We start from the raw sequence: 109,745 nt of genomic DNA on the forward strand, positions 1-109,745 counted from the left end.
AGCCCAGAGCCCGATGCGGGGCTCGAACTCACGAACCGTGAGATCGTGACCTGAGCCGAAGTCGGATGCTCAACCGACTGAGCCACCCAGGCGCCCCTGTCCTTGTATATATTTATCGCTGTCCTGCTTGCCTTCTTTTGAAATAATTTGTATCTTACATTAGTCCCTCTACTGATTTGAAAGTAACACAAAGTGTACTTGTTACTCTAGAAATTAGGATGTATATATATATATATATATATATATATATATATATATATCCTTACAAAACTGTAATGTTAATAAAGTTAGCCTCCACATTAGATCCCCCATTTCTCCATCTGAATTTATATGTAGTTGAACTCTATCCAGATCAGGAGGCCTTTAAGGCAAATTATTTCCCAGATTAAATAAAATCACCTCTAGTTTAACAATTTAAAAAGAAACGCAGCCCATATACATTAATATGGCCTCTTTTTTAAAGACAACCAGATCAGGGTTTTTTTTGTTTTTGTTTTTAAATGTTTGTTTATTTTGAGAGACACAGCATGAGCAGGGGAAGGGCAGACAGGGAGACACAGAATCTGAAGCAGGCTCAAGGCGCTGAGCTGTCAGCACAGAGCTTGATGCGGAGCTTGAATCCACAAACCATGAGATCATAACCTGAGCCAAAGTCGGTCGCTTAACTGACAGAACCACCCAGGTGCCCCTGGCCTCTCAATTTAAAAACAAATCAAAGGTGCCCCTGGGTGGCTCCATTGGTTAAGTGTCTCACTCTTGGTTTCGGCTCAGGTCATGATCTCGAGGTTTGTGAGTCAGTGCGTGGGTCCGCACTGACCGCATGGAGCCTGCTCGGGATTCTCTCTCTCCCTATCTCTCTGCCCCGCCCCCATGCATGCATGCCCTCTTTCTCTCTCTCAAAATAAATAAGCCTAGGGGTGCCTGGGTGGCTCAGTTAACTAGTTAAGCATCTGACTCTTGGTTTCGGCCTGGGTCACGATCTCATGATTCGTGGGTTTGAGCCCCGCGTCGGGCTCTGTGCTGATGACGCAGAGCCTGCTTTGGATTCTGTCTCCTCTCTCTGCCCCTCTGTGATATCTTATCTATGATAAATTGTAAGTGTTTCAGCACACATGCGTGTGGCAAACTTCACAGTTGACAAATCTGTCAAGGGTATATGGGGACTTGTTATATTGTCCTTGCAATTTTTCAGTAGGTTTGAAATTTGAAAATAGTTGGAAGAAATAATAAGCCCCTGCCGTCACAGAACTCACATCCCTGGTGGACAAGTAAATTACATGCTGTATATCACAGGGTGGTAAGTGATAGAAAAAGAAACCAGGAAAGGAGGGTAATGGTCAGATTAGGCATCACTGATGTGGCCAATATTGAGTGGTTTTGAACAATCGTGAGTCATGGATATGTCTGGAAACAAATTTTCCCAGGAAGAAGTTGTTTAAAGATGTTAAGTGGGAGCAGGAGCAGTGAGAGGGCCTCAGGGCCTGCGCAGAGCTGGCTGCAAGGGGAGTCATGAGAACAGTGGTGCCAGGCATGTCGTGGGCAGGGTGGGGGGCAACCACTGACGGGTTTCCTCTGCTGCATGCTGAGCAAGTGTCAAAGGGCACACTCCTGGCTGCTGTGTTGGGAACAGGTATCAGGAGGCAAGAGCAGAACCAGGCCAGTCAGGACGCAGTCCAGAACCGTCTTACTTAAAATCTTTAAAATAAATACATAGAATTGTCACAGAGACAGCGGGCCATCTCAGTATGAAATAGAATTCATAGAGATTTAAATTTGGGAGCCTAAAGCATGTAGATTAAAGGTAAGTATGCAAAACATAGTTCTTTGTATATTTAAATGCGCACAAATCCAGTCTCAAGGTCACTCGGTGAAAGTTTGGAGAGAAGTCCTGGAAGGATCCAGCTGAAGAGGGGGGAAGAGGTGCTCTGAAATACTACAAACACCCCATGGGTCCCCCATTCCCTGGGAAGGTCCCCCAGATTGGAATGAAACTGTCCAGCAAGTGTGCTCTTGAGAGCAGATGGGAGGACAGTTTCCCCCTGAGAATTATGTGAGGTGCAGCCCAGGGACTTGCTGACAGGCCTCTGAGCTCCCAAGCCACTTGACTTGTCGTCTGTGCCTGTCCACTCTGTGGGGACCAAGCAGGAGAATAACACGTGCTCCCACCCTAGTGTCTCGTTTTTTGCTCTTGTTCTCTGGCCAATATAGGTTTGAGGGCAGAACAATCAATTTTATAGAAGACTACTTCTGACCCTTAAAGGGGCTGTCAGTTCTATATTTTGGAGACTGTGAACTTTGAAGTTTAAGATAAAAATTTAAAAATGTCTCAGGGCAGCTGGCTCAGTCGGTTGAGCATGTGACTTCGGGTCAGGTCATGATCTTGCGGTCCATGGGGTTGAACCCTGTGTTGGGCTGTGCTGACAGTGCGGAGCCCGCTCGGGATTCTTTCTCCCTCTCTCTCTGCCCCTTCCCTGCTCATGTTTTCTCTCTCTCAAAATAGATAAATGAAAATTTCTTAGAAATGTTTTTTTAAATTTAAGTTTCATTGGCTTTAAAAAGCTGAGAGTTGTAAGGAGTCCATCAGGTCAAAGAACATTCATACTTCCGTGTTTCAGAGAACAGCGATGTCTACCACTTGCTGAGCATTTACAGGATGGTTCAGATCTACTGTCCAATACAGCCATCACGAGCCACTGTAGCTACTGAGTTACTTACCCATGGCTGGCAGCCTAAAACTTGCCAGAGAACTAAAGAACTAGAAATCATAAATGCATTTGGAAGCTATATGGCATTTATCATATTTAAGCTACCATAAGTGGGTTAATCTATTACGGCATTAAAATTTTAACCAACCAGGCAACAATATCAAAATGTAATTCTTTTTGTTTTTCAATAGAATTAATATTTGCCACATGGTCTTGCCTGAAGTTTTAAGTTAACTGTTCAGGGTTAACACGAAATGGATTTTTCTACTGAATTTGTAAAATATTTAGCTTTGTGGGGCACCTGGGTAGCTCATTTGGTTGTGTCAGGTCATGATCTCACGGTTTGTGGGTTCGAACCCCATGTTGGACTCTGTGCTGACAACTTGGAGCCTGCTTCAGATTCTGTGTCTCCCTCTCTCTGTTTCTCCCCAACTTGCTCGCTCGCTCTCAAAAATAAATATTGGGGCGCCTGGGTGGCGCAGTCGGTTAAGCGTCCGACTTCAGCCAGGTCACGATCTCGCGGTCCGTGAGTTCGAGCCCCGCGTCGGGCTCTGGGCTGATGGCTCAGAGCCTGGAGCCTGTTTCCGATTCTGTGTCTCCCTCTCTCTCTGCCCCTCCCCCGTTCATGCTCTGTCTCTCTCTGTCCCAAAAAAAATAAATAAACGTTGAAAAAAAAAATATATTAAAAAATACACATTTAACTTTAATAATTTTTCATCTTTTTCATTATTTATTATTACACAGCATTTGATAAGACAGTCATCTTAAGATACCAAATCTGAGAAATCTATGGCAAGAGTTTCAGAAAGTGCATTAAAGTACAATTTAATATTAATTTATACATATTCTATAACCCAAATCTATTTAACATGGACATTAGTCTATGAATTTTTTTCCCCCCTACAATATGGCCTGACTCTGTAGAACAGTGGCTTTCAACTGGGGGAAACTGTCCTCCAGGAGACACTGGCATCTGGTGTCATTGTGACTGTCACGGCCAGGGGTGTTAATAGCTTTTAGTGGGTAGAACCCAGGGATGCTGCTAACATCCTCTGACACACAGGATGAACCCTCACAGCGAAGAATTATCCAACCCAAATGTCAAGTGTCAAATATATCCTGTAGAGTACAGGATGTCTTAGAGTATAGGATGTCTGATCTGACCCAATTTCTCCTTTACAGAGAGCCTGTCCACTCCAATTCTACAAACTCTACTTCCAATGTGGGCCTTGAACTTATGACTCTGAGATCAAGAGTTGTATGCTTGACTAATTGCAGGGGTACCTGCAACCCTGTCCACTGTAATTCTGAAAGCACACTTTAAAAAAAAATTGTATTAATATAATTTGTCAAATTGGCTTACATACAGCACCCAATGCTCATCCCAACAAGTGCCCTCCTCACTGCCCATCACCCATTCACAACCTCCACCCCCTGCATCCACCCTTAGTTTGTTCTCTGTATTTAAGAGTCTCTTGTGGTTTGCCCCTTCCCTTCCCCCATGGTCTTCTGTTAAGTTTCTCAAGTTCTACGTATGAGTGAAAACATTTATCTGTCCTTCTCTGACTTATTTCACTCAGCATAATACCTTCCAGTTCCATCCATGTTGCTGCAAATGGCAGGATTTCATCTGAAAGCATCGTTGTAACCAATATCATTACCAAAAGCAATGTTCAACTTTAAGTATCAAAATACTTTCAGAATGATTAATCCCTAAAATCAACTTGGAGTGACAAAAATCAGGACATACACCATTTTATTTCCCTTGAACCTGCTCTACTAGTTAAATCTGCTCACACAGAATGTTAACTTGGACTGTTTTGAAGTAGCTAAGCAGAGTTCCCACTGTACATTTTTCCAGACTGTGGTAAAAATTTAATGATTTATAATGCATTTGGCAAAGAGCAAAGTGCTCTCAAGTGTGCTGACAATGTTTATCACAACATAGGAAAACTGAAGAGCTTCATTTATTTGTTCGAGTATGTTAGCACTGTGATTAGACAAGTTAATTTGCCCTTTTTTTACGATAGCCTCTCATAAATGTCTTTTACAAATAGCAATGCACACATATGGGGGATGTAATATAAAATCAAAAAGTTGATTGTATTTTTCCACACAAATACCGATTGTAAAGTATCAGTGTTCCAAGTGAGAGTTCTTACAGGGAACCAAATTTTAAAAAATCATGTTAAGTTTACAAAGTAGAGAAATTTTTCAGTATTTTACTAACCCTTCATCTCCACCTGAAATTCACATTCGGTGTATTTTGTCATGGTCAACAAACTGACTCAAATGATTTAAGTTATCCCACCACTTAAAGAGGAAAGCCTCCGCAATAATTTGAAACCATGGAGTTATCTTAATTTCACCACTGGCTGCTTTTTTCAGAAGTTCTTTTACCTCTTCCTTTGTCACATAACAATAGCTCTTAACCTCATTGGGATCTGGATTCAAAGTTACATTCTTCTTCACAAACAAAATGTAATCGATTTCATGTTCCCCCCAAATATCATCTGATTGAGCCTTGTACTGAATTCGTGTTAGATAATTAATTTCTTCTGGAGGAACCTAGGATGAAAATAAAATAACAGTTAATTTTATTGAAATAATTATATTTAAAAAAAAGCACAGTCACTCAAACCAGATGTGTGACATTCTCCTTCACACCTTAATAATACTTCTTGGGGAAAAAAGTACCATTTTAACTGGATGACATATACTTTATTTACTCAGGTCTTATTTAAAGGTGACAATTCCAGGAAAGAAAAAGATGATTTCAATTTACAGAATCAGATTTGTAGCTCATATTCCTATTTCCATAAGAAACCAATCATCTTTGAACTCATCCGTTATAAAAGTAGCCAACTTTATTTTTTTTAACTTTATTTATTCTGAAAGAAGACAGTGCATGCAGGTGGGGGAGGAGCAGAGAGAGAATCCCAAGCAGGCTTTGAGCTGTCAGCGTGGAACCCGATTCAGGACTCAAACTGACCAACTGCAAGATCATGTACTGAGACCAAATCAAGAGCCAGATACTTAACCCACTGAGCCACCCAGGTGACTCCATTAATAAACTTTACATACTGGTTAACAGATGAATCTACTTCAGTAGAGCTAAATTCTGACAAGGAATATGAGGAAATCAAAATTTCAATAATTTGTAATGAAGGTGCTTTCTAGGGCCAGTAACTCACAAGTTCACAAAACAGAGAACTACCTTAAATTTAAAACTTTATTGGGGCGCCTGGGTGGCGCAGTCGGTTGAGCGTCCGACTTCAGCCAGGTCACGATCTCGCGGTCCGCGAGTTCGAGCCCCGCGTCGGGCTCTGGGCTGATGGCTCAGAGCCTGGAGCCTGTTTCTGATTCTGTGTCTCCCTCTCTCTCTGCCCCTCCCCCGTTCATGCTCTGTCTCTCTCTGTCCCAAAAATAAATAAACGTTGGAAAAAAAAAAAAAAATTAAAAAAAAAAAAACTTTATTAAAAATGTTTTAACGTATTTCAATTTTCTAAACAAGATTTCAGCTTGTATGGTAGTGCAGTAAAACTGGTTACCTCTTCCGTGGGGATCCCTAATTCGGCCTTTAAACGCCTCTGTGCTGCTCTCCTTACTCCAATTGCATCATTTTCTTCGAGCTCTCCTGGATTACTTAATGGATGACTACAACAAGTATTGGTAAAACAACCTGGAACATATTAACATAGATGTAGGTTAACTTTCTTCCAAGTAAATCTAAAAGATCAAGAAAATTTATAAGAGTTTAAAAACAACAGAAAATCAAGTGGCTGAGATTTTCTAAATAAGTTATCATGAGCTATCAGCAATCATTTTGTGAAACATAGACATGTTTAGGTAAGTTCTTTATTAATGTCTTCTTAACCAGAAAGGTCAAAGTGTATAAATACAAACTTAAAATACATATAATAAAAATATATACTAAGGGGTGCCTGGGTCGCTCAGTTAAGCATCCAACTCTTGATTTCAGCTCAGGTCATGACCTGACCATTTGTGAGATGGAGTCCACGCTGACAGCTTGGAGCCCGCTTGGGATTCTCTCTCTCCATCTCTCTCTGCCCCTCCCCCACATGCACATTGTCTCAAACTTTAAAAAATATATATTAAAAGATGTATATGAATATACATACATATATATAACAATTTTTATCTTTATTTGTATTAGGTTGCAGTCAATACATAAACTTCTTTTATGCAAAATATTAAGTCTTTCACAGGGTTTCCCTTTGACCCAGGTTCCCGAAAATTCTGAGTGACAGAGTCAAGTGACAGTTCCCAAGAAAATACTGTACTTTATTAAAAGCACAGGTACCTGGAAAGGTGATTTTAGCATCGGATCTTTGTTGTACCAGAAGCTTATTTTCAGTGTTGAACAAGAAGACACTAAAACCTCGATGCATTAATCCTGAAAGCCAAAGAGAAGCAATTAATTTAGTTTGAAAATACCAGTCATTCGCCCCATTCTCAGCTTGGGATCCGGAATACTAGTAACTTGCTCCACTTTTGCTTTTTTCCATAGTCTCCTGCTATTTAGTGAGTTCGCATGACTATGACATCCCAGCCACCACGGGAAGGAGAAGGTGAGCAGGTGGCCAGATCAGGCCACGCTCCTGGTCGGGAAAACTGAGCTGCTCCTGGTCGGGAAAACTGAGCTCGGGGGCCCGGAGCTGTGTGACAGCGGGGGGGGGGGGGGGAAGACAGGTGCTCCCCTGCGGCCAGACCACAGGTGGCGCGTGACAGGGTTAGAAACCACACGTCCGGACCCGGAGAGCCGCCTGGGCCAGCCTGACCGAGGGGAGGGCGCTGGGACACAGCACCTTTCTCTATGTTCTCATTCAGGTGACAGTTCTTCTTGGTGTCGGCCCCAATCTTATTGTCATTCTCATCGATGAGGATGCACATCTCCGACAGCAGCTGCACCTGCTGCTTGTCCAGGCCGTCGGTGTCTATCTCGGACATGGTGGCGGTCCGTCGGACCTGGCCCGCGACCCTGGCGCAAACACAAGTCACCGACCCCTGCCGTCAGTCCACGTCCCCGGAGCGGCTCGTGGCCCCGCCGACGGCGCGCGGCGGGCCTTCCCCCTCCAAGGGGGCTCGCGGTCGTCCTCCCCTCCGCACTCCCGGGGCTCCCCTCCCCTCCGCCCGGGGGCTCCCGGCCCTCCTCCCCGTCTCGGGGCCCCAAGGTCAGCCTTCCGCAGCCCCTGCTGGACCGGCGGCTCCCGGGCCTTCCCTCAACTTTTACTCGCCACGGAAAGTCCCCAGAGAGAGCGGGAGCGGCTTCGCGCGGAGAACGTAGCGCGACGGGGCGGCGCGGTCCCCCTCGGTCCCCGGACCCCACAAGACCTCCGTCCGCCTACCTCCGACACCGACTGCCGGGGAAAGGTCGCTCTGCCAGGCTCCACTCCCGCAGGCTCCGCCCCCAGACCTGGGACCCGCCCCTCGGCGCCGGGCGCCCAACCATCAGCGCTCGCGCCAGAGCACGCCACATGCTCGCGCCAATCGCGCGCCGGCTGCGCCAGACGTCAGGGTCGCGCGATGGCGCGTGCAGGGCCTCTGGCCGGGTGACCTGGTTCCAATGCTGCCGGCGCTCTCCGACGGCCGCTGTGAGGAGCCCGCTGTGCTGCGGGGCAGTTTTAACGGCGGTGCCCCGAGATGGACGGCTGGGCGAGTGGCCCCGACCGCATCAGCCAGTCGGCGCGCCCCGGGCGCTGCGTCAGGGGCCCCTAGAGGTCAGAGGTCCCCGCACGTTCGCCCTCTGAGACGTCGTGACGTCTGTGCGCCTACTTCTGCGCAGTCACCTGACCTCCGGGGCCGAGACTTCGGACGGCCTCGCCTCCGCGGGTGAGGCGTCCTGCTTGCCGAGACCGGCCAGAGCAAGGGTGGAAGGATTCCGCGGGAATGGGGACCGACGCGACGTCCCTGTGGGTGTTTTCGTCCGGCAGGCTGCGCGGCACACCCACCCCCGACGTCCCCACACCCCCGAAATCGCACCCAGACACCCCCCCCATGTCACACACCACACCCCCAACATCAGCCGAATCACACCCACACCCCACGTGTCCTCATCCCCACACATTCCCCCCCATATCTCACCGCACAGCCCCCGCATGTCACACGCCCATCAAGCCCCCAAATCATGCCCACACCCCTGTGCCCTCATTCCCACACAGTCCCCCCAGTCACACCCCCAACAGCCCCCAAATCACACCCAGCCTGCACGCACACCCCACGTGCCCTCGTCCCCATGCATCCCCCCACATCACACCCCATTGCTCCCCTGTCCCAACCCACACCCCCAACACCCCCTCAGATCACACCCAGCCTACGCCCACACCCCCCCTGCCCTCCCCCCCACATCACACCCCACAGACCCCCCCCCCCCCCCACACACACACCGGCCATACACCTCCCCACACCCAACACCCCACCCCACCACTCACACCACACCCCCTCCACATCCCCCCACGCACATCACACCCACCCCACACACGCCACGCTATACACACCCCCACCTACACACATACCTGATTGCTGTCTTCGAAGGGTTTGTCTCCAATGAGGAATTTCTATACATTCTCAAGTGGTTATTTCCCCAAGAAAGGTCATTTAGCAAAGTTGATGAGGTCAAGGCAGGTCAAGGGACATTCTGCACTTGGATAGGGTTAATTTGCCATTCGATGGTAAGATCTGTGGATTTGTTCACTGTTAACATTTTTAAATTATTAAAATGACCAAATTTGCCATCAGGTGACAATCATTCACTTACTCAAATAAACTGAATAAAGCATGGTTATATATTAGGAGTATTAAAAAACTATTCGAGTGCACAAGGGAGAGGGGCAGTGGCAAGCGAAACTATGAAGCAGGCTCCATGCTCAGTGCAGAGCACGAGGCGCGGCTCCATTCCACGACCCTGGGTTCATGACCTGAGCCAAAATCAAGAATCAGAGACTCAACAGGCTGAGCCACCCAGGCACCCCAGGAGTATCAAAATTCAGATTACATGTGAAATTATTTTCCACTTTAAAATAATTATAAAATGTCTACGTAGCTGAAGTTCCTTCCTCTCTGCCTGTGAAATTTAAAATAATTTTTATTGAAATACGGAAAGATTTTTAAGGAAATAATTACTGCTAAGCAAATTGCAGTGCAGGAGTCCTTAAACTTTTTGGTCTCAGGACCTTTTATAGTCTTAAATTTTACTGAGAAACTTAAAGAGCTTTTCCTTACTGTTTGTATCTATCCGTATTTACTCTAGTAGAAATAGGAAAACATATATTGAAATATTTAATTCATTTAAATATTTGTTAATTCACTTAATGACAAATATAACACATACAGACAAATAACATTTTAATAAAAAATAATTATGTTTTCCAAACAAAAATGTCAGAAGAGGTTTGTGGGAGAGTTTGTTTACATTTTTGCAAATCTCTTTGATGTCTGACAATAGGAGACAGCTGTTACATATTGCATTGGCTGAAGTATAGAAAGAAAATCTTGCCTCACACAGATAATGCTGGAAAATTGGGAAGTATTTTATTAACCTTTTCAGATGATCATGGTTGTTCTTTTTTGATAATACACCAAAACACCACAAGTAGTGGTTTTTTAAAAGGATATTTGTCCTTTGGAATCTGAAACCACATTAGTGAACATTTTATATTCTGCTACGTTAACATTGTTGCTTTTGACTGAAACTTGAATGTATATTTTCCCATGCATAATTTCGTAATATCGGGCCACTTGGAAAATGTTGCTTCACTGACTTAAGCAGATCTTACAAATGTTGACACATTTCATTATTCCATACCAATCACCTTTGTTAATATCATCACCAATTTCATCAGAAAAGTCTTTAAGCATTGGGAAGCTGTCAAGCCCTTGGTGGCAGATACATGTTTTTTTTTTTTTTTAAGTTGAATTTTAGCATGATTATTCAAATCTGTTTTTGGCAAAAAAAAAAAAAAAATTATCAGTTATTTTCTTTGTAGTGACAAGTTCACTTAGTTTAGTTTTGTTTTGTTGTTTTTTTTTTTTTTTAGAAGATGTCTGCAGAGGGGGCACCCGGGGGGCTCAGTTGGTTAAGCGTCTGACTGCAGCTCAGGTCATGAGCTCGCAGTTCCTGAGTTCAAACCCCGCATTGGACTCTGTGCTGACAACTCAGGGCCTGGAACCTGCTTTGGATTCTGTGTCTCCCTCTCTCTCTGTTCCTCCCCTACTTGTGCTCTCTCTCTCTCTCTCTCTCTCTCTCTCTCTCTCTCTCTCTCAAAAATAAATAAAGAGTAAAAAAATTAAAAAAAAAAAAAAAAAGGAAACAAAATGTCTGCCAAATACCCTGGCTTTAGTAACCTTAATGTTACTCATTCTTCCCGGTAAAAATAGGGTTCTATGAAAAAAGTTCAGCCTGCAACCCATTCTCAGAGGAGCTTTTCCTCAAGACAACTATTGTAATTCAGGATGTAGCAAAAGTGCTTTATGTGTGCTCCCTGTTTTGTTACGTAGAGTATTAGATAAATACTGAAGAGTTCGGATTATTAAAATTAATATTGTTTACTGCTTCATCAAGGACATTGGTAAGTGCAATTGTTTTTTTACTGCGTGTGCATGGTGATGAAGAATACAGGGACTACTAGTACTGTTTGGTGGCATGGTCTTGGTAAGTGACAAGGTACTAGTTTTATCTCCCATCCTTCCCCCAAAGCTTGCTTTTGCGCCATCAGTGTAAATATCAACACAGTGAAAATGGCAAATAACTTTTAGTGTTATTATGAAAATAATAAGAAGAAGTCTGTGACTGGTAAATGGTAAGTAACTTTTAGTATTATTATGAAAATAAGGAAGAAGTCTGTGACTTCTTAAAAGTCTTGGAAACCCCCGGGGATCCGTGAGCCACAGTTTGAGAACCATAGCCCTACGTCTACTGCCTTAGAAAGTCCTAGCAGACATCATAATGCACAAGCACACATTCCATTACCCTTAGAGAATGATGTCACCACGCATCATATAGTCTCTAGGAAAAGTCTGCTGTGTGCCCAGGAGAGCATGAGGGTGAAAAAGGCAATTCACATCCTAGTACGAGGCAGAAATTCATTGTGCCCTAATGGAGCCTGGAAGGATTTGGGGAGCCACAGGAGTCCATGGCCCACTGAATGACAACTGCAGGTGCATTGGGAGCCCCCTGATCTTGGACGACCTCAGTCCCTACCTGGGCTTCGCTGCTTGCTGCTGAGTAACGCTGTACTAGAACCTCTGGCCTTCTCACCTTTACCTGTGATTGAAGGTTAGATGGTCTTTATGTTCCCTTCTAGTGGAGATTTGCATTAGACAGCCTGCTGTGTGCTTTTTATGTCTATTACTTCACTTTATCCTTAAGAAAGTCTACAGGATGTTATCCTTACTTGTATGAAGAAACTGAAGTTCAGAGATGATGTACTTTTTTTTTTTTTTTTTTTTGGCTCCCTTTTCTAACGCGATGAATGATGTGACCAAACACTCCAGACTTACTAACATACCGCAGTATTTGCATTCCATCACTTTAACTTTGAAGATGTCAAGGTATGCAAAGTAATGACATCATACTGGGGGCAATCATGTCCCTATCAGGAAATCTTTATATATAAGCTTGATAGACACGAAGAGATGCAGAATTCAAACCACACAACAAAGGGAGCCCATGTTACATTGGAAATGTTTAGGCCTATCTATTCAGATCATATAGTTGTTTGGTTTTAAGTTCTGCTTTTTAGTGAAGTTCACTGTAGAGCTGTTTGAGTATTGGGTTTCTTGCATAGTTAATATTAACAAAAAGAGAGCTCAGCGTCTTGCTCTATTACCTTTGGCTGCTTTGCTAAATATATTGGAGTTCCTCTTCCCATCAATGACAACGCCTCAGTCAATGGCTGGGCACTGCTATTTTTAATGATGTGAATGCTCTTGGGTTACAAATTACGTGGTATTGATAAAGAAAAAAAGGACATCAGCTATGTGACTTGGAGACTGGTACAGAGCCAACACGATATTTGTTCAATTATATGTACTTTTGATCAACAGAGTTTTTTAACCTCATTTGGAGAAGGTTTATAGTACATGTTCGGTTGTTCATTAGGTAGAGTTTCCTAACATTTTTTACCCGAAATAATTCCCTCACTTTGTAAGAATCTGGGTTTCATGATGAGAACAATGCCGATTTGTTTTATTCAAACCCATGAGAACTGTGGTGCCTGGCTGGCTCAGTCGGTGGATGGACCGTGTAACTCTTGATCTTGGGGTGCTAAGTTCAAGCCCCACATCGGGTGTAGAGATTACTTACAAATTAAAAAACAAAAAACCCATGAAAACCTTTCTTGACTTGAACCAAACATATTCCTAAAAACAGCGGGAAGACCAAAAATACACTCACTGTGAGATTAGAACAACCGTTCCTTTTCATTTAGCACATGGACAGCACACAAGGTAACAAGCTCTATTCAGGTAGAGAAAATATGGCAAGTATGTACTGGGTGAGACCTGATCTAGAGACTAAGGTTTTGAAGTGAGAAACAGGTCAGTACCTGTTTACGGTGTCATGGATGAGGGACAGGTGACTTGGGTCAGGAAAACAGTACTGGTGAAGTTCCATGGTGTGGACTGGACCATTTGGTCCACGAACTGTGAATTAACTTTCCTCCTATCCTAGTGAGGGCAGGTATGAGTAGGAGAAAGGGACTGAGTAGTTGTTCAGGTGATTATATGCCAGCTGATCATGGTTTTCTCCTTTTTCTTGGACAGAACTGCATGCATCTGATAGATAAAAGGAATTGGAAAACTTGACCTCTGCCGTTGAGGAGTCTATATATTTAGGAGAATACCCTTTAGCAAACTTCGTGTGTGTGTGTGTGTGTGTGTGCATGCGCGTGCATACTATGTCCCAAGCGCTTTTCCAAGGCATGGGACTGTAACAGTGAACAAGATAGAAAAAAATGACTGCTTTTAGGATTTACATTCGAGTAGGGGAAACAGTAAACAAACACACAAATAATGTCAAGAGGTGATAAGTACCATAAAGAAAAATAAAGTACGGTTAAGGGATGGACAATAACTATCTAAAAATAAATAAGGAAAACATCCCCAAGGTGGTGATGTTTGAGCAGAAGTCTGAATGAAGTGTTAAATATGGTGTTCCTCAAGAAAAAAATATTATATATATCACATGTAACACACATATAGGAAACAATTTGGTAATGATTATGAAGTAACATTACTCAACTAGCTCATACAGTATAACATAAACCCCTAGGTGTTTGAGGCACAAATAAAATAATCGAGGATTAAACACATGGTCTAATACCCAACAAATCTTATCAACCTTATCAGACCATGCTTATATTGAATTTTATTAAATTCAGCTTTTTTTTTTTTTTTTTAAGTAGGCTTCACACTCAGCACAGAGCCTAACACGGGGCTTGGACTCATGACCCTGAGATCAAGACCTGAGCTGAGATCAAGAATCTGATGCTTAACTGAGCCACCCAGGTGAGCCCTTTTCAGCTCTCTCCTGACGGGGGTAAGTCATGTGCATCTTGCATGGGTGGGCTGCTGAGAAGGCAGAAACTTGGTTTATGGGAAGGGTACTTTCTACAGCTTCTGCTGTAATTGGACTGTTGGATACCAGGATTGCAGTCACAACCTTCTACAATTTAGACTAGCTTTGTGTGTGTTTGTTTTTAATTACATGGAGAATTTGTTTCAGGAGGCAGTGTGCTATGGGCCGAATTGTAGCCCAAATCCCCAAAAGCATTATGTCGAAGTTCTAACTCCCAGAACCTAAGAATGTCATCATATTTGGAAAAAGGGTTGTTAAAAATATAATTCATTAAGGTGAAGTCATGGTGGCGGCAGAGGGACCCCTTAATCTGACTGTAGAGAAAGAACGCCCATTGGGGAGACAGAGCCTCACACAGGGAGAACGCCAGGTGAGGACTGCAGGTACGGCTGCCACAAGCCAAGGGACGCCAGATCGCTGGCGAACCACCAGAAGCTAGGAGAGAGGCATAGATTCTCTCACGGCTCTCAGAAGGAAACGACCCTGACAGCACCTTTATCTTGGACTTTGAGCCTCCAGACCTGAGACAGTAAATTTCTATTGTTTAAGCCACCTAGTTTGCGGTATTTTGTTCTAGTAGCCTCATCAGAGGAATGTATGGTAGAAATGTGAGCTCTGACGTGGGCCTGGATTTTAACCTAATCTTTGTTGCACTGAATACTAGCCTTTTGACCTGTGACAAGTAATTTTAACATTTTCATGCTGACTTAGAATTCAAGTTAGGTTAATTTTTATTTTACTGTTTTGAGGATTAAATAAATAATCAAACACGCGAAGTCCGCCGACCTCCGACCCCGGCTGCCGGGGAAAGGTGGCTCTGCCAGGCTCCCCTCCCGCAGGCTCCGCCCCCAGACCTGGGACCCGCCCCTCGGCGCCGGGCGCCCAACCATCAGCGCTCGCGCCAGAGCACGCCACATGCTCGCGCCAATCGCGCGCCGGCTGCGCCAGACGTCAGGGTCGCACATGTCACACACCACAGCCCCAACATCAGCCGAATCACAGCCACACCCCACGTGTCCTCATCCCCACACATTCCCCCCCATATCTCACCGCACAGCCCCCGCATGTCACACGCCCATCAAGCCCCCAAATCATGCCCACACCCCTGTGCCCTCATTCCCACACAGTCCCCCCAGTCACACCCCCAACAGCCCCCAAATCACACCCAGCCTGCACGCACACCCCACGTGCCCTCGTCCCCATGCATCCCCCCACATCACACCCCATTGCTCCCCTGTCCCAACCCACACCCCCAACACCCCCTCAGATCACACCCAGCCTACGCCCACACCCCCCCTGCCCTCCCCCCCACATCACACCCCACAGACCCCCCCCCCCCCACACACACACCGGCCATACACCTCCCCACACCCAACACCCCACCCCACCACTCACACCACACCCCCTCCACATCCCCCCACGCACATCACACCCACCCCACACCCGCCACGCTATATACACCCCCACCTACACACATACCTGATTGCTGTCTTCGAAGGGTTTGTCTCCAATGAGGAATTTCTATACATTCTCAAGTGGTTATTTCCCCAAGAAAGGTCATTTAGCAAAGTTGATGAGGTCAAGGCAGGTCAAGGGACATTCTGCACTTGGATAGGGTTAATTTGCCATTCGATGGTAAGATCTGTGGATTTGTTCACTGTTAACATTTTTAAATTATTAAAATGACCAAATTTGCCATCAGGTGACAATCATTCACTTAAATAAACTGAATAAAGCATGGTTATATATTAGGAGTATTAAAAAACTATTCGAGTGCACAAGGGAGAGGGGCAGTGGCAAGCGAAACTATGAAGCAGGCTCCATGCTCAGTGCAGAGCACGAGGCGCGGCTCCATTCCACGACCCTGGGTTCATGACCTGAGCCAAAATCAAGAATCAGAGACTCAACAGGCTGAGCCACCCAGGCACCCCAGGAGTATCAAAGTTCAGATTACATGTGAAATTATTTTCCACTTTAAAATAATTATAAAATGTCTACGTAGCTGAAGTTCCTTCCTCTCTGCCTGTGAAATTTAAAATAATTTTTATTGAAATACGGAAAGATTTTTAAGGAAATAATTACTGCTAAGCAAATTGCAGTGCAGGAGTCCTTAAACTTTTTGGTCTCAGGACCTTTTATAGTCTTAAATTTTACTGAGAAACTTAAAGAGCTTTTCCTTACTGTTTGTATCTATCCGTATTTACTCTAGTAGAAATAGGAAAACATATATTGAAATATTTAATTCATTTAAATATTTGTTAATTCACTTAATGACAAATATAACACATACAGACAAATAACATTTTAATAAAAAATAATTATGTTTTCCAAACAAAAATGTCAGAAGAGGTTTGTGGGAGAGTTTGTTTACATTTTTGCAAATCTCTTTGATGTCTGACAATAGGAGACAGCTGTTACATATTGCATTGGCTGAAGTATAGAAAGAAAATCTTGCCTCACACAGATAATGCTGGAAAATTGGGAAGTATTTTATTAACCTTTTCAGATGATCATGGTTGTTCTTTTTTGATAATACACCAAAACACCACAAGTAGTGGTTTTTTAAAAGGATATTTGTCCTTTGGAATCTGAAACCACATTAGTGAACATTTTATATTCTGCTACGTTAACATTGTTGCTTTTGACTGAAACTTGAATGTATATTTTCCCATGCATAATTTCGTAATATCGGGCCACTTGGAAAATGTTGCTTCACTGACTTAAGCAGATCTTACAAATGTTGACACATTTCATTATTCCATACCAATCACCTTTGTTAATATCATCACCAATTTCATCAGAAAAGTCTTTAAGCATTGGGAAGCTGTCAAGCCCTTGGTGGCAGATACATGTTTTTTTTTTTAAGTTGAATTTTAGCATGATTATTCAAATCTGTTTTTGGCAAAAAAAAAAAAAAAAAAATTATCAGTTATTTTCTTTGTAGTGACAAGTTCACTTAGTTTAGTTTAGTTTTGTTGTTGTTTTTTTTTTAGAAGATGTCTGCAGAGGGGGCACCCGGGTGGCTCAGTTGGTTAAGCGTCTGACTGCAGCTCAGGTCATGAGCTCGCAGTTCCTGAGTTCAAACCCCGCATTGGGCTCTGTGCTGACAACTCAGGGCCTGGAGCCTGCTTTGGATTCTGTGTCTCCCTCTCTCTCTGTTCCTCCCCTACTTGTGCTCGCTCGCTCTCTCTCTCTCTCTCTCAAAAATAAATAAAGAGTAAAAAAATTAAAAAAAAAAAAAAAAAAAAAAGGAAACAAAATGTCTGCCAAATACCCTGGCTTTAGTAACCTTAATGTTACTCATTCTTCCCGGTAAAAATAGGGTTCTATGAAAAAAGTTCAGCCTGCAACCCATTCTCAGAGGAGCTTTTCCTCAAGACAACTATTGTAATTCAGGATGTAGCAAAAGTGCTTTATGTGTGCTCCCTGTTTTGTTACGTAGAGTATTAGATAAATACTGAAGAGTTCGGATTATTAAAATTAATATTGTTTACTGCTTCCTCAAGGACATTGGTAAGTGCAATTGTTTTTTTACTGCGTGTGCATGGTGATGAAGAATACAGGGACTACTAGTACTGTTTGGTGGCATGGTCTTGGTAAGTGACAAGGTACTAGTTTTATCTCCCGTCCTTCCCCCAAAGCTTGCTTTTGCGCCATCAGTGTAAATATCAACACAGTGAAAATGGCAAATAACTTTTAGTGTTATTATGAAAATAATAAGAAGAAGTCTGTGACTGGTAAGTGGTAAGTAACTTTTAGTATTATTATGAAAATAAGAAGTCTGTGACTTCTTAAAAGTCTTGGAAACCCCCGGGGCTCCGTGAGCCACACTTTGAGAACCATAGCCCTACGTCTACTGCCTTAGAAAGTCCTAGCAGACATCATAATGCACAAGCACACATTCCATCAGCCTTAGAGAATGATGTCACCACGCATCATATAGTCTCTAGGAAAAGTCTGCTGTGTGCCCAGGAGAGCATGAGGGTGAAAAAGGCAATTCACATCCTAGTACGAGGCAGAAATTCATTGTGCCCTAATGGAGCCTGGAAGGATTTGGGGAGCCACAGGAGTCCATGGCCCACTGAATGACAACTGCAGGTGCATTGGGAGCCCCCTGATCTTGGATGACCTCAGTCCCTACCTGGGCTTCGCTGCTTGCTGCTGAGTAACGCTGTACTAGAACCTCTGGCCTTCTCACCTTTACCTGTGATTGAAGGTTAGATGGTCTTTATGTTCCCTTCTAGTGGAGATTTGCATTAGACAGCCTGCTGTGTGCTTTTTATGTCTATTACTTCACTTTATCCTTAAGAAAGTCTACAGGATGTTATCCTTACTTGTATGAAGAAACTGAAGTTCAGAGATGATGTACTTTTTTTTTTTTTTGGCTCCCTTTTCTAACGCGATGAATGATGTGACCAAACACTCCAGACTTACTAACATACCACAGTATTTGCATTCCATCACTTTAACTTTGAATATGTCAAGGTATGCAAAGTAATGACATCATACTGGGGGCAATCATGTCCCTATCAGGAAATCTTTATATATAAGCTTGATAGACACGAAGAGATGCAGAATTCAAACCACACAACAAAGGGAGCCCATGTTACATTGGAAATGTTTAGGCCTATCTATTCAGATCATATAGTTGTTTGGTTTTAAGTTCTGCTTTTTAGTGAAGTTCACTGTAGAGCTGTTTGAGTATTGGGTTTCTTGCATAGTTAATATTAACAAAAAGAGAGCTCAGCGTCTTGCTCTATTACCTTTGGCTGCTTTGCTAAATATATTGGAGTTCCTCTTCCCATCAATGACAACGCCTCAGTCAATGGCTGGGCACTGCTATTTTTAATGATGTGAATGCTCTTGGGTTACAAATTACGTGGTATTGATAAAGAAAAAAAGGACATCAGCTATGTGACTTGGAGACTGGTACAGAGCCAACACGATATTTGTTCAATTATATGTACTTTTGATCAACAGAGTTTTTTAACCTCATTTGGAGAAGGTTTATAGTACATGTTCGGTTGTTCATTAGGTAGAGTTTCCTAACATTTTTTACCCGAAATAATTCCCTCACTTTGTAAGAATCTGGGTTTCATGATGAGAACAATGCCGATTTGTTTTATTCAAACCCATGAGAACTGTGGTGCCTGGCTGGCTCAGTCGGTGGATGGACCGTGTAACTCTTGATCTTGGGGTGCTAAGTTCAAGCCCCACATCGGGTGTAGAGATTACTTACAAATTAAAAAACAAAAAACCCATGAAAACCTTTCTTGACTTGAACCAAACATATTCCTAAAAACAGCGGGAAGACCAAAAATACACTCACTGTGAGATTAGAACAACCGTTCCTTTTCATTTAGCACATGGACAGCACACAAGGTAACAAGCTCTATTCAGGTAGAGAAAATATGGCAAGTATGTACTGGGTGAGACCTGATCTAGAGACTAAGGTTTTGAAGTGAGAAACAGGTCAGTACCTGTTTACGGTGTCATGGATGAGGGACAGGTGACTTGGGTCAGGAAAACAGTACTGGTGAAGTTCCATGGTGTGGACTGGACCATTTGGTCCACGAACTGTGAATTAACTTTCCTCCTATCCTAGTGAGGGCAGGTATGAGTAGGAGAAAGGGACTGAGTAGTTGTTCAGGTGATTATATGCCAGCTGATCATGGTTTTCTCCTTTTTCTTGGACAGAACTGCATGCATCTGATAGATAAAAGGAATTGGAAAACTTGACCTCTGCCGTTGAGGAGTCTATATATTTAGGAGAATACCCTTTAGCAAACTTCATGTGTGTGTGTGTGTGTGCATGCGCGCGCATACTATGTCCCAAGCGCTTTTCCAAGTCATGGGACTGTAACAGTGAACAAGATAGAAAAAAATGACTGCTTTTAGGATTTACATTCGAGTAGGGGAAACAGTAAACAAACACACAAATAATGTCAAGAGGTGATAAGCACCATAAAGAAAAATAAAGTACGGTTAAGGGATGGACAATAACTATCTAAAAATAAATAAGGAAAACATCCCCAAGGTGGTGATGTTTGAGCAGAAGTCTGAATGAAGTGTTAAATATGGTGTTCCTCAAGAAAAAAATATTATATATATCACATGTAACACACATATAGGAAACAATTTGGTAATGATTATGAAGTAACATTACTCAACTAGCTCATACAGTATAACATAAACCCCTAGGTGTTTGAGGCACAAATAAAATAATCGAGGATTAAACACATGGTCTAATACCCAACAAATCTTATCAACCTTATCAGACCATGCTTATATTGAATTTTATTAAATTCAGCTTTTTTTTTTTTTTTTTTTTTTTTTAAGTAGGCTTCACACTCAGCACAGAGCCTAACACGGGGCTTGGACTCATGACCCTGAGATCAAGACCTGAGCTGAGATCAAGAATCTGATGCTTAACTGAGCCACCCAGGTGAACCCTTTTCAGCTCTCTCCTGACGGGGGTAAGTCATGTGCATCTTGCATGGGTGGGCTGCTGAGAAGGCAGAAACTTGGTTTATGGGAAGGGTACTTCCTACAGCTTCTGCTGTAATTGGACTGTTGGATACCAGGATTGCAGTCACAACCTTCTACAATTTAGACTAGCTTTGTGTGTGTTTGTTTTTAATTACATGGAGAATTTGTTTCAGGAGGCAGTGTGCTATGGGCCGAATTGTAGCCCAAATCCCCAAAAGCATTATGTCGAAGTTCTAACTCCCAGAACCTAAGAATGTCATCATATTTGGAAAAAGGGTTGTTAAAAATATAATTCGTTAAGGTGAAGTCATGGTGGCGGCAGAGGGACCCCTTAATCTGACTGTAGAGAAAGAACGCCCATTGAGGAGACAGAGCCTCACACAGGGAGAACGCCAGGTGAGGACTGCAGGTACGGCTGCCACAAGCCAAGGGACGCCAGATCGCTGGCGAACCACCAGAAGCTAGGAGAGAGGCATAGATTCTCTCACGGCTCTCAGAAGGAAACGACCCTGACAGCACCTTTATCTTGGACTTTGAGCCTCCAGACCTGAGACAGTAAATTTCTATTGTTTAAGCCACCTAGTTTGCGGTATTTTGTTCTAGTAGCCTCATCAGAGGAATGTATGGTAGAAATGTGAGCTCTGACGTGGGCCTGGATTTTAACCTAATCTTTGTTCCACTGAATACTAGCCTTTTGACCTGTGACAAGTAATTTTAACATTTTCATGCTGACTTAGAATTCAAGTTAGGTTAATTTTTATTTTACTGTTTTGAGGATTAAATAAATAATCAAACATGCGAAGTCCGCCGACCTCCCACACCGGCTGCCGGGGAAAGGTGGCTCTGCCAGGCTCCCCTCCCGCAGGCTCCGCCCCCAGACCTGGGACCCGCCCCTCGGCGCCGGGCGCCCAACCATCAGCGCTCGCGCCAGAGCACGCCACATGCTCGCGCCAATCGCGCGCCGGCTGCGCCAGACGTCAGGGTCGCACATGTCACACACCACAGCCCCAACATCAGCCGAATCACAGCCACACCCCACGTGTCCTCATCCCCACACATTCCCCCCCATATCTCACCGCACAGCCCCCGCATGTCACACGCCCATCAAGCCCCCAAATCATGCCCACACCCCTGTGCCCTCATTCCCACACAGTCCCCCCAGTCACACCCCCAACAGCCCCCAAATCACACCCAGCCTGCACGCACACCCCACGTGCCCTCGTCCCCATGCATCCCCCCACATCACACCCCATTGCTCCCCTGTCCCAACCCACACCCCCAACACCCCCTCAGATCACACCCAGCCTACGCCCACACCCCCCCTGCCCTCCCCCCCACATCACACCCCACAGACCCCCCCCCCCCCACACACACCGGCCATACACCTCCCCACACCCAACACCCCACCCCACCACTCACACCACACCCCCTCCACATCCCCCCACGCACATCACACCCACCCCACACATGCCACGCTATACACACCCCCACCTACACACATACCTGATTGCTGTCTTCGAAGGGTTTGTCTCCAATGAGGAATTTCTATACATTCTCAAGTGGTTATTTCCCCAAGAAAGGTCATTTAGCAAAGTTGATGAGGTCAAGGCAGGTCAAGGGACATTCTGCACTTGGATAGGGTTAATTTGCCATTCGATGGTAAGATCTGTGGATTTGTTCACTGTTAACATTTTTAAATTATTAAAATGACCAAATTTGCCATCAGGTGACAATCATTCACTTAAATAAACTGAATAAAGCATGGTTATATATTAGGAGTATTAAAAAACTATTCGAGTGCACAAGGGAGAGGGGCAGTGGCAAGCGAAACTATGAAGCAGGCTCCATGCTCAGTGCAGAGCACGAGGCGCGGCTCCATTCCACGACCCTGGGTTCATGACCTGAGCCAAAATCAAGAATCAGAGACTCAACAGGCTGAGCCACCCAGGCACCCCAGGAGTATCAAAGTTCAGATTACATGTGAAATTATTTTCCATTTTAAAATAATTATAAAATGTCTACGTAGCTGAAGTTCCTTCCTCTCTGCCTGTGAAATTTAAAATAATTTTTATTGAAATACGGAAAGATTTTTAAGGAAATAATTACTGCTAAGCAAATTGCAGTGCAGGAGTCCTTAAACTTTTTGGTCTCAGGACCTTTTATAGTCTTAAATTTTACTGAGAAACTTAAAGAGCTTTTCCTTACTGTTTGTATCTATCCGTATTTACTCTAGTAGAAATAGGAAAACATATATTGAAATATTTAATTCATTTAAATATTTGTTAATTCACTTAATGACAAATATAACACATACAGACAAATAACATTTTAATAAAAAATAATTATGTTTTCCAAACAAAAATGTCAGAAGAGGTTTGTGGGAGAGTTTGTTTACATTTTTGCAAATCTCTTTGATGTCTGACAATAGGAGACAGCTGTTACATATTGCATTGGCTGAAGTATAGAAAGAAAATCTTGCCTCACACAGATAATGCTGGAAAATTGGGAAGTATTTTATTAACCTTTTCAGATGATCATGGTTGTTCTTTTTTGATAATACACCAAAACACCACAAGTAGTGGTTTTTTAAAAGGATATTTGTCCTTTGGAATCTGAAACCACATTAGTGAACATTTTATATTCTGCTACGTTAACATTGTTGCTTTTGACTGAAACTTGAATGTATATTTTCCCATGCATAATTTCGTAATATCGGGCCACTTGGAAAATGTTGCTTCACTGACTTAAGCAGATCTTACAAATGTTGACACATTTCATTATTCCATACCAATCACCTTTGTTAATATCATCACCAATTTCATCAGAAAAGTCTTTAAGCATTGGGAAGCTGTCAAGCCCTTGGTGGCAGATACATGTTTTTTTTTTTAAGTTGAATTTTAGCATGATTATTCAAATCTGTTTTTGGCAAAAAAAAAAAAAAAAAAATTATCAGTTATTTTCTTTGTAGTGACAAGTTCACTTAGTTTAGTTTTGTTTTGTTGTTTTTTTTTTTTTTTAGAAGATGTCTGCAGAGGGGGCACCCGGGTGGCTCAGTTGGTTAAGCGTCTGACTGCAGCTCAGGTCATGAGCTCGCAGTTCCTGAGTTCAAACCCCGCATTGGGCTCTGTGCTGACAACTCAGGGCCTGGAACCTGCTTTGGATTCTGTGTCTCCCTCTCTCTCTGTTCCTCCCCTACTTGTGCTCGCTCTCTCTCTCTCTCTCAAAAATAAATAAAGAGTAAAAAAATTTAAAAAAAAAAAAAAAAGGAAACAAAATGTCTGCCAAATACCCTGGCTTTAGTAACCTTAATGTTACTCATTCTTCCCGGTAAAAATAGGGTTCTATGAAAAAAGTTCAGCCTGCAACCCATTCTCAGAGGAGCTTTTCCTCAAGACAACTATTGTAATTCAGGATGTAGCAAAAGTGCTTTATGTGTGCTCCCTGTTTTGTTACGTAGAGTATTAGATAAATACTGAAGAGTTCGGATTATTAAAATTAATATTGTTTACTGCTTCCTCAAGGACATTGGTAAGTGCAATTGTTTTTTTACTGCGTGTGCATGGTGATGAAGAATACAGGGACTACTAGTACTGTTTGGTGGCATGGTCTTGGTAAGTGACAAGGTACTAGTTTTATCTCCCATCCTTCCCCCAAAGCTTGCTTTTGCGCCATCAGTGTAAATATCAACACAGTGAAAATGGCAAATAACTTTTAGTGTTATTATGAAAATAATAAGAAGAAGTCTGTGACTGGTAAGTGGTAAGTAACTTTTAGTATTATTATGAAAATAAGAAGAAGTCTGTGACTTCTTAAAAGTCTTGGAAATCCCCGGGGCTCCGTGAGCCACAGTTTGAGAACCATAGCCCTACGTCTACTACCTCAGAAAGTCCTAGCAGACATCATAATGCACAAGCACACATTCCATCAGCCTTAGAGAATGATGTCACCACGCATCATATAGTCTCTAGGAAAAGTCTGCTGTGTGCCCAGGAGAGCATGAGGGTGAAAAAGGCAATTCACATCCTAGTACGAGGCAGAAATTCATTGTGCCCTAATGGAGCCTGGAAGGATTTGGGGAGCCACAGGAGTCCATGGCCCACTGAATGACAACTGCAGGTGCATTGGAAGCCCCCTGATCTTGGACGACCTCCTTCTCCTTGGTTTCAGGATGACAGAGGAATCTCATTTTCCCTGTCTTTAGAAGCTCTCATGTTTACGTGAATTCATCGTGAATTAATAAATCATTACTAATTAAATTTTATATTTTCCTAATCTGTCTCATGTCAGTTGAATTCTTTGACCAGCCAGAAGAACCCTGCAGAGTAGAGTAAAATCTCTCTTCCCTGTTAAATGTTTGCCACAACCTCCAAAAGTTTGAAACACTTAGTTTCTTACAGAATTCTTTCTTAGGGCTAAGCTTCTGCTACACTTAATGCATAAATAACTTCAGGATTTATTCTACATAATTTGTGGTTACTTGGATCTCCAAATACGTTAAATTTGTTTCTGGTGCAACATTCTCATCAGGGCTTCTTGAATTTGAATGGTGAGCTTTTGTGTTTAAAGGAAAGAGCAAGAATGTTGACCCACATATATGGAAAACGTTTCCACACTTTTGATTTAATCCAGGTAAGCTTTCAACGCCTAGGCAGAGCTGTCTGTAGAGCAGAGGATGGTCACCCGCCTAAGGACTCCAGTCTTCTGTCCCTTTTCCAGCCTAGACCAGAGACGACAAAGTCCCACCTTTTGCAGTGAGCAGCTGATTTTGTTTTTTCTTTTTAGCCAATGGCGAACAAATATTTCAGAAAGGAAAGCGGATGAGTCATCCTCTGCAGATGAGCTGCAATATTAATAGTTCTACCTCCACCGGGCGCCCGCGCGGACCAGCAGCCTCCTGCGTCTCGGCTGCGCGGGGAAGAGCCGCGCGAGGAACCGTGGGGCCGCGGGGAGCACGCGGGGCTGGACGTCCGCCAGCACCCCCCACGGCCCGAGCCGATGGATGCGAACCTGTGGGGGCCCGGGACCCCCACGGGAGCCCGCCGCCGTGAGTACCGTGGGCCGCGCCGGTGTGCGCCCTGCCGGCGCCTCCCCGGCCGCGGCTAGGACCCTCGGGCCGCGCCTCCAGGCGAGCACCGGCCTCGCGGGGCCCGGGCACGCAGTCCCGGGGGCCGAGCCGCGCCCCCGCTGACCCGGGGTCCCCACGCGCCTCGGCCCCGGCAGCGCGGGCGGACTCGGGACTTCCGGCCCGAGCAGAGGGAGGGGAGGGACTTCCGGCGGCCCGGGCCGAGGCGACGGCCGCGGACGGGACTTCCGGCGCGGGGCGGAGGCCGTGTTGGGACTTCCGGCGGCCTGGGCGCGAGGCGAGGCCGGAGCTTCCGGCGGTGCCGGAAGTGCGGGGCGTCAGGGTGCCGGGTCGCGGGGCCGCGTCAGGGCGGAGACTTGGTGTCCAGGGTCTCCCAGTGTGTGTCGAGTGCCGCGAGGTTGAGAACGGACGGGCGGTAACACACGGCCCGGTTGTCATTGGGGGTCGGCGGGCTCGGCGGCGGCAGGACAGGTGAGTTCCGGAGGTCATCTTCCTCTCGGGACTATGGCCCCGGTGCAGGCGGGCCGCGGTCTCCGAGCGGGGTTGGGGGCGTGCGGGTGGGGCCTGTCCGCCCCGCGCCCCCGTCGACTCCTCCCGAGCCCGCGCGCCCTGTTGCGGGGCGAGGGCTGGGGTCGGTCCGTTCCAGGGACCCCGGGCGTCCCCCTCGGTCTCCCCTCGGCTCCGCCGTCGGCAGGAGCTGAGAGGCCGGAGGTCCGGCCTCGTCCTAGGAGAGAGGCTTGTTGGGAAGTTTCCTTTATTCCGGTTCCAGCGGCCTCTAGGTTGTGACCTTTGGAGTATCCCAGGAATAAGGCGGCGTGGAGGGGGGTCCCCTTCCTCCGCACACCCCTCTCGCTGGCATGGGTTCCTTGCGAGCGAGTGCTGGTGTCCGGATTCCTAGTGCAGCTCGAATGCGGTGCCTAGACGGGGTCCGGCCGAGGGGGTGTAGTGCCCAAGGACACGGGGAGTAGCGGACCCCGGCCACATTAAACACCCGCTGTGCGACATTTCCTAGCTTCGGTTTGTTATTGAGAAGGTCATGCTGTGTGTACGTGTGCCACGCGTTCTCGCGGAGCCCCCGCACTACGCTTCTTCCTCTCCTCTCAGTCTCTTCTGGCACTTTGTTTCGGGGTAGCTCTGTTAGCCCGTTCATTTGTTTTGCACTTGCTCTTGAAAAACCTTGGCGGTTATTTTCCGGTCAGTGATGTCCCCCAGTTGTGTGTCTTTCACAGAAGTGAAAGCATGTATTCCGAGCCTTCATCTAGATCAATGGCAAAACAGTTTAGGCATGTTGAGGACGATGACCGGTTTTTGGGGTTTCCCCTCTGCGTAGATACTGCTCAGCAGCTGGGTTTGGTGTTTCGTCCCGCGAGGAATGCAGGTCACAGGGCTTGAACCATAAAATGTCAGGAACTTTATTGAGCTTCCTGGGGAAATTCAGTCACATTTTACACTTTCACTTTCTTGTTTTTATTTTTTCTAAAAGACATGCCTATTTTATTTTTTTCGGAGAGAGAACGCACACAAGCAGGGGAGGGGGCAAAGGGGGGGCGGGAAGAGAGAAAAGGAAGGAAGGAAGAAAAGAAAGAAAATCTTTAGCAGGGAAAGAGAGAGAGAGAGAAAGAAAGAAAGAGAGAGAAAGAAAAAAAGGAAAGAAAAAATCTTTAGCAGGTTCCACACCCAGCGTGAAGCCCATTGCAGGGCTGGATCCCACGACCCCGGGATCAGAACCTGAGATGAAATCAAGAGTCGGACACTTTAACTGACTGAGCCACCCAGGCGCCCCTCGCGTTTTATACTTTTAAGTGCCACATAGAGATTACATTTTTTGACCATTCTTTTGCATATGATTAGGATTCATGAAATTAACTACTCAAGTGTTCTTTTCTTGCTAAAAGAAAATGTTTAAAAGTCCCACTGGATATGTATACAGTTGTGAGTAATGTTTTGTAAATGGGGTAATACGCATGTGACAGCATGTGACAAGGGCAGGAGAGTTTATATTAAATATGTGTATTTGGATGGTGGGACAGGGAGGTTGGAGTTTTGGAGGGAACTATTCATACTTCCTTGAAAAAAATGTTTCAAAAACTAGGAGGATTAGGGCACCTGGCTGGTTCAGTTAGTTGGTAGAGAGGGCGACTCTTAATCTCTGGGTGGTGAGTTCATGCCCCAGGCTTGAAGAAGTAGGATTTTTTTTTTTTGTAAGCCTTGTTAATGTGGTCTGCCCTTTAATAATGGTTAATGTGAATATTTTGAAGAAAAGTAATTATCTTTTGGAATTTCAGCTTTTGTTTTTGTTTGTATTTAGGTAAAACGACATTACTTTTAACGTTGATTATAACATAATTTTTAGAGTAAAGAAATTTTTTTCTCATTTACAGTTTTTTTTTTTTTTTTTTTTTTTTTTTTTCCTTTCTCTGCCCCTCCCAGAGTTCTATGACTACTTCAGTAAAGTGTTTGGCCTATTAAATAGTTGGGAACCGTACCTCAGGGATGTTGGACATTAGTGGCTGTTTTTACCGATCCATGTGAGCCTCACACCAAACCTTTGTGGTAGTTTTCCATCTGTTACCAGGGTCTCTCCAGTACTTTCCATCTGCACTTCCTTCCTTGTCTAGCTTGCCTTGTCTAGCTTGGATTCCATGCTATATCACTTCAATATTCCTTTTTCAAACACCTGTAGCTTCCTTGCCTCTCTCTCCATGATCTCAGCCTGAAAAATCCTTAAACTTTTCAAGCATTTCTATAAAGTTGATACTAATACTGACTTATGCTGAGGTGAAGACAATACATACTTTGGTCCCTGAGCCAGACTGGGCCGTGTTCTCCTCCAGGAGGGTCTGGTGTGGAAGGAAGGGGTGTTGGCACCAGCGAAGACTGCTGGAGGAGGTGGAGGATGTGAATGAAGAGGACGAGAGCAGATTTTAGAGAAGGTTCAGGGAGAAAATTGTGATGGGAAGATTATCAATGGGAAAAGAGAAGAGACTTAAAAGAAGCTAGAAGGACCGGAGGAACCTACCGGTGCAGTTCTGGGAGCCTGGTGGCTGTGGCTGTGGAAGTGAGCGGAAGAGGCCGAATCTGAATCAGCCGGGTAGTCTGGGTGCTGATAACATTGTGACTAGCACTACCCTTCGAGATGGCTTCTCACAAAGCTTTGAAAGTTACTAAGGGATAAACATTGCTCAGGGTGAGAAATCTCCATTCGATGCCAGGTTTTGGAGAGCCAAAGCCTAATCCGCATTTGTGATTTATAATTGAAGTGTATATAGTTGGTTGGAAATTGATATGTGTGAAAAGACTACCAGGATATGGACTATTTGGTGAAGTGACAGAAGCAAGCAGAGCCCAGAACACCACCACGTGGGGAGGAGGGAGGTTAAAGCTCCAGTGAAAGGCAGAGGGTGAAGATTTTTAAGTTAGTTGAATAGAAGACTGCTTATTTCCTGCTGAGAGTACAGAGTTGGAAAGCCAGTGGTATGACACTTGAGAGAGAAAATCATTGATTCAGAACCTACGACTTTGAGGGGTGCCCATCCAGCTCAGTCTGTAGGGCATGTGACTTCTGATCTCAGGGTCATGAGTTCAGGCCTCACATTTGGTGTAGATATGATTAAAAAAAACAAAAAAACAAGAAAAAACCCAAAAACCAGAACACCTACAACTTTGAGGTGAAAGGAAGGTTGATCTTGCAGTTTTTGCATGTCTGTAACCAACTTGTAGAATCTTTGAAATGCATTAACTTTCCAGCATGTACTTATCAGAATGATTTCACTGATTCAGGTTTTCAGAGAGGAAAGAAAAACCCTTTACTGTTTTATTTACTTGATTGAAATGTGTAAAGATAAAATCTTATTTCTCTGAGGCTCTCTCAGGACCGATTTCACAGGGGTTTGATATTTTTCTTCCTTTACAAAATGTGACTTACAAAATACCAGGTGAGATGCTTAATGAGGTTATTAATTTAATGTGTAATCACTGAAAAACAATTCTGTCTCCCTATATTTCTATGAAGAATATAATTTCTGAGTAAGATTCCATTAAATCAGTTGGATTTCTTGGCCAATTTTTTTTTTTTTTTTTTTTGTAGATGGTACAGTTAACTAATTCCTAGATGTTTCCATTAAGAAAAATTACTGAGAGGTGCCTGGCTGGCTCAGTCGGAAGGGCTTGTGAGTCTTGATCTTGGGGTCCTGAGTTCAAGCTCAACGTGGGGTGTAGAGATTACTTAAATAAAACTTAAAAAAAATGATAAATTACTGAAATACTCTTAAGTGGGATCATGTGACTTGTTTAACAGTTTAATTTTGTTATATTCAAATTTGTGAAATTTATCATCAGTGTACTCTTTGTGTATATAAAAATCTGCCTATACAGGTTCTGCTGTTATTTTTCTTTATGTCTTTATTTCAACTATCTCTAATTTCTCAAATTTTCAAACCTAAATTTCATTAAAAATTTTATTCTTTCAGGTACCTGGATGGTTCATTTGGTTAAGCATCCAACTTTGGCTCAGGTCATGATCTCACGGTTCGCAGGTTCAAGCCCTGTGTTGGGCTCGGTGCTGACAGCTCAGAGCCTGGAGCCTGCTTCGGGTTTTGTGTCTTCCTCTCTTTCTGCCCTTCCCCCGCTCATTCTCATTCTCTCTCCCTCCCTCCCTCCCTCCATCTGTCTTTCTTAAAAATAAACATTTGAAAAATTTGTTTAAAAAAATTTTTTTTTTTTTTTTTTTTTTTTACACTATTCACTTTTGAGAGACAGAGAAAGACAGCACAAGCAGGGGAGGGGTGGTAGAGAGAGAGGGAGACACAGAATGCGAAGCAGGCTCCAGGCTCCAAGCTATTAGCAGAGAGCCCGACGTGGGGCTCAAACTCACAAACCGAGAGATCGTGACCTGAGCCGAAGTCGGATGTACAACCAACTGAGCCACCCAGGCGCCCCTGAAAAATTTTTTTTTTTTTAATTTTTTTTTTTTTTCAACGTTTATTTATTTTTGGGACAGAGAGAGACAGAGCATGAAGGGGGGAGGGGCAGAGTGAGAGGGAGACACAGAATCGGAAACAGGTTCCAGGCTCCGAGCCATCAGCCCAGAGCCTGACGCGGGGCTCGAACTCACGGACCGCGAGATCGTGACCTGGCTGAAGTCGGACGCTCAACCGACTGCGCCACCCAGGCGCCCCGAAAAGTTTGTTTTTAATTTTTCAGTCAGAAATAATTTTTCTGTATGGCATTTAAGGGAGTGCCAGTTCTATTATGTGTTGTTTATCTCTCTCAGTAGTGTTCATTGTAAACTCTTTTTTTTCCTTCTTGTTAAAAAAGTGATGTTTGGTAAGGCGTTGGGTCTGGAGGCCTGATGGGGTCCAAATGCCCATTTTTACTTTCAGTGTAGACCTCTCCCAGATTTATAAATGCAGGCCAGTTCTCATCTCCAGACTTAAGTACCTCCTTCCTCCTTTGTGTTCTAAATATTTCAAAGGCAATTTTTGCAAACATAAAATGTTCCATAGTTAGGTCTTGATTTCTTCTCCTGGTCTGCTTCCTCATCTCAATAATCTGATACTTGTTTCACCTACTTCTTACCTCAGAAATAAAGGCTCTTCTTGACCCCTCTCTACGCACCCACCCTCCACACCCCAGTCCATTCATGTACCCTCTAATTTTAAGGATCATAATTGCCTGGACTATTTTATTAACTTCCTAACTGACTTCTCCATTCTTAGTCATCTGATTTTTCTACATGTTTTCCACACACCAGCAAGAGTGATTTTTAATGCAAATCTAGTGTCTCTTATTTAACACTTTGAAGTGGCTTCATTTTTGTTTTAGGATAAAATGTAAACATGAACAGAATCTAAGCCTCCCTCTCCCACTTACCTTGTACCATTCTCTCCATTGTTTGCAATGTTTTAGCCACGTTATCTTTTTTTTTTTTTAGTGTCTCTGATAAACTAATCTTATTCCCAGCTCTGGGCATTTGCACATGCTGTTCCTGTTCCCGGAATACCCACTCCTCTGTTTTCCACATGGTTAACACTAATTCTTCAGTCTCAATTTAAATGTCAGTTTCTCAGAAAAGTCTTCCTAACTCTTCAGCCGGTACCTTTTTTTTCCCCTCATAATATTTGTGTGTGTCTTTCACACAAATATAAACGCTCATCCCAGTTTATGATTTCTGTAACAGATTATGAGATTTTATTTAAGGTCTGTCTTAGAACTCTAAGTAACCTGAAAGTACAGACCAAGTCTGTTTAGTTTACTGCCATATTCCCAGTACCTAGTATATTTATGAACTTGAAGATTATTTGATGAATGACTTAATGAAATAAATGCTGTTGCTATCCCTGCTTTACAGGTGGTGGAATGAAGCTTTAGGAAGGTGGTTAAGTAAGTTGATAGAGATTACACAGCTTAGTGGCGGATGTAGTGCTCTTTCATTCACTTACACATTCATCAAATCTTTGGGGATGTACTTACGGCAGGCAATGTGGTGGGACCCACAGGCAGTAGCGAGCCAAAATAATGTTCCAGTCCTCCTGGTGTTGATGGTGCCGTGGGGGAAACACTCATTAAGTGAGTAAACCACAAAGGTGGTGAGGGTCATGCGGTGCTGCGACTGGCAGTGGTCGGAGGAAGCTGTTTTGACAAGGTGACATTTGAGCTGCGGCTTCATGACAAAAAAGCCAGTGCTTTGAAGAGTTGGGGGGAGGGGTTTGCGTGGCTATAAAACTCACATTCTTCACTGTGGTGCTCTTCGCTGGATTTAATTCTGAGTAGGTGTTTAACTCAGCGGTTCATTTATATCCATTTTATTTCACTAAGTGTGTGAAGTGGCAAAATCAGTTCCATTCACTGACATTTTTTTTTAGGGAAGCAGAATGGTATTCATTGTATAGCCAGAATTGGTAAATGGAGTGAGGTGTGATGGATGAAAGATGGCTACAAACTCTTTCTCATTCTTTTTGTTTCAGGAAGTTAAGTCTGTTTGTCTTCCACTTGAGTCTGGGTTGGCCTTGTGACTTGCTTTAACACATAGAATATCCAAAAAAGTGAGGGAAGTAGAAGATTAAAAAGAAAACCAAATGAAAATTTTGGAGACAAAAAATACAGTAATCTTATTTCTTTTATTTATTTATTTATTTATTTATTTATTTATTTTTTTCAACGTTTATTTATTTTTGGGACAGAGAGAGACAGAGCATGAACAGGGGAGGGGCAGAGAGAGAGGGAGACACAGAATCGGAAACAGGCTCCAGGCTCTGAGCCATCAGCCCAGAGCCTGACGCGGGGCTCGAACTCACGGTCCGCGAAATCGTGACCTGGCTGAAGTCGGACGCTTAACCGACTGCGCCACCCAGGCGCCCCAGTAATCTTATTTCTAAGTGTCCTTTTTAATATTACTTTATTTTTATTTTAACATTTACTTACTTTGGAGAGATAGTGCGAGTGAGGGAGGGTCAGAGAAACAGGGAGACAGGATCCAAAGTGGGCTCTGTATTGACAGCAGAGAGCTTGGTGTGGGGCTTGAACTCATGAACTGTGAGATCATGACCTGAGCTGAAGTTAGACGCTTAACCGACCAAGCCACCCAAACACCCCTTATTTATTTCTATTTTTTTTATTTATTTTTGAGACAGAGACAGAGCATGAGCAGGGGAGGGGCAGAGAGAGAGGGAGACACAGAATCCGAAGCAGGCTCCAGGCTCTGAGCTGTCAGCACAGAGCCTGATGCGGGGCTCAAACTCACAGACAGATCATGACCTTAGTTGAAGTGGGACGCTTAATCGACTGAGCCACCCAGGTGCCCCTATTTCTGTTTTAAGAGAGCATGAGCTGGGGAGAGGCAGGTGGGGAGAGAGAAAGAATATCTTAATAAGCAGGCTCCATGCTCAGTGCCACGCTTGATGCGGGGCTTGATCCCATGACCCTGGATCATGACCTGAGGCTGAAATTAAGTTGGAGTCAGACGCGCTACCGTTGCGCAACGAGGTCCTTGAGCTGAAGTCAAGTTGGGGCACTCAACTGACTGAGCTCCCCCAGGTGCCCCTCTGTGTCCTTAGTTTTGTTTTATTTTATTTTATTTTATTTTATTATTAAAAAAATGTTTTTGTAACATTTATTATTGAGAGACAGGGACAGAACATGAGCGTGCGGGGGGGCAGAGAGAGGAGGAGACACAGAATCCGAAGCAGGCTCCAGGCTCTGAGCTGTCAGCACAGAGCCCGACATGGGGCTCGAATCCACGAACTGCAAGATTATGACCTGAGCCAAAGTTGGACGCTTAACCAGTTGAGCCATCCAGGTGCCCCGGTGTGTCCTTTTTTTCAGATTTGACAGTTGAATTTTGTTTACGTAATGCTATAGAAAATATATGGTAATTTTAATAAATTAACAGATTTCAGAATTTAAACCTAAAAACACAATTAGTTGACCAATTTGAAAGTTTTTAGTGTGTTGTAAAGCAAGACTTACTTTCTTGTCATTTTATTTTATCTTTATTTATTTTTTATTTTTTAGGGAGAGAGAACGAGAGAGCATGCATGCGAGCAAAGGAGAAGGGCAGAGAGAGAGAGAGAGAGAGAGAGAGAGAGAATCTTAAGCAGGCTCCACATTTGGCGCAGAGCCTGATATGGGGCTCCATCCCATTACCCTGGGATCATGACCTGAGCCTAAGTCAAGAGGTGGACTCGACGGACTGAGCCACCCAGGCACCCCTCTTGTTGCCACTTTTAATGTATATATATGGTATATATATCTAATTTTTAAAAAAAGTTTGTTTTGAGAGAGAGCGCAAGTGGGGAAAGGATAGACAGAAGGAGGGAGGGAGAGAGAGAGACTCTACCACGATGTGGGGCTCGAACTCATGAACCACAAGATCATGACCTGAGCTGAAGTCAGACGCTTAGCTGACTGAGCCATCCAGATGCCCCTATATATGTTTTTAATGTTTATTTTTGAGAGAGAGAGTGAGAGCATGAGCACACGTGGGGGAGGAGCATGGAGAGGGGGACAGAGGATTCAAAGCGGGCTCCGTGCTGACAGCAGAGAGCCCGATGTGGGGCTCAAACTCACAAACTGCAAGACCTGAGCCAGTCAGATGCTTAACCAGCTGAGCCCCCCGGGGCGCCCCTCTTGTTGCCATTTTATTTTTTTTTTTTATTTTTTTTTTATTTTTATTTTTTTTTTTAACGTTTATTTATTTTTGAGACAGAGAGAGACAGAGCATGAACGGGGGAGGGGCAGAGAGAGAGGGAGACACAGAATCGGAAACAGTCTCCAGGCTCCGAGCCATCAGCCCAGAGCCCGACGCGGGGCTCGAACTCACGGACGGCGAGATCGTGACCTGGCTGAAGTCGGACGCTTAACCGACTGCGCCACCCAGGCGCCCCTCTTGTTGCCATTTTAAAACAAGGTCTGTATATGCGTAATTTGAGCCACAAAAGATCTTTGGTTTTGTGATTGAGGAAAGATGGAGTGGATGTCCTTCCCTGTTCGCTAAGTATAGCTAAAAACCCTGGACGTTAGAAAACATACAAGACTGAAAGGTGGAGAGAAGAAAGTGTGGTGACTTGGTGTATCGGGACCTGAGAAATGACACAGAGCTGAGTGCCCTGGGTTTCTTTTTGCCACATATATCCCAGACTTGGGCCTGGAGAAGTAGCAACCTGGCGACATCAAAGGGCTCAGATCAGAAACCTCAAGAAAAGCCTGCTCTCTCTAGTAAGAAGACCAGGAAAAGGACAGCCTTGGAGACAGGATGCTCTTAGAAAACACTGCAGCCCCCACCCTCACTCTTCTCAGAGCCTGGATGGGGAATCTGGACTTTCACTTTGGACAAGCTGTGTTGAGGTGACACTCTCTGCCGGGTAATACCAGGGAAGCCTGGGTGAGGTGGGATTTTCATCTCTTTTGCGCGATAAGGGTGTGCCTTTCCTGCTGGAGTGGCGTCAGAGGAAGCCCAGTAGAGATTCAGGAGTTTCACCACCACCTGTGGTAAGGAGGACATGCCGGGTGTAGTAAAAGGGACCTCTGGTTTAGTTAGGGTGGTATGAGTAGAAGCCAAGGGAAAGGTTGAACTTAGAGCCCAGCCGGCAGCACTGAGGAGTACCTCCACCCAAGGTCAGTGGAGGCTGAACGGAGAATGCTGACTTCCGTCTCCATTTTTCAGTCCACCTGGCAGAAACAAGTTGCTGGGGCATCATCATTGGAGGCCTGCTGTAATAGAAGACTTAAATCAGATTCCAAGTCTGATAACATCAAATCCAAAATGTTGAGGCTTCACTAGAAAATTACATGTCATATGAAGAACTGGGAAAATCTCAACTTGAATAAGAAAAGACCACGGACAGCAACACAGGTATTGCAGATGATTTGACAGGGATTTTAAAGTAGCCATCATGAAAATGTTTCAGTGAGCAATTAGTGATGCTCGATATAAATGGAGAACAAAAACACTAAAATCTCAGGAAGGAAACACAGGAAGAAACAAATGGAAATTTAGAGCTGAAAAGTGTTAACTGAAACAAAAAACCCAGTGGATGACAACAGCAGAATGAAAAGAACATAGGAAAAACTGAAGAAATAGAAATTGCCCAATTTGAACAACTCAGAGAAAATAGACTGGAAAAAAGTGAACAAAACCTCAGGGACTGGTGGGACTGTGACAGAAGACCCACTGTTCTTGTCATCATCCCAGAAAGAGGAGAGAGCCAGTGGGGCTGAAACATACTGAAGAAATACTGGCTGAATATTTCCTAAATTTGGTAAGCCATAAACATATAGAATCAAGAAGCTTACTGAAACCCAGACAGGATAAAACTCAAATCCATGCTGATGCTAAGACAACATGATAGTCAAACTTCTGAGAACTAATGACAAAACAGTGAGAAAGAAATGTCACTTTACCAGTAGTGGAAAAACAATTTGATGGTGGATTTGTCAGCAACCATAGAGGCCATAAGGAAGTGGCTTACTTTTCAAGTGCTGAAGGAAATGAACTAATTTCTCTATCAAGGGAAAACATCTTCCACGTGATCTGTCACCAGCAGACCTACCTCTCTAGAATAGGTAGAGGAAGTTCTGTAAACAGAATGGAAACGATATAAAGCAATGTGGGAACACCAGGAAGGAAGAACGAACAATGGGAAGAACAAACTTTGGTAAATTCTATAGACGCTCCTCTTCTGTTTGGAGGTTGAAGTGTAGCTCTTTGATGTTCTCTGTGTATGTAGAGGGAGTATTTCACTTGACTGTTACAAATGGGGAAGTGTGAAGAGACAGGAAGGTGAGGTTTCTGTACATGACCACGAACTGGTAGAATGTTGAGAATCAGTAGACTGTGATAGTTGTGAAAATAAACTACCTAGGGGTGCCTGGGTGGCTCAGTTGGTTAAACATCCAACTCCTGATTTTGTTTCAGGTCATGATCTCATGATTTGTGAGTTTGAGCCCCACGTTGGGCTCTGCACTGATGGCATGGGGCCTGCTTGCGATTCTCCCCCTCTCTCTGCTCCTCCCCTGATCGTACCGTTTCTCCGAAAATAAAGAAACAAACAAAATACCTAGAGCAGTCACTAAAGAAAGTTATACGTAAGTAGGGCTTATTCCACACATGTAAATTTGGATTAGTATTTGAAAATCATCAGTATAATTCATCTGTTAACAGGCTAAAGAAAATCCACACCGTTAAGTGCTGCAGAAAACACAGATGACAAAATTCAACACTCATTCATGACACTCCCAGGAGGGCAGCCTTCTCATTTTGGTAGACAAAATCTACAGTCAACCTACAGCTATCATCATACTTAATGGCCATAAACAGAGTGTTTTTACTTTGAGGTCAAAACAAAACAGGATGTTTGTTGTCACTGTTTACAACATAATACTGGAATTCCTAGCCAGATCAATAAGAAAAAGAAATAACGGTCTGTGGATCAGAAAGGAAGGAATAAAACTGTCTTTTTTTTTTCTTCAGATGATATAGTAGTCTACGTAGAAAATGCCAAAGAATCTACAAAAACTCTCCTGAAATTAATGAGTTCAACAATAGTGTAGGATACCAGCAATTAACACAAAATGGAAATAAAAATACAATGTTATTTAAAATTACTCAGAAAATAAAAACACAAACTTCAGTGTAAATTTGAAAAGACATATGTAGGACTTTTATGTGGAAGTCTACAAAACTGAGGGAAGAAAAGATCTAAATAAACTGAGACATATACTGTATTCACAGATTGGAAGGCTCAACATGATAAAGATGCCACTTCTCTCCAAATTGATGAGCAGATTAAACAGAATTCCTATTAAAATTCCATGAAGATTTTTGTAGATATGGGAAGGATTATTCCAAATTTATATGGTAAGGGCAAAAGAACTAGAATAGCTAAGACAGTTTTGAAAAAAAATGATAGTAATCACTAAATGATTTCAAGACAGCATGGTAGTCACGACTGTGTTGTCAGCAGGGGAGCCTGCCTGGCCCAGGCAATGGAGCATCTGAATCTTGATCTCACGGTTGTGGTTTGAGCCCCATGTTAGGTGTAGAGATAAATAAATAAAACTTAAACAACAACAACAACAACTTACTGGCAGAGAGAGAGGTCTATAGATCAGATGAACAGAATAGAGAACCAAGAAATAATCCCACCTGTGTATAGCCGATCGATTTTTGAGCAAGATGTCAAACTTTCTCAATTCAGTGTAAGATGGACAGTCTTCAACATGTGCTCAAATAATTGGATACCAGCAAAAACAAGAAAATCCAAAACAAAAATAGCCCTGGATCTAAACTTTGCACCTTAAAAATATCAACCCAGAGTAGCCTGTAAATTTAAACTATACAACTATAATTTTAAGAAGAAAACAAAATTTTTAGGAGGTAGGATTGATAAAAAGTATTTAGACATGATTCTAAATGTATGATCTATAGGAGAAAGGTAATTGACCAATGGGATTTCTTCAGAATTTAAAGGTTTTGCTTTGTGAAAAACCCTGTGGGGATAAAAAACAAATTACAAAAAAAGAAAAGTTACAGATTGGGAGAAACTATTGGCAACACACATACCTGAGGCATAACTCATGAAGAATATTTGAAGAACTCTCAAATCTCAGCAGTAAAATCCCAAAGTCCTATTAAATGGGCAAAAGATGCGAGGAGACATTTTACTGAGAAAGATGTTTAGATTGCACACAAGCACAGGAAAAGATGTGCAGTATCACCAGCCACTGGGGAAGTGTGAATGAAGACCGTAACAAGATAGTACACGCCTACCAGAGCCGCTAAAATTAAACACAGTGACCATACTAAATGAGGATGCAGAGAATAGAATGTCCTGTATTGCTGATGGGAATATAAGAGATTATAACTGCTTTGGAGAATGGTTTGGTGGTTTCTTAAAAATACTAAGCATGGTTAAACATCGAGTTACTGCAGTTCCATTCCTATGGGTGTACACAGAGAAATGAAAACACAAATGCACACAAAACCTACACGTTATCATTTATAGCGGCATTATTCATAATAACCCGCAAATGGAAACAACCAAATGTCCGTCAACTGTTAATAAGATGTGGTGTGTCTGTACAGTGGAATATTTGGCAATAAAAAGGAATAAATTACCAACACATGCTATAACATGGGTGGACCTTGGCTAAGTGAAAAAAGCTAATCATGATAGATTAGGCTGCATATTGTAGGAACCCATTTATATGAAATGGACAGAACAGACCAATTTATGTACAGAGTAGATTAGTGGTTGCCCAGGGCTGAATGTGGGGAATGAATTATATGATGTGTGAGTTAATATCTCAAAATTTTTTAAAAAACTAAACATACATTGATCATATGTCCCAGAAATCTCACTCGTGGACATTTATCCAGAAGAAATGGAAACTTACATTCACACAAAAACCTGTATGTTATTGTTCATAGTAGCTTTATTTATAATAGTAAGAAACTGGAAAGAACTAAATTTTTTTTGAAACAGATGAATGGTTACATTATAGTACCTCTGTGCTGTGGAATACTACCCAGCAATCAGAAGGAAGTAACAGTTGGTACAGGTAACAACTTGCATGGATCTCCAGAGCATGAAGCTCAAAACTTGAAGAGGCACATACTCTGCTTGTGTTCCTAGGACATTCTCAAATGACAGAGGAGATGGATGGCTGTGCGGGAGAGCTTGAGAAAAAAGTGGACACTTGGAACCTTTCTTACAAAGTGAGGCAGAGCTGGAGAGGGTCAAAGACGTTGTCAGTAAAGAAGGGAGGTCCATGAATATCTTAAAATTACATAAACTAATAGATATACTGGGAGAAGGAGGGATCTGTAAGAACACAAAATGAGCAGGTCATGTTCTAAACACAAGTTACAGTTGAAGAAAGAAACGTGTGAATAAATATATTACTTAAAATTAAGTAACAGGGTTGTGATATTGGGAGGGGGAATCAGTAGCAGGAAACAAGTAGATAATGCCCAAAGTGGGAAAGTGAAAATGTTTATATTATGTAGAAATTTGAATGATGTCCAGATTTGTGCTGTCTTATGGCAGCCCCGAGCAGGTGAGCATGTGAGGTGTGGCTGATTCCCTTTGAGATTGCACCCGGGGGTGCCTGGGCAGCTCCGCCGGTTAAGCATCTCCAACTTCGGCTCAGGTTATGATCTCATGGTTCGTGAGTTTGAGCCCCGAGTTGGGCTCTGTGCTGATAGCTCAGAGCCTAGAGCCTACTTCAGATTTTGTGTGTCCCTCCCTCTCTGTCCCTCCCCCTGCTTACACTCTGTCCCTGTGTCTCAAAAATAAATAAATGTTGAAAAAAAATTTTTTTTGAAGATGCAGCACCCAAATGGAAATACCTGTTAGTGTTTTTTTACGTTGCCTAAAGTGATAGTGTTCTATTTATTTTTGTAATTAAAATTTTTTATTTTAGAGGGAGAGTGAGCACTAGCAGGGGAGAGGGACGTGTGGCGGTGGGGAGAGAGAGAGAGAGAGAGAGAGAGACCCACCGAACCAAGCAGGCTCCATGCTCAGTGCAGAGCCTGATGAGGGGCTCAATCCCACAACCCTGGGATCATGATCTGAGCCTAAACCAAGGGTGGGACGCTTAACCAACTACGCCGCCCAGGCGCTCCTCAAAGGATAGTATTTTAAACATAGTTGGCTAAATAAATCATCAAAAATGATTTCACCTGTGTTTACTTTTTCTTAATGTGGCTACTAGAAAATTTACAGTTAAGGCATGTGGCCTGTGTTGTATTTCTCTTGGACAGATTGCTCTAAAATGTGTAGTCTAGAACATGTGATTAGAATTGGTTCTCTCTGGGGAGTAGGCAGAGGCTGGGGAAAGTTGGTTAAGGGAGAATTGTTTAAGCCTGTCTTTGCTATTTGATTTTTTTTAAAACTTAATGAAACTTGATAAAAAATTACCTCATTAACAAAGGCTGTGGCCTCTGTCTTAAAACACGTTACTTTGTCACATTGTAAATTACATGGTAAATATTACCATAGTAGAGAGATTTGGAATTGAAAGTAACAATGGTCTATTTTCCTTCATTCCAGTTTGTCATATCAGAAATAAAGTCCTTGCTTTTCCTGCTCTTGTTCAGCTTATTGCAGGAGCGACTGGGACATCACCTTCTAGAAGTAATGCCCACAGAAAGCGGGAGTTGCTCCACTGCTCGCCAAGCAAAACAGAAACGCAAATCTCATAGCCTTTCTATACGAAGAACGAACAGCTCGGAGCAGGAGAGGACGGGTCTGCCAAGAGAAATGTTAGAAGGACAAGTGAGTTGGTTGCTGATCGTGTTTTCAATGTTCCAGAAATAGTCAAATACATACAGGTCTCCAGAGTAGAGAAAAAGAGTGTGTTACCAAAACAAAACAGAACCAGCTCCCCTTCCCTCAATAACTGGGAAAAACAGCGGTGATACATAACAGCCTGCACAGAGACACGGGTGGCTAGTGTGACTGAGGCATTTTTAAAATTTTCCTTGATTTACGTCTAAATTTAAATAACCACACTTGGCTGCTGGCTACCGTATTGGACAGTGCAGGTAAACAGTCTAGGATATGTTTTTTAATTTGATTTACTTATATCTCTAGTGGTGAAAATCCTGCAGTCGCCTTTGTTAGTGTCTTCTGGAGTTCACTCGTCGGGGGTAAATATGTTCTTTGCTCGGCCTTCTGAGTGCCCATCCTCCATTGTGATGTAGATCAAGCAGGTAACTTCATCTCAGGGTGACCCTTTGTGGGGCTGTTCAGAGTCCGCAAGCTGACCGGTCCGGCTGCCGCACCGTGGGGCCCTCGCCTCGGTGGCTTCAGCAGTCCCCGGACGGCACCTGCCTGTTGGCGCGGCTTCCCCGCCGGCCGGTGTGAGGTGCGCGGGCTGGTGCCGCGGCAGGGTTGCCAGCAGCTGGCATGGTAGGTGTGGGTGGAGGGATCTGCGAACCGTGGGCCAGTTACCCGTGGATTCTATTGGGACGGTGGCCCTGCACTTTGTGGACGAGGTTACGCCTATTTGGGAGCAGTACCAGACGGCGCAAAGGTAGCGTGAACGTGCTGCGGCGGTACTTATACCTTCTCAGAGCTGTGAACGTGGGGCGTGTAGGAGTGCGGTGCTCGGCCCAGGCCCGCGGGGCGTGTAGGAGTGCGGCAGGCCCGCGGGGCCCCGGTTGTGGAGTGTGGCTGAGTCTGCATGTGCCCGGGAGCGAGGCCTCCCGCACCCGTGATTGTGCTGATGTGATGGAGTGACGCGCACTTGAGAGCCTTGCTCAGTCACAGTAGCTTTTCTGTCCTCACGTTTCTGAAATGGTCCCCGCAGTTCAGCACCTCTCCGTCGGGGTCCGTGAAGACGAATGACGCCAGTAGGCCGTCGGGGGCACTCCCGTGGCTCCGCCTGCCTGGTGGGAACGTTCTCGTTTCACTGCCCGTTTCGCTTCCTGATTGTAGGGTGAGGCTGTCGCTGCCATCCCAGTTTTGTGTCCAGTGGCAATGACATTCGACGTTAAGATGCGTTTACTACTCAAGTAAATGTGATGTTTCGGTTGTTGAACGGTAAAGATCTTAAGGGACTGTGGGTATAGGTGAGCAGGACTCGATGCACGTACATGTGGCCTTGGTGTGGGACTCAGAATGGCTTCTCACCAAGTGCCCGTGCGAAGGGGACCGGCCGCACGAGGGTGCGGGAAGAGCGTGGCACGGAGATGGAAGAGCGGATGCGAAGGCCACGAGGCAAGGTGGACGGCATGGCAAATGCTGTGCTACTGTCGTGGTTTATTTGACTTTCACTGTTATTTCAAAATCTTATTTTTATTTTTCATATTTTTCATTGGCATTTTAGAAGGGTGTTGAGGGAGGCCATAGTACCCATTCTGCCAAATTTCAGTTTTTAAACATGGCTTTGTATATAGTTTTTATTGGCTTGTCAAATTTACTAGAACATTATGTGATTTCAAAACATATTGCTGAAATTTTTATGTCATTAGAGATCATTTTGCTTAGAATTTCTGTCTTCCTGAGAACTTAATCTGAGAAGTTTAATTTAATAAACATCGTATGTCCTTTTTTTATTTGCAACTGACTAAACATCAGAAAGTTTGTGCTGCACGGAAACTTGAAAAGTCACTTACATTGGTGGCAATTAAGTACTGCAACATCTTAGAACCATTACGAGTTCCGTTCTGGAAATACTCTGAGTGTGGGGTGGCACGAACTAGCACGTCGGGCCGTGCTCTCTGGAGAGGAGAGTAGTGTAGACTGTGCGGGCTCCCCACGACCAGCAGCGTCCAGAAAGTGCGTGTGTGTGAGCATGGGTGGGGCCGGGGGCGCTGCCCAGTCACTTGTACCTCAGACTTCTGCGTTGCTTCTGCTCACGGACTTCCCATGAGGCGTAGAGGAGACTCCAGCTATGCAGAACACGGGGGCAGGCGTGCAGGCACGCGTGGCGTGGTGCTCCTGACACTTAGCACATGGATGTTCTCCTTTAACAGACACCGTTTGCTCCTACCGGTCAGATTTCTCATATTTCTATCCTCACAGTCTTGTAGGTGTTAGGAGATGTCCAGGATTTTGTCTGAAGCACTGTGGATGGGAGAGCTCTCTAAAAGCTCTTCTGTTAGTAGGTGGCTTATTAAGATTAATTTATAATGTCACACGGTAGAACTTTAAAGACTGTGCATGATGAAACGGCGTTTATGGGAACTGTCTTCCTTCTCTACAAATGTGGAGGTTTTTGAATAAGGTAGGTTTGTTTCCTCCCTTGTAAAAGGGAAAATTATGTTATTTTGAGGAAGCGCTTGTTCTTGAATCCTGTATCATGCTGGATAGCCATTTATATCATTTCATCATAGTTTCATACGTAGAAATGTGGAACTGTGAGTTCTGTAAGCATTTTACGTATAAGAAATAATGTATAAAATAAGAATTTAAGAGAAATGAGAATTCGCTTTGGAAAAGAATTTCTTATTCATTCATTTTAAACAGAATCTTCCTTTTTTTTCTTCAGGATTCTAAGCTGCCTTCCTCGGTTCGCAGTACACTTTTGGAGCTGTTTGGTCAAATAGAGAGAGAGTTTGAAAACCTTTACATTGAGAACTTAGAATGTGAGTATCTTCTGTCCTAATAAGCTTTTGTAAAATTTTGGGTAGACGGTCACTACTGTATCCATTTTGTGTTCTGTAACACACATAGTGGCTTCGAGTGACCCAGATTGATTACAAGTCACCGGTGGGAACTATGGGGGGCCCCTCCCAGCAGACTCAGGTCAAGGCCTTGGCAGGGCTGTGCTTCTGGAGGTGAGGGGGAGGGTCTGTCTTTTGCTTGTTTGAACTGTGGCAGATTTTCAGTTCTGTGCATCGTGAGGACAGAGTCCCGGTGTCTAGAGCCCGCCTCACCCCTTGCCTCAAAGCCCTTCCACCGTCCGTCTTCGAAGCCTTCGGTGGTGAGCATCTCTGAGCCATTCCTAAGGACGTGAGGGAAGGCTGGGTCATCGGGCCAGGCAGGGTGACCTCCCCGTCAGAGGTCCCTCGCTGTAGTCACACCTGCAGGGCCCCTTAGCCGTGGGGCTCACGTGCTCACAGGTTACCTTTGGGGTGGGTAGCATTCTGCTGGCCACACTAGCTCATTCAGATGGCGGTTTTATGAAAAACAAATGCTTCTTATAACTATCCCTATACAAAGTATACTGTAAATCGAGAAATTATTGATTCATGTTTACCTTTAAAATATACTGTATTTTGAGAATTTCTTAGTATTATCTGTTCGACTTATTTTAAAGGTCAATCAGAAGTATCTATTTATCTATTATTTGTTTATTTTATGGAGAGAGAGAGCGTGTGCACACGAGCTGGGGAGGGGCAGAGGGAATATCCCAAGCAGGCTCTGCACTGTGGACACATGGCCTGACATGGGGCTCCAACTCATGAACCGGAAGATCGTGATCTGAGTCGAAACCAACAGGAGTTGGACGTTTAACCTACTGACCACCCAGACGCCCCAAATCAAAATAGTTTTTAAATTAGCTTGGCTTTAGTTTTTATTCTTAGATTTTTTTTTATAGAAGCAGTGCCTTCATTTGCTTAAAGAATCAAGCAGTATAGGGGCTTCTGGCTGGCTTCATTGGTTGAGCGTCTGATTTCGACTCAGGTCATGATCTCCCGGTTCTTGGGTTTGAGCCATGTTTTGGGCTCGGTGCTGACAGTGCGGAGCCTGCTTGGGATTCTCCCTCTCTTTATGCTCCTACCCCACTTGAGCTCTCTCTTTCTCTTTCAAAAATAAACTTAACAAAAAGATTCTGTGTCTCGCTCACTCTCTTGCTCTGCCCCTCTCCTCTACTTATTCTCTCTTCTCTGTCTCTTAAATAAAAAAGTATCAGTTGTAACGATCAAAGCATTATTGAGCTTCTGTTGTGATGTAAGGCCTTATTAACATTTTATGAACTCATGTAGTTTGTTCAAGAAAAACTGTAGGATTACAAATGACTACTGCTGGATGTACTTTGAGTTGACACAGTCTCGTGCTGCCTGGCTTTGGTGGCGCCCTGCCTCTGTAAGGTCTGCTCAGAGCCTTTGCCCTTACCCTCTCTGTCACCTGACCCGGCCCCTTCGTCTCACCATAGCCTGAGTAGAGGGTACATTGTCCTGGCAGGTGCACAGCCTGGCTTGGGGGGGATGTGTGGCCAGGTCATGGTCCTGCTGCCTCGCTGTAGTGGCTTGTGCCCTCGGCTGAATCCTGTTCCTTGGCCACGTGTCATTCCTCAACATTGTGGCTGGAAGACAGTCCTGGCCCCGCAGACCTGTTCTGGAGGAGAGCATAGGCACAGGTGTCTGCTGATCGCCTTCTTGACGACCGATGACCTTCCTCTTCATTCTTTCCCTGTGGTTCTGAGACTTTTGTGACTCTCCTTCAATTTTTTTCAAACTAATTCTTTTTTTTTTAATTCTTTTTTTAATGTCTATTTATTTTGAGAGAGAGAGAACGAACGTGAGCAGGGGAGGGGCACAGAGAGAAGGAGACAATTCTTCAGCGGGCTCCAGGCTCTGAGCTGCCAGCACAGAGCCTGACGCAGGGCTCAAACCCACGAACTGCGACATCATGACCCGAGCCAAAGTTGGACGCTTAACCAGCTGACCCACCCAAGCGCCCCAGATTTTTAATCTTTGTTACATATAATCCTTACTTGGCGCTCTGTGGTCCCACGCAGCCATAGTTAGGTTTTGTTGTATGCTTTTCCTCCCAATTTCAGTGTTCTCGGCTAGACTGTAAACATTTCACTGAATTTTGGATAGTATCAGGAAAATGTTTTTAAGTGTATAGAATAAAGGACAAAGGAGATGTCCTACCTTGAGGTCCAGGAGCCCTGCCCGCGAGCCCTGGGGGCGCAGTCTTCCCAGTGTAGGGAGAGCAGTGGTTCTCAGTGTGTGAGAGGTGTCGCAAGTATTTTGAGAAGTCTGCGAACCTAATGTTAGGGTATTATTCATGTCGGTGTTTAGATAATACTTACACATAATATTTTTACACCCTCAAGTTTTGGAAGCGGTGAATATGTTTCAACATAAAAGTTCACGTCTTACCTTTTTGAAAAAACCTTTTTATTCCCAGTGCGTAGGGAGATTGAGACTCTTAATGAACGTTTAGCTGCCGAAGGACAAGCGATCGATGGGGCGGAACTGAGTAAGGGCCAGCTCAAAACAAAAGGTAAGGGTGAGCGCTCCCGACAGGACCGCCGACACGTGACATGTGGGGGAGATTTGGGATTTCATGAAGGACGTGGGTTTGTTTGCTTGCTGCGGTCAGCAGTGCTTGGGGCCCGTAGTCAGGTGTGGGTGGGGGCGGGTGAGGCGGAGAGGGGTGCCAGGAAGCTTGGCGTCTTGTTCCAGCTGTGCTGTCACCTCCATGCCAGCGTGGACAGATGGACCCTCGGGTTTCACTGTCTTCCTGTTGGCAGTGAGAGGTGGGGTTTGCTGTCCAGTCTGTCCCAGCTCTGACATTCTGCGGCCCTGACTGTCGATTCTCTGTCTCTGCAGCCAGCCACAGCACCAGCCAGCTTTCTCAGAAGCTGAAGACCACTTACAAGGCCTCCACCAGCAAGGTACGCAAGGCGCTGGCTCTCGGGCCACTCATGTGGTATTTGAGGTGTGCGGACGTGTACCTGAAGTTGCATATTTTCCAATTATAAACATGTAACAGAGAAAGAGGAACTTCTGCTGTTTAGAAAACTTTGATTTTTAAAGGGAATATCCTAGATCTGTGAGATGGCCACAGCATATGGACACCTAGACACTCCCTTGCCCTGGTTCCCGTGAGAGTAAAAGATACGCGTTAGTAGCTACGGTGTCTTTTTGGAGGGAAAATACATTTTGTATTGTTATTTGGCTTGATACAGAGGCTCTGAATTTGGAGAAAGGTAATGGAGTAATGCAGTGCACCACAGGCACGTTTTCCGCCACCCACTGTTTTTCTCTCATTTTCTGAGCATTATCCAGATGTGAAGGTCTTGTCTCCAGGGCAAATAGGGACGTATGTGGTATTTTACTTCTTTAAAAATAATCTTGTTCTGACCTTCTTAAAGTGGCAAGGATTTAATTATTTGGGAGTAAGTGTGTCTGTGAGGGAGTACTGCCGTGAAGTAATATTTTGAAGTAATTCTGTGTGCGTTTTTACTTTGAAGCATTTTGAATATACAGAAGATAAATTAGTTACCCAGCCTTAATGAATATACATTCCTTTTGCTAAACCTGAGGGAAAAGTTGAAATTTGTGGTGAGTCTGCTGTGATGGCGTAGTTACCGTCAACTCTGTTTTTCCAGTTCGTCCCTTTGAGCTTCAAGTTACGTAGCATGACATCCCCAGCGAGATTAACTACAAGTAATAAAGCAGATCCAGGCTTGCTGCTGTTTCTGCTTATTGGAAAACTTTGTTATTCAAAAAATACAAACATTGATTACATTTTCTTGTGTTTCCTTTGATAACTCCAGAGTATAAGTGCTTAGTTAAAAAAATTTTGTTGTTATGTATTATCTAGCTTATTAGTTTCTAAGTTTTTAATAAATTAACATCAGAGTTTTCTTCGAAATGTATTGTGAGACTATGTTCTTGCTCGTCCTAACTTCTTGTTATATTATCTTAAATTATATTGTTTATTCTTGTGGACACAGCCTGTGTGTACAATGTATATGGTCTTAGAATTCAGAAACTTTGTGACCATTTCTGAAGTAGAAGATGAACAGATTGTATAAAGTTGTCCCTTACTAGGAATAGTAAAATACAAGATTTGGACAAAGGGAAGGTTATATACAATAATACTCTGCTTTAAAAAAAAAATGTATTAGATATAAAGTGCCCTTTGTTTTAGATACTAGAAACTTATCTCAGTGTATAAGAAACATATTCATGATCTTTATTGTGCACATTGAAGAATAATAACGTAAGATGTTACCTGAAGGTTGAAGAATGAATCTGATCCCAGAATACATTCTGATCCGTGCCGTAGTGTGTATTCTTGGCAGTAACACTGAGTGTGTGTGCAGCAAGGAGGCCTCGTTACTTGCCTCCTGACTCAGCCCTGAAAGGCAAGTAGTGTGTACGTGGTGGGATGGTGGGAAACGCACGCGCGTTCAGCAACCAAGAGGTCTTCCCTTCCTGGGTGGCTGAGGACAGGTCGCTGGTGTCTGTCGGGAGGGATGCCTGACCGTCTAACGTTAGAGAAACTTGTGAAAATGTTCACACGTGTTTTTACAAAGATAAATAGCTTGCATTGTGAAAAAAGCCCTTTCTGGTCTTGTTGGGGTAGTTTAGATTGTATGTTAATGAGAACGATAATTAGGGTGAGAGGTGTAAGCATCACTTTGTCATTTTGTTGTGCTTCTCTGTCATGAACACTGAGTAATTCAGTCTTTTGTGGGGCCTCTTCGCAGTAGTGAAGGGGTCAGCATTTTTAAAAACAAAGAGTTAATAGGTATTCAGAGTGTAGTGGGCATTTGGAAGCAACACGTGACGTGATTTGTTACGGTGTTGATGAGCTGCATGTGCTCTGCTTCCAGAATTCTGCCAGAAATGCGGTTGCCATGAGTATTGAGCGGTGACCTTGTGTGGTTCCTGTCCGAGCGGGGTGGGTGAGGGAGGAGTGTGGTTCCACTAGTTCATTTCTCCTCACAGTGACGTCTGTGTCACACACAGCAGGAGGCTTGGAAACTGAACCGTACTGCCACTTCCTGTGGGGCAAGCTGTGCACGTTCCTAACCGCTGCGTTCTTGAACATCCGAATGGCACCTTGCGCCAGCAGAAGCCCTTTTCTGTGTTGGGAGGGACGGTTCTGCTAGTGTGGGTGGGGGAGGGGCTTTCAGAAGGAAAAAGAAGACGAGGAGTTTGCGTTTGTGCAAGTCCTTTGGTAAAATGCAGACCGAGTCAGATGGAGCCTGTCGGTATCACTGCCGGAAGAGTCCGCCTTCATACACATTTCTAGTCGCTCTCTGCAGCGGAGGATGGTTTGAACGTTCATACCCGAATTGATGGAACAGTGGACTGTGTTGTAATGTGTTTATACTAAATAAGAATGAACTTTGACTCATTTTCAGGGCTTCGCCGAATCCGTGTTCCAAACAGCTGTTTAACACCACTGATTTTTCTTTCTCGTTTGATTTTACAGTGTCATTATTCTGATGAATCTCCATTATTCTGATTTGCTTAAAAGCTGAAAAGCCATTCCTTTTCTCTGAGAACAGTTTAAAAAGCAAACTCTGAAGAGTTGTTTGTGTTTAATTAGTTTCTTGCTCACGCACTTTCTATTTTTCCTTGTAAGAGAAAGTGAGACTTGTTTGCCGTGTGTATCGTACGAGACGATGCCTCACCTTGTGTGCACCTTTGTGGTTCTCCTGTCTGTTCCCGTCAGACTGTGAGCTGCCCGAGGCCAGGGCCTGCTGTCGCTCTGTGTGTGTCTCCTGGCGCAGCGCCGGCACCGAGCACGCGCGCAATAAACACTGTTGGACAAACCTCATCTGTTAGAAGTGTCGTCTTTGGATTCCTCCCCACCTTGGGCTCTTTTCCTCCTGATAATACGTGGTTGGTGTAAATTACCAAAAATGGGAAAAAATGAAAGTTCCCCAGTAATAAAAGGTAGTGTTAAGGGTGTGGGTTTACCTTCCTGACTTCTTCATGTCCTGGTAGCTTTTTTTTTTTTTTAAAGAATTTGGAAATTTTGTCGGCTGGTTTGGATTTGTGGAAGACACTCGCAGTGTGTAAATAGGCCCCTCTTCTTCGTCACGGGAGGACACACGTGGTTTGCGGGGGGTCGGGGGTCTTCTGAGAGGCCTTAGGACGGCCTTCGTTGTTGCTTTGTGACACCCAGCTGGAGGGATGCTGCTGTTTGCGCTTTTGTTGTGTGCCCTTAATGCTTTAAATATCCTGTTCAGGGGTGTATGACGTTCAACACATCTTTTTCCGTTTTACCTTTTTTAACTTAAAAACATTCGGTTAGTAAATCGTCTACAATGCTCCTTCCCGTCACGGTTTTAGATCGTCTCCAGCTTCAAGACCACCACGTCGAGGGCCGTGTGCCAGCTCGTGAAGGAGTACATTGGCCACAGGGATGGCATCTGGGACGTCAGCGTGGCGAGGACACAGCCCGTGGTGCTGGGCACCGCGTCTGCCGGTAAGTCCACAGCCAGTCGCTCTGCTTGTCGGGCGTGACAGCTGGTGCAGATGACTCCCTGCAGGGTGGGTGGCAGAGTTGGCGCTGGAAGCCGGCGGGAGGCCGAACAGTCCTTGAAACCAAAGCACTTGGCCTTGTTGTGCTCCGTCAGGCCTTGCTACTGTCAGCAGGTGTGACGTCAGGTGTCCGGGTGAGCAGGTGCTGGCTCCATGATTGGGCCACCTGTGTTTACGGCAGCATAAGGTAGAATGTCTTTTGAACAGGCGAGGTACTTTCTCGTTACAGTCGAGCGTGTGTCTGCTTGAGTTGTGAGGTACGGCCCAGGGAAGGGCTGTGCGGTCTCTGAAGGGGGCTAGCTGTTCTAGGATTTAGGTGGAGGCAGGGGTGCTGGCAGCCCTTTCAGCCTGTGGGACTCCCGGGGCAGGTGTTAGAGACCCTTTTCTCTCATTAAAGAAAAGATAGGTTTTGAAAGCTATCCAAGGTGCATAACCTAATAATACCCTTTCCGACCAAAATTACTGAAGTTAAAAATGGTGCTCACTTATTGAAAATGATTTTTCCAGGTACTTAGTAGATTGTGCTTTTTTTTTTTTTCTTCTTTAAGTTAGTTTTGAGAGAGAGAGAGAGTGGGGGGAGGGACAACCACAGAGAGGGAGAAAGGATCTGAAGCAGGCTGTGTGCTGATAGCAGAGAGCCTGATGCCGGCCTTGAAATCATGAACCTCAGATCATGACCTGAGCCGAAGTCGGACACTCAACTGACTGAGCCACCCAGGTGCCCCACTAGATTCTGCTTTGTTTTGTTTTTGAAAAAGTTTATTTATTTATTTAGAGAGAGTGAGTGAGAGGCAGAGAGAGAAGGAGAGAGAATCCCAAGCAGGCTCCATGCTGTCAACACAGAGCCTGATATGGGGCTTGATCCCACAAACTGTGAGATCATGACCTGAGCCGAGATCAAGAATCAGAAGATTAATTGACTGAGCCACCCGGGTGCCCCTGATCTGCTTTTTAATCGAAGTAGAAAATTTTACAGCAGATAGAACCATGAATGAAGAGAGTTGACTTGTTTAAAATTATGTTCACTTGTGAGCACTCCCCAGTGTTTTAGAAATTCCCTTGCAGTTAAAAAGAAAGAATGAAAGGGTCTGTTTCTGCTATCTCTGAGATCTCGTTTGGATAATTGACATTTATTTTTCAGATTTTCTATTCTGTAAGAGGAAAGGCCCAAACGCATACATATGATCTCAAATAATTTGTAACTGGAGTTTTGCATTTATTTACTGTGTGATGATCTGGAAAGTGTTAATTCAACAAAACAGTGAAGCTGTGATGGGTTAGAAGGACCCTGGTGAGGTGCAGTCAGTGTGACCATGTGCCATGAGTCCCAAGTCCCTGGGTATCTGTTTGCCACCCCCTTGACCCGGGACAGGTCACCCACTTCTCCTGTCTTGGAAACGTGGTTTCTGATCTACAGTCGGAAGAGATACTAGTGGTAATGTAACTTCTCACTTTCATTTGAAGACTGTAGAGTTGGTGGTGGGTCAGTCACTCCTGTTCTTTGGATCTTGCAGATCACACGGCCCTGCTGTGGAGCATAGAGACAGGGCGGTGCCTCGTCAAGTACTCAGGCCACGTGGGGTCAGGTGAGTGCTCCGGGGCGGGCTGTGCCTTGTGCTGGGAGGGCACTGACCTGGCTGCCCGCCGGGCGGGCCCTCGCGCCGGGCGGACGGGGGCGCTGCCTCTGGCAGGGAGCCTCAGGAAGGGACTGCTCCGCTGCCCTGCACGCAGAGCAGGACCTGTCTGCACTTCGTTTACGGGCGCCTAGAAAGCCACCCGTCGACAGCTTTGGAACTGAAGTGTGGACATCGTCTGCGATCGTGTACTTGTTTTAGAGGTTCTCTTGGCGTGTGCTCTGCGCGTGTCAGGGCCCAGGGAGGGATGCCGTGTATCCCGGGCTTCCTGCCGCACCTCCTGTTGTCGCCGGTATGGCCGCTCGTCCCCTCCTGTGAGCCGCCCCTGCACGCTCCCTTGTGTCCTACCGCGTCTCTCTCACTTCCCTCAGGGCGCCCGCTGTGCTTCCCTCCTCCTGGCACGCCCTCCACTCCGGTGCCTGTCGGCTGCTTCCTCATTCACTCTCCCCTGCCCAGCCACCGCCGCACCCCTGCCCTTCATAGACAGCCCGGGTGTGCCTGCCCTCCGCTTCTTGGGCTTGGGTGCCAGCCCTTCCCTGGGTGGGGGACGCATCTTGTCCTGTCTGGGCTGTGACCCACGCTTTCCCCTTTTTTCGGGTCTCGTTCCCACGGGGTCCCTCAGCACGTGAGTGTCTTCAGTCCGCTGCGGGATGGTGCCCAGGCGGGGGAGGCAGTGCTCACGGCGCAGGGAGGCCCTGTGGCTTGTTTCCTCCGCATGTTTATTCCTTGAAAGCGTTTGTAAAACGAAACACGTGCACATCATCGGAAAATTCAGGGGGTATTAGCCAGCCCGTGTAGACAGTTACAGCACTTTGCTCCCTGCCCTCTTTACTCCATTTCACTTCCCTGAAGGGAACCACTGTCGACAGCGAATACGTAAGTATTCTGCTCTTTTCTTTCGTTTTTCAAGTAGTCTCTACCCCGTTGTGGGGCTCAAACTCACGACCCTGAGATCAGGAGTCACACGTTCCTCCAGCAGAGCCAGCCGGGCACGCCCTTATTCTGTTTTTCGAAGTAGCCTATTGTATTATTTCTGAGTGTTGGAGTTTTAGACAAGTGCTTCCTCCTGCTGGAAGGAGGGCCGTCTCCCTCGCCTCGGATGAGATCCTCCTCCACTCTTGTCCTCACCAAGTGGTGACAGCACAGTTCTCGTTACTCATGGCGACGTGCGTATTGTTCACAGCTGCTTGTAACGTGCCTTGTTTTTTCTTCCTCCTCGTTTCTGCGTCCATCCCTGACTCGTCCCTGTGCTCCTGTGTGACGTGCCTTTCTGGTGGCCATACTCGGTGCGGCATCTCTGTTCCTTTGTTGTCCCTTCCCTGGAGCTTCCCCTCTCGCTGGACGGCCTGGACGCCCAGCTCTTCACCGGCCACCCTGCGCGCCTCTCTCCCGTGTCCTCTTGCCGCAGCACGTGGGGTGCACACCGCCCTGGGCGTCAGGAGGCTGGGTGACGGGAGGTGGAGCGCTGATGTCTGGCCTTCCCTTCTGGGGTGCTGTCCTCACAGACACCGTGTCTGCATTCTCGTGTCCTGGCTTTGGTCTTTCCGCTAGGTGGTGTTGCAGTGACGTGGCCAAGGTCCCGTTAGCCTGAAGGGAGTGGTTCTCCCCGCCTGGGATTTCTATGAGCATAGCTCACTGCAGGTGGTTTGCCGTGTCTGTCCTGCCTCGTTGCGGCATCACCTGCACAGAGGACCCTCCTGCGTCTTGTCCCCTCTGCCTCAAGAGTCACGTGCTGGGCTTTGTGGCTGCCCCTGCCCGACCCCCAAGTAGAGCCCTCTTGTGCGGGGGATGGTGCTTCTTCCTGTTTGTTGTTCTTTTATGTTTGTGGTAAAGTTAGGCACACAAACCATTTAAAGATCGGGTGCCTCTGAAGCTTGCTGTGGAGAACATTGGTCTCTGGTGGCCTCTCCCTTTCTGCTCCCGGTGTGGCCTCTGGGAATTGAGTTAGCCGCGTGTTGGGGGTGCTGCGCATCTTTGGAGAAGGTGCTGGCGGGGCTCACCTTCCTATTCTGCCTCAGCCACGGTCAGCAGACCCTCTGCCGGGGGACGGGGCGCAGTTTGGCTGCAGCCCGCCCCCTGCCGGGCGGCACCTGTGCGCACGTGCAGGCCCGTCCCCATTCAGTGGCGCCGTCCCTTTGGTGAGCTGGCGCACGGTGTGCGTGTTGCAGCTGTGACAGTCGTGAAGCGCCCGCTGTGTGCCGGGTTCCCGGCCGAGTGCTCCGCACGTGCTCTTTCACGAAGCATGTGTCACGGCTGTGAGGGCCACCTGTGGCACTGGTGGCGTGTTCAGGTTTGCACGGACGTCGAGGTGAGAGGTGGCCACGGAGCTTGCCACTTGCTCCTGGCCCTAGGGGCATCCTGCCGTGTGTGTGTGTGTGTGTGTGTGTGTGTGTGTGTGTGCGTGCGTGCGCACAGGGTCATGACAGCTTGCTGCCGGTCCTGAGGAGGCTGTGGTGTCCACCTGCTCCTCCCACACTTACCCGCAGTCTACACTCGCTGGACTTTGCATTTCCTCAGGAAAAGAGAATTCCCAGTGGTGTAGCTGGCGGAATCTTTCTGAAAGAACTTGCTTCATTTTCTGGAACTTTCTGTGCACTCTGTCCTGTCGTGTGTTCGCTGTGTGGGTGTGAGTGCTGGCTCCCTCGCAGGGTGGTCCCAGCAGCCAGGCTCCGGCCTCTGCACACTCTGGCTCCTTCTTCTGTGCACCCCAATCCTGCTCCTTCTTCCTGCGAAGCACCTCGGTCCTCCCCCAGCTGGAGGAGGGGACCGTCCGTGTGGATCCTGACTCTCTCTGAGCTGGCGAGGCCTGCCGCCTCTGCTCCCGGGGTCTCCTGGAACAGGACGGGAGGGAGGGTGGGCAGTAAACAGTGTCCCTGGTGTGGTCTGTCCCCATCTGTTGTCACAAGTGTGGTTTCTCTTTCATCCTGATTCATTTTTCACTCGAGAGGACTTCCTTGTCTACAGAAAGAAGTAGATCATTGGTGTTGTTTTCCTGTATGTCTTATGTGTCAGTCATTTGATCATTCATGTTCAGTGAGTTTTTCACGCATCTCTGCATTTATCCTTAGGTTGATTGGGTGGGAGGATCTAATATTGAACATTAAGTTTGTTTAATTCTTAAAGTTACCTTGTAATGCACGTTGTTATGAGAAATGCTGATGATATGTCACTATTTTATACCTGTTTTGTAATGTTTTTGTTTTGCAGTAAATTCTATCAAGTTTCATCCATCAGAGCAGTTGGCTCTTACTGGTATGTTGATCTTTTTCTTCTTTATTGAAGAAAGTTATAGATAATTTAAAAATAGCCCTAGTCGTTCCTTTCTCGTTGGTCCCTTCCGTAAAAGTCAGATCATCATCTTATGAAATACTTGAGGGTTGGAGGAAGGAGGACACATCAGGTGGCACTTGTTTCACCTGTGGTGTATTGTCAGGTGAGCTTGGCTCTCCTGGGAGACTGCATGTGACCCACCCTGAGCTGGTTTTTGCGAAGCCCTTGGTGGTTGCCCACTTTCTGCTCGCGCCACAGAGGGAACTTGGTTTTCTGAACACCTGTCATTACTGCGAGTTCCTAATCCTGCGTGCATCTGAAACAGAGGAGGGCAGAAACAGTAGCCCAGGTCACGGCAGTCTGCGGGGCCAACGTTTTTCCTCCTTTCTGGGCGCTCCTCAGTGGTGGCCGCGTGGTTTTGCCGTGATTTTATATAGTAGTTTGTACAACAGCTTCATTGTTGAACTGAGGAGTCTTCCAGTAAAATTGCCTGACTGTAGACTCCTGTGACTTTGGGGGACACTGACAGTAATCTCGAGGGGTAAATGTTTAGAGAGAGTGGAGGTCAGCACGCTTTTTTTGTAAATTATCGTAACTAAACGTTCTCATCTTTGACAGCCACATGGTCCATGTCACAACCACTCAGCTGTGTTAGTGTGAAAGCAGGAGAGGTAGTGCATGGGTGAGTGGCTGTGGCCCGTGGGCCAGATTCTGCTGACCCTGGGGTAGAGGGTGAGAGTGGGGCCAATCAGGTGCTTTTCCATGTGAGCAGAATATGGTGGGTCTGAACAGGCCTTGACCACAGCTAGTTGATGCCCAAGTAAACACGTGGGGAATAAAGTAGGTGAGAATTTTCCACTTCATGAAATCGGTGAGTGATTGTGAGGAGGGAGGGTGGAGGGGAACAGTGATGGCCAGAGTTGGGGCGAGGAGGGAGGGTGGGGGAGACCGGTGATGGCCAGAGTTGGGGTGAGGAGGCAGGGGAGAGGCATGCTCGATGGAGGTTTGCACGTGGGGCAGGAGAGCTAGCAGGGCAGGCAGTGAGCTCGTCTGACAACTTGAGAAATGTGTCACTGTCCACACGTGGCCGCTTTGGGGAACCTCTTAGCCACAGAGGGAAGCGAGGTTCAGACGGTACCTTGTGAGGGTAGCTGGAGATGCCCGCCCTGCACGTCTGTGTGCCCTTCCCCGGCCCTTCTCCCTGTCCCATGTGCACAGCACCTGGCACACCTGGCCGGTGGCAGCAAGGTCCCAGACCCGCGGGGCCCAGCAGGCTGTGAGCCCACTGATGTTGGGCGCAGGGGAGGACGTATTTGTGTGGGGCTCACTTTTCTCAAGTACTGTTCGGTTTATTTAGCTTCGATAGATGGACAGGATAACCTGTACTTGTAAGTGTTGCCTGAACCTTCACAGCTTTTCACCGTAAAATGAAAGGAGGGGGTATTTTTAACCACCATCTTAATTGTGTGCACTTAGCCTGTTGTCAGCAGCATCATGCAGTCTCAGAAGCAGCTCTCGATCATTGAGTTACAGAAGTCTGATGACGCTTGGCCAGAACCTAGCAGAAAGCTTCTTATACCTGATGTGCACTGTGGGTAATTGTGCCCTGATTTCTGTCCTCAGCTTCTGGAGATCAGACCGCCCACATTTGGAGATACGCCGTCCAGCTGCCAACGCCCCAGCCTGTTGCTGACACCACTGTAAGCAGCACCTTTACTTACCATGAAAGCGCCACTTGGGGTATGTTGTAGGGTTCTGGACACTTGCAAAGTTTAGGACAAATTTGTATGGTCTCTTAAAAAAAATTTTTTTTTTTTAAATGTTTATTTATTTTTGATAGAGGGAGAGTGCGAGGTGGGGAGGGCAGAGAGAGAGGGAGACACAGAATCTGAAGCAGGCTCCAGGCTCTGAGCTGTCAGCACAGAGCCTGATGTGGGGCTGGAACCCATAAACTGCGAAATCGTGACCTGAGCCGAAGTTAGATGCTCAACCGACTGAGCTACCCAGGCGCCCCCAAATTTATATGGTCTTACAGACTTTAGAGTTTAGAGTTTGAAGCCCTAACTGCCCCCCCAGTGTGGCTGTATTTGGAAGTGCGGTACTGACGCTGGGGTCCTGTTGGCATAGCATTAGTGTCCTTCCTCAGACACCAGTGAGCTTGCATGTGTTTCCCTTCCCTGCTGTACCTGGGAGCTGCCATGTGAGGATGTAATGACAAGCTGGGAAGGCTTGCACCAGAAACCGAATAGGCCGCACCTTGATCCCGGCTGTCCGGTCTTGGTGTTTTGTTCTGGAAGCCTGAACAGAGGACAGTGTCGAAAGTGAAGTTCCTTGTTCTCGCCCCCCTTTCCACAGCTAGTAAACGTTGGCCGTTAATATTTAAAAACTATACAATTAGGTCACGTTTCTTAATGTTTTATGTGTTTTAGACCACGAGTCTGTCTTTCACGTAAGGTGAACTGGGGGCGCCTTGGTGGCTCAGTCGGTTGAGTGTCAGGGTCTTGGTTTCGGCTCAGGTCATGATCTCACAGGTGGTGAATTGAAGCCCCATGTCAGGCTCTGTGCTGGCAGTGCGGAGCCTGCTTGGGAGTCTCCCTCTTCCCCTCCCTCTCTGCCCCTCCCCTGCTCTGTCTCTCTCTCTCAAAACTAAATGAATTAAATAAACAAACGTAAAGTAAACTGTGTAAGTCAGTGTGACATCATCTTCAAGGAGGTAAAGGCAGGTGGTTGACAACGGGTTGCATCTTAAGAAGAAGGATGGGTGGATTTAGACCATAAAGCCTTCAGTTAGCTTTTTTCCGCTCGGATGTAGTTGTTCCCTTCAGCCCAACACCGTTTCTGGTCACACAGAGGCCTCGGGTAGCCTTCTCCTTGCTTCTGTCGCAGGAGAGCCGAGGGGTCACTCAGCCTGGCCCTGTGCTCTCCCGTGGGCGGACACGGCACCGGGCAGCGCGGAGCTGGGGATGCACTGTGGCCGGAGTTGCCAGGAGGACGGCACTCGCCCTCTGGCCGTGCTGTTTCCGTCTTGGAGTGTTGTGTTACTTGTTTCTTTCTTTGAAACGTTGTAAACATTGTTCTCTTTGGAGATGGATTAAGTAATTACAGTGATGAGTAGGAATTGTCTTCAGTGGGGAGATCTAAACAGTTCGTTTTTATTTTTATTTTTTATTTATTTTTTGAATGATTATTTTTATTTTTTAATATTAAATTTATTGTCAAATTGGTTTCCATACGACACTCAGTGCTCATCCCAACAGGTGTCCTCATCAGTGCCCATCACCCACTTTCCCCTCTCTCTCACCCCCCCCCCCGTCAACCCTCAGTTTATTCTCAGATGTTTTTAAGAGTCTCTTACGGTTTGCCTCCTTCCCTCTCTGTAACTTTTTTCCCCCTCCCCCTCCCCCTCCCCCATGGTCTTCTATTAAGTTTCTCAGGATCCACGTAAGAGTGAAAACATATGGTGTCTGTCTTTCTCTGTATGACTTATTTCACTTAGCATCACACTCTCCAGTTCCATCCACGTTGCTACAAAGGGCCATATTTCATTCTTTCTCATTGCCCTGTAGTACTCCATTGTGTATATAAACCACATCTTCTTTATCCATTCATCAGTTGATGGACATTTAGGCTCTTTCCATAATTTGGCTATTGTTGAAAGTGCTGCTGTAAACATTGGGGTGCAAGTGCCCCTGTGCATCAGCACTCCTGTATCCCTTGGGTAAATTCCTAGCACATTTTTATATTTATCTATCTATCTATCTATCTATCTATCTATTTATTATTTAAAACAGTTGACAATTTTATTTTCACATCTCACAATACAAATGAAAATTGCTTTTTTTTTTTTTTGTCCCGCTACTCCCTTGGAAAAACTATTCACTGTTTGATAGGAAGGGGGAGCAAGTCTTCCTTGTCATGCTGTTAGAAAACACCCAGAGTCACAGCACCATGATCTCCTGGTGAAGTAGAACAAGTAATACAAAATGGATATAAGGAGGTTTCTGTCTCTCCTTACCTGTCTGGTCAGGTCATTCCTGGCTAAGTGGGCACCATCGTGGGACGGGCGGGGGAGGTCTCATCATTGGGGGCCCCAGGCGTCATTGGCATGTAGCCTCCCATAGGCGGCCTCATTCCAGGAGAGGGTCCCTCTGGCATCATCCCAGGAGGAGGAGGGCCCCCCGTATGGGGTGCTGGCGTCATACCAGGGCAAAGAGGACCTGGGAGACAAGGGGGAGGTGGGATCATTGCTCCTGCAGACGGAGGACAGAGAGTGGAGCAGGAGGAACCTTTCCTTGCTGAAGTGCAGCAGTTGCTCTGTCCATCAGGCTCTGGGCTCGCTCCTGCATCCATTTCTGATAGTGGATCTTTCACATTCTCTTTGTGTTTCCTACTACCGCAGTGTGTCTTTCTCGCAGACGGAGAGTCATGGGTGAGGTATGTGTCGCAGGAGTCACAATAAAACTTAGGCATGTTGCTCTGCAGACCATTGGCCACTCTGTCGTACGTTTTTATTTTTAATTAAAATTTTTGTTTTAAATTTTAGAGAGTGCGAGTGCAAGCAGGGTAGGGGCAGACAGAGGGAGAGAAATCTCAGGCAGGCTGCACGCTCAGTGAGGAACTCGACATGGGGCTCAATTCCACAACCCTGGGATCACGACCTGAGCTGACATCAGTTAGGCGTTTAACCACCTGAGCCACCCAGGCGCCCCCTGAACAGTTCATTTTTAGTGGAGTGTTTTGTCTTTTATTTTAACATGTTTTTTTCCCTCGTGGAATAACCAGACTGTTATTTAACGTGGCCATTGGCTCAAGAAATAGTGCTGACAGATGATGAGGCAGAGGGGCCAGGGAGAGGGTTCAGCAAATGTGTTAACGTTGTATGGATTTGTTTTCAAAGGAAATAAGAAAAATTCTAGTTTTGGCAGACGGAAAAAATCACATATAGTACTTACATTATAAAAACGTAATATATTATTTACGACGTTAAATTGACCCTGTTTTCTTCTTTGTGATTTTGCTTGTGTTGGGTGCAGGGACTGTCTGTGATTGATAGTTGCCACCTCAGGCTTTTGGGGTGACTTGGGGCAGCCTGTGTCAGTCAGTGACGGAGCCTCGGAGGGTCCCGCGCAGCCTGTCCTGGAGATGGCACTTGTCATAAGCTCTCGCCGCCTGGGCTTGCCTCGGGTTGACTTAGCGGCTCGCCTGCATTTTAGAAGAAACTCTAGTCTGTTAAGATCCTTGTTCATTTTTGGGGCGCCCGGGTGGCTCAGTCAGTTGAGCGTCCGACTTGGGCTCAGGTTATGATCTTGCGGTTTGTGAGTACAAGCCCCGCATCGGGCTCTGTGCTGACAGCTCGGAGCGTGGAGCCTGCTTCGGATTCTGTGTCTCCCTTTCCATCTGCACCTCTCCCTTTTATGTTCTGTCTCTCTGTCTCTCTAAAATAATTAAAACATTAAAAAAAAAAAAGATGGTGGGGCGCCTGTGTGGCTCAGTTGGTTGAGCGTCCGACTTCGGCTCAGGTCATGATCTTGCGGTTTGTGAGTACAAGCCCCGCGTTGGGCTCTGTGCTGACAGCTCAGAGCCTGGAGCCTGCTTCGGATTCTGTGTCTTCCCCTCTCTCTGTGACTCCCCTGCTCACGCTTTGTCTCTGTCTCTCAATAATAAACATTTATTTATTTTTTTTTTTTTTCAACGTTTATTTATTTTTGGGACAGAGAGAGACAGAGCATGAACGGGGGAGGGGCAGAGAGAGAGGGAGACACAGAATCGGAAACAGGCTCCAGGCTCTGAGCCATCAGCCCAGAGCCTGACGCGGGGCTCGAACTCACGGACCGCGAGATCGTGACCTGGCTGAAGTCGGACGCTTAACCGACTGCGCCACCCAGGCGCCCCAATAATAAACATTTAAAAAAAAATTAAAAAAAAAGATCTTGTTCGTTTTCACCAGTACAGCTTTTTAAAATTTAGCTTGGACCAGAGAGTTTTAGTTAGCATCTACGAAGAAATATTTGATAAAGAAGTGTTTGGGTGGTGAGTGGAGACACTTTCAGATGGCCTGTCCAGTCACTGTGGGACCCCAGCTGTGTGATGTCGAGCAACTGCTTTAATTCACTGGGTGGCTTCACTTTCCCTGTTGAAACAGGAAGATCGAATCAGGTTACCCATGTGGCTTCCAGGGACCCTTCCTTCACGAGAACCGTGATTCAGTGGCTCCTTGGTCCTGTGGCTGCTCATGTTCGGGAGATCCACTTAGCATTAAGTCAGCAACGTTGGACATTCTCCTCCGCTGTTGCTGGCGGTCAGAATGGTTCAACTGAAATGGATTATCCCCAAGATGTGGGCAAAAAGCACACAGACCATTCTTACTCTCCTTCCCCTGCTCTTCACGTCAAGTGTTAAAAGAGCTTATAGGGGTGCCTGGGTGGTCAGTCGGTTGAGTGTCTGACTTAGGCTCGGGTCATGATTTTGCAGTCTGTAGGTTCGAGTCCTGCATTGGGCTCTGTGCTGACAGTTCGGAGCCTGGAACCTGCTTTAGATTCTGTGTCTCCTTCTCTCTCTGCCCTTCCCCCGCTCATGCTCTGTCTCTCTCTGTCAAAAATAAAAATAAACATGAAAAATTTAAAAACTTATAATTATTCGTGGATGCGACTTACTATCTTTGCATTTTAAAATACTTTCAATTCTTGTCTAGTTTGGACAAATGATTTCTGTGAAGGTTCCTATTGACCTTTCCATCGTGCGTCCCGAGAGCTAGAGCTCTCTGAAATGGGGGTCCCCTGGACCCGCTCTGAGGAAATCCCTGCATTCATGCTTACTTGTCACTTTCTCCTTCACAGTTCGCAGGGAAAGGCACAGCAGGTGCACCAGTTCTGTGTGCCAGCAGTGAGCAAAACTCTCCGGAATTTTGGGATTATCTTTGACGCATCTCTTCTTCCTCACCTGTTTTCCATCTTCCATTTCCATCTGTCTGTGACATCTCACTGCTTCTGGTTCTTCTGTAATTCTGGATGCACTCCTCTGTCCTGTCTCCCCGGCTACCCTTTATGTAACACTTACCCAGAGATCTCTGCTGAGCCGCGGCTCCACCCGGCACCCCTCTTCTGTGCCTGCCTGAGGCACTGTGCAGGCCGGCCCTGCCCGTCAGGGCCAGAGAGGGCCCGGGGGCTCCTCACGAGTGGCTGTGGGAGCTGAGGAACCTCGTGGCCAAGGGGCCATTGTTGGCTGGGGGAGAGCCCCGAATCACAGCATCCCCATGCGGCATCTCCAGGGACCACGTTGCTCTTCCTGTTGGGGTGCGGTTACCGGTCAGGGTCCTTTCTCCTGGAGCAGGTTACGCTCTTGGGGTCTGTCCTCATGCTGTTAGCCCGCAGGGGCCGTCACCTCTAGTCCCTGCCGAGGCTCCCCATTCCGGCCTGGCCACTCATGTTGTATCCTCTCTGCATGCACGAGGTCAGGAGTGGTCTTTCTGGACTTGTACTTGCCACCTTGCCAAGCCCTTTGCCAGTCTGTGGCGCCAGCCCAGACCGGACGCATTCGGTGTACCTCCCTCCCTGCCGGCCCGCTTGGCCCTCTTCCTGGGTGTTCTCCCCTCATCCCTCTTATGCTCTCCACCCTGCAGACCTCCCTGACTTTGCTTTGTAGTCTTTAGTGTGCTTTGAGATCGGTAACTCTGCATAACATGTGTGTTTAACTTTCCTGCTGGATGGAGAGTCCCTGTGCTCCCTGCATTTGACCTGGGAGTGCCCTGAGCGTGCACTCCTTGGCATGCTGCCTCCGGTGGCCGCTGCCCCCCTCCGTGACTTTCCACGGTCCTTACCCCCTCGGGTTTCCTACGCAGACCTCAGACCCTCACGCCGTCCGCACCCTCCTCTGCTTCTCTGTGTGTTCCTCCTGCTGTGGGGCCTCGCTCATTGGCATCCCTTCCATGCGGCCCGGCTCCCGGCTGTCAGTCCTTGGGCAGCTCCGTATGGAATGTGATCTGTGTCTCTCCCGCCGCCTCCTCTGAATCCACCTTTCCCACCTCCACGCCCGCGACTTTGCTGTTTGTGTAGCTTCTTGGGGCTTTGGCACCTGCTCTTCGGTTGGGAATGCTGTTCCCCTAAGTGTTTGTGCCTGGATCCCTTGTTTTCTTCATGCTCCAACTCAAATGTCACTTTAGCAGAGGGTCTTTCCCTGATAATTCTGTATAAAATAGCCCTCGCGACTGCCCATCCCCCCATCTGCTCCGTTTCTTAGTGCTTATTGCTGCCTGAATCTGTGTGTGTGTGTGTGTGTGTGATACATCCTTACGCTTTGTGCATGTGCCTGTGATCCGTATCCCTACACTGTGTGTACGTGTGACCCATATCTTTATACTGTGTGTGTACGTGTGACGTGTATCCTTACACCGTGTGTATGTGTGACCTATATCTCTATACCGTGTGTACGTGTGACACATATCTCTACACTGTGTACATGTGATCTATATTTCTGTACCATGTGCGTGTACATGTGACACATTTCCCTGTACTATCTGTGACATTACCACTCTAGCATGTGTGTTTACATGGCACGTATTTCCATACTAGCATGTGTATATGTATGCCATACATTGCCATACGAGTATGGATGTGTGTGTATGTGTGTGCACGCGCGCATACATATGCCCCTGTGTGTGGTCTGTCTTCCTCGCTAGCATGTAAACTCCGTGAAATGAGGACGTTTCCAGTCTCTGTGGCTCTAGTTCCATTGTTCCGCATGTCCATGTGAGACAGAGGTCATCTTTCTCTGCTGTGGGACTGGCGTGTGGTCTGGCGGTGTGTCAGCACCTGATATTTGTTGAATGAAAGATCGATATGTTTTCTTAAAGAGCTGAAGCCTTTTGTGTTTTCATTTTAGTTTTTGACAAAAGACCTTACAGGAAAATAAAATGAACTCATATCTGTTTCTATAGCAATAGAATTCTAAGTAGCCTTCTGAGAATTGGAGTGTTTCTTTTTTTATTGTGATAAATTACTGACTTTCAAATGTATTTTATATTTTAGTACATTGCTCCTAATATGTGGTAAAAATTTAAAATAAAATCATTTTATTTGCCATTTTATTGCTGACTGGAAATGGAATGTGGCTTATTGATGTCATAGTGGCCTTAATTTTGTTCTCTTCTTATATGTGGTCGTGGGTTTTAACCAAGTAGATAATCATGGAGTTGATAAACAGTCATCAAGCTGCAGATACTTGCCAGATACCGTGCTGTTGTTGGTCATAACGATGATCAAGTCCTAGAAAGACAAATGACAACAGTCTGATTGTGTAGCTGTGTCAGAAAAGACTCAAGATTCCCAGGGAATTTCTTCTCTGCTCTCACCATCAGCAGCAGATATGTGGCGAAGATGAAGTGGAGTGCTCCGATAAAGACGAGCCTGATGTTGACGCGGATGTGTCCAGTGACTGTCCTACCATCCGGGTGCCGCTGACATCTCTTAAGAGCCACCAGGGAGTGGTCATAGCCGCTGACTGGCTGGTTGGGGGGAAGCAGGCAGTGACGGCCTCCTGGGACAGAACGGCGAATCTGTTTGACGTGGAGACGGCGGAACTCGTTCACTCTCTGACAGGTACTTCAAGTGTTTGTGATTTCCAGTTGGCGTGCTTTTGATTTATGTGCATGTGTTTATATCTTACCTCGCAAATTACTTCTTGTCCAGGATTATTTTTAGTTCTTGTGGTACCCAGATGGTGATTTTTCAGGGACCCTTTCTAAATTACAGAACTGTTTGTTAGCTAAACCTATTTTATCTTTAAGGGATTTAACTGTAGCATGTAATACCTAGATATGTGAAAAATGGTTGTTCTGTCAGCTTCCTATTGCTTTGTAGCAAATTTCCAGAAACTTAGTGTCTTAAAATAACATGGATTTATAAGCTCATGGTTTCCCTGGGTCTGGAGTTCTGGGCACATGCTTGCTGGTCCTGTGCTCAGGGTCTTATGGGTGAAACGCAGGTGTGGTCTGAGGCTGTGATCTCATCTGAGGGTTAGGTTCTGTCCTCTTACTTACCGCTGGTGGAAGGATTCGTTTTGTTGTGGCGTATGGCTGAGGTCCCCATATGACTGAGGTCCTTGTTTTCTGGCGACCTGTCAGCTGGGGACCCACCACTCTCAGCATCCAGAGCGTGCCCTCATATCCCTCGTGGCCCCTTCAGAGATGTTTCCCCACACAGCTGTTTGCTGTGTTTTCCGCTTCCAGGAGAACATCTCTTTTCAAGGGCCTGCCTGATTAGGGCACGCCCACCTAGGACAGAGTTTCTTCTGGTTAACTTGAAGGCACTGATTTGGAGGTCTTAGTTACATCTGCAAAATCTGTTTTCCCTTTTAATGTACCGAGCTTACCAGAGTGATATCTCGTCGCATTTACAGGTTCTGCCCCAACTCAAGGGAAGGTATCCTCCAGGGTGTGTATGCCAGGGAAGGGGGTCACCGGGACATCTTAGCGTTATGCCCACTACAGACGTTTTTGCAAATTTGTCAGTAAGTGAATTTCCTCATTGAGTGTGTTAAAGATTATGTTTTACTAAGGGTTCCACATATTCTAGTGTTAGAAGTTACTCTGGAATTAAAGATTAAGAATTCGTTTGTTCACATATTTAGCCTGTTAGAGAGATTTGGCAGACCTTCTGACCATCAGCATCAGGAGGTGGGTCACGCTCGCACTCGTTTTGCTGATCCCCCTAAATGTGTGGATGAAAGGACTCCAGTTCCCGAGGGAAAACCAGTTCCACTGCGACCCCACCTGCTAGTTTTAAGTGACTTCTTATCTTTCCCTACTTGCATTCCCTTGTACAGTGACCATGAGCAGTAGAGACCATAAAGAGGTTTTGATTCTCGTGTTCTTAAGAAAGCATCGCTGTAACTGTGCCTACAGGTGGATGATCTTGCCTTTTTGTCATCTTTGGTTGTAGGGCATGACCAGGAGCTCACGCACTGTTGCACACACCCCACCCAGCGGCTTGTGGTGACCTCCTCCCGGGACACGACTTTCCGTCTTTGGGATTTCAGGGACCCTTCCATCCACTCCGTGAATGTCTTCCAGGGCCATACGGAGTGAGTCACAGTCATTTAGAGATCTCTCCTTAACTGTTCGCGAAACAAGTGTTGCAGGTGGATATTGAAACTTAATCCGTGTCTTCATCTCCAGTATTAACTTCCAGCTCCACGTCTTCCAAACTGGCTGCTCTTTCCCTAAACGTTTAGCTCCATTTGGGTATTTGTAAGACTTTAAAAGATTCAGTCACTGAAGTTCTCACAGGGAATTGGATGGTGGTAGGATGGGGCAGTGGGGAAGTCGGGAAACACTAGAGTTGGTGGCCCGCACAGCCTCTGCTGAGCGCCTGGCCAGAGCTGGGGAGGACACCCCCCCCCCCCCAACACCCCTGCCTGGCCATCTATTGGGCAGCTCAGGCATAGCTGTGCCTTAACAGAACTCTTACTTCTTTTTTTTTTTTTTTAACGTCTATTTATTTTTGAGACAGAGACACAACATGAATGGGGGAGGGTCAGAGAGAGAGAGGGAGATAAAGAATCTGAAACAGGCTCCAGGCTCTGAGCTGTCAGCACAGAGCCCGACACGGGCTTGAACTCACGAGCCGTAAGATCATGACCTGAGCCGAAGTCGGACGCTTAACCGACCGAGCCACCAGGCGCCCCCAGAACTCTTACTTCTTTCCAAAAACTTTTCTCCAGTCAGACCGTTCCCGATAAATCACATGACCATCTTTCCAGAGACATCCCCGCTCCCCTGCCGTGCCCCATCCCCTCCGTGAGCAGGACGCCCTTCCTGTCACACCTCCTGACTGTATCCTGTCACCTGCTCCCCATGCCACCGCTGCCCCTGCACGTGCCTCTCTGGACCGGACCGTCCCTGTGTCTGTCTCTCTGGCAGCGTGTGTCCTGAGCTTCTGCGTGTCCAGAAAGGTCCTGCGTGCTCACTAAACACTTGTTAATGAACGCATGCTTGCTCATTTGGTTGCTTGAAAATAACGGATTTTCTTCATTCCTTCTTTGGACGCACTCCCTAAACAGGCCTGTTTTATGTGTCTAACGTCAGATACGAAATTAGAGATTCGGTGTTGAGAATTTGTGCCGTGTTCACACGGAAACCGGACAGACAGAGGTCTTCAAGAAGCTTGGGGCCAGAAGGGAGGTGGTGTGCTCTGGGACAGGGGTGCGAGCGTGGCCCGTGTGTCCTGGGAGACTGTGACAGACTTCCTGCTGGCAGCTGGAGGGGCTGCGGCACCGGGACCGAAGGTCTCCGTTTGCAGTGGCTTATCTGGCGGCGCTGGTGCCTGCGTGCAGGGCACCTCTCGCCGCATCCCTGCTTTCACAGGTCTCGGTCCCATCCAGGGGACGGCTTCCGGTCAGGCCAGCCTGGACCATGCAGGGGGGCGGCTGTCCTCCGTGTGCTCTGAGGGCGGGCTTGCTCTGGGCCCCGAGGACGGGGGAGCCGTGTGCGGTCATGGGCGCTTGGGGCGAGCCGGGGCCCCGTGCGCACAGCCCTGCCCAGAGCCTGCTCGTCTCTTCTTCCGGGTGCTTTATGTTGAGGAGGCTCAGGCACACGTGAATTTGGAGGGAATCGTGTAGCGGCACCCCACGTACTCTGCTCCTGGCCTCACCGGTGGTGGTGTTTTCACCACATCGGTCGTGTTTCTGTGTGCGCACGCGGACATGTGCAGCGTCTGGACAAACGGCGCCCATGAGTGCTGTCTGCCGGGGCCCTGTGCCAGGAGCCGCCCTTGGCCTGCCGCTTCTCCCCTGCACTCCGAGCGCGTCTTTGGAGAGTTGTTGGGCGTTCCCCTGGAGAGGGTGGAAACAGTTCTGGGATGGCATCTGATACCCGGCCCACGTTCAGCTCTATCCCTGTTGTCGCTAAAATGTCTCTGATACATTGTTTTAGAATTCAGTCAGGCTTCATTCATTACATGCACTCATTTTGTTCTGTGGTCCTTTAGTCTAGGTTAGTCTTCTGACCATTTGTTGTTATTGTTTTTATTTTAAGTTTATGTATTTAGAGAGAGGGAGAGGGCGAGGGCAAGAGTGGGGTTGGTGCAGAGAGGTAGACTCCTAGGCCGGCTTCGTGCTGTCAGCACAGAGCCTGACTCGGGGCTCGAGCCCACGATCCTGGGATTCTGAGCCAAAGTTGAGAGTTAGATGCTCAAACAACTGAGCCCCCCAGGCGCCCCTGCTGTTATTTTTATGGCGTGGATTGTTTTTGTGAAGAATCTAAGCCATTCTCTGCTAGAATGTCCCACACTCTGCTTCTCTCCTGGTTGCCTTTTTGCCAGAAGTCTTCATAGCCACCATTGTGTGCTTTGTGTCCCCAGCAGAGCGTCCTGCTATCGGGGATGTGGGCCTGGAGCGCGGGGGCGTCTCCAGGTGTCCCTACCGCAAGATGTGTTTTCCACGTTGAAATGTGTGAAGTGGCGGGGAGACGTGAGCAGTCTTCTTCCCTGGTGACCTTTCATCCACTGGGTCTGACGTCCTCAGTGATCCTCTCCTGGGTCTCTTATCACCTCGAGTGTGTAGAAGTGGTGACCTTGCTGATTTTGGCCTTCTTTCCACACTCATCAGTTGGCGCTTTGTTCGTTAGTGTAGTTGAGGCTGCTGTAGGCTCAAGGATTATTCCACTTTGACGGTTGTAGGTCTTTGTTTTTGTAATTATTGTTGTTTCAGTTGTTCCAGACTCGGCTGCTGGGGCTTCTTAGACGTGCCCCTTCTGTCCTGAGCACTCATGACGTCTGGCGCAGGAGTCTGTCCCGGACTCGCTGCCACTTTCCCCATCCCACACTGGATGAGTGGCATCTGGGCCGAGCCTTGGGGGCTGGGCTGAGAAGGGCAGTGTGAACTTTATGTGAACAGCCCTCTGTGGCACCGATGGGAGCCTCCCTCCTGTGACACGGGAGGCCTTGCACACTGGGCACAGCACACATGCGGTCCTTACAGGGGGTCCGGAGCTCTCCTCCAGATGTGTAGAGGCCAACCAAGGCACAGGGAGCTTGGTGGGGGGGTTCTTGTGGGGCCCGACTCTAAGTGTGATTCCAGAGTCATTTTTCTGGGTGTTATTTAAAGTATCTTGTCACGTTCTGTTTTCACTTGCTTTTTTTTTTTTTTTTTTTTTTTTTTTTTTTAAAAATTTTTTTAACGTTTTATTTATTTTTGAGACAGGGAGAGACAGAGCATGAACGGGGGAGGGTCAGAGAGAGAGGGAGACACAGAATCCGAAACAGGCTCCAGGCTCTGAGCTGTCAGCACAGAGCCCGACGTGGGGCTCAAACTCACGGACAGTGAGATCGTGACCTAAGCCGAAGTCGGACGCTTAACCGACTGAGCCACCCAGGCGCCTAAGCTGAAGTCGGACGCTTAACCGACTGAGCCACCCAGGCGCCCCTTCAATTGCTTTTTTTGATTGAAAGTTTTTATTTTTATTTTCTGCAAAAAGAGCCAAGAATTTATTTGCGTTATTGGGTGTTGTTGGAAGTGTGTGTTTAGCGTTAAGACTATTTGTTTTTATTTTTTTATTTTTTTTTTAACGTTTTTTATTTTTGAGACAGGGAGAGACAGAGCATGAACGGGGGAGGGTCAGAGAGAGAGGGAGACACAGAATCCGAAACAGGCTCCAGGCTCTGAGCTGTCAGCACAGAGCCCGACGTGGGGCTCAAACTCACGGACAGTGAGATCGTGACCTAAGCCGAAGTCGGACGCTTAACCGACTGAGCCACCCAGGCGCCTAAGCTGAAGTCGGACGCTTAACCGACTGAGCCACCCAGGCGCCCCTTCAATTGCTTTTTTTGATTGAAAGTTTTTATTTTTATTTTCTGCAAAAAGAGCCAAGAATTTATTTGCGTTATTGGGTGTTGTTGGAAGTGTGTGTTTAGCGTTAAGACTATTTGTTTTTATTTTTTTATTTTTTTTTTTAACGTTTTTTATTTTTGAGACAGGGAGAGACAGAGCATGAGCGGGGGAGGGGCAGAGAGAGAGGGAGACACAGAATCGGAAGCAGGCTCCAGGCTCTGAGCCATCAGCCCAAAGCTCGACGTGGGGCTCGAACCCACGGACTGCGAGATCGTGACCTGAGCTGAAGTCGGACGCTTAACCGATTGAGCCACCCCGGCGCCCCGCGTTAAGACTTTTTGAATAGTAGGTCTGTCTTGTCTGCCACCCTCTGACTGTGCAGCGTAGGAAATGCTGGGGTCATGGTTCACATGTCTCTATGATTTGGGGTATATTTTTGTACCTGGTGGATGTGTGAAATAATGGTCGTTTCTGGAGAGATACACTGTGAGGAACATGATTGGTTACGAAGGGGTTCTTACTGTTTTTTTTTTAATGTTTATTTTTGAGATAGACACAGAGTGCGAGTGGGAGAGGGGCAAAGAGAGGGAGGCACAGAATCCAAAGCAGGCTCCAGGCTCTGTGCTGTCAGCCCAGAGCCCCATGCAGGGCTTGAACCACAAACTGTGAGATCATGGCCTGAGCCGAAGTTGGATGCTTAACCGATTGAGCCACCCACCCGGGTGCCCCTTTTATTGCCCTAAATGTTGGCTTTCTTTCTTTTCTTTTTTTAATGTTTTTATTTATGTTTGAGAGAGAGACAGAGCATGAGTGGGGGAGGGACAGAGGGAGAGGGAGATGCAGAATCCGAAGCAGGCTCCAGGCTCTGAGCTGTCAGCACAGAGCCCGACGCGGGGCTCGAACCCACGAACCGCGAGATCCTGACCTGAGCCGAAGTCGGACGCCCAATCGACTGAGCTACCCAGGTGTCCCAGGGATTCTTATTTCTAGCGTGGACCTGTGACAAGGTTTCTTTGGCTTGTTTTTCTCACGGGATCAGTAGTGGCGTAGAGCAGGCATGGAGCCGTGTCTGTCCCTGAGGCCTCTTGCATCTGGGTGCCCCAAGGCAGACGTTGGTGCTTTCGTTTTCTGTATGTGGTGAGGACACATGGACCTGTGAGTGAAAATGGAATAAGCGGACAAGCACTGCCCTTAGACCATGTGCATTTTCTCTTAACCAAGTTAGGGTGAACTAGCGTGTTTGTTGATGCGCAAGGTACGAAAGTAAGACTGTTCTCCCTTTGGCACTGATTTCCAGTGGTGTCAGAGAAGGGCACGTTTTACCTCCTCAGAGGCCTTGGGGCACTGGCACGGGCTGGCCGGGGGCTTGTGCGCTGTGCCCGCGGGCCGAGGCCCTCCTCTGCTCCTTCGGCCATGCCGTGGCCGGCGGCGGCAGGCGGGGGCCTCTGTTCCTGCAGGGTGGAGAGGCCGCTGCCTGGGGAGAGCCCGCACGGCGTGGCCAGCAGGTGGGGCTGCAGCCTTGCCTGATCCGTTAGCAGTGAGCCTCTGGGAGTTGCGGCCGCTCGGAAAAACAGGAGGTGGGATATTTTACAGGGGTTTTAGATGAAGACTCTGTTTAGTCGGTAGCTCTTGTTGTTTTGTTTTGTGCGTTTTTTTGTTATTTTGCCTCCGGCACGGGTTCCCTAGGTTTGAGCCCACGGGGACAAGGAAATCCGACAGAATACGGTACCTGTGCCAGTAACTACGTGTGCACCTACGGAGGGCGTGCTTTTATCAAACCAAACGCACAGCCTCGTTCCCGACCGAGAGCGGAGAACTGGCTGCTTTCGGACCGTGTTCGGTTTCCTCACTCACCTGCGACGGTCTGAGTGTGGCTTCTCAAACACGCTCGGGTCTCCTGCCTCCCCCAAGCCTTGGGTCTGTCTGACGGCCGCCGCCGCTGCACCGTCCGTTGCCACCCCAACCACGGCTGCTGTCACGGGCCCAAGGCCACATTTCCGACATCCAGCAGTGACTGCCCCTGTAGGAAATAAGTCATTTCGGTGCCTGCAGTGCTGTCTCCTAGACTGGGAGCTAACTCTTGGTTTTCCAGGGTGATTTTCTTGAGTCCTTTTAACCTTTCTTTTTCTTTCTTTCTTTCTTTTCTTTTCTTTTCTTTTCTTTTTTGTATTTTACTTTTTTAACGTTTATTTTGAGAGAGAGAAAGAACATGAGTGGGGGAAGGGCAGGGGAGAGACGGACAGAATCCCATGCAGGCTCCATGCTGAGGTGGGGTTCCATCTCACGACCCTGAGATCATGACCTGAGCCATGACCAAGAGTCGGATGCTTGACCAGCTGAGCCACCCAAGTGCCCCTAACCCATTTCTTTTCTGAACGTTAAAAGCACAACTCAGACATGCTGTTCCTTACTTGTTGGTATCATCTGAAGAGTTGTAGGTGGGACACACTCTCCAGAACATAGTCTCTTAGGGCATATTTTCATTTACAAGAAACTCAACACACATTCTCCAGTAAAGTATGTTGGAATCTAATATCTTATATAATGTGAGTAATTCACTTAGCTTTTCAGTGATTTTGAATTTCTGTATGTTGGGTTTTCTTAAGGCAAGATGTAGCTGTATAGGTTTTAAGATTATTTGTGTAGTTTTATAATTTATTTTAAGTTTATTTTGAGAGAGAAAGCATGAGCTGGGAGGGGCAGAGAGAGACAGAAGGAGAAAGAGAGAGAGAGAGAGATTGAATCCTAAGCAGGTTCATGCTGTCAGCATAGAACCCGACAAGGGGGCCTGAACCCACGAACCGTGAGATCGTGGCCTGAGTCCCAGTTGGACACTTAACCGACTGAGCCACCCAGGTGTCCCATCCTAGTTTGATAATTTGATTTCTCTGGGATCTGGGAGAGAGGTGACTGTTCTCCTCATGCTTCTGTGTGGATTCTGTGCCTTTTTGTGAAAAGAGAGTTTGAGGTGTAGTGCTTCACTGCAAGGGTACAAATCTATAGCCACACGGTTTCTCTGGAAATCTATGCTGCTGTTATTACTTCTTCACGTAAGCTCTGCCTAAGGTTCTTGTACACTTTTAGAAAGGACAAATAATGTTCTTTTCTTCTTTGTTGTGTTCCATGTGTATTTTTACTTTGTACTGCGAAAGCTGTTCATTATAATAGGAATTTTAGCATAATAGGATTTACTTAGTATAAATGTGTGTCTGTTACTATTTGACTATCTGCTGTAGTAGCAAGGGGTACCGATTTATATGAAGGTAAATATTAGATATTTTATGTAACAGATTGTTCTCCTAATAGTCAGGGATGAGGAATTGTAGTGTGTACTGTTCTCGGAAATAATAGAAATGGGTAACTGAAATATTTTGGAACGTCACAGGAATTTCAAACGCTGGCAGTTTGTTTTCATAGATTTTTGTCTTCATTGTCAGGAGGTGGAGCTGAAATCCAGTGCTTTTCATCTGAAATAAGCTAAATCCTTGTGTGTTGACGAGTTTCTCCCCTGACGGGATGATTGAGTAGGTGAGCTGTTTCAGGCAGTGTCGTTGTAGGACGCCCTGCCCTCCCTCCTGGGATGCAGTGGCACTCTCCCGCCGGCCTAGACGCGGGCACACCGGTCATCCCAGCTGGACTCTTACCACGTGGGCTGTGTGTACAGAGGTGCGTCTGCAGGAAGCTTTTGTGGTACCCAAATTTACCTTCAGGTGAGATCCACGAAGTGTCCCTTGAAGGCGGCACGAGAGCTGCCCACGAGGATTGCACTGCCCAGTACAACTGCTTCTCTGGGGGGCCTGGTGGACCACCCCCACCCCCACCCCCGCCTCACGTTTTTCTTATGTTTTGTTTTGTTTTGCTTTGTTTTGCTTTGTTTTGTTTTGTTTTGTTTTGTTTCAGTTGCTATAAAAAGGGACTGACAGTTGAGGCAGTCACTGGTCATTAAGCTTTCCCTGTGGGTGGCCAATGACTCTAGTCTGTACCCAGCTGACAGTGTTCATAAGTGTGAATAAACTCTGGCATTGAAGAAACTCGAATTAGCTCACCGTGGATAAAATCTCTGAGAGTGCAAAGTTTTTTCTTTCTGTTTTGCTTTAATTCTCTCTATATAATAACTTTATCATCCAAATGTGAACTTTGGTGCTTTCTTCTAAAGAAAACAAAACACTACATCTAACAAAACAAAATAAAAAAAAATCAGATTAAAAATTATGATTGCTTTTTTATTGGTAACAACACTTATTTATTTTTATTTTTTGTATTTGGTTTTAGTTGGAGATACGATAATGTTCATAGTTTTTTTTTCACAATGATTGCTTTAAAGTTAAGACATGATCATATGCTTTCATTCCCAAATTCCCAGGGAAGATATATCATAGCAAATACCAAATTCTAGGTCATTTATGTATGAAGGTGAAAGTGGCTTTGAATTTTGTGTCAGGTTATTAACAATTTTCTTTATACTTTTAAAGAGAAAAAGCATCGGGGTGCCTGCGTGTCTCAGTTGGTTACGTGTCCATATCTTGATTTCAGCTCAGGTCATGATCTCACAGTTCGTGAGATCGAGCCCAGCGATGAGTTCTGTGCTGATGGTGTGGAGCCTGCTTGGGATTCATTCGTTCATATTCTCTCTCTCTCTCTCTCTCTCTCTCTCTCTCTCTCTCCCTCTCCCTCTCTCCCTCTCTCTCCCTCCCTCCCTCCCCCTCTCTCCACCCTTCCCCCTCCCTCTCCACCCTTCCCCCTCCCTCTCCCCCCTTTCTTCCTCTTTCCTCCTCTCTCCCCCTCTCTCCCCCTCTCTCCCCCTCTCTCTCCCTCTTCCCCTCTCCCTTTGTCCCTCTCCCTCCCCCCCCCCCCACTTGGGCATGCGCGCATTTTCTCTCTCTCTCTCTCTCTCTCTCTACATATGCTTAAAAAAAAAAAAAGAAAAGAGAAAGCCTTTCGACATCATGACCCCTTCAATTGGACAGTGGTTGATTTAAGTCTTGAATTCTGTGCTTGGTCAGTGACTCAGCTTGTATGCAGGCCCGTGGTAGGGGTGGGGTGGATGCGTGGCAGTCTGGTGACAGACCACCTTGGAGGCTGAGATTTTGGTAGACTGCTTTTGGTTTGTAAGTCTGTTACTCTTGGTGGCCGCTTGTAAGCCCTTGTCCGGGAGGAGGAGAAGGAGGACGTGGGGAGCGTGTTGTGCTGCACGGTTTCTTTTCAGTACTGGGGGATGGCTCCAGAAGGGCCCGTAGCATCATGCTGGCCTCAAACGCCTTTGAGCCTAAGCCTCTTGCAGCTCTGCACTCCCTGCCCAAGTGCCTGAGAGTCTGGTTCAGTCGTCGTCTTTTTATTATGATCATTTTTATTAGTTTTTAGATGTTTGTTTTTGAGAGAGCATGTGCATGCAGGCAGGGGAGGGGGCAGAGAGGGGGACAGAGAATCTGAAGCAAGCTTCTCATGGACAGCACGTGCCCCATGTGGGGCTTGAACTCATGAACTGTGAGATCACGAGCCGAGCTGAAGTTGGATACTCAGCCGACTGAGCCACCCAGGCGCCCCTTATTATTATTTTTATCTCGAGAGAGAGAGTGCGTGCTCGCATGTGTGTGCGCGTGGGGGAGGGGCAGAGAGGGGAGGAGAGAGAATCCCTTAACATCGCCAGCGCGGAGCCTGATGCAGGGTTTGACCCCATGAACCATAAGATCATGACCTGAGCTGAAATCAAGAGTTGGATACTCAGCCGACTGAGCCACCCAGGCGCCCCTGTCTTCTCTTTGATTAGACGGTTTGAAAATGATTTTGTTTTGAGAAGGTTTAGAGAGTTCTGTAACTACTGGCAGTAGTTGGTTGAGAGACAGAAAGGACTCCTGGACTGTGTCAACTTCTGGTATTCTGCCCCAGTGGTCGTGTTAAGGTGTGTTTTTGCAAGTGTCATTTGTATTCGCACACGTTTTGTCATGGTGTCCTGGAAACGAGCAGGGGATGTTAGCGAATACTGTGTGCGTCTCGAGCTGCTGGGCCGGGTCCCCTGCACCTCGTGCACGCAGGCGAGGCTGGTTTTCCTGTGAACGGGGCCGTTCTGCGGGTGCCGCCGCTTTGCTCCGGGAGACCTCGGGGGTGTCCGTGTGGCCCCTGCAACTCCCTGCACCTCCGGCTTTGGGCCCGCGGTTTCCCTAACAGTCCCCTGCTGATGCATTTGAAAGTTGTCTCCAATTTGGAATATAGTTTTTAAAAGTAAGAGGAGATGTAGTATTTATTTACGCTTTCAAAATTCCCCATTTAAGTAGAGCTGATAGGGAACTCATAAAAATAAGGACTTCAGGGAAATTCGTGCATTTAACTCAGTGTACTTGACAGCTTGGTCGTGAGCTGTCAGGTCGCTTCACTTCGCACCCAGATGACCCAAGAGAAGATCGTCAGGTTGTGACCACAGACTAAGCACCTCCTGACTCTGCACCGTCACAGACTCGTTCACAGCTGAGTTGTGTCTGGACCAACCTGCACGTGTCAGCAGAAGCCACGGCGCGAGGCGTGCGGCGAGCAGAGTGGGGACAGAGCAGCCGCCCGATGGCAGAGCTGGCGTGGTGCGTGTGCCTGGCCCCTGCCCACGCCAGGCTCCGTGGGCTGGGATCACCTGCCCGGCGTCCGCACTTGCTTGCACTCGGCCGTGGCGTTGGACCCGCAGGGTGCGGGTGCTGCCGACGGAGCAGAGTCACGCTCCATTTTCTTTCTGTTCTCAGAGTGAGATGCTCCACTTAGTGTTTTCTCCAAAGTCCCTCAAGGACCAGGACTTTTTAAAAAAGACTGTCTTTTTTTTTTTTTTTTTTTTTTTTAATTTTTATTTATTTTTTAGAGACAAAGTGTGAGCAGGGGAGGGGCAGAGAGCAAGAGACATAGAATCTGAGGCAGGTTCCAGGCTCTGAGCTGTCAGCATGGAGCCCCACGCGGGACTCAAAACTCTTGAACTGTGAGATCATGAGCTGAGCTAAAGTCAGAGGCTTAACCGACTGAGCCACCCAGGCGCCCCCTAAAAAAGACTGTCTTTTTTTTTTCTTAAATGTTATTATTATTTTTAAAATTTACATCCAAATTAGCATACAGTGCAACAATGATTTCAGGAGTAGATTCCTTAGGGCCCCTCCCCCATTTAGCCCATCCCCCCTCCCACAACCCCTCCAGTAACCGTCAGTTTGTTCTCCATATTTAAAAGTTTCTTGTGTTCTCTCCCCCTCCCTGTCTTTATATTATTTTTGTTTCCCTTCCCTTATGTTCGTCTGTTCTGTCTCTTAAAGTCCTCATGAGTGAAGTCATATGATTTTTGTCTTTCTCTGACTAATTTCACTTAGCATAATACCTTCCAGTTTCATCCACGTAGTTGCAAATGGCAAGATTTCATTCTTTTTGATTGCGGAGTAATACTCCATTGTATATATATACCACGTCTTTATCCATTCATCCATTGATGGACATTTGGGCTCCTTCCATCCTTTGGCTATTGTCGATAGTGCTGCTATAAACATGGGGGTGCATGTGCCCCTTCGAAACAGCACACCTGTATCCCGTGGATAAATGCCTAGTAGTGCAATTGCTGGGTTGTAGGGTAGTTCTATTTTTAGTTTTTTGAGGAACCTCCATACTGTTTCCAGAGTGGCTGCACCAGCTTGCATTCCCAAAAAAAGACTGTCTTAAGTGGGTGCTCTGAGAGGGACTTTGGGTGCATGCAGCGACCTCCTACGTGCTGTTTCTGCTCTGAGTGTTTAGGTTGGCTCCCTGGAAGTGCTTTTCTGTGTTGGCATCTCCTGTGGACTGAGTGCTGTGTCCCCCCTTACCCGTCTGGTGAAGCGTCCCTGCAGGGAGGGCCGGGAACGGCATGTGCAAAGTCAGCTTCTCGGACCAGTGGGTGTGCCTGAGGACAGCCCCGTATGAGGAGTGGGTTGCCGTCAGTGTGCTGTGGCGGGCTGTCCAAGGGCCAGTGTGGGGTGCACGGACTTGGAGGTGATTGGATACTGTCAAGGGTGTCACCGTGACAATGGTCCCTGGAATCCTAGGAGTGCAGGCAGGCTTGCTGTGAGACTCGGCACTGGGGAGCCCTGCACCCCCTCCCTCGCTGGGCTCCTTGCCTGATGCGTGGACGGGGCTCCAAGACTTGCAGTCCTGGAGAGTCACCAGCTTTAGAGTTGGAACCTTTGCTTAAGGGAGTATAGTTTGGCGGAAGCTTAGTGAACTTGACAGATGAAAGTGCTTTCCTGTTGTGTGCGTGGCATTCCCCCACCCATGTTACCGTGACTGCTGACGCCCGTGACATGTCTGGTGAAGAGCAGTGCCCTGTGCCGAGGCGGCACCTGTCCTGGGGGAGGGGCTGTGAACACCGGGCCCCCTGGGAAGGTAAGTGTGAATTCCACATGTGTTAAAAAACCGGGGGCCCATCGCTTGGGTTGCTCCTCTGGATGAGTAAGGAAATGTGAGGTGTTGGAAGGCTGTGCTGGCAGCTAATCCTGACCTTTCAGAGTGAGGGGGTGCTTGAGTGTGGGGCCCACGGGCGCCTCCTGGTGCCAAGGGTGTCTCGCCCCTCAGGCTCCTTCCGTGAGTAAATCATATGCTGGCGTAAAGGACACTTGCTCCTCAGAGAGTTGAAGGAGCGTCACTTCTGTGTCAGAGCTCAGTTCTGGCTCATTTCATGCACACACACATGCACACACGTCATGTTCCGTGTAGCAGTGTCACGTCTGGTGGGCATGCCAGCACATGCGTGTGCGTGTGTCCACATGTCACACGTGTATCATCTTCCGTGTGTCCTGTGCCACTTCTGGTGGACGCGCTCACACTCCCAGTTCTGAAACGTGTTTGCACACGGTCCCCGGGCCACAAGGGCCCTCAGGCGCCCACAGCCCGGGTTTACGTGGAGTCACCCCCACTGTGGTGTGAGGGACGTCCAGGTGAAGAAGAGGGGTCTTCCCAGGCCTGTGACAGCTCACCTCAGATCCAGGACGGACCTGTGCCCTCTGGGGCTTCTTCAGGAAAGCGCGCTCTCTCTTCAACTTGGCAGTTTCTGGAGAGTAAAAATCTTACGGTTCCTAATACCTTCCTAACTTCAATTTTCCTGGTTATTCTGATGAACAGGGCTTTTCTGTATCAGATTATTTCAAGGCTGATGTAGAAACAGTTTTCCTTTTGGAAGATTTAAAAAAGAAGGGAAGCCTTTTAAATTGTTCACATCCTAGTTTTTATGCCCAGAGTCACGTGATGCTGACATTGGGACATTGGCTGTGAGCGCATCAGCACGTAACTAGCAAAGTCTTGAATTCAGAAACTAAGGGAATGGACAGTTAGGTTATTAAAACCTGAGGGAGATCACTCTTCACCTAACTTATTTGTATTTTAATGTTTGTTTATGTTGAGAGAGAGAGAGAGAGGGAGAGAGAGAATCCCAAGCAGGCCCCCTGCTGACCGCGCAGAGCCAAAATCTCATGAACCCAGATCACGACCTGAGCCGAAAGCAAGAGTCAGACGCTTAACCGACCAAGTCCCCCAGGTGCCCCGTGTCACAGTTGTTGATGTAATTACAAATGTTCAAAACTTATTTGTGCTTGGCTGTTACATTGTTTGATCAGAATGAAATAGTGACCAGGCTTCACAGAAAGGAAATCCGAGCCTTGGCCCTTGATACTACAAGCATGAGGTTACCCTGTGAATCCTCCTAAGTTTAACTTCTCTGTAAACCCCTTGTTTAAAAATCTCCGTAACCCTTTTAAATCAAGTTGTGTAGAATGATCATCTTTGAATAATCTGTGGAAAAGTTACTGATTCAGTTAATAAAATGCGCTGGAGGAGAACTTGGTTAACGAAAGGCACCGTTCTGATGCACCTGTGATGCCGCTCGCAGCCATCGCTGCGGCGTGATGACCCTGGTGATCGCGAAGCTTCTCTGAAGTATTGTCACAAGTCCCAGCAGCGGCACGTTTCAGTGTCACAGTTACACTGTTGCCCGAAAACTGCCCCTGTCCCGTCGCCGCCCCGCTGGGGTGTCCTCACTCCACCTTGTTCGCTGTGGCATGTTCCCTGAGGCCAGCGGGACCTGCTCCGTCGAGTCCTGTCGGTGACGACGTCTTGGTTTGCCGAAGACAGGCTCAGGGAGGAGGCGGACCGGGTTGGATACTGAGCTGGCGCTGCTTTAACTTCTTTCTTCCGGGAGCATTTGAATTCCAGATCCTGAAAGCGAACCAGATGTGACACAAGTGTGACTTTTCCTTTAAGTGTTTATCTTAGGGCCTGCTGTTTTGAGAGTTCGCCGTCAAGGAGTATTCAGAAATGTATCATTTGGGAAAGGGTTGTTTTCCATTTAGTTGTCTCAGATCTTAAGACGCAGGCCCATGTGCGTCGTGTGCGCACCGAGGAGTACACGGGGTGGGCCGGGCACAGCGCGTGTGCTCTCCAGGACCCTCCATGTTAGGGCTGGCTGCAGAGGACTCGCTTCGTCTGGGACGCGGGAGGCGGTAGCCAGGGAGGACGTGGTCAGGACAGGTCTTCCGTTGTGTGCAGGCGTGAGGGCAGGTGTGGTCCGACCTGCCGGCCTGTGCTGGGCCGCAGGGATGTCACGAACACTGCCCCGTCCTTGGTAGGGCCATGGGCCACACTGATTTCCTCCTGGATGCGCTCTTCAAAGGCGGACTCCCATCCAGAGGACGCCCCTGCCCTTGCCTGAGTGCTTGCTCCTCTGCTCTGTCCTTCTGACGCAAACGGATCTCTTGGTTTTGTGGGGAGCTCCATCTGAAGGGTGAGAAGCGGGGGCTCTGCGCTGTTTCTGATGTGGGGCCAGGAGAGCGCACTGCCTGGCGTTTCCGGGCCAGCATTTTCCACACATCGTGTGTTTTTTTTTTTTTTTCTTAGCTATGAAATTCCGGCAGATTGTTATGCAAAACAGCTTTGTGTCTCTGTGTGACTGGGAAGACAGCTGTTAGTCCTAATGAGGAGTGCTAGCATTACAGTCTCTCCGGTGATTGAGACCCGCGGAGGGAGCGGAATGTTCCAGATCGGCCAGTGGTGTGCGGTGAGAAGGTAGTGCGCTGTCAGCTGGAAGCACACGCCCGGCCGCTCTCGGCGACAAGATAAATGAGTCGGCTGGAGTTCGGCAGAGTCTGAGCTTTTCCAGCGAGCAGTCATGGCACAGTGGGTTCCCCCGGGGACCCGAGTCCGAGGGTGCCTCGAGAGCCACGGCCCCCGCGCCAGCTTTTCCCTTTGATGCCCTACAATACCTGTCAGGATGGTGATTTATTAAAAACCTAATGTCTTTCAGCATTTCATTAACATAAGGTGAGACGGTCTTTTGTGGAGACTTTTTTCATTAATTTAGCAGAATGTTCACTGAAATTTAACTTGGCCAGAACTCCCTGAGAACCGGAGTCCACGGGGGAGGCCGGGCGTCAGAGTCCCTCCCAGCTTGTCGCGGCCTCTGCACCAGGCCAGGCCTGACGCTCCTCTGTGTTTGAGACGGGGGTTCAGAGGGGCCGTTGGCTTCAAGTCCGGGCTTACCTTCCTCCCCCTGTTCTCTGTGCATCACACGTGGGCCCCCCTCCACTGCCTGATATAGCATGGTGTCCACATTCATCCCCGTGATGACAGCGGGATTTCTGTCTTTTTTTCGTGGCCCAATAAGACCCTGTTGTTCATACACACATCCCATCTTCTTTGTACATTCGTGTGTCAACATCAGGTGGTTTGCGTGTCCTGCCTGCTGTGAACATGGGGGCGTAGGTACCTCTTCAGGGTACTGATCCGTTTCCTTGGGATGCGTGCCCGGTAGTGGTGTTGCTGGATCACAGGGTAGTTCTATTTTTAACTCTACAGGGAGCCTCCACACTGTCCTCCACAGTGGCTGCACCAGCTTGCATTCCCACCAACAGGGCATGAGGTTCCTTTTCTCCACATCCTGACCAACACTTGTGTTCTGTTTTTTTGATGGAAGGCATTCTAAGGGGAGTGAGATGGGATGCTGTGGTTTTGATTTGCGTTCCCCTGATGGTTGACGGTGAGCATCTTTTCATGGGCTTTTTGGCCTTTTGTGAATCTTCCGTGGAGAAAGTTCTGTTTAAATTCTTGGCACGTTTTTAAATTGGTGGTGGTTGAGTTAAAGGAATAGGTTTTTCTCCAATGTTCTGATTAAACTGAAAGTTAGGCTGGACTTTTCTTTTTCTTTTCTTTCTTTTCTTTTTTTTTTTTACATTTGTGCTATCAGGAGCGAGTATGTAGACATTTTGGCAGGTTCTGTCTAATCGATGTCTTCCGGTAGCTTCTCTCTGCTCCGTTGCCTGAGAAGGTAGAGCCGAGTAGAATGGACCGTACTTTTCTAATGCTCATTGTGTTTACACTCACAGGGAGATTGAAGCAGGAGTTAGTGGAGTCGGAGACAACTGTCCGCTTCCACGTCTCTAGTAGCCTTTCCACCTGCCTCACCAGTCTCTGGCAGCGGGATTGTGTGCTCATTACGCAGGTGGAGAGGACTTGTGTCTGCATCCTGGGACTTGCTGATGATCTTTTGAACCTGTGCCCTTTACTTGTAGCACCGTGACCTCGGCCGTGTTCACTGTGGGAGATAATGTTGTTTCGGGCAGCGATGACCGCACCGTGAAGGTCTGGGATTTAAGGAATATGAGATCCCCCATTGCGACTATTCGCACAGACTCTGCCATCAACAGGTGAAGAGGGCTGCTTGTTATGTCCTGAGAGGGTGGCTTGTCATGCAGTGTTTTATTCATGTACATGTGGTGTTTAAGAGAGCATTTGGAAAAGTGCATTAGACTTCTGGGGAAGTATTTTTTGCAGGGGGGATTATTTTTTATTGATCCTCATGCAGATTTAGTATCCTCTGTGTGCTGAAATGTGAGTATAAAATCGGGCTGGGGCGGTGAGCTTCAAAGGAGAAGAATGAGCCACCTTTGGGCAAGCGCTGTGGGGCTGCATTTGAGTCACTGTCATTACAGGTAAGTGACTCGGTCTCTGTGTGCTGACGCTGCAGACAGATAGCACCTGCCTTGAAGCGTGAATGGTGCGAAGTCTCCCACCGCGTGATAGTCTGTAAACTCGGAGACTTGTGCCGTCCCGACTTCATCCATAACCCACTTCGTCTCCCCTTCGCAGGATCAATGTATGCGTCGGCCAGAAGATAATCGCCCTCCCACACGACAACCGGCAAGTGAGGCTGTTCGACATGTCGGGCGTGCGGCTGGCGCGGCTCCCCCGTAGCAGCCGGCAGGTAGGTGTGCTTTCGCCCCGCATGTTGGCAGCGAGCCTTGGGGACAGCGTGGAGTCTGCGTCCTAGGTCACCACTGACCGACGAGCCCTACGTCGTTTTAGGTTTTCTAAAAAGAGAGAAACTAACGATACGTTTAAATGATCCAGATATACTAGACATAAGTGCTTTTATAATTGTAATCGATGTAAACACACCAGAGGTGTCACATTCTTATTTTCCTACTGTCATTAGACGCTAGATTTCACTGGAAGTACTTGATCTGTGTTTAGGACTCACAAAATTTAAAGTTGAAGGGTTCCCCAGTACCTGAACTGAGTGTGCCACGTGTTTTTAAACTTAAATGAGATGGCGCACTCCGCCCCCCAGTCTCGTGTGGGGAGCAGAGGGCGCCCATGGTGGCGGTCCCCCTCTGGGACAGCACAGCCTCACCTCTTGGCAAGTGAAAGTGTGCGCCCTCACTCGGACGCAGAGGTGTGGGCCGCGGGGCCTCTTTCAGAAGAGGACCCGCCCCGCCCAGACCGGAAGAGCCCTTTCCCTGGCAGGTGCAGGATGGGAAAAGCCCATCTAGATGCAGCTTTGCTGGGAGTCAGCCCAGACGGTTCGGGGGAGGGGGAGTGTGGTGCTCGTGGCCGTGGCTGCGGCTCAGACCTGCTGATGCACATTCCCGGCGTGCCACCTGGGAGTTCGCACTTAGGTGGTTCCCGATGGCTCCTGTGGGGCAGTGGATGTTGCTGTGATGCATAACCCCCCATACGCTCCCTCCTGCATCCCCCCACCCCTCCCCTCCCATCTTCCCCCACTACCCCTCAACCGCCATCGCTGAGGCCGCACCTCTGCAGGCCTGATGCTTAACTGAGCCTTTCCCCCTGACCCCCCTCCTTTTCCTCCCACGGCCTTCTCCGTGTGTCAGTGTGACACCCGTGTAGGCAAGCCAGTTCGTGTGGCCCCTGACGCTGTAGTCGGCGTCTGTGCCCCCAGCCCCTGCCAGGCTTGCTGTCCCATGGCCGTGGCTCTGCCGACCCCTTGTGGAGGCGCCCCCTGTCGTCTTGTGTAAAGCCTCACAGAGTGGTTTGTGACCCGCAGGCCGGCCCTGGTGTTAGGAGCTGTAGACCGAAGGTGGCTTCAGAGGCCAACGGCGAAGGGTGTTGGCTGTCAGCGAGGCCTGACTTTATGTGGCACCAGCTCTCCGTGAAAGGCCTCTGCCCTCAACACAGGGTTTCACCTGCTCTCCCCCTCGGGGCTTGTACGAGTACTGTCCTAAGTTCATTTGAAACTCTGTTCTTTGAGTACACGTCACAGAAAAGGTACTCGTGAAATTAGAGTGCCTAGTAAAATCTTCACCTCCCCCCCGACAAAGGGAAGGTTCGAGCTTGGCACCTGCAGAGTCACTGCTGTGCGTGCACGCTGCGTCGTTAACATGCTGGGACCCATGTGTGGTACCTGACGGCGCTGTGCGGCCTGTGAGGGCTGCGCCTGGAACACTAGGTCGGGCGTGCACGACTTCTGCCGTGAGAACATTTTCCTCGAGAAAGTACGCAGTTGTGAGAGGTTCTGGTGGTGCTGATCCCGTGGAGGCAACTCGCGTTGGTTGTCTGTACACGTGTAGCCCTGTTGAAACTAGAATTTGTGGTGCTCGGATTTGTTTCCTCCTGACGTGTTGTGTTGAATAGAATTATTTTTAAGATTGATGAGTAACGTTTCACTTAATTCTGAACTTGTGACGCTTCTTCAGATAGAAAAATGCTGGGCTCGGTGTCCCGGAACCACAGCCGGCAGTCCCTGCTTTCTGTCGCCCCGGCTTCTTTGAACCGACAGACTTTAAGGAGATAAAACAGCAACCTTATTTGAAATTGGTAGCTAGAGTGAAGGTGGCTGGCAGCGTGAACTTGCTTTACTTTGGGGAGAGTGCAGGTGGTGTTTCCCAAAAGTGTGTTTCGTGCCAAGCGAGCTCTGTAGAGCGCTGGAGGGGCCAAGGGACAAGGCTCTGGGTGCAGCGTGTCTGTGAGCTGTTCCAGAAAGCACACTGGCCCGTGGCCGCTGTGCAGCGCTCTGTGCAGTGTGCACAGTGTGACCCGAGAGGGGGCGGGGCGTTTCTAAAGTACACATGTGCCCCAGGCATGTCTGTGTGCACTCGGGTCCGAGGGACACAGGAGGCTGGACTCCAGGTGGGTCCTGGGCGAGGGCTCCTTTGCCAGCGTTCTGCGTGCTGGCTGGCCCTGCCTTACCCCCTTACTAAGCACCTGACCTGAGGGTTTCTGTCGGCAGTGCCTTGAGTTGACTGATCTTTAACTGGTTCCTGTGCAGAGTCCTGATCACTGCCAGTTAATGGATGCATCGTTCCTTCTTTCTTCTGAGGTTTTTAACAAAGAAGCCTAACAACGTTGCTCTTGAAACCCTTTGTTGTGTGGGTTTCTGTTGGCAATACTTTATTTTGTGGACTGTTGTGTTCTTTGTCGTAGAGAGCACTTTCCACATGTGGATGCTTTACCAGGGAACTTCTGTGCCATTCTTGTTTTTTTCCTTTCTTTTTTTTTTTTTTTAAGAGGGAGAACAAGCTGGGGAGGGACAGATTGAGAGAGAGAGAGGGGGAGACAGAGAATGCCAGGCAGGCTCCACACTGTCAGTGCAGAGCCTGATGCGGGGCTTGATCTCAGAAATGTGGGATCGTGACCTGGGCCAAAACCAAGAGTCTGACACTTCACCAGCTGAGCCACCTGGGGGGCGGGGGAGGTCCCTGTGCTATTCTTCTGAGTGTTCCTTTTACTTCTGGAATTTCTGTCAGCTTTCCTTAATCCTGTTTCTTGTACTTTATCACTAGACCGTGATCACGTTAATCTGGAAGTATATTCACATGTGCCGAGGCATTGCTGTGTCTCTACACGTATACACTAGGTATATCACATTCTAAAAACTTTGCTAGTGTTTGGCAGTAGTTTTTTCCAGCATTCTAATAACTTAGCTGGACTTCCTGAAGGTAGCAGGAATTGACTAGAAAGAGCATTTATTTTATCCTTGTCTTATTTGATACAAAATGTGTTTTTCTGGCCCCTTTATTACCCGAGCCAACTATTTGTTAAAATGGTCTTTGAGGTCTTTGAATGGATTTCATTTATTTTATTCCCAAATATTATCTAGCTCATTAAAAATCTTCAAATTGATCATATATTCTTCTTCCCTGACTATAATCTTACTCATTTTATTAAAGAATCACATCGGGGCGCCTGGGTGGCTCAGTCGGTTAAGTGGCCGACTTCGGCTCAGGTCATGATCTCGCGGTCCGTGAGTTCGAGCCCTGTGTCGGGCTCTGTGCTGACAACTCAGAGCCTGGAGCCTGTTTCGGATTCTGTGTCTCCCTCTCTCTGACCCTCCCCCATTCATGCTCTGTCTTTCTCTGTCTCAAAAATAAACGTTAAAAAAAATTAAAAAAAAGAAAATAAAGAATCACAAAATGCTTTTGGTCACGTGTGCTGACGCCCCTCGCCCCGCCTCGGCCTCTCTGCAGCACGTGGCTGAAAGCTTGTTGCCACGTGCACGGTTTGTGGCTCGTGTTGACTAATGCCGCCTGTTAATGTTTTTTTCTTTCGACTCCGTCGCCTTGATTCGTGTAGTTGTAAATCTGGCTGAGGTTTTATCGTGCTTCTGCTTTGGGAAGGATATACTAATTCTGGTTTGTGTGATAATAGGGCCACAGAAGAATGGTGTGCTGCTCGGCGTGGAGCGAGGACCACCCCATGTGCAATCTGTTCACCTGCGGGTTTGACAGGCAAGCCATTGGCTGGAACATCAACATCCCTGCGTTGTTACAAGAGAAATGAGGTTGCCGGCGTTCCTTAGTCGCGTGGTTCGCCGTGGACCTGTGGACCGGTGCCGCTTTTCTCCTGTTGGTCAAGCCCTTTTTCTGAGAGTCGGGCCCTGACGAGGGTGATTTTTATGTTCTTTTCTCATTGTACCCAGCTTGCATGAAATGTACAGCAAAACGTATGGTCCTAAGTTTTATTTTCGTCTTGTGTGTGTGCTGGCGCCCTCCGTGCAGTGGAGACGAAGCCCCTTCCCCGTAGCACGTCGTGTGTTGTGAGTTGCTGGCGTCTGACAGCTGACAGGAGGGCATTACGTTTGCGTGAGTTAAATGCGAACCCGCATACTTACTGTGAGGTGCAAGTAGAGTGTAGCGTTTCTGGAATAATTATACACGTCTGCCTTGTGCCGGGAAGGTCGCGGAGCTGCACCCGCGTTGGCTGACGCACGGCAGGTGCGCTGGCAGACTTGAGGGTTGCTTCCGCGTGAGGTTTTAGCGTGTGCCGTGCTGTCACGGAGCTTCAACTCCGTTCCGTCGTAGTTACGTAAAACAACCTGGATGTTAGACGCTAACAGAAGTAGGATGCAGACTTTACATTTGGAGAGTCGTTTGAAAAGAAAAAGTTTCTGCCCTTTTTGTGGAAAATCATTTCAATCTCTTGAGGTCTCATGTTAGCAAATTCAAAAATGTGATTCTAATCACTGATTTCAGATACTAAGCAAAATTTAAAGCACTTTAGTTTATAGCCATGGTTATAAACAGTTTTGAGAAGTTACAGATGACTTATCCATTGAATGTGACTTGACCTTTTGAAGAAGGCCCTGCCTGCTACCTGAAAACAAAACCTTATTTATTTTCTATTCTACACTTTGGTTTGCGTATTTCTAAGGGGGTTCACTTCCTTGGTGGTGTTTGAGAGCCAACAATGCAAATAAATGAGTACTACCTCAGAACAGCACGTTTGGAGACCGGGGGCGTCTCGCCACTGCGTGTGGCTGGGATGCCCAGTTCAGTTCCGAAGGCAGGACAGACAATCATAGCGGCCGGCAGGGGCGGCTGCAGCGATGCGTCGCAGGCCGGCAGCTTGCTCCCGTTTCGGCAGCCGGGACGCCCCCGCGTGCCAGCCCTGCCACTGCCCGGGTGAGCCCGTCGCTCTTGCCTTCGTAGGACTCACTGTTGTCCGCTGTTTGTGAGTTCGTGTTTCTTGCTCGGTCACAGTTTTGATGAAGAGCCGTCTGTGCGTACCGCCCTCCTATTTTTAATTCTTTGAGTGTGTGCACTTGGAGAGGCACAAGAGGGTGACCGTGAAGACGATCGTGGGTGCCCCACTTCCGGTGGTGACGGCTGGCGGAGGAGCGCGTGGGCCGCCTTGGGTCCTGAGTGAACGGGCCTCACTTGAGGCTCCCGTGGCTCAGGTCCTATGTGTGGTACCTTGTGAGGAATTCCAGCCCCAAATTCTCTGGAACGATTTTGAGATGATTGACACGGTCTGGAAGGGAAGAAGGACCAGGAGAAACCCGTCCTGCTACGGACGGTTGAGGTCGGTGCCTGGAGGGCGCAGAAAGTCATTTCTGAAGCCTGCCTTCTGGCCCCTGTCGACCTAGGGGCACCACACCCCCAGTGCCAGAGTGCGGGCGACCTCGGGCCTCCAATCTGTGTGTCCACGCTCTTGGGCTCCTGTTGTGTTTTAATTTGAATGTCTGGGTGTCTTAGAATCATTGTTAGGAGCACTGAAAAACGTATACAAACACAGTTGAATCAGACTTAAGAACCAGATCTCTGCCGGATTAAAAAAAGTGGAAGCTTTGAAATAAATATTTTTGATGGCCATTTAGTTCTCTGCAAACTAGTGCCCTCCGTGGCCGGCAGCTGCTCACTGTCTCGCCAACGGGAGTGGCCGACCTCCTCACTCCTCCCGCGTCTCCACGAGGGCACAAGGCCTCATGCTTTTGGGGAGAGTTCTCAGGAGCAGGACGCCCTACCATCACGACCACGTCGTCCTCTGACGTGCTTCCATTCAGCTGCTGCTGTGGCCTTAGTGGCGGTGTTTTCGGGAGTCGTGGAGATTTGGGATCGTGCGTGTGCGTGCGTGCGCGTGTGTGAGCGTCCATGTGCATGTGTGTACTTGTGTGGCTGAGATTAAGTCGTGATCAGCCACATGTGATCTCATCTGAAATCGTGTTTGGAAATGAGAGTGGTTTTGTTCTGTATGCTCACATGTCCAGAATTTCATTTGATAATGGAAGGAAAATGTGTGGTTACTGGAAAATGTGTATTGATAGAAAGTTTCATAAGAACTACGTTGTTGGACAAAACAGCACTCTTTCTCAACCACTGCACATCGATTTCTGTAGAGACAAAAATTGTGTACATATTTTGGAATTTGAAGAATCCTATGTAAATCACTTGTTGCTTAAATCTGTGAAAAACAAGTTTCTTTGGGGGGAAAGTATGCATTTATAAGTGTTGTGTACAGCAAGTGTTTTTATTGTATTGGTGTAATTGTTTTTAAGTGTTGAATGTCTTCATTGCCATATGAAATTCATTAAAAATCCACATTCTGTAATCACTATCGTAAAAATTTTATGTTATTAGGAGTCTTTATTCTTTATTTAAAAATTTTTTAAAAGACGTTTTATTTATTTTTGAGAGACAGAGCATGAATGGGGGAGGGGCAGAGAGAGAGGGAGACACAGAATCCGAAGCAGGATTCAGGCTCTAAGCTGTCAGCACAGAGCCCGATGCGGGGCTCGAACCTGTGAATGGGGAGATCGTGACCTGAGATGAAGTTGATGCTTAACTGACTGAGCCACCCAGGCGCCCCATATTCTTTACTTATTTTTTAAATTTTTTGCTTTGGTGAAAATTCTAGTATTGCCCACTTGAAACATTTTAACTTTAGACTTCAAAGGTCTGTAATCCTGCCTGTGTGCTGGGCTCCCTTTAAGTGACAAGTAGGTATGCTTGTCCGCCCCGGCAGTGTCTGGAGGGAGTTAACAATCTGATACAGTGCAGGTGTTGTCAGAGTCCCTCAGGGGTTTCATAAGACGTCTGCCCTGTTCTTACTGCAGTAAGCTTGTTTGAAAGTCTTTAAAAAATTGCATTTACAGAAAGCAGGCCCTGCTCGTTCTGTGGGGACAGTACGCATCTGGACTGGCTGCTCTTTCAACCGCTGTCCCCCGTGGGCGAAGCGGTGTGGCGGTTGCGGGAACCCGAGGAGACGTTCGGTCCCGGCCCGGGATCGTCCTGCTGCCTCTTCACACTGGTCGGGCTCCCTGCCTTCAGTCAGCCCCCAGAGGGCAGAAGTTCACGGACTCCTTGTCTTTCTTCCCTGACCCTGTAGAAACATGTGATTAGCGTCCAAATTTCACAATTATGTCTTCAGTTACATTTAAAAGTTCACATGTTAGTGTAAAGGATTGAGAAGGCGGGGCGCCTGGCCAGGTCAGTTGGAAGAGTGAGTGACTCTTGATCTCAGGGTTGTGAGTTTGAGCCCCACATGTAGAGATTACTTAAATAAATATTAAAAAAAAAAAAAAATCCCAAAGGCAAAACTGCTATTATTATAAGTTCGTCAAAATGCCACTCAGATGTGTCTCACTATGCCTAGATTTTCTGGTTTCCCTTAATAAATTAATAGTTAAGTTCAGAAATTGGGAACACTTAAATTGTTACATGCAAAGTGTGCTATAGTCCATATGACGGTGGGAAGAAGCTGAGAATGAAATCCTATAAAAGTATTGAGTAATTTAAAAATGATTTTATTGAAACATTTAAAAAATATTTATTTTGAGAGAGAGAGAGAGCATGATCAGGGGAGGGGCAGAGAAAGAGGGAGAGAGAATCCCAAGCAGGCTCTGCACTGTCAGCACGGAGCCCAGTGCTGGCTTGAACTCACGAACTGTTAGATGTGACCTGAGCCGAGACCAAGAGTGGATGTTCAACCTACTGAGCCGCCCAAGCTTGAAACATTTTTAAGGAGCTTTTGGTCAAAATGGAACTGGATTAGGCAGATCTGTGGAGCCCTGAGAGCTCTCTGAGGCACAGGTGATGCCTGTGGGCTTTGTGGGCCCCGGAGCCACTTTAGACACGGGGTCCAGGAGGCGTAATCTGGCCCGAAGTTTGATGGGGGTGTCCGGAAGCGAAGAGAACACCTCTCTCACCCTCGGCACTGTGTCCCCTCACCTCTCAGCCCCTGACTGGAGTGTTTCTGTGCTCCACCTAACCCTCCTTTGGAAGGTTTGGAACTAGGACTGGAAGTCCGTGTCTCTGCAATCACTTTGAGCTCCAGATGCTGAGAGGAAGAAGCAGCCAGAATCCTGGACTCTGCAAAGCTGTCTTTCAAGAATGAGTGGGAGACGCAGACACTTAGCGATAAACGAGGATGGTTTTCACCAGTTCTCCTCTAGTGGACCGTCTTGAAATGCTATAGGGAGAAAAAGTCCCAGAGCAGTGGTTTCAGAGTGGGCACAATGCCAACACCCACCCCTCTAAAGTGGTGTCTGCAGTTAGTATTTAAATTTCTTTTTCTTTCTTTCTTTCTTTCTTTCTTTCTTTCTTTCTTTCTTTCTTTCTTTCTTTCTTTATTTTTTTTTTAATTTTTTTTTTCAATGTTTATTTTTATTTTTGGGACAGAGAGAGACAGAGCATGAACGGGGGAGGGGCAGAGAGAGAGGGAGACACAGAATCGGAAACAGGCTCCAGGCTCTGAGCCATCAGCCCAGAGCCCGACGCGGGGCTCGAACTCACAGACCGCGAGATCGTGACCTGGCTGAAGTCGGACGCTTAACCGACTGCGCCACCCAGGCGCCCCATCTTTCTTTCTTTTTTTAATGGCTGGGGGGATTAAAATTTTAACTTTTGTCTTTATAAGGTACATAGTAAAATTTCAAGGGTAACCACAAAAAAAAACTTTGAAAAGATAAGGAAATGATGAAATGTGGTTACCTTATGTAAGGGGGTTAGGAAGTGTGGTAAGTTAGAACTAGAGTAGAAGTAATTTTTTTTTTTTTAGTGGGTTTTCTTTTTTTTTAATGGGCTTACAATTTTAGAACCATCATAGTAAATCACCCAGAATTTGAAAAGTTCTTACTCTAAGGACAAACACACATAAGGTACCTAGTGGGAAAAACCTGATAAAAATAGAGACTTGAAATCACCCATGAAAATACTTAAAAACTTGAACCAAGACATTAAACAAAAAAATGAGAGAGCATCATACATTAATAGGAAGAGTCAATATTGGGGCACCAGGTGGCTCAGTTGATAAGCACCTGACTCTTGATTTCAGCTCAGGTCATGATCTCACAGCTTGTGGGTTCCAGGCCCTTGTCTTGCTCTGTGCTAGCAGACTCTGGTTCAGCTCATGATCTCACGTCTGTGAGTTCGAGCCCTGCATCCGGGCTCTGTGCTGACAGCTCGGAGCTTGGAGCCTGCTTCAGATTCTGTGTCTTCCTCTCTCTCTGCCCTTCCCCTGCTTGCATTCTGTGTCTCTCTCAAAAATAAATAAACATTAAAAAAAAAATGAACAAATAAAAAGGAAGAGTCAGTATTGTAAAAATGTTAGTTTTCCCATATTGCCAAGTAGATTAAATAAATGCTCTTTCAAATGCAAATTGTTCCAGAGTTTCTTGGGGGAATTTGACTGTCTGATTCCTAAATTTATTTGAAACAAAGGCCAGGATTGATGTGATATCCCAGAAAACAGGAGGAAGGAAAGGAGAAGAAAATGGTTTCCTAAGCCTGGCAGGGCTGTGGTAGATAGAATGTACTTTTGGCACAGGGCTGGAGAAATTGACCAGTGAGGTTAGGAAGAGATCAGATTGATTCAAGTATCTGTGAAAATTTGGAACATGTCATCTCCTAGAACCACAAGTCAGGAAGAAAGTGGCCTGTGTAATTAATGGTTCTAGTGTTATTAGTTATCCATGTGGATGGAACAGGAAACGAATCTGGATCCCTACCTCACACCAAAGAAAACCAGTGCAAACATTATATGTGAAAGGAAAAACTAACTTTTCAAAAAAATACGAGAATGTTTGTATGATTTTGGGTCTATTCAGCAACTCTCCAAAAATGCATTAATCATACTAGAAAAAAGTGATACATTCAACCATGTTAAAAGTGAAGATTTGTGCTTTACAGGGCATGCTAGAAGAGGTGAGTGGTAAGCCACAGATGGTAGTCACAGCATATATAATCCACAAAGCATTAATATCCAGGATGGTATAAGCAAAATTCTACATGCCAGTAGAAGAATTAGAAATTGGGCAGGATGGGGCGCCTGGGTGGCGCAGTCGGTTAGGCGTCCGACTTCAGCCAGGTCACGATCTCGCGGTCCGTGAGTTCGAGCCCCGCGTCGGGCTCTGGGCTGATGGCTCAGAGCCTGGAGCCTGTTACCGATTCTGTGTCTCCCTCTCTCTCTGCCCCTCCCCCGTTCATGCTCTGTCTCTCTCTGTCCCAAAAATAAATAAACGCTGAAAAAAAAAAAAAAAGAAATTGGGCAGGAGGTGTGAATAGGTGTGTCACAAAAGGGAAAACTTGACTAGTCAATAAGGAAGCATAGAAATAATAATAAAAAAAAAGATCAAAATGAAATACTATTTCACAGCCATTAGATTTGGGAAAACTCTGTCAAGCATATATACTGTTGGAATGCCTATAACTGTTGGTTTGGGTATAAAATAATGCAGCAAGTTGGAAAACACGATCTTGCAAGTCTGAATGTGTGAATGCCGCCTGGCCCCAGCAATTACGAGCTGTCTTTAGAACATGGTTTGTTAAGGATGATGTGTGGAGACCATGTGGGTCTGTCTGTGAAAATGAAGATTTCTGGCCCCAGAGCTACTGGCTGAGGATCGGGATCGATTGCAAGAATCTGCACCTCGAACAAGCCTCTGCTTGTGGTTCTGCTGTCCATTTTGGGACCCACAGTCCTGACACGCCTTTTCCACGGGTGCCCGAGGGGATGTGAGCAAGGTCGTAGCGCCAGACTGGAAGCGACCAAGCAACATGGACCGACTGGGATGTAAGTTGTGGCACGTCTGTGCAATGAAATAACGGCAGTAAAAATGAACGGGCCACACAGGACTACGTGGGATTGTTGATCTTGGAACATTGTGTTGAATCAAAAGCCATTTTTATAGACCATGAGCAAGCCCAGCCATACACAAGTAGGGTCATATATTTTGGAACATGGGAGTTAAAACTCCAGATTCTTCCTGCTCTTCTCTAGGCCAGCTGTGGAGTAGTGGGATGGGAGGTAAGGTGGGGTCAGGAAGAGCCCAGACTTCATGGTGTCCAGTTCCTGATGTAGACACCAAGCCTGTGTTCCAGCTTTCATACTTCACAACTTAGGTGTCCTTATTACTATTTTGTTAATGTGTCTAACATTATACGATTAAGGTAATATAAAAAATTCTAAACAGAAGATGCGTGCTATTACAAGGGTGGATGAGCGTGGTGGTGATAAAATAGGGGTTTTTGGAGTAATATTTTTGTCTGTGTCACATTCAGGCCTCTCGCATACCCCTGTTCTACTCCAGAAATTAATTCTTGTTCCTCTTACAAACATGTAGTTTTATGATTCTACGGTGACTGATTTTTCAGTGTGTGCGTTCCATGGGAGGAAAGACAAAGCCAGTTTTGTTCCGAGATAATATTCTTGAAAAAAAATACTAAGGAAATTGTGAAAAGGCCATGTTACACTGTGTCAAAATTGTGTTGTTTTCAAATACATTTTGGAAATTCTAGCTTTGAAGTGGGAAATGTAATAAGGATTTCATTTACCAGGTGTGATCATAAAACAATAAAAGTAGCTTTCTTATGTTGCTCATAAACTGAAGTAATTTCAAATCTAGGAGACAGTCCAAAAATTGTGTTGCGTAATGGCCACATACCAGAGTAGAATGTTTTTTCTCACAGCCTGTGTTTTGGGGAAAGCAGCATTTATTTGTCTAGGTGGGTAAGTTTTGGTATATTTGCTTAAAAATATCATTTTCAACAGTGCACATGTATTACAGGTGTCTTCTTGATCTGAATTAATTTTCAGTAAACACAAAAGTCCTGCTGTAAACTTTATGTTTCCTTTTTCAGTGACAGAAGTAATTGTATATATTCTAAATTTTTTTTTTTTTTACATTTTATTTATTTTTTATAGAGACAGAGCACAATTGGGGGAGGGGCAGAGAGAGAGGGAGACACAGAATCCAAAGCAGGCTCCAGGCTCCAAGCTGTCAACACAGAGCCCAACGTGGGACTCAAACCCACAAACCGCGAGATCATGACCTGAGCGGAAGTCAGACGCGTAACCAACTGAGCCACCCAGGTGCCCCAGTAATTCTGTATATTCTATAACCAATCCCTAAGTGTTACATGAAACTAATTTTATTTTTTCCTCTTTAAAAGTTTTTTTTTAGTGTTTATTTTTGAGAGAGAGAGAGAGAGAGAGAGAGAGAGAGAGAGAGAGAGAGAGAGATGAGGGAGAGAGAGAATCCAAAGCAGGCTCCAGGCTCTGACCTGTCAGCACAGAGCCCGACGTGGGTCTCGAACTCATGAACCAACTGTGAGATCATGCCCTGAGCCAAAGTTGGGCACTCAACTGACTGAGCCCCCCAGACGCCCCTATTTTTTCCTCTTTTTAAAAACAGCTTTATTGTGGTATAGTTGATCAAGCATACGCTGAACATTTATAGAGTGTAAGATTGGGTAGGTTTTGACATATTCACCCATGAAGACCTTGCCACAGTCAAGATAAATGCAGCTTGTCACCCAGTTGTTCATGCCTGTCTGCATCTCCTCCCTGCTGTCCCTCCAGACTCCGTTCCTGGTGACCACCCTGTCCACTTTCTGTCACTGAAGCTTATTTTGCATTTTCTATAATTTTATGTAAACGCACTTATGCAGTTTGTGCTGAGTTTTGTCTTCTTCCACAAAAGCTGGTCTTGCATATGTGAATGTGTTCCGCTTTATTGCCGACTGGTGTCGTTTGCATGGATGTTATCACGTTTGTTTATGCACGTCCCTGTTGATGGAGGTGTGGGTTGTTTTCAGCCTTTGGCTGTCCCAGGTAAAGCTGGTGGGAATGCACGCGTGTCAGCCCTGTGTTCACGCACTGACACGCTTCTGCTGGGCGGACACCCAGGAGTGGAACCGCTGGGCCATGTGGAGAGAGTGTTTTTCTTGAGAAGAAACTGCCCTGCAGTTTCCAAAGGGCTCGTTCTGGAGACTTGTGGTTTCTGCTGTGACATGTGGAAGGCTCAGACGTTCTCTCTTCTTCCCTCATAACGAGAGAAAAGGCGAACGGACTGAAATCAGTGACTCTTCTGAGGTCCACTAGAGAATTGAGGGCAGAGGGCACACCGCTGCCGTGAAAACTGTAGACGCAGCAGGTGCACAGAGGCAGCTGGAGCGGGAGCCCATCAGGGGCCAAGGGTGGTCAGGCTGGAGAGTTCAAGCCCCTGGGGCCCAGTCAGTGGGTGTTGTCTCCAGGGGCAGCGCTGAGTTCCCAAAGTTCCCATTGGGAAGATCAGAGGAAAGCCCGTCATTCTGGTCCGGAGGCGGGGAGGGATAGCTGCTCTGCATTCACCCCAGATGCCTCCTCACCGAGGGAGAAGCCTCACCGCAGCTGCGCCCTGTCTCGTGCAAGGGCAAGGGTGCCTGAGCGGCCCCGGGAGGTCACGGCCCAGGGCCCAGGCGCCCTGTGAAATCGAGGCAGACCTGGGTGTGGCTGAAGGCAGCACGGGGCACATGCCCAAGGCCGTGTGGAAAGGGCAGGTGGGGAACGTGAACAGAGGGGGAGCTCCAAGGAAGAATCGAGAGAAATACTGGAAATAAAGACACACTCACAGGAATGAAGGTCTTTGATGGCTCTTTCTGTAGACCTGACCCAGCCGAAGAAGGAAACCCTCAAGACAGCTTTAAGATCAGTCGATAGAAGCTTCCCAAACTGAAAAGCAAAGAGAAAGAAGGGTGAACAAAGCAGAACGGAATGCCCAGGTGTTGTTGAACGGTTATAGAAAGGTGTGACACACACACACACACACACACACACACACACACACAGGAACAGTGGAAGAAGAGGGAAGAGAGTGGGAGAAAGATTTGAAGTCCTAATTGAGAATTTCCCCAAATTAATGACACAAACAAAACCACAAATCAAGGAAGTTAGGGCGTAGCAGGTGAGTAAATGTCAGGAAGTCAATACTTGGGCAAATCAAATGACATCTGAGGGCACTGGGGTGTCTGGCGGCTCAGTGTCAAGCCTGCGACTCTTGATCTCAGGGTTGTGAGTCAAGCCCCATGCTGGACGCAGAAATTCCTTAAAGATAAAGCCTTTAAAAAACAAACAATAGGGGCGCCTGGGTGGCTCAGTCGGTTGAGCATCCGACTTGAGCTCAGGTCATGATCTCGCGGTCTGTGAGTTCGAGCCCTGCGTGGGCCTCTGTGCTGACAGCTCGGAGCCCGGAGCCTGCTTCGGATTCTGTGTCGCCCTCTCTCTCTGGCGCTCCCCTGCTCACGCTCTGTCTCTCTATACCAAAAAATGAATAAACGTTAAAAAAACAAAAAAAAAACAATAAAAGAGCAGATCTTGAAAGGAGCCAGAGAAGACACACGCCACCTACAGAGGAGCGGTGATCAGGAACCACACAAGCCACAGGAGGGGAGAGTGGAATAGTTGCCTCAGAAGGAAAGACCGCCAGTCTCCAATTTTGGATCCGCAGGAGTGAAGGGAGAAGACAGCTTTTCCCCAACAGTAAAGGTTGGGGGCGGGGGGAGTACATCTATCCCTCAGCCTGAGGGGTTTCCTGAATTCACCTGTTCTAACAGATTTTTAAAAAATGTATTTGTTTATTTAAATTAGCCTTCACGCCCAGCACGGACCCCAACTTGGGGCTTGAACTCACAACCCTGAGATGAAGATTCGGACCCTTAACTGAGCACCCTTCAAACAGATTTTAAAATAGATTCTTTTGGATTGTCTTCTTTTTTTTTTTTCAATACTTATTTGAGAGAGATTGAGAGAGAGAGACAGAGACAGAGACAGAGACAGAGACGGTGTGAGCGGGGGAGGAGAAGAGAGAGACCGGGAGACACAGAATCCGAAGCAGGCTCCATGCTCCGAGCTGTCAGCACAGAGCCCGACACGGGGCTCCAACTTGTGAACCAAGAGATCGTGACCTGAGCCGAAGTCGGACGCTCAACCCACTGAGCCACCAGGCGCCCCCATATTGTACGATTTTGTATATTGCCGGGCATCATTGGCTACTACTATGTTGAGGATTTTGGTCTTACGAGAGATACCGGTCTGTTTACATTCTTGTACCATTGTCTGGTTTTGGCATTAATGTAATGCAGGCCTCATAGAATGACTTTGGAAGCCTTCTTTTGCAGTTTTCTGTAAGAGTTTTTGTAGAGTTGCTATTATCTCTCCCTTAAATGTTTGCCAGAATTCACTAGTAAAGTCGTGGCCTGCAGTTTCCTGTGTTTGTGTGTATGTGGGGTGTGTGTGGGGGTAACTCTAAATGAACAGAAGCCTATTCAGGTTATGTTTCTGCCCGAGTAAGCTTTTGTGGTGTTTCTCAAGAACGCGTGTGCTTCATCAGAGCTGTCGAATTTATCAGTATCAAGGTGCTCGTATTACTTCCTGTTCTCCCGCGTCCCTGGAGCCTGTAAGAGTAATCTTGGCGTTTCCTCCAGACCTCTGTTGCAGCATGGGTGACGCTTCAGTGTGACTGCTGTGTGTTCTACCCTCAAGCGGACTCTAAGACCCGCCAGGAACCGTGGCGTCGGCCGGAGGTGGAGACCGCTGGGAACATGGACACTTGCCCCGGCCTCCGCCCCTCACGCTGCCCTCACCCCTGCAGTCTACTGTGTGCCTCTGCTCACCGTGTTAGGGGCCAGCTAACATCTCCTCGGTGAACTGCTCCAAATCTTGAGAAAAAAAAATTGTTTTAATGTTTATTTTTGGGAGTGAGAGAGAGAGAGAGACAAGGCTCGAGCAGGGGAGGGGCAGAGAGAGAGGGAGACACAGAATCCGAAGCAGGCTCCAGGCTCCGAGCTGTCAGCACAGAGCCCGACGCGGGGCTTGAACTCACAGACCGTGATATCATCACCTGAGCTGAAGTTGGACGCTTCACCGACTGAGCCCCCTAGGCGCCCCGAGAAACAATTTTCAGTGTGTGAAAACAACAACCAACGTTGTTAGCTTCTGAATGATCATTAGTATCTCTTAAGTTGACTTGACCTGAGATGTGGCAGCAGCGATTTCCCAGGGAGCCCGTCTTCTGTCCCCTGTTCTCGGCCGTGGGCAACGCCAGGTGGCAAATGGGTCACCTTGGCCGTTATCAGTGTTTGCCAGCGTCACAGGGTGGAGACTGCCTTGTGCACAATGCCCTGCAATGTGGTGTCGGCGCATCCTGTGGGTCACGCCTGGCTGGCGAGCTGGGTTTCTGGGCTGAGTGGCTCTGACGGTCTCTGTGGAGGCAGGAGAGACAAGGGACGAGGACCATCTCCCACAGTCTGCCTTTTCTCAACCGTTGACCTCGACTGAGGGTCCCTGCACCACGGGCTGCGTATAGGGCGGCTGCGACACGTCCCTGGAGTCCAGGGTTTGAGATGCAGACATTCTCGTGGCCGTGATTCTGGATCGCCGCTGGTGCACATTTTAGGTCACCGCTTAAAGAATCTCCTTTCCGTGCCTACGGTATGAACGAGGTTTAGTTACACAATGTTGGAAAACACACATGTCGTCCTGAGCTCCTGAGCTCTTCCTTGCGTTTACAGGTGCGAACGTCGGCCCGGCTTTGCTGTTCCCTGGACGTGCATTTACTAGCCTGGATTCTCTCTTTCTCTCTACAAATTGGACAGAAGTTGTTTCACGTGAGCAAGCATTCTGTGTGTCCCCATTTCCGATTTTTGGGTTTCCTGTCAATTTATTATGGTCATCAGAGTCCAAATATGATCTTCATTCTAGGGAAGTTTGCCAGGCAGATGGGAAGGTAAGAGATCTCTGCAAACGTTGAAATGCTGAAATCCCAGTTTTCAAGGGAGTGCAGCTCACGTGATGCTGAAGAATTGACCTGAAAACAGTCCGAACCACGGAGCCACCCCTTCTGGGCAGGGCCTTCGCACGGGTGACGTGGCTGGAGTGGCGGGAGGCGTGTGGGAGGCCGGTGGTGGCTCTGTGTCCCAGCGTGTCTGGCCACGAGGGTGGGACACAGCAGCTGCTTATTATTTGAACGTTTCCTGGTTTTCAGATTTGTCTTGAGACCTTGTATCCATCCAAGGTCTCAGGCCGCACGAGGTGGTGTCCGGGTCCAGACAAGCTGGTGGAGCCTGGGGAGGAGACAGCAGCTCTTCCTGTGTTTAAGGGACAAACAGACAAGGTGCCTGTGGGTCCTGGGAACACACATTTGTCTGGTGTTATGTCCAGATGAGTGTGTTGTCTTTTTTGGCTTCTTTGTTTTGCCCTCTGAGGTTGACAGCCAGGGACTCCCTGGTTGCCAGGGGCTCGTTGGTCCGGGTGACCACACGCTGCCCCTTCCCTGTGTCTTCTCCGTAACTAGCCTGGTTCGCAGTCTCAGTGAACCGCTCGGGGCCCAGCTCATCTGCTGGTCCTGCGCTGCTCGCGTCCTCTGTCTCGGGCTCCTTGAGGACCTGCCGTGTGACCTCTGTGCCCCGGAGGCACCAAGAGGGAGTGTGCTGGTGTTTGCTCTGAGATACGCCCATCAGCAGCCCGTTTTAACGCAGCTGGGCCTGTGCCCTGACGACACCCCTGGACCGGGCGGCCTCCCCTCTGGCCTCTACACACAGCAGTAGGAAGGCAGGATGAATTCGTCAGGACGCTGCGTGTTCGCTCTTTTGCTTCTGCACCTGGGGAGTTTCTCCCATCAGCTCAACGTCATGTTCACAATGTGCTGTGTAACAAGTGGCTTGTCCCAGGCAGGGTCACAGAGAAGGTCACGCAGGGGCGCACCTGTGTCCCCACCTGATTTCCGTGTGCGGGTGTGGGGTCCCGTCGAGCGAGGGGCACGGCGCGTTTCTGGACATGCCCCTTCTGTTGTCCGTCAGTTGGTATGTCCACGTGAACAGCTCCGTGCCTGCAGCGGAGATCCTGACGGAGACCCCTGTTCTCGTACAGACGGGAGCAGAGACGAATCCCAAAGGGAAGCCGGCGAAGGGGCAGCCGTGTCTGCGTGATGCCACCCGCTCGTGGGTTCTTGAGCGGAAGAAGCCGGGTGCGGTGCTGACCCGGCGTTCGAGGCCCAAGAGACAACACGTGTGTGTTAGAGACAGAGAGGCAGAGGCAGGGAGAGGGTGAGAGAGACAGTGGCAGAGACAGAGAGGCAGGGAGATAGAGGCAGAGACAGACGGGGAGACAGAGGCAGAGACAGACGGAGGTGGAGACACACAGGCAGGGGCGTCTGGACCGGGCAGGCTGGGTGGGAGGTGCTGAGGCACAGGGACAGGACTGGAGAAGCAGTCTAAGGACAGGACAGACATTTATTTGGCCCTGGATGGTTGGCTTCTTGTTAATCTCTCCCAGCTCCTGGCACGCTCTTGGAGGCTTTTTGTTTGTTTAGCGTTTAGTAAGGACGCGATATTTTTCCAATTGAGAGGTCGTGCAGATAACCACGATGGAAAAAGGTAATTGGAACTCGAGCAGAAATTGAACATCGGCAACAACCAGGCAGAGACCTCATTTTAAAGACGAGGGTGTGGAGACTCAGAGATTCACGACTTTGGCCATATAAGTGTCAGGATTAGGGTGGGGACACAGCACTCAGGGTCATCGGCATTTTTCGCTGTCCTTCACTGAGGCACCCGCAGCAGGAGCATTACGCCACAGGCCTCTCCCTTCCCGGCACACGTGTCCGGGCAGACGCTCACTGCTCGCACGCTAGGCGCTAGAATCCAGATGTCACCTTGCGTCCAGAAGATGGGCCTTATGCTAGTGACACAGATGCATAAACAAGCTCAGGAGTCGTAACTTGAGGACAGGGTTTGCACACCATGCGGGGAGGACGCGATTCCCAGACCTCCCCTCCTCACGGCTGTCCAGTGTGTCAGGCACCATAGCAGGTGCACAGGATACATCTCAGTGTTGTCCTGTGAAAGACTGACAACGTGAGAGGCTTACACAGGACAGGACGTGGGCCGTCCATGCACGTTTGTTGGGTGGGACACGGGGCCACAGTGTTGGAGGGGGAGCTTGGGGAGGAGGGGACGGGGCAGCCCTTGGCAGGATGACAGACAGAGTCAAGTCACTGAAGGTCCTAGAGGAACGGGGCAGTCGAGGGGAGTTCAGTGACGGCACCATATGTGGCATGTGCAAAGGGTTGAGGGAAACTCGGGAAGGAGGGCTGTGTGGACCTGGTGAGTGGCTGCCACAGAGGCAGTGAGGGCAGCTGGGAGCCACATGTGATCCCCTGGGCTCGCTCTCTCCAGTGCACTTGCGTGCATGTCCATCACATGGACACCCACAGGCTTGCACGAGCACACCAGATGCGTGCACACACCCCACACGTAACCGCACGTGACCCGCATGCCGCACGTGACCACCTACCACACGCATGTGCTCGTGGTGCGCTGCACACACCACACACAGGCACACACACATGCAGTGCTCACGTCACCCATGTACACTCATGCACGTGTGCATCACGTGTGTATGCACACACGCTGGGGACACAGAATGGGGGTGACGGCACCCTGTGGACGAGTGCTGCTCCTGGGCACAGGCAGGGTGTCCCCCTGCCCTTCTCTGACGGAGGGCCCTGGAGCAGCACCCCTCCCGCCTGAGACCCGCCATCTGCTCTTGGGTCGTCGTCTTACAAGGCAGAAGGGAAGGCAGTCAATACATAATTTTCTGTTGCCTGGGCAGCAGTATTGACCATTTCCTTTTCCCTTTTCTCTTCTTTCTAAACTGCTTGTTATGGACATTTGCAAACATACACAGAAGCAGAAGAGGATGATGAGCCCTGTTCCCACAGCCGGTTCTGGTAGTTTCCATCTCATGGCCCATGTCCTGTGAGCTCTGTCCCTCTCTGGTTGTTTTGATACAAATCTCTGATGTCCCACTGCTATTTGATTTGTAAAATGTAGTTCTTGAGGAGACACAGGTTGCGGCCTCCAAATCTCAGAGATTCTGTGCTATTCAGTAATCAATCCTGTTTTTAAAAAGTTGTAATATTTAGAAATGGGAAGATTAAACTGGGATCTAGTATAAGAGGACACACATCTTTAAGATTCTTAAGGATTGGAAGAACCAGTGTTGTTAAAACATCCATCCTACCCAAAGCACCGTGGAGATTCTGTGTAATCCCTGTCCGGATTCTAACGACATTTATCCGTACGGCTGGAACAAGTCCTAACATTTGTGTGGAACCACAAAAGACTCTGAAAATTGAAAGCAGTCGTGAGAAAGCACAAAGCTGGAGGCATCGAGCTCCTTGATTTTAAACTATGTCACACAGTTATAGTGATCGAAACAGCATGGTACTGGCACAAAAACAGACACATAACTTGGCAGAACAGGATGGGATCCAGAAATAAACCCACACCTATGTGACCAATTAATTCGCGGCAAGGGAGCAAGAACACACAATGGGGAAAGGACAGTCTCTTCCACAAATGGTGTTTCAAGAACTGGACAGCAGCATTGAAGAATGACACTGGGCCACTGTCCTCCACCGTGCACAAACATAACGTCAGAACGGATGAAAGTCTTAAATCTGAGACCCCAGGCAGTAAGCGCCTTTGTCTTCAGTGTTGGCGACGAGTTTTTGGACCTGACACCAAAAGCAAAGTCAACAAAACCAACAGTGAACAGGTGGGACCACATCAAACTAAAAAGCTTCCGCTCAGCAAAGGAAACCATCCACAGGGTGAAAAGGCAGCCTACCGGGGATATAATACTTGGAAATCGTATGTCTGATAAAAAGCTAATTTCCAAAATATATAAAGAACTTCTACGACTTGAAAGCAAAAAAACCCCAATCTGATTGAAATATGGGCAGAGATACCTTTCCAAAGAAGACAAATAGGTAGCCAACAGGTACGTGAGGAGGTGCTCAGTGTCACCGACCATCGGGGAAATGCAAACCACAAGGGGGTGCCACTTGACACCTGTCAGAATGGCTGGTATCCAACACACAAGAAACAGCAGGTGCTGGCGAGGATGCAGAGAAAGGGGAACCTCTTGCACTGCTGGTGGGAGTGCAAACTGGTGTAGCCGCTCTGCCAAAACCAGCATGGGGGGTCCCCAAAAAGTTAAAAATGAAATTACCTTATGATCCAGCCATCCAGCTTTTGGGTATTTATCTGTAGAAAATGAGAACACTTAATTCAAAAAAATATCTGCACCCTCTGTTCATTGCAGCATTATTCGCGGTAGCGAAGACCTGGAAACAAGCTAAGTGTCTGTTGACGGACGAGTGGGTAAAGAAGATGTGGTGTGTATACGACGGAATGTTATTCAGCCATGAGAAAGAAAGAGATCTTCCCACACGGGTGGATGTCATGGGCGTTCTGCTAAGTGAAGGAAGTCATAAAGACAAATACTGTATGGTCTTACTTGTGTGTGGAGTCTAAAACCAGAATAAACTTAAAGGTGCGGAACAATCTTGGTGGTTGACAGGGTGGGGGTGGGGGTGGAAAAAAAAGGGTAAAAGGCGGAAAATGTTTTAGAAATTTGAACATATGGAAAAGCATTCCACACTTTTGGCAAGGAGTCTCCACACCAAAAAGTCGTCAGTCCCCCTAAAGTTAGTCCATAAATTTAATTAATCCCAATAAAACTTGGAATAGGATTCTAGACGAGTTAATCCAGAAGCGAGCAGTGAATAAAACCAGTCATGAAAATGTTAATGGGGGTTGCTAGAGATTAAAAGTCTATAGTGATTAAAGCTGTGCAGTGGTAGTAAATGCGACACAGAGGTAGATCAAAGAAATGTCCACCAATAGACTAAAGAACACCTAGGAATTCGGGGCGCCTGGGTGGCTCAGTCGGTTAAGCGTCTGACTTCAGGTCAGGTCATGATCTCATGGTTCCCCAGTTTGGGCTGTGTGTTGACGGCGTGGGGCCTGCTTGGGATTCTCCCTCTCTCTCTGGCCTTCCCCTCCCCCCTCCCCTGCCTGTATGTGCACACTCTCTCTCAAAAGTAAATAAAGCATTAAAAAGAAAGAACATATAGGAATTTGATTGTTTTATAAGGTTAACATTAAAGATTTTTGAATTTTGAATCTCACAAGATGAAGTTCTTGGGTATTCCACAAAGTTCTCTTCGTCTTGTACAGCCAGTGTTTACCTGCGCGATGAAGCCTGCTCCAGCCCTGGACACTGCGTTTGTCTCACCTGAGTTCTCGGTGACAGCCCTCAGAGCCACCTTTCCTTCTCTGGCACGCAAAGCCGCTGGGGACAGCGCACCTGCTGTGTGGGCCCAGGGTGGGGGCGGCCTGTCTTCCCGACTCCCGAGTGAGCCGTGTGATTTCTCCTGGGGTGCGTGCTGCCCGAGAGTGCGCTGACCTTGTCTGTCTGTCCCTGAGGCAACCGACACGTGCCAGGTGCCCAGGGTTTGGCCTCGCGCCACGGCGTGAGGAATTAACACGAAACCCGTGAAGACGTCTACTTGTGTCGGTTGGAAGAGGAGAATGAGCTTCTGACACGGCCGTCTGCTGATTAATTTTCCCCTTCAGAGGGTCCTGGTGCCGGTGGTCCATACCTCCCACCCCTGTGGGAGCCCCAGGGCCGATTTTGGGCAGGCCTCTCATGGAATTTCCGAAACCCAGGCTGACGCTTGGCTTTATTTTGAAAAATAAGGAAGCGTGGTGTCAGCTGTCCACCGTGGCCCCGTGGTTTTGTGTGAGGTGCTCAGGAATGGGGCGGAGTAAGAGCAAGGCTGTGGGGGACCACTGTGTCCCCGAGCCCGGAAGGAGGGGCAGGTGACGGGAACGCAGCCCCGTGGCTCTGGGCTGGTTCTGGGGACGGGGAGCCACCGCCCCCGTGCCGTGCACACCGCGTCTCACATGCCAGCGTGCTCGATCCCACGGCGGTCAGGATGCAGGACATGCCACCACGTCCCAGGTGGGAATTCGTGTCTGTGGATGCTTCCGGCATGTTCCGTGCCTCTGTGAGTAGCGCTGCCTCAGGTCTTCAGTCCCGACGGAGCGACTTCCCATGCCTTCAGGTCTCGCACACGCAAAGGTGGGATCCCGAACCCACCGTTGTGAGCAACCCCTTCCCCATCACAGGATACGTGCTGTGTAGTCACTACCCTTATCTTTGATACACTAATAAAACCATAGCAAAGGAACAAAAAGCGCCTAGGAATGGTGTTGCTCTAAAAACAAAAACTTTAAGCGGAAATTGACCACATCTATCAGGCAGCGCCTTAAATGCCTGCATAGGATTTAAAGACAAGGTGTAGTGTGACATTTAGGAGGGACAGGGCACTTGTACTTGAGTTAAAGGTAGAGTGTTGCCAGTAACCCAGACCTGCCCGTCCTACCCGATTTCCTTTCTCCTAAACGTGACCTTTGTCTGGACGTCTGTGACACTACTCCTCTGCATTTCTTTGTAGCTTTAATGGAAATAGAACCCTTGAGTCGTGATTGCTCAGATGTGCCTGTGTTTGAGTCTCATGTAAGTGGATCCGTGTCCTGTTACGCTCCGAGGCCTCACCCTCCAGGACACAAGCAGTTCTGGCCACACATGTCCAAGCTTCAGTGGAGGACGGTGGGTGGCCCCGCTCGTCTCTTCCCAACTCAGTGGCTCGCGCCCCTCTGCCCATATCTCCCCTGGTTCTGTGGGTACCGGCCGGGCTGGGCGTGCTCACTGGCTTTTCCCATGCAGTGGCTGTCCCCTGCTGGGCTGGTGACAAGGATGCCTGCTTCACGGCCACTGAGGGGTCTGGCAGCGCGCAGAGTTCACCCGCGCTGTGGACAAGATTGTCTGTGAACTCACGGCCTGGCCTGGTTAGGGGAAGGGCCCTCCCAGGCGCAGCCATCGGGAGACTCGGAGGAAGTTGTCAGCAGGGTGGGCCCCAGCCAGGTGTTCACAGGTCCATGTCTACACTAAGTCTGTCAGTCCCAGGCCCAGCCTGGGCACAAGGAGGGGACAGCCTGAGTGCGTGAACAGCCGTGCTGTTGGGTACAGGGCTACGGGTGAGCTTTGCTAAGTCTCCGGTGGGTGGGCACAGGATTTTGGGGGCATATTCCCTGACACTGAGTTGCTGGGCTGTCTGATGTCCCTTGTTCAGCTATGCTAACAAGTACAGCTAGTTCATGGGGGTGGCCCGGGCAGTCACACGGGCCCTGCCCTCAGCACGCCCCGCACTTGGTTCCTGCTCTGCTCAAGTCTCTCCAAATGATCTTGTCAATGTTTATTTATCTTTGATAGAGAGACAGCAAGCAGGGGAGGGGCAGAGAGAGAGAGAGAGAGAGAGATTGAGAGGGAGAGAGAGAAGGGGAGAGAATCCCAAGCAGACTCTGCATTGTCAGTGCACGGTCCGATGTGGGACTTGAACCCGTGAACTGTGAGATCCTGACCTGAGCTGAAACCGAGTCAGATGCTTAACCAACTGAGCCACCCAGGTGCCCCTAAAAAGTTTTAATGGAGTCAAATTTATCAATATTTTCCTTTGTAGGTTTTGTTTTTTGTATCTACGTTATTGAAATTCTTCCCTTTCCCAAGGTTACAAAGGTAGTTTTCTGTGTAATCTTGCAAAAGATTCCACACCTGGCCTCCAACACAACTGGAATCAACTTTTACATATAGTGGGAGATCGGACACGCCTTCCTGTGTTTTCCACATGAATGTTCAGTGGTCCCGGCACCAGTGACCCACACAGTCCCCTCGGACACTTACCCAGCATCCATCTGTGGACACATATCCTGCCCTGTGTCTGGGCTCGCGGTATTCTGATCTGCTGCCTATTTCCCAATCTCCGTGTCAATATCTTGATTAACCAAGTTTTGTAATCTTTGCATTTCATAGGGAAAACCTAGGGTTTAAAACATAAAAGTCTGTTGGGAGTTTGGATTGGCATCCACTGAATCTGGAGGTCAATTTGGAGAGAATTGATGTTTTAAAGGAACGTGTCTTCCAATATAAGAACGTGGGCTAACACTGCATGTATTTAGGTCTTTCTATTTTTAATAATTCTCAGTGAAGTTGTATAATTTTCTCCATAAAGTCTTAAACATCTGTGGTTAGTTATTCTTAGATACTTCATAATTGTAATGTTTTAGTAAATGGTGTTTTAAAAGTTTATTTTTAAACGATTTATTGTTCATAAAAAGAAATGCAATTGTTTTTTTGTGTGTGTGTTGCTCTTATGTTGGAAAATTTGCTGAAATCTCAATTTCTTTTTCATATATTGCTTATTTTTTAAATGTTTACTTGTTTTGAGAGAGAGTGAATGTGCACATGTCAGGGAGGGGCACGAGGAGAAAGAGAGAAACCCAAGCAGGCTCCGTGCTGTCAGCGCAGAGCCTGATGCGGGGCTGGAACTCAGGAACTGTGAGATCATGACCTGAGCCCAAATCAACATTTGGATGCTTGACCGACTGAGCCACCCAGGTGCCCCATATATTGCTTATTTTGGAATAATTTTAGATCAACAGAAAAGTTGAAAATGTAGTACAAAGAGTTACTGTGTACCTGTCACCTGGATTCCTTACATCTTACACGACCGTGGCACGCTTGTCCACACTAAGAGATTAACAAGGACACACCAGTGTGAGTAAGCTCCAGACTTTACTTGGGTCTCGCAGGCTCTCCCACTATGTCTTTCTCTGTCCCAGGGCCTGAGACCCCCAACGTGTGTAGCTGCTTAGTCTCCTCAGTCTTCGCTTGTTTCTTGTGGCCTTGACAGTTTCGAAGACTGTTAGTCTTGTGCAGTGTCCCCCAGATTCAGTTTCTCTGG

At 47.3% G+C, this 109,745-nt stretch overlaps 2 protein-coding genes, 1 long non-coding RNA gene and 1 pseudogene across 13 annotated transcripts; 2 read left to right on the top strand and 2 right to left on the bottom strand.

The window, feature by feature from the left end:
* Positions 1–4,444: 4,444 nt before the first annotated feature.
* On the bottom strand, positions 4,445–15,214 carry IDI1 (isopentenyl-diphosphate delta isomerase 1). Of its 4 annotated transcripts, none has more exons than XM_045465009.1 (5): positions 15,088–15,214; positions 7,535–7,707; positions 7,030–7,122; positions 6,257–6,387; positions 4,445–5,273 (listed from the first exon to the last, which is right to left on the bottom strand). In XM_045465009.1, exons 1-5 carry the CDS (start codon positions 15,189–15,191, stop codon positions 4,956–4,958), a joined length of 819 nt encoding a protein of 272 aa, XP_045320965.1. In that variant the 5' UTR covers positions 15,192–15,214; the 3' UTR covers positions 4,445–4,955. The 4 variants fall into 4 exon arrangements, with proteins under 4 accessions (XP_045320965.1, XP_045320964.1, XP_045320966.1 ...); XM_045465008.1 differs by lacking the exon at positions 15,088–15,214 and adding an exon at positions 8,075–8,587; XM_045465010.1 differs by lacking the exon at positions 15,088–15,214 and adding an exon at positions 7,954–8,079.
* Positions 15,215–25,628: 10,414 nt separating this feature from the next.
* WDR37 (WD repeat domain 37) lies at positions 25,629–90,385 on the top strand. Of its 8 annotated transcripts, none has more exons than XM_045465013.1 (15): positions 25,634–25,834; positions 41,472–41,649; positions 44,369–44,465; positions 46,963–47,058; positions 47,388–47,452; positions 50,874–51,009; positions 52,580–52,651; positions 55,907–55,951; positions 57,593–57,669; positions 65,325–65,562; positions 66,904–67,045; positions 83,332–83,466; positions 83,909–84,023; positions 86,842–86,915; positions 87,707–90,385. In XM_045465013.1, the coding sequence occupies exons 2-15, from the start codon at positions 41,512–41,514 to the stop codon at positions 87,855–87,857; spliced, it is 1,581 nt and encodes a 526-aa protein (XP_045320969.1). In that variant the 5' UTR covers positions 25,634–25,834; positions 41,472–41,511; the 3' UTR covers positions 87,858–90,385. The 8 variants fall into 8 exon arrangements, with proteins under 8 accessions (XP_045320970.1, XP_045320969.1, XP_045320968.1 ...); XM_045465012.1 differs by having other exon boundaries at positions 25,635–25,834; positions 65,322–65,562; XM_045465017.1 differs by lacking the exon at positions 25,634–25,834 and adding an exon at positions 26,144–26,344 and having other exon boundaries at positions 65,322–65,562.
* Positions 59,981–60,459, bottom strand: LOC123591173 (annotated as a pseudogene).
* Positions 90,386–99,930: 9,545 nt separating the features above from the next.
* On the top strand, positions 99,931–105,440 carry LOC123591174. The gene is made up of 2 exons (XR_006709141.1): positions 99,931–100,817; positions 105,200–105,440. It is a non-coding gene; the product is annotated as an uncharacterized LOC123591174 (long non-coding RNA).
* The last annotated feature ends 4,305 nt before the right edge of the window (positions 105,441–109,745 follow it).

The sequence above is a fragment of the Leopardus geoffroyi genome, chromosome B4, assembly GCF_018350155.1.
Source record: "Leopardus geoffroyi isolate Oge1 chromosome B4, O.geoffroyi_Oge1_pat1.0, whole genome shotgun sequence".
NCBI lineage: Eukaryota > Metazoa > Chordata > Mammalia > Carnivora > Felidae > Leopardus > Leopardus geoffroyi.

Excerpts from the sequence above, each read along its gene's own strand:
- WDR37 (XM_045465012.1), top strand. The coding sequence starts at position 41,512 with ATGCCCACAGAAAGCGGGAGTTGCTCCACTGCTCGCCAAGCAAAACAG. Across the intron at positions 51,010-52,579 it reads GCTGGGCACCGCGTCTGCCG|ATCACACGGCCCTGCTGTGG; the intron begins GTAAGTCCACAG and ends TGGATCTTGCAG. Across the intron at positions 57,670-65,321 it reads AGCCTGTTGCTGACACCACT|CAGCAGATATGTGGCGAAGA; the intron begins GTAAGCAGCACC and ends TCTCACCATCAG.
- IDI1 (XM_045465008.1), bottom strand. The coding sequence starts at position 8,205 with ATGTGGCGTGCTCTGGCGCGAGCGCTGATGGTTGGGCGCCCGGCGCCG. Across the intron at positions 7,708-8,074 it reads CCCGGCAGTCGGTGTCGGAG|GGTCGCGGGCCAGGTCCGAC; the intron begins GTAGGCGGACGG and ends TGTTTGCGCCAG. Across the intron at positions 5,274-6,256 it reads TAGGGATCCCCACGGAAGAG|GTTCCTCCAGAAGAAATTAA; the intron begins GTAACCAGTTTT and ends TTTTCATCCTAG.